The sequence below is a fragment of the Dicentrarchus labrax genome, unplaced genomic scaffold (assembly GCF_905237075.1).
Source record: "Dicentrarchus labrax unplaced genomic scaffold, dlabrax2021, whole genome shotgun sequence".
Classification (NCBI taxonomy): domain Eukaryota; kingdom Metazoa; phylum Chordata; class Actinopteri; family Moronidae; genus Dicentrarchus; species Dicentrarchus labrax.
This window is the reverse complement of record NW_026136711.1, coordinates 16,964,660-17,108,838: the sequence shown is the minus strand read 5'-3', so window position 1 is coordinate 17,108,838 and position 144,179 is coordinate 16,964,660. Positions and strand designations below refer to the sequence as shown.

At 42.8% G+C, this 144,179-nt stretch overlaps 6 protein-coding genes across 11 annotated transcripts in view; 1 reads left to right on the top strand and 5 right to left on the bottom strand.

The window, feature by feature from the left end:
* mapkapk2a (MAPK activated protein kinase 2a) overlaps positions 1 to 12,546 on the bottom strand; it is a 29,572-nt gene extending 17,026 nt beyond the window's left edge. The window contains exon 1 of the mRNA XM_051413922.1: positions 11,754 to 12,546. Within this exon, the coding sequence (XP_051269882.1) occupies positions 11,754 to 11,993 (240 nt within the window). The 5' untranslated portion in view covers positions 11,994 to 12,546. The remainder of the gene's footprint in view (positions 1 to 11,753) is intronic.
* A 15,617-nt stretch (positions 12,547 to 28,163) lies between these two features.
* Positions 28,164 to 38,919, bottom strand: dyrk3 (dual specificity tyrosine phosphorylation regulated kinase 3). Its single transcript, XM_051416088.1, has 6 exons — positions 38,018 to 38,919; positions 35,729 to 35,838; positions 32,142 to 32,347; positions 31,718 to 32,021; positions 31,179 to 31,595; positions 28,164 to 31,079 (listed from the first exon to the last, which is right to left on the bottom strand). Exons 1-6 carry the CDS (start codon positions 38,058 to 38,060, stop codon positions 30,348 to 30,350), a joined length of 1,812 nt encoding a protein of 603 aa, XP_051272048.1. The 5' UTR covers positions 38,061 to 38,919; the 3' UTR covers positions 28,164 to 30,347.
* A 2,300-nt stretch (positions 38,920 to 41,219) lies between these two features.
* On the bottom strand, positions 41,220 to 66,938 carry rassf5 (Ras association domain family member 5). 2 transcript variants are annotated; one of them, XM_051416089.1, is made up of 6 exons: positions 65,999 to 66,938; positions 53,303 to 53,430; positions 45,052 to 45,165; positions 44,106 to 44,406; positions 43,888 to 44,003; positions 41,220 to 43,685 (listed from the first exon to the last, which is right to left on the bottom strand). In XM_051416089.1, exons 1-6 carry the CDS (start codon positions 66,810 to 66,812, stop codon positions 43,542 to 43,544), a joined length of 1,617 nt encoding a protein of 538 aa, XP_051272049.1. In that variant the 5' UTR covers positions 66,813 to 66,938; the 3' UTR covers positions 41,220 to 43,541. The 2 variants fall into 2 exon arrangements, with proteins under 2 accessions (XP_051272049.1, XP_051272050.1); XM_051416090.1 differs by lacking the exons at positions 53,303 to 53,430; positions 65,999 to 66,938 and adding an exon at positions 49,617 to 50,697.
* A 1,187-nt stretch (positions 66,939 to 68,125) lies between these two features.
* ikbke (inhibitor of nuclear factor kappa B kinase subunit epsilon) lies at positions 68,126 to 78,587 on the bottom strand. 2 transcript variants are annotated; one of them, XM_051416087.1, is made up of 21 exons: positions 78,445 to 78,587; positions 77,603 to 77,702; positions 77,262 to 77,399; positions 76,807 to 76,936; positions 76,544 to 76,725; positions 75,076 to 75,236; positions 74,678 to 74,788; positions 74,381 to 74,560; positions 73,267 to 73,463; positions 72,947 to 73,005; positions 72,295 to 72,386; positions 72,055 to 72,156; positions 71,665 to 71,722; positions 71,227 to 71,339; positions 71,074 to 71,150; positions 70,943 to 70,982; positions 70,742 to 70,843; positions 69,726 to 69,822; positions 69,434 to 69,528; positions 69,277 to 69,348; positions 68,126 to 69,160 (listed from the first exon to the last, which is right to left on the bottom strand). In XM_051416087.1, the coding sequence occupies exons 2-21, from the start codon at positions 77,699 to 77,701 to the stop codon at positions 69,097 to 69,099; spliced, it is 2,169 nt and encodes a 722-aa protein (XP_051272047.1). In that variant the 5' UTR covers position 77,702; positions 78,445 to 78,587; the 3' UTR covers positions 68,126 to 69,096. The 2 variants fall into 2 exon arrangements, with proteins under 2 accessions (XP_051272047.1, XP_051272046.1); XM_051416086.1 differs by having other exon boundaries at positions 78,205 to 78,581.
* Positions 78,588 to 80,629: 2,042 nt separating this feature from the next.
* Positions 80,630 to 135,413, bottom strand: srgap2 (SLIT-ROBO Rho GTPase activating protein 2). Of its 4 annotated transcripts, none has more exons than XM_051416082.1 (23): positions 134,826 to 135,410; positions 104,846 to 105,038; positions 99,022 to 99,184; positions 95,632 to 95,694; positions 93,875 to 94,090; positions 93,391 to 93,519; positions 92,256 to 92,477; positions 92,007 to 92,108; positions 91,718 to 91,915; positions 91,506 to 91,590; positions 90,858 to 90,885; positions 90,519 to 90,549; positions 89,720 to 89,780; positions 89,339 to 89,416; positions 89,083 to 89,217; positions 88,881 to 88,986; positions 86,910 to 87,134; positions 85,747 to 85,826; positions 85,211 to 85,409; positions 84,708 to 84,845; positions 84,172 to 84,412; positions 83,969 to 84,079; positions 80,630 to 83,879 (listed from the first exon to the last, which is right to left on the bottom strand). In XM_051416082.1, exons 1-23 carry the CDS (start codon positions 134,890 to 134,892, stop codon positions 83,310 to 83,312), a joined length of 3,441 nt encoding a protein of 1,146 aa, XP_051272042.1. In that variant the 5' UTR covers positions 134,893 to 135,410; the 3' UTR covers positions 80,630 to 83,309. The 4 variants fall into 4 exon arrangements, with proteins under 4 accessions (XP_051272042.1, XP_051272043.1, XP_051272044.1 ...); XM_051416083.1 differs by having other exon boundaries at positions 85,211 to 85,391; XM_051416084.1 differs by lacking the exon at positions 134,826 to 135,410 and adding an exon at positions 105,948 to 106,121.
* A 139-nt stretch (positions 135,414 to 135,552) lies between these two features.
* On the top strand, positions 135,553 to 140,826 carry fam72a (family with sequence similarity 72 member A). Its single transcript, XM_051416091.1, has 4 exons — positions 135,553 to 136,924; positions 137,169 to 137,246; positions 137,988 to 138,112; positions 138,211 to 140,826. Exons 1-4 carry the CDS (start codon positions 136,773 to 136,775, stop codon positions 138,303 to 138,305), a joined length of 450 nt encoding a protein of 149 aa, XP_051272051.1. The 5' UTR covers positions 135,553 to 136,772; the 3' UTR covers positions 138,306 to 140,826.
* The last annotated feature ends 3,353 nt before the right edge of the window (positions 140,827 to 144,179 follow it).

Below are 144,179 nucleotides of genomic sequence, written 5' to 3'. Positions count from 1 at the left end.
AGGTGATTTAAAATGATTTTGAAAATGAGACTGAACCATAAACTATTACTATTAATGTGATCAACCATTTACAGACAGACAATATTATTGCTACTAGCAGGCATATCTACTTCTGCTGCAAATATGACAGAAAACTGCAGTAATTAACCATATTTGCAAATAGCTTGATGACATTTCATTCCATTGAACTGTACACATACAGAGCGATCAATCAGTCGGCCGATTTTTCTTTATCGGCTCACAAATACAGATAAACAGATAAACAAAATATGTCCAAGACACATCTGCAGGCAGCCTTGTCATTGTGGCTTCTGTGGAACAATGATAGCGCTCCCTTTTGTGAGTTTCGGAAAGGTGGTGAAAGTCTTATGCGTCTTGCTGTAAACCATCATCTTCTCGAAATGTTAACACGTGTTCGGGCGAGCCTGCCCCCACGGCCAAAAAAAATCCTAGTATAATGGAAATATACGTAAATTTCCTTTGTTTTGATATTGGCATTTTTTACAGAAAATTCTCTAATGGGACCCTATAAGCCCTTTGCACTTCATCATTAACTCAGCTATGCACAGGGCAGTTGTTTGTTTTGAGACTGTTACCCTGATGTCTAACAGACAAAGAAGAACTAAAAGATATATATATGTGCATGCATGTTCTGGGAACAAGAATCATGTGCCAAAACTAATAATAGCACATCTAAATATAGCAGACTTCCCTCCACAAACAAAGACTTCACACTATCTCCTTAACTCATGCGCAATTGTACGCATACAAGAACACACCCCCGTCACCTCTCTGCTGGTGTTTGTGTGACTGCGATGCCCCCCATCTGCTGTGGCCCTTTGAGGCTAAACAGTGGAGATTGTGGAGAAGGAGGGAGATGAGGGGGGCAGATGGGCACACAATACACTTCCTCTAGCAAACACAAAAGCTCCCGAGCCAGAGGCAGGACAGTGGGAGGTGGGAGGGGGGTAAGCTGGGAGCACCCATCCTCCACCTGCAAGAAAGAAAAGTCTAGGCTTCATATAGTAACACCAGATTTACAAAAAAAAAATCATACTGAGGGTGATAGGGCAGTTTTTTCTGTGGAGGAGTGAGATTATAGAGGGGTGATAGGTTAATCTTGGCTCAGTCAGAAAAGCTGACAAAAAGGGTTAAACAATAATCTACCAGAAGGTGTCTCTGCATGTGTGTGTCAATAGGACATGATCTGATTAAAGACATCTAGGCCTCACAAGATCTGTGATTGTGTGTGTGTGCGCGTGCTGTATCCTTGTAATATTAACATTGTTTGTTGTACTGCAACTTGTGTATGTTTCCATTACTGACATTACAATGACATTCTGGCCTTAGCTGCCATAAATCTGTTCTGTAAAGAAAGGAGTATTTTAAGTTATTAAAATGAGCTGACAAAAGGTTTCTGAACCCTTTCTAAACTATACAAGGGCCTTCAAGAACTGGGGTGAGCACATCTTACATAAAAGAAAAGTTGTAAAGCAAACAAAACTTTGTCATATTAATGGATGAGTGGGGAAACTTAATCGATAAGCAATGAGAATCAAACAACTCACAGACTTGGAGAGAGTTTAAATGGAAAAATATGTCACAGACTATAACACCAGCACAGTCCACAGTAAGGCAGGCAGCATGCTGGAGAGGTTGTGGGACTGTGGAAGCAAATTACTATCATTAGATTTGGGAATGTTCTGGGATTTGAAGCTACTGGAAGACAATCAGAGGTGACATGGAAAAGGTTTAAAAAAACTAACATTGACTTTTGATTCCAGGTCTCAATGCCACCGGAGCTTCTTGGCTTTTCAAAAACATTTAGAAAAATGCTGATTGCCAATAAGAAACTTTAGTTAGTTTGATTTAAAAAACATAATTCATATCAAATGTCATTCACGTTAGTAACATTGTTTATGTGGCTACAAAACGTTGAGGTTAGGTGCAAAAACATAGGTGTTTTCACACTTAACAAAAACTGAACTTAAGGAGGCCAGACTGTATATAAACCCCATGCAAAGACTTTCCCTCAGGCATCCACATGACTTACAACTGTTTCAACTTAAGCAAAAGATTTGTGCTAACCCTAGTCACAGAGTAACTTACACGCCGGTACTGCAGAACACCGGGACAAACTGACAATACTTTTTATACAAAGAAAGGAATAACTAATTACATTTGCAAATGAAACAAAGTTTATGAAGTTTCCCCTAAAGCCCAGTTCACACTACATGATATTTGCCCCTATTTTCCACTAAGACTGAACATTGTGTAGTGTTAACAGTAGGGGTGTAACGGTATTTGTATTCGTCCCGAACCGTCACGGTACGGGCTTCACGGTTCAGTGCACGCAGTCATACGACAAATACGTCTGAGTGAGTTTTAAAAAAAAGTTTAGTCCTCACTTTAATCCAGGTGGGGGTAATGAGCCTAAAATCTGCCAGAAACATTAAGGAAGAAGAAGAAGAAGTAGTTACAAAAAAGGAAGAAGAAAAGTGATGGAAAGTGTGGAATTGGAGGAGCCGCCGGCTTCATTTAAATCAGGTGTTTTGGAGCACTTTGGCTTCCCAGTACAATAAAATGGTGATGGCACGCGAGTGGTGGACCGGGCAAAGACTTTCTGCCGGCGATGTTTCACGGGAGGTGCGGTATGTTGCTGGCAACACCTCAAACATGCTAATCCACATAAGACGGCATCAATGTTCAGGAAAAAAACGTCTTTGGTGCAACCACTTATCCCCGCTGCTTTTAAGCTACCTCTTGACATTAACACTGACAGGGCCAGTGTTACCTGACTACCTCAGTCTATCATTTCCTCTGCATTAACAGAATGAGAACCATCCTAATACATTTGTTTTTATGTTTTATTCTATTTATTTTTTACTTTTATAACAGATGTTTTTTTTATATTGCAGTCAATTGGTGTCTGTTCAAAATAAATGAAAAAAGCTAGTCTTTTATATGTGATTTATTTTTTATTTTTTTCCCATTGTACCGAACCCGTACCGAACCGTGACCCCCATACCGAGGTACGTACAGAACCGTGACTTGTGTGTACCGTTACACCCCTAGTTAACAGTACAGAGATCTGACGACTTTGAAAGTTATCTAATGTGAACAAGGCTTAACAACTCAAAAGAATAAAAATGGTTCGTTTCACACTTGGGTTGAACACACTTTTGAAAAAAACAAACAAACAAACATTATATTTTAATGACCTCTCCATGCTTTGAAAATATCGGCAGTCAGAATAAAGCTCTGTTCAAGATGTATAAGTCACATACTAGCTCTCATGACTGATTATTATTATTATTGTGAGAGACAAAGAAAGATGAAGATAATGAACAGACCAGTGTTGCTAAAACTAGAGACAGCATTGGCACATTTTTGACAGCCTCTGCCTCAATCCATCCCCTTGAGCTAGCTTCACTAACACCTCCCTTGTAACACCTTATGATTCATGGTGTGAATCCCCCACTGTGTCTGATGCAACAGATGATACTTGTGCCTCCACTGTATAAATACAAACAGGCTGGTGTGTTATCAGTTGATGACAGCGGGTTCGGAGTCGTTAATTTGGCTCTTCGATTAGACGGCGCATATATGTACAAACTTACAGAGTATGATTTCAGAGAGCCTAAAAAAAACAAGCGAAGCACTATAGAGACCAGTTGCCAGGCAACTTCAGGAAGTTCCTGGTCTCAACAGAGAAATAGTCAAGCACATTGACCCCTATAACACTACCACATGTCATTTTCACACTGCCATTTCCGTACTGATAAAACAAAACGACATAAGATGTTAATTAGGGAACTTTATACGTGTGGAAAGGTGCTGACAGACAGATTTTGTTACGTTTTCACAGGCTACCTCTTTATGCTAAGCTAACCAGCTACTGGTTCAGCTGTACATTTAAAAATCAATTAGGTGATCAAAATAAAAATAATCAGTAACAATTTTGATAATCAAATTGTTACCACCAAACTTGGTTTCAAATTAGTGTATTCAGCTTTGGGCTAAACACTTAATACAAGTGAAACAGAGCATGTAGCATGTTGAATGAATGAACTCTAGAAAAGCAGAGAGGAAAACATTCACTTCCCTTTACCGTTAACACCATTCAGCACTATTCAACCACATTTCTTCCTTATTAGGAACTGATCATGAGACCCAAGCAGAAGAAACATACATACACATACATCTGATACAAAAATAATAGCTGGTGGAGAATGAGTCCAGCATACAGTGTATCCAAAAAACAAAAATACTTTTCAGTCCCTTAAGGAAGTATTCACAACCATTCATAAATAAGTGCTGTTTCAGTATGACAGAGTGCTGCATCAGCTTGGAAATAACAGATACAGTTGGCTAGCTAGTTCTGGGTCCATCTATCATAACCACAATACCACATCCTTCAAAATGCACTACACCCGGGCAACATAGGAAGCAACAGAGAAAGACATGGTTGAGGTGGGCTAACTGTATCACAAATTATGTAAATTACAAAGGAGCTTACAACACCAAGATCAATGTTTACCAAAGTTTAACTTCAGCTAATTTGCTTGTTTGTGACCCACGTCACAAAAATATATGATGTCACAGTTCTGCCATAACAATGTCAAAAATACAAACTAAAACATCACAGGCTGTAAATCAGATTATTTCACTGATCACTGAGTTATAGCCAGTCCAGCATGTACTGCAACTAAAGAAATACAGAAAGAAGATAAACATGTCAATAAACAGGCTTGGACAAGCTGTAACAATATGATAAATAATAACTAAATAGTCCACTCCCTGAAGATAAGGTACACTTTCCTACACACACACACACACACACACACACACACACAGAGAGAGAGAAATCAGAGTCTTAAAGGGCTATTACAAATCTTTTCTCGTTTTTGCTTTCAAAATGACTTAAACAATTAATGTTTATCTTCATTTCAGTATTTTTGCTAAATCTTTTATTTTGGATTAATTCTGCACACTGGGATCTATCTAGCAAGAAATGGCTATGACTTGATATGATTATGGGAAATATAACCACAATTTCGGTCAATATTGAGATCACAATTATTTAACAAACTTACTCACTGACTTTGGAAACATCAAAAGACTGGGTAAAATTGTAAACATATGTCGGAAAATAATTGGCACTGACCTCAACAGCACTGGGTATGTGTATGAGGCCAGAGCCACACAGAGGGCAATGGCCATTTTGGCTAACATCACTCACCCACTACACTCTGAGTTTTGCCTCCTACCATCAGGAACGAGGTATAACTCCCGAAAACGTGCCAGGTCTAACAGATACCTGAGAACATTTGTACCATCAGCTGGTGGGTTTCTCAACAAACTATAGGTCATCTTCCATCCCTGCCCATGTCACAGCAACTTTTTTCACTGTACATGTGTATTTGTGTTTTTATTTATCTATCATCTCATGTTTTTATGTGTTTTTGTGCGAATGTGTATGTGTTGGCTACCTGCTGTGAACCAAATTGCCCCTTGGGGACATTAAAGACATTTCAATTCAATTTCAATTCAATCAAGCAGTTATTGACCTATATCTTGACCGAAGTGTTTTCCAAACAGCTAAATACCTTTCTTTTTGACCAAAGGCTTTCTTTCCGTCATCTTGGCTTGAGCTGAACTAAACATGCCACAGCCTGGCTGAGAGTGAGTTTGGGCTTTTAGGGAGGGGCGAAAGAGAAGTATAGGGGTGTGCTGGATTTATAACACCAGAAAAAAATGACAGAATGCGGCACAATAATCGTTTCAATGATCAATACCATTTTTCCCCAAAACACATTTAAAAGACTGAGACTGAAAAATGCAACTTTACACAAGTAATGTTAACTTCAAAAATCCAATCAAATTTTACGACCTGTCAAAATCATAGTTAACATTTTAAAAGGCCTACAATTCATATTAGTGGATTTTATACTTTTTATAACTTTTAAGACACTGCCTGCAGACACATTTTACATGATGTGGTGGCACAACAAATAAAAAGGAGTTAAGGGCATTATGTAAAATACTGCGTGAGAATTTTTATCAGAGCGTAATCGCAGTTATAGTGGTGATGACTAGTGACACCACATTGCTGAGGAAAAAATTCCACAACAGGATACAATGACTGATGCTAAGTGAATCTTATGTTGAAAGCACAGGGATTTTGCTCTTGCTCAAGCAGGTAATCAGTGGCATAATGGAATAATGAGTAGGTACATTTCCAGCAATGAACAAAAGACATGTTTCAGATGCCACCCTCATAAAGGGTACAGTTAGAAGAGGTAATAGAAATAACTCAAAGAGGGCCACCACAGAACCTCTTCCTTCCTCACCCTCCCTCCCTCTATCAATTTCCTTCCTTTCTCTCACCATCATGATTGAAGAATGGGCCTGGCTCTTCCTCTCTATCTCTGTGTAACCTTTAATCAGACATGCTGACAGTGTGAATGGTATATAGAAAGACGCCGTTTTTTTAGGCACACCATTTAAGCAAAGTCTTGATTCGTTGTTCTACAGTAGTCCAAAGAGAAATTTCAGAAATTCAAAATCCATAAACAAGAACAAAACTCTCCATTGGAACTGGCCAATGGTTCCAGTTCCCCTTTTCTCAGCCAACCCTTGACATGTGTGTTTACTTCACTGTAGTGACTTCCACATCTCTCCAAATTTCAGGAAGCGCAACTTCAACGACTCCCAAATGTGGCCAAAATATTTAGTCATTCTGTCTATGATTACATCACATTAACGACACACATTTCACTAAGTTCCTTTCCAGATGAAGAAGAACCGGGCTTAATGAGGCAGTGGTGAATTTCTTCTCTTACAAAGATTTGTGGGTTTTTTTTATAAAACATCTCATTGGCCATCTCTTCAACATGTGTTTGTGAGCAAAAATCACTGCAACCTCTTGGTCTGTTGTATAGCTTTACATGTAACTGCAATTTCCCAGCTTGGGATCAATAAAGTAAGTAAGTAAGTAAGTAAGTAAGTACGTAAGTACGTCCGTCAGTCCGTCAGTCTGTCTGTATGTCTGTCTGTCCGTCTGTCCGTCCATCTACAGTTAACTGGTTATTGTCACTGATCAATTGCTTTTTTTGCAATAAAAAGATAGCTTCCAAATCATGTAAACAAGAAACCTTTCCTTTCAGAGCCAATTAAAACTGAAATATGGCACAAATCAACTAAAAGTTTGCAAAGCTTAACAGCAGACTTAGACACGTGTAGAGTTGGATAAAAATAACAACTGCTACCTCACTACAGAGTAGAGGTCTACAGGACATGAAAAGGAGACTTGAATCCCACAAGTCACTGTATTTAGAGTAAGACAGGCTTTAGGATAGTTGTATTGGACACAGCCAGTCTCTCTCATTCGCAAAAAAACCCAAAGTGGGGTCATATATTAGGCCCCCACAGAATAAACTACACAGAGGTCCATGAGGTTAAGGAGTACATGTTGAGGGTCACCAGTGCCACCTTCAAAGACACAGCAAAAACACATCCGTTTTACTTTTTTGTCAATATCAAGTTCAACTTAGCCTTTCCCTAGTATTGGATAAAAAAAATGTGGTAAATTCAGAACTTCTGTTCCAACTGAATTTGACAGCTCAGTCACAATGTACAACAGAACTACTAGTCTTAATGAAATCTTAAAGAGAAGTTCACCGTAAGCCAAAATTTAACCAATATCTTAGCAGACATAAGCTATGCTTTTTGTGAGAGAGAGAGTAAGAAAGATGCAATAAAGGATTAACTTTCCCTGAGCCAAAAAATTTACACTACTAAAAACGTTCTGCCATAGGCCATGTTCAGACCAATAATTGTTTTGCATTAAAACTGGAGCCTCCTCATTTATTGCATCAAGACCATTGCATTGGCACAGTTGGGTGTCCTGACACAAAAAAATGCCATGCAGTCCGACAAAAAAAAGTTGACACCACACACACACACACACACACACACACAGGAATGCAATTTATCCAGTAACACAGCAGGTTGCGTTCAAGTGCAGATTCAAGGTAAAATACATTGTAACATGAACTGCATAACTCCGTTTACCAAAACGACGTTCCGAAGTTGCAAACTCAATGTATTGGCATCTGTTAAGCCTTCAAACCAATAGATGTATTATTAAAACTGAACTTTGTTTTCTTTTTTAAACACAGTGCTATTTTCGGTCAGAATGTGGCCTTAACCTGATTGCTCCCAATAACCTGGTTTCTAGTGTGCATATAAATGTAGTCACTGTAAGACGATATCTGCAGATGCCTCACACCCTTTGAGAGTGTGTGTGTGTGGCAGGACACTTTAAAGGCAGACCAATCAACACAGAACAGAACATACAGCTTTGTCTCAGACAAAAGCCACAATGTAAAAAGGTACCAATGCGACAGATTATAATAAGCAAAACAGGTTACAAAGTAGTCCAATATCAATATTTATGACCACCATATTGTAGGGCCTCTCCATTTCTCTGCCACGCTCTCTCTCCTACAAACACAGACACTCACAGAGTGACAAATTATTCTGCTGCACTGTTTGCACAAAACTTAATTCAAGAGACAGGTGAAAGTTTTACAAGGTGATGTCACCTTGGGCCAGGCTTGCAGATTCCTGTTTCTGACGTTTACTGCAGACCTAATGAATACAATAGATGAGATAGGACTCATTTAGCTGACGTCAGTGAAGGGAACAACAAGGACATTAGTTCATTCAGTGAAGGTGTCAAATCTATTTGGCCGGAGTCTGTCTTACAACAGCATGAGAGTGTGATCAGCGAAGCTAGCATATTTCATGCCATGCCAAGTGCATGGTTTATGAGCCACGGGGGTAATTGGAGGGTGTTAAAGGAAGTATGTTGAGTCTTTTACAATCACATCATTTAGTGGCCTTCATATCACGTGTATGTGTGTATTTATACATATACACATATGTCATCTTCTCTTTCTTCAATTGTGAAATTGTGGTTTCTCTATGAGGCAGAAGCAGTAGCAATGATGAGAAACATTATGCTGATTCTGTGTCCACAGAAAATGCTTTTTCTCAATGGCCCTGAATTTCCAGGGCCATTGAGAGAATGCTTTTTAGTCTCAGCAGCAGTCTAAGATTAGCTCCAGCCATACTGCCAGAAAGAAATTAGAGAAATGCAGTATGAAAACCGCTCCTAAATACAAGTTAAACTAATAGAACTTCCTCTTACTGTTCCTGAACTCACCATGCCCTCGTGATCTAGATAAAAATTTACCAGGCAGCGCTTATTGTTGTTTGATTGTCAGACTACATATTCAGTTGTCTCAATACCAGACACATAGTTTTGTATACAAAGATTTGCTCTACTTTAGTGAAACAATAAATGATATTTCTATTTTTGTTCCATTACAACACAATTTGAAACTTATTCTATCAGGTTGGGGAGATTATGCCATTAAAACACTGTGTATATATAACATTACTTAAATGTTAGGATTTAATCATTCTAAATATTATATAACAGAACTATATCTTATAGTGTATAGTAAAACAAACTTTCAGGACTAAATGTCATTATGTATAATTATATAACAAATATTTTTACGCAGATTTATCCAGATGATGTATGTCTGCAGTTATAAATTGAGGAGGGTCATGACGTGCGTTGACCCATACGGATAGGCCACTGATGCAGATTTGATCACAATACTTTGTCAGCCTGAATGGGTAATTAGTCACTTCAAACTACATTCACAGTGTACAGTAGCCAAGAACCACCAACTATTTCTGTAAATATAATCAGTACAGTTGGAAGATTGGAAAAATGTTTTGAATAACAATGTATGATTGCATCTTCATCTCCTTGAGAAAAAAATTGTTATTTTGTTTAGTACAGACATTTTTCTGGTGGGAGGGTAAGTTTACTACTGGTTCTAATGTGGCCTTGAACCATTTGGACATTTGAGCTGAACAGGAGACGAAAACCTTTTTTTTGCAAATTATTTACAGACACATGTTTAGATGTTTAATTTCTTGCCTGAAAGTCAAAATATTGCTGCATAATATCTTTGGGAGCTACAATATTCAGTGAGCAGACTACCTCTCTTTTTCTTTGTATGCTGCTTTGGACCTGAACCCAACTGAGATTTGAATGCATCAGTGCAATGATACTGTCAGGCTGTCTGCAGGTGCCACGTCCATGTCTATAACATGATGTTACACTTGATGCAAATGTTTCAACAACTGCAACTTTCTACAGTCTTAAGCATTAATTAATCGAACAAAATTTGAGGAATAGCTGAGGACAGACATTTTACAACACACAACCATTCGATATAGATTGTTATAAATACAAACACATGGTTCAACAACATACAACATGACAACAAACAGGTTTGAGTAGGTGTATGTGTGTGTTTGATTAAAATACATACACACACACACACACACACACACACACACACACACACACACAGGAGTCCATAAAGCTGTGACCCAGTTAGTGACCTCTGAATTTTAGTTTAAACTGACACACAGGAGGTTCCCAGTCTGTGATTCACTTGGGGAAGATTTTGTGTAATACTTATTTCAACATTGAGAAATAAGAAATAACTGAATTAACTGACAGTAATAAACAGCTTCACCAGGTTGCATTTCAGTCACTTGATTGCTGTTGTGCCATTTCTCCTTTATCAATCGTTGACCAATAGAGAAAGTGTTTGATCTTCCGAGGCAGTCCCTGATACTGCAGAGTGATTTTACAATCCATTTTAAGCCTTTTATAATGTATAGGACACAGGAGAATCCCTACATTTAAATCCAGAGTACAAACAGAGGACTGAAACTACCAGCAAATGTTTGCTTATCACAGTTTTTATCTTATCACACTGACTGGTGGATAATATGCAAAACAATTATAGTACATAACACAGAAAACTGCTTGACCAGATTGAGAACCAGCGTTAATATCACACAGCCTGTCCAGCAAATGTGCTCTGGATAAATCAAATATTCCCATTAGAGCAAGGTTATTATAGTTAACTAAAAGTAAACTCAATGTGAAAATACATTTTAGTTAATTGAAACAAAACTCTCTCGCTCTTACAGAACTAACTAAAACAAAATATAAAAGGAAAGGACTTTAGTTTAAGTCTGTCAATTTGGTCAAATTTGTCAACACAACAAGCACGAGGCGCACTGGTGTGTATGTTTATTGAGACTGGGATGTCTACATTGACTAAGAGTCAATGTGTTTGTAATGTAATACCTATTCAGGACTTCTTATCTTGCCCCTCATATTTACCCCCTATATTATAATTAGAAAATAAATACAATTAAGAAAAACTAAACTAAACCAAACATCTGTAAACAATAAAAAGTAAACTGAAAAGACCAGTAGCACACTGAAAACTAACTGAACTGAAAACTAACATTTTTACACATGGTAAAAAAAACAACAACAAAAACTGATGAAAAAAACTATAGAAACTGTGAATTATGGGTAATTATGCTCTGGGTACTACCAGACTAATCTTTTCAGGTATTTTTAATGTATTAATATATGTGCCAGCCTCAAATGGTGTGTGGCCTGAGTCGAGATAAGTCTAAGGACTGACACTGTAGGTAGTGACAGCTTCAGAAACCCACAGCTGGACACAAAACTTTCACTTGAATTACCCAACTCAAAACCAAGGAGGCTTTATTTCCTTGCAGTAGTAACCAGATTTCCTGGCTGTGCCCAAGTTTATTAACCAAATATAACCTACCTTCAACGCATACTTGTCCCCAGTCTTCTTCTGGAAGATTTCAAGCACCTTCCCATTGATGCCCAGCCCCAGCACCTGGCTGGTTACCTTGTAGACATCTGTTATGGCGTTCTTCTTGATCTGTAAGTTGGGTCTGGCGTGGAAGGGGGGGAACTGGCCCGCAGGGTTCTGCTGCCCGGCCTGGTTCTGCTGCCCCGCCGGGTTGGGAAACAGTGGCTGGTTCTGAGCGTTGGACAGCATGCTCTTAGCCTGGGCTGAGAGACCAACAGCCGCCTCTCTCAACAATACTTCTCTGCCTGTTTTTTCTCTCTCTCTCTTTTCCTTATGACACAAACCGAGTCTTCTTCCTGGGTTAGCTGGCCTGTGGCGAAGTGGTGGCTGTGTAGCGGCCAGGCCCCGAGGAAACACCGGCAGTGCGACTGGCGTTACAGGTTAACTTGGTTAGCCGATAAAATGCTAAATTAGCTAGCCGTTAGCATGCTAGCTTGATCCTATTCCTGACCCGTGACTCTCGGCTAACAACTCAGCTATCGGTTAGCTTATCCATCTCCGGTGGTGTCCGCCGTCCACCGGTTCCTTAAAAGAGCACTTCGGGAACTTTTTTTCTTAAAACATCCCACAAGATCGACTGCGGGGGCCGCGGGAGTTTCTATAATAGTAACGCGAAACCTCGCGAGTGAAGTTTAAGGAAAAAAACGACAAAACACAACGAAAGACAGACAACAGGAGGAAGGGAAAGTCGGGTAGCAGTAGCACGCCAAACACAGCAGAGTTTGCGACGGAAAGACACTCAGGAGGAGCAGGTTTTACTGCTGACGTCATGGCCGGGGTTTTTTCGGCGCTTAAAGGAGAAGTGCGACAGAGGAAGCGACCGGATTTATATAACACTCACACTGAACCATGAAACTAAAGGGCACACAAGGCAGGGGTACAGAAAAACGACTACAAGTTAAATGGCTTCAGTAGCACAATGCAGTCAAAAGTTATACCCATGTTTGTGTCTGATGTCTTGGTAGTTGTTTTGCTTTTAATCTGTGAGGTGGCCTTAATATCAGCCCACAGGCCGTGAGGAAGTGAAATTGAATTAGCCACACGGGGTCACCGATGTTAGCAGATTAACCCTCTGCTGCTCTGAAGAGACCTCACACATATACATATATATATATATATACACATATATATATATATACTGTCAGTGAGGAGACTTGCAATGTTTTGATAGTAAAATGGAGAGAGACCAGAAATAGACCCTGTAATCTGTGACCACAGTTGCCTCAAGGTTAGAGAGCTATGGTGTTTTCCATCCTGCCTATTTCCCCCCCCCTAATTAATACTGAATTCATCCATTTATGCCTAATTTTGATTTGCTTTATTCTTCATTTGTCCGTTTTTCTTTAGTTTATGGAGCTTTACTTCTGACCTTACATAAATTAAGTCTCCACATTGGTCAAGTAAAACCCAAATATCTTCCTCATAACATGGTAAATGCTATTAAATTGTTAATTTACCAAAGCCTACAATTTGCAGCCTCAAGGCCAGAGCCATAATTTTCATGTCAGGAGTCTAAGTGCTCCTCCCAAAGCCTCTCTCTCACTCTTCAGTTAGTCATATTTAACTTTGTTGATTTAACTGTTATATTTTATGTAAAATTGTATTCCCCAACATTAAGGTCTGTGTCTAGTTCCACACAAGGTGCAGCCCTGACAGCCTTGTACCGGTATATGTATTTACAATGTGTACATTTTAATTGTAGATTGTTAATGTCCCCTACACTGTTAAAACCACCCAATTTACCAGAAAAACAACAAAGAAATTAAATCAGTGTCCTCACTTTTGTCCCTGACCTTCAGTAAATGTATTCATTCAATCAGGGGACTTCTACACAAAGTGTTACCTCTGATGAAAAGCAAATTTTCACTATAAAATCCCCCTGAGTTGCAGTAATCGTCTTTTTAAATCTTATCTTACTTCTCTCTCAATATGCCCATACATTTGATTTTCTGTGTTGCGCTCTCTGATTTCAGCATCACTTTCTCTGCTTCTAAGATAATTTATTGGACTCTTTGGCAGCGGTCGACCTGGAGCCTAAATGCAGCACTTCTTGTAACCATTAGATGGCAGACAAGTCTAAATGTTTGTCAGAACCAACTCACCTTGAACATATTGGAGCTCAACTCAACGGTTGCAATGAAAGTGTTTTTGAACCTGCATAAAGCAGATGAGTAGGGTTTGCCACATATGTTAATACACTGAGACTCACATAATCACAAAATGGTTTAAAAAATATTATTGTATTGCATTATCTTTTATCTATTGTCTCACACTGAACTCAGTTTGAATTGTCGTCCTGGAATATGCTCTGAACACCTCAATCTCAGTCAAAATGCTCTCAGCCCTGAGGGACGTGTTGATTAAACTTCACTGCCTTGACGGTTTAAAGAATTCATTGTTGAAATGCCTCAGTATGTAGGGTAATAACACAGTTGTGTGAGTCACGCTGTTGCCAGCTGAATATAAAAAAAATGTGGAAAATGTCTGAAACCCCATTTCCCAACAATGCATACACTTTGGTTTTGTTGTCAGCTAAGCAGTGCAGGCCATCCTGTGCTTCCACAGTACACACTAGTCCTGTGAATGCCATATATAAATAGGATTGAGGGGCCAAGACCCAAATCCTCAACTCAACGTCCACCTTTTGGGAACACACTTCACTGTATTCCCAGTACTTCTTCTTGACCGCTAGATCTGGTTGAGTTAAACCTTCAAAATGCTACCGAACAAGAAGGAATATTGCTTAAGGAAGTTTGAAATGTGAATCTAAAATGGTGCCACATTATCAGAAAGCTTTACATATTAGGTGTAACTGGAAATCCACACCACTGTCAAAGTGCCAAGAGACAAGCAACAGATTGCCCGTGTCCTCAGATCAAGATCACATTCAGGGGCTCCCTATTCCTGATATATTCCTGATATCGTTTAGGATTCATAACACTGCAATAATTATCTAACTGTATTCCAGATACAAACCACACATACAATATTTTAACATTACTAAATTTAAGTATAATATTTCTTTTATTTGACATCCATCTAACATTTACTACTGAAATGGCTAATGAGACTAGAGACATTTGAAGTAGCAATTACATTTATTTTCAACCAAATTTATATGGCCAATAGAAGTCTTGACCTTGTTTCATTTAAAAGGGTACTTTCATTTAGTTCATGGACTCACAGGTGTCATATCTAAAATGAAATGGTCAAAGTAATGATCAAGTTCCAAAAACACTAGACCTTAAAATTTCCGCAATGCCACTTGTCTGTAAGGCAAAGCCGAGATGACTCTGATAACACCATCAGGGTTATTTTAAGCTCCTCCAGAGCAGCAGAAGACATTATACAACCGTTTTCAGATGAAGTGCCTCCCATGACGAGTAAACTGATCCTGATGTGTAAAATCGCCGGAATGCCCCTTTCATAACTTTTTCTCTCTAAAATGTTATCCATGATTGTTGAGCAGGCTGTCAAGATGTTTTTTCCTATTTAGATCAAAAACTTCACTTCAACTACAACTTACTGAATCGTCGTATACATACTTTGCCAGACAGAATCAAAAAGTATTCCTGAAATATTGAATGTGGCTTGGCAGCAATCTTACATCATACAGTTTGTCCATAACGGTGCAGAGTTTGCTTCTTCTTTGCAAATAATATTCATTATGTACCCGTAACTTAACATGATCTGATAACATGCTGTAAGTTAATATGCTGTTACAGTCTTAACTTAATATTAATCACATTTTAAAATTAATTTCCTTGATTTACAGTGTATATTTGATCAAATAATGGATGTAATATAAGATTCCCAAACTATAGAACATTTTGCTGGTAGAGTGTGGAGGAGTGAGACGGTCCTTGAGCTTAAGTTTCCACTTGGATATATTTCACTGTTATTATCCTCAGTTATGTAAGAGAACATCACATGTCCTCGTGGATCCCATATATACACACAAAGTACACTTTTAAAACACCTATGCGCAACGCACACACACACACACACACACACACACACACACACACACACACACACACAGACACAGACACACAGACTATGTGAGAGAGGGGTCTGAAATTGGAATCTGTGACCTGAGCTTTTGACAGCTTTGTGCTGATGAATTAACACAAGCTACAGAGTTACAGTTACTTTGCATAGCTCCAGGTTCACTTATAGCTGACACTCAGCACTCAGGACGACCTGTTCATTACAGTGTTCTCCCTGGGGAAAGTGTCATGGCTCCAACCATTATTCTCTATACCATATGAGAGACCAGACTGCTCACATTACACTGTAGGTGGAAGATTTCTGTTTGGTTATGCGCCAGTGTCCCAAAGTTTGCCTTGGTGTACAAGGATCAGGAATGCGTGGCCTGTGCACAGAGCTGTAGAATCTGGCATGCTGACATTTTCCTTTTCTCCTCGCTCCTTCCCAGAATGCTCCCTTGACACTCTCTCTAGTTTCACAGCACTTCTTTTAACTTCCTGACAGGAAGGAAATCTCAGGGGCAAGAGGTGCATCTCCCCCCCTCCCCCTCCCTCTGTTCTTCATTAGTGCGCGAAAGTCGGAGCGAGTTTGGATCAGTTATTTCAGGCTGGCCAGAACTCGTCTTTGTCAGAATAATCCTTCATCGCCGCCTGGGGCTGAAACCCTAGCCGGCTCTTGATATAGACCCATGGTCAGCACTGGCTCTGATATAGGATTCTAGCACCTGAACACTCACAAGCCTCCTGCCCAACATGGGACCTGTTGAACCTGCTCACCCCTCCGATGCACGCAGACGCACACACACACACTGAGACACTCCATTATGATCCCCTTGTATGATCTCTCACTTGCTCTTTTCTTTTTGTCTCTCCGTCTCTCTGTAATTGCTATGTAGAGCGCCAGGAACCCACATTTACATATGAGCTCATTTTATCCCGCTTTATCTGCATCCCTCAACCACTGCTGTGCATTTGTTTACACATGGCCTGTCTCAACTTAGCCTTAAAAGAGACTCTGCAGAAACTAGAAACTTTGTCTATCAGTCAGTCTGTCTGTCAGCCTGTTTACGCGTCTGTCTATTTGCGTCGTGATTTGCTGCCGGCCTGGTTCACCTCAGTGAAGCATGATAAAAACTCTCTGAGGGACAGGAGAGTTGGTTTCCCTGTTCTGGTTGCATTGGAGACGGATGCACGGTTCCTCAGAGACTGCAGCTCTTGAGGGCACTATCCCTCTCCGTCTTATTTTCGCACACATACACAAGGTCGTAAAAATCCCACTGACGAGTCACGGACATTATCAGCTCCAAGGCAATTCAGTCTTGTGATGGAGCGATACAGAGTATGCAAAGTCACTTCCAATCTCAGCTTAGCAACACAAGCCTCTGGAAGAGGAAGTGTTCCATGGTCTGCAGGAGATGACCGTGGTTTTGTGTGTGTGAGTATATTATTTATTAATAAAGCTCATATATATTTAACTATAACTTCAACAGTGGTTCATTAACATTATTCGCATTGTATGCTTTTGCCTGCTTGTGTATTCTACTTTGAGGACATTGAGGACCGGGAACAAACAATAATTTCTCTTTTCTTTCTCTCTCTCACATATACACGCATAAATACCTTCACATGTGAAACCAAACATGAAAAGGCACACATCGTGCACAGGTTGCCCTTAACAGAAGAGCTGCACAATGCCATAGAAATCTGTATGCATCCACACAAAAGAAACCATGTAGGGCTTGTTGTCCCTGCAATGGGTGGCCTCCTCTTTAGCCCTGCAGGGAGCATGTGACCGCCACTGGAATCCCCTTTTCATCTATGAACAGAGCATGAACAACATGGGTCCCTGCAGATGCGATGAAGGCCCTCAGTGGTCTTGTGTTCTGGCCTTTTCAAACAGACTCCAGGCCTGCTCTAGTTCTGAGGAGAGAGGGAAAGTTTTGGGTGAATGAAAGAGAAACAAAGAGATAGAGGGACATGTGGAACTGATGAAGAAACAAAGAAGATTTTCAAAATAAAATTGAAAATCGGTTAAAAAGCCGGAAAACACGTGGTATGACTCGCTATAAGTTTGTTCTTTCTTTCTTTTGAGGTTAGTGGGACAACAACTTGTTAGCTTATGTGTGAGCAGTTGCTCTCACGTTTTAGTCACATGGAAATTCCTGTTCCCCCTCATGCCCCCCGACAAACAAGAGGCCGCTTGATGATAGGGGACGATTATTTAGCCTACTTCTGTTGCCAGCTCATCTTCTGCCCTGGTCAGCTGTAAAGAATGCCCTAATTTAATTTCCAACCTGCTAACAAGCAACCACACACATACTGTACACATTCACCTACACTTCTCTTTTTCACTTACCATACTTGTGGCTCTCCCCGTCTCTTGTTTCTTTCTCACATTTGCACACATATACAGGTCTGATTCTGCTGACCCAGTGACATCGGGCAGCACAATGCTCCAGTTCTCCCGTACAGAGAGAGTCTCTCCAGTTTTTGGTGCTTTGGCACAACACTGACTTCCTCACAGACACAACAATGTCATGCTGCTTTTTCTCTCCATGATTCACTCCAGGCCACTGACCCAGTCTTAGAAAGAGGATACAAAACGCAAGCTCATTCACTCATACAGGCACTTGGATGTGTCGGTTTTGGCATTTGGACAGACACAAACACGTAACGTCCTGTCTGAAGGCCACTATAAGGGCCTAGAATATGACTTGGCTTATAAACTGCCTTTCATGGATGTGTAGATATAGAGAGTAGTTACAGTGTGAATGTGACTTTCTTATCATGAGTGTGTGTGTGTGTGTGTGTGTGTGTGTGTGTGTGTGTGTGTAAAAGATGTGTACATATACTATCTGTAGCTCTGTTTGTCAGTGTCAGATTAAATAAAGGTCACACTAAAATTATGCTTATGTATTCACTTAAATTCAACTTCCTGGGGCACCCTGAAAGCTCCCCTGGTAGAGCTGGTGCCCCATTTACCAAGGCTGAGTCCTTGCTGCAGCAGCCATGGGATCGAATCCGACCTTTGGACCTTTGCTGCATGTCATTTCCTGTCCATCTAATAAAGGGAAAAGCCCCCCCAAAAACAATTTAACTTCCTGTGTCTGTTAAATCAATAATGTCTCAATGACAAGACACCTCTTCTTCATGCAGAATGCTACTTGATTCCCAGCCTACTATGGCTGTTCTTCTCTCAGTCCTGTCCGACCGATTTCCTGTTTTAATGTCATTTTCTTGCTGAGAGTAAGATGTGAAGATCGATACCTCTCTCATGTCTCTTGCTAAATGGAAGACTACAGCCAGCAGCTGGTTATTTTAGTAGCTCGTTAGCTTAGTTAATTTAGTAGCTTGTGTAGTAAAAACCCAACATGTCATTTTTACACATTGTCATTATGTTCACATTTGTACCAACGTGAGAGTGGTATCATCTTCCGATCTAACTCTCAGCAAGAAAACTAATACACATATTTCCCAAAATGTGACAAAAGATAATGTTGAATTAGAGTCATTCATAATTAAAAAAACATAATATTTAATATATTAAATAATACATTCTTCCTATGTTCTCAGATACCCATATTTTTGGTCTCTGTCTGTCTCCCTCCCCAGTGAGGCCCTTGTAAACCAATAATCCATCTTAATCCAAACTGAGATTACATGAGGTGAAAGAGCCACTTTGTGCATGAGATTATCCTCTAATTTAAATCACTCCCATAGTTTATGTTTGTGTATGTTGAATGTGTACACACTAACATGTTTTTGTATATGCCTGTGTGTTGCACAGGGAGGAGAGTGTAAAGTGTGCTGGTCCTTCTTTAATGAGCAGCTGTTCCTGCGGCCTCGCTTCGGTTCCTCGTCCCTTTCCACTGTTCTATGCATTAGCCGAGGTCAGTCCAGTGCTCTTTAATCCTTCCAGTCTGATCCCCATCATGTTTCACCTCCTACTCTCAGTCCACTAGCCTTGCATGTCTGCTCCACATACATACTCCTCGGCTTACTGGCCTCGTGACACCTGTAACACAGCCCTACCTGACACACCTGTAACATTGCCCCTAATCTGCAAACAGCACACTCACTTAGCTTCTACAGTATCAGTCTCCCATCATTAAAGACAGACATATATAGAACCCTATAAGACAACTCAGTTTAATCTTCATCCTCTCGTCTAGTCAGTTTTCACAAAGCTGAGAGAAATCCGCTGTGAATTACTATTGGACTGTGGGTCATGTGTTCCTAGAGTCCCGTGCAGTTGCAATTCTCCACTCCGCACTATATTTAAGCTGCCCAGCTGGCACTACCACCGCATCACTCCTCCCCCCGCCGCCACAGATGCACACACCCACATAGATGTGTGTGCATGTGCAGGGTTGGTATGATGGTCCTCTGCCTCCACTATGCCCATGTACGGTTGTATGACCCACAGACCAGCATGCCCCACTAGTGTGGATTTCCATTCGTGGAGCTAACTCCTCAAACATATATTCCCCCAGCCAATATCATGTCCTGTCACGTCTTAGGCCTAATAGCTGTCCTACTCCTGACATACATATACAGTGAGTCCACGTGGATATGCAGTACACACACCTGCTTATCTATAAGACGTGACCCCATGCCATTTTCACATAAGCGACATAAATAGACGCCATTATGGATCCTCAGTCTATTCTGCCCATACAATATATTCATAATACTGCACGGCCTGCCTCACGTTTCCAGTGTACATTTCACCAACTGACAGGATTAGTAACATTAAGCCCTGAACTCTTGAACTCGGGACTCTGTGCACTCAGAAAACATAGAGGATGGCCTACCACTGTTCAATCTGGCAGGCCTCACACTGTTTTGTTTAGTATTTATCTGTGTGCAACCACCATGAGCCAAGGTTTCATCCTTCAAATAAGACAACGGTGGATGATTAAGTAAAAGTTTGATATCTTGGGAAATATTTTTATACATTCGCTTTCTGGCAGAGAGTTATGGCACCAGTATGATCCATCTGAACTGCTTATCGGATTGTCAAATAGCTTCGGAAACCCCCTCACCCCCATACCTTTCTGATATTAGATTTGGGGGAGATTTAGATGAGAAGATACCGCTCTCATGATTGTCCATTGAATATGAAGCCACAGCTAGCAGTCAGTTAGCTTAGCTTGACATAAAGACTGGAAACGGGGGGAAGCAGCTATTCTGGCTTTGTACTTAGCTCTGAGCAATTGCCAGGCAACCAGCGGAGACTCCATTAATTCACTGTGTAAGAAACGTTCGGGGATGTAACCCCCCGCATAAAACAGCAAACTTTGACACTTTGGTTTTTGTGTGGATTAAACTCACAGTATACTGTATAATATATGAAGTAGTAAACTTCAGAGAAAGAAAGGTTACAAGTGAATTTCCCAAAATATCAAACTTCTCCTTTAACACTGGAGGCCCGAAAGTAGAAACTGAACAAAAAAGCCATTAAACTCCGCAAATGCATGTGTTATTCTTTAAGCACTTCCAAAATGTTCCTCACTGTACAGTTTTCAGTAGTTCTGCAATGTTTTACAAAATGCCTCAAGGTCTTAATATAGCACAGAGTTTCTGTGTTCAGCCACCAGTGAAACATCAACATTAACGCAGTGCAGAATGACTGAATTATTGATGCCCAGCTGATGGGCTGTGTTCAAACATTTCCTCAGTCTCTCTCAGAATATGTGTGGGTGCGTATGTGCCAGACAGAAAGCCAGACGGGGAGATAAAGGAAAAAGAGAATCCACCATGCAAAGTGTGATCATCACTTTGGCTGCCAAAAGAAACCTTCCTCTCCTCTCCTCAGCCGGTCAGCGTGTTTCCTGTCAGAAGCAGACGGAAACTGGCTCTCCACACTCTGCCATGGAAAAAGCACTTAGGACAACAATTCAACCAGCAGCTGCTATGAAGGAGAGAGGGATGGATGAGAGAAAGAGGACATCGGAGAGAATGAGGCCAGTGCCGCCCCCCGCCGCTTCCCCCTCCCTCCACACACACACACACACACACACACAAACATATAAACATATATATAGATATCTACTGTGTATTGTACACTACTGGTGCCACCTTGTCCTGCAAACATTGCCGTGTAATGTACTGTTTAATAACTTAAGGGAACATTTGAATGGAGCTTTTGTCCCTTGTGACAAAGTAATGCAGTGTGTCGTCTTCAAACTAGATTAACTATAATCAGCACTGAATTGACTTACCAAGTAGCCACTGCTGGTGGAGTACTGGCTGTTACGAGAGCATTCAAAGTACAGATGGCCTGACTGGAGCACGCTTAATTGTTGTTCTGGTTGACCAACAGTTGCATAAAATGGCGATTTCACAGAATTCTTTGTTCTTGCTGATAACACTGGCTTATATTGAATTTTATACTTGGAAAGCAGTTTCAGTATTAGTACAAACAAGACGAAGCATGTGACAGAAACTGACATCTGAGTATGTTTTCTCCACTCCACTGATGCAAACACAGACAGAGTGCACAAGCTTGTGTTGTGTACATATACACATATAACCACAAACTTACAAAGGGGCAGACGAGAACCAGACATTTGCATGTTGTTTTTGCTTTTCTGCTTTACAAATGCAATGTCCCTGATTTACAAATTCACAGAAACCAGGTCAATTAATGTGAAGTCACCTGAATGTCAGTATTGATCCGAGCCTCAAGAAGGAGAGATAAGCTAAAGGTAGCTTAGCAACAAGGGCCAGAAAAGGTTCATGCCAGCGGATGACTGACTCCCAAACTCCAAAAATTCTCTGCTAGGTTGTCCCGTTTTCTCGGTGAAACCCGAACCAACCATAAATATCTCATTCACCCAGCAACAGAAAGGTTGTGACAACATCGTCCAGACTGTAGGTGCCTTACCAGACAATACGAGTCCACAGCTTCACCACAGACAGATACACATCTAGGGCAGAACATAAACACTTTGCAGCGCCAAAGCTATTGGCGGATCACAGTGACATGTGTAAAGTGGACAGTCTTGGGTCACCCCGCTGACCAGAACATACTGTAACCATGGCAGCGTAGAGTGGATGTATGTGTGTGTGTGTGTGTGTGTGTGTGTGTGTGTGTGTGTGTGAGGCAGAGAGTGGGTGAATAACATGTAGACAGAAGAGGACGTGGGATAGTATACAGTGAATTGTGTTTTATGAAGTCTTCTGAGGACAGTACTTGGCAACTGCAGGGCTAAGTAGCCATTTGTGGCTTCCAGTAGTAATGAGTACAAATAAGGACATACACTGTTATCTCCACCTACCTTTCATAACAGAGGTTGGGCTAAGAACATGAGTACTGGCGTAAAAATACAATACAGAGAGCACTAGGGAGTCCTAGAATTATTTAATCACTGCACTGCACTGTAAATTGTATTCACCTATTTAATCTGTTTTATAATATTTTAGCTTCTTTTGATTTTACACTTTTAAAATTGTATTTTAAAATTGTATTTTTCTAATATTGCCTTTCTTTTTGTCTTTTGTCCTTGTCCTACTACCTCTTTATGTGTTATGTAAAGCACTTTGTTATGTTGACGAAAGGTGCTATATAAATGAACTTGTCTTACTCTGCAGTTAATAGAAGAAAAATATGGAACAGACAGTATGAAGATGTAGAAAGAGAGATGCGTCAGAGGTGTTTGTTTCTTTATGGATCGTTTTTGTACAGTATGGAGAGATATTAATATATGTGAATAAGTGGAAAAAATAGTCATGGGTTATTATGAAACAATATTTTATCACAAAGAATAAAACTCTGAACTACATATTTTTTATAATAAATATATTTATCCGCCTCTTCACTTTAAACAGTCGGAGAAGAGAATGTGGAAAATAGCCACCGCAGAGCTTTTGAGTGGGTGGGATTACAGATATTGCGAAAATGATTGCTTTGATGTGTCCTTGGAGCTTCTTCCGAGAGTGTTGCTATGCAGACCTGCTACCTTGAGGCTATAAGAGAACTGCAAAGACACAACCATAAAAACACATGCAAACTTACACACACATAAACACACGCACATATAGAGAAACAGACAGTCAGTTTCATCTCTGTAGACAGGGGATGAGTCATCCTCTATTCCAGTCCCAACTGTGACCCAGCCGGGTCATGTAAACAAGACAAGGAAACCTAAATATGGGGGCTGCATATACAGGCGGTAAATACAGTAACTGTAGGAAGAGACGGGCAGCTAAGGTTTCCAGTGAGATGTTGTTAAAGGTCTCAACAAAATTCCTTTTGTAAGAAAAAATAAAATATCACACAGCATGCACACATGCACAGCTCATCTGCCTTGCAGTCTGTGTGGAATGTAGATTGGTGGGTTGGGGTGGGCAAATGTTCCTGGAGCACAACCCCACCTCTCCCAACGATCTGCATCTGTTCAGCCTGTATAGACATGTGCTCAGCTGTGCATTTGTGTGTGTGACTAGTGTGCGCTCAGCTGTGAGTGTGTCATTGTGTGTATATGAGTAAGGAACAGTAGGCTGTAGTCTGCTTTTGTGCAAGTGGGGACATGTGTTGTCTCTCTTTCTCTGTGTGTGTGTGTTGGTGCAAAGAGGTGGGGGAGACTAATGTGGCATTCTCCCGCTGCTTCCATCGCCTGGTTCGTTCCTCAGCTGTCCCCGTGGACCGAAGCCAGACGACACTCATAGCTCTGGTGTGTGTCCGCACTCTGTGACCCAGGACTGTGTGTGTTTATAGTTGTATGTGTGTGACTGTATTGTCTGTTCCAACATCAAGCAAAAAAAAAAAAAAAGTGTAAATATAGTAGTGAAGAAGTGAGGACCCTGCGTTGGAGCACTGTAGAGCGGTGAATCACTGTTCTGGTTGTCCAGACAGCACGAGTTCCTCTGGTGGATCACGACAGAGCTCGCAGTGGCATCAAACAAACCACATAAAGAATCTGCAAATATGTGAACAAACAAAACATTATGTAAGCCCTGCCAGTCCCGAAGGGAAAAAGATTTTCCAAGACACATCAGTTACTCTGTCACATCCCTAAATACAGGTTGAGAAAAGTACACAGTTCTAGTTAGTATATTTTTTGACACGCTCTTTGTGGTACAAGCGAAATACACATATCTGAAGCAGTGAAAGTAAAAATCAGGCAGATTTATGTTCTTAAACTGTAAGATTAAAGGAACTGTTTTTTTAAATCATCTAGAAAAGAAGAACTATTACCCCTTTCCACCAACCTGGTACAAGTGCCTTTTCAGAGATGGTTTGCTTTTCCACAAGCTTGGGAGCCGCCACAGAGCAACGGTGTTACATCACTGTACTTCTTAATAGCTCAAACGTTAGCTATTGTTAACAAGATTAGCTGGCTAGCTAGCTAGCTGTTGGTCAGCTAACATTACCCAAGCAAGAATACCACTAGTAACGTTAATGTTTGACGTTCATAACATCCGTGTGAGAAATGAGTCGCTATGCTTGCTTGGGTAAAGTTAGCTGACCAACAGCTAGCCAGCTAGTTCAATGTTTCATTCATAACATTAACATTGGTATCACTGAAAGTGTTGCTGAACTGGGGTGGAACCAGTTTTCCTGGCTGAGAGCCGGTTCTTTGGCTGTTGAAAGTTAAGAAGTGATTAGAGCAAAGTGCCTTGGTGGAGAAGGTGTATAAGAGGTGCTTTGAAAAAGAATAAAGGATTTCTATTTCACAGGTGTCCCTCTGGTCCCATTTATGCTCCCAGTCAAAGCCAAAATACCAAAACAACAGACAGTAGTTGAGCTAATTAAAGGGTTGGTCCAGCTGAATGACCAAAAACACATTTTGTATTTTGCTTGGTATCTAGCTGGCTTTAATTTGCTTGACTTGTGACATATCCATGCTGGATAATCTACACACAGCTCCAACGGACACAAGCGAGGTGTTTATGTAATCCAGGGTAACATTGTTTCTGGAAATACACTTCTCTTTTTAAACATTGAAGTGCAATTAGTCACAACTGGATAAAACCAAAACTATCTGACGGCTAGATAGCACTAAACGTATGTGCAGTCAATTTAAACAGTGTTTTTGACAAGGTACTACGTAGCAGCATCAACAACAACATAACCGGAATAGAGCGCTAGACAGCAAGAGGTTTACACTTTGAGCCAAACATGGAGCAACAAGCAGGTCAAGATTTGTTAACCTGCATGGTGATCAGAGAGCTGTCACCACTCTGCCCCTCCTCACTCCGGCTCGCGAACAGAGATCCTGCTGTGGCTCCATATGGTGCGAAGGCTTAAGACTCGTTCTCATATGAAGGAGAGAGGAGAGGAGAAAGAAAACACCATCGAATGTGTGTGATTCAGAGAATTGAAGTCAGTGTGCCAGAGGGGATGCAGGGACGTATGAGCTTTAGACCATATGGTCAGAAGGTGACTGGATTGGTGGCTAATGGGATTGATCTAATCTGCTTTTACATTAAAAGGAAGAGAAGGAGAGAGAAAGACAGACATTTGGATTTAGGAAACAACTTACTTTAGCATGGTTAGTGGGGTTATGTCATAAATATAGAATTAAAATGGAAAAACAAAAATATAGGAGAAATACATCATTGAACAACATGTTCTTTTGGACACCAATTAAAAAGATATAATCCACCACAGAGCGAATATCAGCATATCAGAGTAGCGTCACTACTGTAAAAAGATAGAACAGAACAATCTGACCGAACAGGATAATCTCTCTTTCCTCTCATACATGTTTGTTGAACTGATCTCAAGGTAATTTGAATAAAGATGTTAATGAGGGCACAGACTTGTTGTTGATGGAAAAAGTGAGCCAGGCTAAATGACGACACCCACGTCGTTTTACCACGAAGGATCCTTCACGCTTTCAAGATCAGCTGGCATTAATAAACCTGGCTCTAATTCCCCCCCACACATACCCAAACCACCCGCTCACCATACACCGCCTCTCTCTCTTGTCTTCTTCAGTAGGTGATGTTGCTCAACCGGTTCCTCGTCCTGTTGCGTGTATACCTGACTTTTTCTTCCCTCGGGGCGTCAGCGTGCGAGTGTAAACATCCATGAATCATCAGTGTTACAGGAGATGATCAGTCTATTTCCACTCTTATTTTGTGGTAGTGTTAGCGTAGATGTACATCTCCTCTGTTAACCAAACAGATAGGACATAGGACAGATAAGAGTGGCAGGAGGGGTAGGAGCAAAGCAGGGGCAGATAGATACTAAAATAATCTTGGAATGACAAGAAAAATGTCAAATACATGAGCCAAACACTAGACTGATTTGATTGAAAGGACCCCTCTCTAAAGGTAGAAGGGGAGTTTATTGGTTCAGTAAGTCCACCTAACTTGGTCCCAAAGTCCCCAGTTGAAGAGTTATTAAACCATACTCAGAGTCCACAAGTGCCAGAATTGTCACAATGGCTCTCACAAAACTTTCCTAGAATGACAATGCTGAGCACCTGAGCTCACTTACTGACTGGAAGTGACATCATTAGACACCCAACAGCAGGGTAGACGCAGCTGCAGCCATAAATTAACAATACCACCAACTATTGTCAATGCTTGCTCATTAGCTCACAGTAAACAAACCTGCTCCCTGTCATTAATTCTATCAGCTGCAGCTGTGTCTACCCTGCTGTGAGACTTCTGGAAAGAAAACCCATCAGAAGCAAATTCAAGTATTATTAGTTACATATCGTATGTTTCACTATCTAGAAGTGCCGTGACTGCTGTGGCCTTTGTCTGAGCACTTCTAGATAGAATTTAACCTTGGATGACTACGAGTCTTCATGCATATGTTACACACTTTGTTCTGTCTATTCATTGTTTTTCACGACCTCCATGGATGTGCATCATACCAAGGCAGTGTCAGTATCACACGATGCCTTGAAGTTGTGTAACAAGCCACTGACTCATCAGCATCCCAGCATTCGCTGAATCTGTAACCTTATCGCAGACTGAAATCCAATTCACTTCATAGTGATTCACTATACCGACTGAACCAGGAACCGTCTGAGACGCACTTTTGTTTCATAACACAGTCCCGAGGTGTCAAATAGCAAAAACAAAGACTGTAACTGCTGGTTACGAGTTTCAGATTAGGCAACAAATGATCACCTGAATGAAATATTCTTATGTTCTGTTGTCTCACTATTACTAAAACAAGCCTTTCATCAGAACTGAACTGAAAATCGGAAATTAAAAAAAATCCTTTTAAAGGTTTAAAATCTCATCTGGCTCTGTCGACACTGGATTTGACAAATTTCAGACATTGACATCTTGCTTCACCCAGTATGTTAATCCACTTTTGGTTTTATAATGTAACGTAGCCAGTTTTGTCATAATAATCAAAAAAGATGTGTCAAACCAGAAATCACCCCAGAGCAGCACATTTCAGTTAATAATCATTTTTATTTTCTTTAGAAAAAGAAACTATCACAACTTCATTTGGTTACTGTACAGTTTCTCTTCTCATAGTCACTCAGTCTGATAACAGGTTGTGATTTCATGCTGGAACACCAAACACCCTCCTACTAACGCACACCACTAGTACAACATGACAGTATACAACTTTCTTTTTCTGCTTTTGCATTTTACATCCTCTGATATTCTGGACTGAATAGCAATAGAAACCACTTCTATTAAAAAAAATGGAGACAGAGTAGAAATCCCTGACATTTTCACTTGGGGAAACTAGGGACGAGAGAAAGAACTCTTTGAGCGGTGTGGTCCATACAACATGCACCTGACGTGTTCTCTGTGTGTGTGTTTTGGACAGCACCATAATTCACTGATATATATATATATATATATGTGTGTGTGTGTGTGTGTGTGTGTGTGTGTGTGTGTGTGTGTGTGAGTTTAAGAGGTTCCCTGCCCTACATGAGACAGTGAGAGAAAACGAGAGGGAGATGGTGGGGGGGAGGAGACAGAATCTAGGTCAGATTGTGGAGCATGCAGACCCCCTTCGTGGAAACACTCTATATGCATTCTCTCGCTCTCAGTGGACAGAACTGCATGCATATTCATCCATACTCGGGACAGAGGACTGTAAGTGGAACACGGTTAATATAAGATTAAGGGATGTATCAAGTATGTCTCCCTGAGAAACACTTCTTTCTTCAGTACCATAAAAAAAACCCTCCTTTGTCACTGGCCTGTCCTGTCAACAATTCCACACCTCCCCCTGAAAGAAAAAAAAAAACATAACTTGGCTCATATTAAACATACTGCCCTTCGTTTTATCCCATGATCTCTCTCACCTTGCACTCTTCATCCATTAGGATTAATGCGCCACTGCCAGCAATCGCAGCGGCCAATTAGGGGCATGAACAGGTGACATTCATACTAACTTTTACTTTCCAAAGCCAACTTTCCACCCCACAGGTGTGTGTGTGTGTGTGTGTGTGTGTGTGTGTGTGTGTGTGTGTGGCATGTGCAATGACTTGCAGCTCTCCTTCTCTCCCTCTTTCTCTCTCCCTCCATATATATCCGTTTATGTGAGCCAGCCTCACACAGCAGTCTCACACAAACCACTTTGTGAAATACCGAGTGTGACGGTGACACCTTTGTGACAGTTCGAGTGGCGCTACGCCCCCCCCGCCGACCTCCTCACTCTTTTCACTCAAATGGGGGAGTTCGGAGGAGGAAGGGGCTGTAAATAGGTTGTCCTACGCCCTCTTAATGTCTCCCACAGTAGCACCACGGAGCTAAAGCACACACACATACTAACGTCACATATTGAGCTGACATGCAAGCACCAAGGGCTCAGGAAAGGTAGAAAAAGGTCGCCATTAGAAAAGACAAAGAAGTGAAGACTTATTGCTAAAAAAAAATGTGTTCCTTATTAGTCACTACGTAATGCCGATCCCTGTTTGAAGGCCTTCATGTTGTAGATATGAGGAATAACTGTCAGTGTGTGCAGGGCCCAAACACTAGAGCGTGATTCATTTTTTCCTATTAAATTATGTTGGCTGAACAAACCTTTGCTTGCAAACTCTAACCTGATAAGAGTAATCTCTGTAGCCCTTTTCAAGTTTCACTCGTAAAAACACGTACCGAGAAAGGGCAGCGTCCTCCGAGCGTTAAGAAAGAGTGTGAAGTGAGGCAAGTGACAGTGCAGGTGTGCTTGAGTGTGTTTTACTAAAAAAACAAAACACATCACTCACATGAGAACACACACAGGTTAAAAACATTTGCTCATTTACGAAGCTGTCCACTCACACGAGGAAGTTTTTAAAAAGCATTATCTAAATCAAACCTCATGAATGGCGGTATATAGAAATTCCACAGCCTCTCAAGGAAATCCTCTGTATAAAAACTTTTTTTAGAGTGTTTCTTTTATTGTCTGTCTGTCTCTCTCTCTCTCTCTCTGTTCAGCTAATATTAAAAACCAGGAACTGGGGTGTCGACACCTCTCAGTAGAAAACAAATAAAAGAACAACCAAACGAGTTTTAAAACCTAGGCTCCACTTTCTCCTGCACTGTGACTCCTCCCGAGGAGTTCAGAGGAAGAAGAAGTGGAAGGAGAGAGGAGATATCGGTCTCTCTCTCTCTCTCTCTCTCTCTCCCCCCTCTAAGAGACAAGTTTGGGTAGGACCGTGCGAAGCGGTATGGCCTCCCCAGAGTCTCCCATCATGTTGCTCCTCAGTTTGTTGTTGGCAGCTGTGGTGCCTAAGCCAGGCCCCCCTTTGGCCAGGATAGAGGGGAAGGAGGTGCTGTGGTGTTCGGGGAGCCGTTTCACTGTCGCCCCTTGGCTCTTATCAGTCCCAGGTAGGGGCTTGGGTAGGCGCCGATACAGCCAAGGGTGTCTGAGGGCCAGGCTAGGGGTGAGACGAGACGAGGGATCCCAGTCCAAACACTTCTTTATGAAGTCAGTAAAGGTGGGGTCCTCGCAGCCCTTGAGCGCAGCGCTCCACTCCTTGCTACCTGGAGGACCTCTCATCTTGCCACGGCGGGAGCGAGACCCCGTCAGTACAGTGGCCCCTGTGGGCAGGGTGTTGGCTCCGCAGTAGCGAGGGTGGCCCTTGGAGTTGATGAAGTTCTTTGCCCTTTTGGCCTGCTCCAGGACCTTCTGCGGAGGCATGCCCAGGAGCTCCATGACACAGGCCAGCTGGTCGCCCTCGTCCTCGCCAGGGAATAGTGGGTAGCCAGTCAGCAGCTCAGCCAGTATGCAGCCAAAGCTCCACATATCAATAGGAAGGCCGTAGCGTGAACCGAGGATCACCTCTGGAGCTCGATAGAAACGGGACTGTATGTAGGTGTACACTCGCTGGTGTTCAAAACAGCTGGAGCCAAAGTCAATCACCTGGTAGAGACAGCAGAGTAAAGAATTGTAGAACATTTTTACAAAACGTGTAATATGACTTGTACACAATTTCACAGGCTAGCCATGAACGTGCATTACCTTGATGCCGCTGCGTCCCTGTTGTTTGAGCAGGATGTTCTCTGGCTTGAGGTCACAGTGGATGATTCTATGCCTGTTCAGGGCCTCCAGGCACTGCAGGATGGAGTGTGCAAACTTTCTGACCAGTGGCAGGCTGAAGCCCTGGAACTTGTTGCGCTTGATAAGCTCATACAAGTTCATGCTCAGCAGCTCAAAGGTCATGCAGATGTGGTTGCGGAAAGTGAAGTTTTCAAGCATATGCACGACATTCATGGTGCCATTGCGATCCTGCTTGCGCAGGTGCTCCAGGATGCGGATCTCCTCCTGCGCCTGCCGGTGAAAGCGCTTCTCGTTGCGCACCATTTTCAAAGCCAGATGCTGCTGCAGTTTGTGGTCGTAAACCTTCGCCACCTGGCCAAAGCTACCTTTACCAATAATCTAAAGAGGGCAAGAGAGAGGGAGATAAAAGTTGGATTAGCTACAAATCAGACAGAGACAATATCATTAGTTTTACAGACACTCAACTGTAACAGCCAACATTCACTGTTTCTGTGTCCAACCTTGAGGAACTCGTAGCGGTAGGCCAGGTGGTCATGGGGGGCATGAATGTATCCTCCCTGCTCGTCATCGTAGCCACAGTTGTTGTTGCCTCCAGCAACAGCAGGCCTCTTCTTAGCGTTGGGTCCCACAAAGTAGATGTCTGGGTAGGAGTGGATCTCGGTCTGCTCCAGGGTGGTCAGCTGAGATCGATATAGTCTCAGAGCCTGGTCAGGGGTGAGAGGGCCACACAGCTTCCCACTGTTCCCTCCATTCCCAACTCCGTGTGGGCCTGAGGATTCACTGGAGCCCTTACTGGATTCAGTGCTGTGGCGAACAAGCATAACAGAAACATGGTGATGAACAACTCAGAGTTCTGGCCACTTAACATGTTCTGAAAGATGTTTTTAAGTTCCCTCTGTGTTTTCATGCATGTATCTTTTTCACCTGTCTACACTGCGCTCCTTGGATAAGCTGGAGACCGGGGCAGGTTTACTCGGCGTCTGACCAGTGGTCCCACTGTTCTGAGTGGTTGGTGTGGTTATGGCATTGATCTTTCGGTTGTTGGTGGAGTCTTCGTACAGGTACTTGACCTTCAGCTGGCCACCTCGCACAGTTACCTGATCCCTCATCACAGTCTTGTTACTGACAACCTATTAGAGGAAGGAGAGAGAAAGATTGATAGACAATGGACAAAAAGCAAGCCATTAGAAAATCTGTTTGGTAAAATACTCCCGCAGTGAGTAGAGTGTACCTATTGTACATCTTTGTGGAGAAGACGTAGTTTATTGTGTGTGACCATATTCAACATGAGTGAAGAGAGGACCTCTCTGTTTTAGTGCGTGTCTCTCCACAGACTAGTGACACATTGTGCACAACAGGGGCTACTTGTAGCGGGCAAGACCTCAACTGAGGGGCAACTGAACAGAGTCATGCACAAAAAATGTCTTTGTTGGCTTGAATCTTGTCATTATTTCATATATAATTATATAAAATAGAGTTAATAAGTCTTTGAAGCTCATTTTGGAAGCAAGGTAGAGGAACAACAGAAATGCTGAAAACAGATGCTGGCATCCCTGTACACATTTCCACACTGGCATGGAAAGAGTGCAGAGAAAGCAAAATTCCCAATGAACTCATGATTCATGCCACAAACAAAAAGTAGAACATGCAGCTCGGGATTTGTTTTATGCAGGCCTAAATATCAACAGCCAACTTCAGAGTCTTGAGCAATGATCCATTATCAAAACTACAGCAAGCTTAGGTGAACCAGCCCAACAGGAACTAGATCCAGTCTGGTAGAAAATTCAGAATGAGGGGCCCGCCCCCAAACCAAACTCATACAAAAGGACCCACATCCCAGCCTACTCGTTTGTTTGCTAGCTGTTAGCAATTAGGTAAAAGGTATAAGCAATCTTTGACTCAGCATTGCAATAACAAAGTCCAACATTCAACTTCTTGAAAGGATTTGAACATTTCAGTTGGGGTTCAATATAACTGCCAACAGTGGCTGACCATTGTCACTAAAACCTACAACTCGGCTGTTGCAGATAAGCAATTGTTTGTGGATTACACAACCACGGTACATTTTAAAACATGCCTGCCCATAACTTTAAAAGTGACAGATCCACCTTTGCTTGGGATGACCTGAAAGGTTAGAATAGTTTCGGGAAGGCTCTAGGGCCTGGCCTTCACCCTGCCAGTAAACAGCTTCATTTCAGCAACCCCAGGAATTCTTTCCTCCTCACTCCCCGTCTCTCCCTCTCTTCTCACTCTTACCAGCGGAAAGAGCCCTCCGCAAGATTATGGAGCATAAGGGAAATGACAGTCATTAAAGTTAGATTATACTCTTAAAACTGTAAAAGCAGCGTGGCTGTTAATAAGACACGCTGACATAAACTCGCCGTGGCCTTCCTATATAGACACACTGGAGAGGCGTCTTTACTGGGTCTGTCTCTTTCACGTGACCACTTCTGATTTCAATGGCAGTGTGGTTCCACTCGTCTGAGTGAGGTTTTCTTTTCTCCCATTAGATCGCTATGCTGCCCTGTGGAGCTACTGGCTTCGGCTTGTACACACAGCTGAGCCGGTCTGTGGCTGAAACCATGTCAGCTGATAAAGACGACACAACAAGGAAATGTACATTAAAAGTAGGTGCTGACATGTTCCACTGAAAGAGGACTCAGCTTGGAGTGTGTATGTGTTGTAAGTTTGAGTCCTAAAATAGAGGTGGAATGCAGGATGGGTTTCCATACATGTAACCATATAGTCTTAACTTATTACAACAGCCCTACTGCTGACCCAGGGTCCCATGCAGCTGTTGTCCCAAAGCTGTACTACAAACACAGTGAATGTCATTGATTGAGCCCCTTCACCCACACACGCTGACACAAATGCTGGTTTAAAAGTCAAAGCTTTCTACACGTGCAGCACCGACAGTGGTAGGAGGTGCAATTAGAAAAAAAGCACGCTTAAAAGGTGATGGATATGAAAAGTAGTGTGAATCTTCTTCACCATGAGGTAATACACGAGGTGGACAGTCCTCTGTGTGCAAATCTGCATGGTGCAACAGATGGAGAAGAGCTAATCTCTTTGCTGTCAGAGAAACACCTACCTAAGTATTCTTTCATCCAAAGCGCACACTCACCGAGTTGCACAACTCTCTAGGTGTAGACCTTTGTCAGACACATCAGCAAATGATGCAGAGATATAAACTGTGTCACAGAAATAACTAAAATGTCACCTGTAGTAGTGTTGAACAGAGCAGGCCATTTACCAATCATTTATGTTGTATTACGACCCGGAACTAAGTGCTACTACAATTAGTTTTTAGTATTAGTTTGTCCTTTCCTCTAACAAAGAACAGGGATGACATCAGTTTATTACTTTAATAGAGCATGAGGCAAGCTTTAGAAGCTGAACTGGGGCGAGCTACTGTCAGTCACATTCAGAGGATATTACCTCTGTGACCGTGACAGAAAACACAAAAGGAAAAGGGACAGGACTAGAATAGAAAACTAGGCCTAACCTCTGAGCAAGCCCACTGATGGTGGATTACACAGGACAGAAGAAGGGGGGGGAATGTTGATTGGTGATTTTGTTTGTGGGTCACATTTTCAAGCCCAATAAATCTTTACAATATATCAAACCAGCCTTTTTCCCCCCTTTGCTGGTGGAACATCATTGTCTGCATGTGTGCACTTTCTGCCAAAGGAGCTTTTCAGAGAGGGAAACATAGCGGAAAGGTACCTCACGGGCCTATTTTGTCCGTATCTTATCTGTACAGTCAAAAATGGTATTCAAAGATATGAAAAAAAGCAGCAAAAATATTTACTGATCAGCAAGAAGCAACTTAGAATAATCACTTATAATAGGTCAAACTTACTGAAGCCTATAAATCAGTGAGAATTAACCTATAAATATACATGACTACACGCAGACCTGCAGATCAAACGCGGTTTGTGACTGGTTCTTCTGTTAATTTGTCCAAGCAGATGAGGGCAGTCGTGTAAATGTCAATATACTGTATATTGGTAAATTTGCATCCTGCAAACTATGAAATGGATATAAAAACACTGTTTGCATACTGCAAATGTCCTCACGGCTGGTAATTGCAGATCTCTGTATTTAGTTTGGCTGGAGACACAAAATGGCCCCTTCTCTTCAGCTACTCTGACACAGTCATGAGAGCTGTCCGCTGCAGCACATATTCTCGTATAGCCTCAGGCAGTCAATCAATATTACTCACATGATCACTTGTTATTCTCGCTGAAGGATATACAAACATGACTGAATAACAAAGGTCGGCGATAAAAGTAATAAGACAAGAGATAAGCTACCCACCCTGCCAAACAAGATTTAGGAAAAGAGGGAGGAGTGCAAATGTGATGAATGGGAACAGGGCTGAGTGGGGAATATCTCTCTGAGGAACAGGATGTCTGGAGACAGACGTGCTTCAGCACAGGAAATACGGCTTTACTGACTTTGTGCGTGCGTGCGTGCGTATGTGTGTGTGTTTGTTTGTGTGTACTTACTGTGTGTTTGGGCATGGGGGGCAGCCCAGACGGACTTTTTGTATCTGCTTCGTCTTTAAGGATGTGGTCTGTCCTCATGTACGAGTCATACAGACCATCGCCATGCCGTGCTGAAGGAACAAAGGTGAACAAATAAATCAGCGTGATGAAGTGGAATCATCAAATCTGCAACATAGACACACTCAGGGATAAAGCTTGAGGATGACGTTCAGAGGTAACGCCTACAGAATGCAATCTAATCTCCACAAAGGCAGGCAATCCCTCGTTTGTTTAAACAAGGTGAAAGTCCCATAGATTATTTCATCAATCAACTCACCAGTTTCAATGGTTAACTTGAGACACACAAAAAAAGTTTGTTATGGCCCAAAACAATCCCCAGAGCTAGCCTCAGCGGGACAGCCCCACAACACTGGACTCTGTAAGCCAGTGGAGATGCACATTGTCTGCCACAACATCCTAACCCACATTTACTGTGAAAAGGCCATTATTAGCAGATACATCCATTGTATCTATTGTGTCCAACACATTGTATCCAAGGCCAGAGCTCCAACCTGACCAGCTTAGATAGGGCTTAGGGTCCCAGATCGCTAGCGCTGCAAGTGGTATTATTGGCCTAATAGGGGTAACAGATGCCTCTGTGACGACAGCATCTTTCCGTCTGCCCATCTGTCCATTCAGGCCGAGTCATGTAGTGCACACACCAGGTGTGCTCAGAAATAGAGCTCATATAGAAGGATGCGGGTGCACGTCATTCAACAGTGCTGCGTGTGGGCGCTCACCTCTGTGGCGTTGAGCCAAACGCCTAATGTGAGATGATACAGACAGAATAGATGGATGGGGGGAGCATTTGGGGCTGTGGGAGGAAGCCAGTTACTCAAATGACAAACCTCCATGAACCAGCTGTTCATCTGAACGGCCATTTACCCACACGTTGCTACTTCAATAGAAGTAAGCTGCCAGTATTAATCTCTGATAGCTTGAAACGAGGCTGAGTAGCCTGTTAGCATAAGCCATTTATAGAGCTATTGTATTGGGTTAGCTCATTAGCAAAAGCCCAAAACTTGTGGCAGGTTTGGTGTTCTCTCCGATTAGCCCTTGAGAGTGTTGTAACCATGTGCCGGTGCGTCAGAGCCCATGTCCCCAGCTCGTCAACAGACCAGCTCCAGGACAGATTAGACCTGCTGCCTGGATACAGATGCATTAGACCTGCGCAGCGAAGCAAACAGAGGCATTAGGGCTCCACACACAATATTAGCGAGCACAGACCCCCATTAGCTCTCTGCAAACTCCTAATCACTCAGCGGGGGCTGAGCACTTTATGCACAACAGCTGACTTTGTTGTCCAAGCAAACTTTCCAGCGGGAAAAAAAAATTAAACAGAGCCCAAACTTCATACATAACCAAACATCCAGCATACTAAGTTAGGTCCAACTGGCACTACAGCTCTCCAACCTGTGAAACCCCCGCTCTCTGCACAGGGTAGAGTACAGGGGTCAGACAAACAGACATACAGCCAATCATGTGTCATAAAACGTCTGAGTGGGGCAGAGTCACAGCTTTTCCTCCAGCTATCCTCCTCTTCCTAGTGGACAGAGTGTCTGCTTACAGACAATACATCCAATGTACAGCACAAGGGTAACAGCTGACAGAGGCTTGAGAGCAAAGTCACACAAACTTTACATTTTCAACAATAGATGCAAGTTTTAAAACTCCCTAGTGCACAAAAACACACAACGAGGTCAGTGCAATATACATATAAACAATAACAACGGTGACGCGTCATGGTGCAAATTCCAACAGTTGTTTAAAAAAAAATAATTTAAAAAAAAGGTTGCTGATACAGATATGAAGGCTTATCTTAACCGTGATAAGAAGACAAATGCTTACGAGGAAGAAGTAAAATCAACACAGAGCTTCCTGGACTGTCTGCCAAAGCACGCACACACACAAGTCTCGTGAGTGATGTGAAGTTGCAAAGCGAAAAATAACATGTTTACAACCCCGCGTGTCGTGAAATGACCGCTGTGGCATTATTCATCCGCCCGTCCACGGAACGACACGACGTGACCTTTAAACCGGGAGCCAAGACGGAAATATGTCAATCAAAGCCACTCTAGTCACAAGATATTTCTGTAAATGCCAAGAGTTGATCGAGGGCGAAACTAAACGCCACTAAAACACCGAGCTGCCGTGCTGGCAATGCTTCACCTCAAACGCCGAATCCGCGTTAAACAAAAGCAAACATTTAGTAAACAAGACAAAACACTGCAGCACTTTTGTTGTGGTTACCTGTTGCTATTGGGCCCTCTGGTTTTCTGCTGATTATCATCATGATTGCGATTAAAATGTGATGCCAGCATCCGAAGTGGGGAAAAAAGTGTCAAACAAAAAGATTCAAACTAGAGTCACGTTGCAAACTGTGCTAACAGCATTTATAAAGTGTTTGCTAAAATTAAAATAACAATAAAAAAAAAAAAAAAGTTGAGTTGTGGTTTCGATTGAACTAACGTTAACTCAAGTTATTCTCTCCTTGTGATTAGAGCCCTCTTGTCTTCTTGTCTTCGACTGTAAGTATTATTGTTTTTAAACCCCACACAGTTGTGTATTCAGTGTGCCCCGGCTAACATTAGCCTTGGCTACAGTTTTGAAAAACCTGAGCAGGCGGTGGGGGTCGTTTCCCTCAGTTAGCTAGCCAGCTAGCTCGCACAGCCACAGAAACCCTCGTCCGCCGGAGAGCCGCTCCCTCTGTTAAAAATAGTTTGAGTCCAAATGTTACAGCTCGGTGGTCTGACCCGGGAGCCCCTCGCCTTTCTCTGTCGGTGCAGTGAGTCGATCCAGAGCACCATTCCCGTGCTTATTCCCGGTTAGCAAACAGCGATGCTAGCACTCGTTGCACTCCCCCCTCCTCCCCCCAGGATTTTGTCCTCCTTCGGGACAGCTTGGGGCTGCTTCGCTCGTCTTCGGGGATGGCTAGCCAAAAATAGGCTAGCTAACTAGCTGTACTCAAGCCCCATGCTGACTGCAGAAACAACCGGGGGCATCGTCTTCTTAGGAAAGCTTCACCTGTATTCAGTGCAATAAAGCGGCGGTGTTTAATCCGTCTTCTCTGCGGTACGAGTATCTTATTCGACGCAGCTGTGTGTTGTTGCTAAGGGCGTCTTCACTGAGCCTGGAGTCAGCAGGCGAGCGGAGGGAGGGAGGGAGGAGGGAGGGGCGGGGCGGGGCGGAGCGGGGCGGGGCTTAGCGAGGAGACAACAGGCGGAAGGGCGCCCCGCAGCGTCCGACTGGTGCTCTGCATGGGAGCCAGTACATATATATATGTATGTAAATGTCAAGACATTCACTGTAAATCTGCTTCATTATAAAACTGACAGTATTATAAAGTAGTTGAGAAATAATTATATACCAGGTTGTGAAAAGGTACTCATTAATAAAGGGTTTTTAAAATGATGTTGACTAGAACATTAATGAATGGTTACAAACGTCAAATCTGTCGTTAGTAAATCATTAATAAAGGGTAATTACCATTAAGTCTGCAGTTGTAAATGTTAGTAAATCATTAATTAAAGGTAATTACAGCTAAGTCTGTAGTTCTAAATGTTAATAAATCATTAATAAAGAATAATAATAACAATAATCCAAGTCTGAGGTCATAAATGTTGATAATTTGTTCCTAAATTAATTTTGGTCCATGCTCTGCATCACTTGTTCCAAAGGATAAAAGGTCAAACAATGCATTGGGGTGTCCTCCTTAAGAATTCAAAAGCTAAAAAGTTAAATTAAGTCAAAATAGTGGTTTCTATTAATGGCTTACAACCGTTCTGTAAAGCATTAGTAAATTATTTATTAACCTGTGATAGGGCCACTTGTTACAACTTATAAACCCTCTGTAAGGTGGTATTATTTATGTTAATGCAATGTTTTTTGTGATTAAGTCCTTTTAAGTGAAAAAGTGCCAATTCACAAAAACATTCACTGGTTCTGAAACTTCTTGTGAAACTTCTTGTGAAACTTCTTGGTGGTAGTTGGTGGTTTGCTTTGTTCTCTTAGTTTTGGCCTTTGGGAGATTGTGATGGGCATTTTTCACAATTGTTTTTAAATATACAAACTGATAAACAATGAACAAAATTGATCCCAAAAAGTAATCACCAGTTTGAGTCCAAGTGCTAAAAAGACTGAGATCCTCAGGCCCACACAGTGCTGTTGGTCATTCACTTTGCAATACCCTGTGAGGAAAGCTGAACGGTGCACTGAAACTGGAGAGGGTATGGAGATCTATACAGGGCTAGATATAGTTAGGGGCAGGGCAGAGGACAGACGAAGTGAGACCGGGCAGGCATGAGAAGGGGAATAGGCTAAATTCAGACAGTGATACATGCTGGGCAGAGGGTCATGCTAATCTTAGCTCTTTCTCAGAGGTGAGAAGAGGGGTCTGTCTATATTTGCTGCCATAAATAAGCATACTGACACAGTTTCAGACGGCTCTCTGGGCAAAAGCCAGCCCTTAAGGCCAGCTTGGCCATGCTGATTATTCTTAGATGGTGGTGTATAGAGAGAGTAGAGTGACAATGCCTATAAACTGATCTGCTTATTGCACTTTCCTTTCAAAAGGGTTCAAGGTGTAAGTGTGTGGACCAAGCGGCGCTCTAATCACAGCCAGTGAATTCACAACCACAGCAAGAGATGGGACCAGGTGCAAAGCTACCTATAGGTCCCTGTGGGGGTTGGGGGTTCTGGCTGTATTTGGTCTCAGGGCCTGTGACAGACACGGACACCTGTGGGTTTATTGGACTATAACCTTTGAATTGCCCTCAGAAAACAGAATCTGCCTAAAAATGACCAGATCAAGGAAAGTATTGTGTAAAACTGTGAGAGTGAGAACCTAAATGTTTTAATTGTGTGGAGCATATCAAAACATATGAAAACAAAATCACACACACATGCATTTGCATTTGTACCCCAAGTGAAGATAGACCTTGCAGTTTAGATGACACATTGCCACCTGCTGGTGATTTGAAAGCAATACAAGCTACAAGGCTTCTGGTGAAGAAAACATGCAAAGCTCAGCACTTTCTACTTTGGGCATGTCTGGACAAAACATTCTTCAACTCTAAATAGTGCACAACTGTCCGTCTACATGAATAAATAAATAAATCTAATCCAGCAAGCAATTAAATCTTGAATTAACTGTCAACAACATATATGAACGTAATAGCAATAAAACCAGCAAATCAAACTTTTGCTGACAGACAAGCACGGAGAAGTGAAGCTACTATGTTCTCTTTTGTCGGAGAGGTATCTCTATGTGATGTTCTCGTCAAGTTAAGATTAAAGTTGTATACACGGAACCATTTTGGGCCTTATGATGGAGAGACTCACTTAAGTATGACACAACTTACAATGCAGAAGAGGTACCTCAGTGATGTCTTATGGTGCTGTATGACCCTCAGTGAAACCATGTTGAAGACAGAGACATGAGGATATGAGACCATTTCAATAAAGGGATGACCTTTTTATTTCAGTTTATATTCTGTACAGTTCTACTGCTATATTTATACACACTTCTTCAGTTAAAACAAAACAAATTGCAAAAAAGCATTAAGTCTCAAACATCCATGACAAAATATCCTATGGATGAGGTGGACTAAAAAATAAATAACACACACCACCCACACACACACACACACACACACACACAGACACAGAGAGGGTTTATTGGAAAGACTATGCGCTGGGGGGGAGAAAGAAAAATGACATATGCACCACCCAAGAAAGACAGATTTGCACACATGCAAAAGCACCCATACATACATTTAGGCGTGTGTGTGTGCTGAAACACACCTTACAAAAACACACACAGGTGCACATGAAACAAAAGGCACTGCCAGCAGGAAAAGCTTGGGCTTTGGAGGGTGGCGTTAAAAATATGAAACAGGTTTGGGTTTACTGAGAAGCATGTGCTTATGGACAATGGGCCTCATTTATCAGTATTTCTATGGTATTAAATAAAAGATGTCTGTGTGTAAAATGTAAATGCTTTGGTTAAATGCAATCGTTATTATGATACATGCATGCCAAATACCTTTTACAAAACAACCAAATTCGCAGTTGTAATGTATAATAATACATGTGCACTAAATGCATGTTTTAATACTCCATAAGTGAGGCCCAATGAGGGAGCGCTGATGACACGCAAACACTCACTATAAAACAATATTCACATTGTCCTCAGTGCCCTGGATGAGCACAGGCATGCACGCACACACGCACACACGCATACACGCACACACACACACACACACACCAACCAGTAGGAATGATACCAAAAGAATATTAATTTTCATTGTAACAACAACAAAGTTAAAACCTTGTCACTCTTTTTCCAGTGTCTACATAATACATATGCATTGCAAACACATCATTGGTACATCATAGCCATTATCATGAATTCTATATATTTTTTGTTTCTTTTTTTGGGGTGGAAGGTGTGGGAGATAAAAGAAAAAAGAAGCAGAAATGCATGCCCCGCCATTTGTGGGCCATTCAGTGACCTGCATCTATATGTGCAAAAACAGAAGCCGGTTTCATTTTTACATACACCACCTTTAGTTAGATAAACTTCCAAATCCCTTTAAAATCCTTTCGATAGATTTGTCCCTTTGAAGCTTTGGTGTAAAAGTCCTCTCACATTCAAATGCAACCTATATACCGTAACAGCCTAAAATCACTTTTACAATAAAGCGTAAAATCTGTGAAGGTATGTTGGATTGCCTCGATCAGTAGGCTTCATCTGCAGGTAGAGATCATGCAAAGGTTGGTTAGTTAAGGATTAAGGGAGGGGGAAATTAAATCACAGCTAACACCTGTGAGGAGAAGATTGGTTACTGGGTCGGACTCAACTTCCTGTCAGCGAAGCACCTTCACGCACATCTTTTCACGTGGCATTAAGGGAGGAAAATGGAATGATTGGAACAAATAAAGAAGGCAGAGATATCGGTCAAAGTGGGCTAAAATAGGGGTTGTGTAGGTGTGGAATTCGGTTTCTTTCCTCCTTTAGGTTTTCTCTTTGCTCAACACGTGCTCCCTGAGAAAAATCAGAGAATGGATCTCACTTTCTTAATTTTTCCATTCTTTCTTTCTTGTTGTAGCATCCAAAGTAGCATTCTGCTTCCAACCTTGATCCTTAACACCTCCTTCGCAAATCTTATATTCCAGCAGAAAAATAAAACATCTTGTGATAATCTTATACATCAATTCCAAGAAAGAAAAAAAAAGGAACAGTATGATTGTCCTTCCATCACAAAGAGATGCTGAAAAAAGTAATCATGCCTTCTGTTTTACTTCTAACTCTATGTGCAGGGGGATGAGCTGAGAGAGACTCATGCATTAAGTAACACTTGCAGTAGCAGCAGCAGCAGTAGCAGAAAACTAAGGAATCTTTAAAAACACCATTGGTTAACATCAGTCCCAAATGAGATTTCAATTTGGAGTTTCAGATCCTTGTCCTTGGCAATGAAAACACCACTTGTCCAATCGGCTAGCAGACCACACACACTGTAGCCTTTCATGTCGCTTTCAACCCCTGATTCCCTCCTCAACGAGTGGACGTGTGGATGGTGGTGGTGGGGGGGCTCGTATGCGTCCTGAGAAAGGGTATGCATCTGTGTGTGGATGTACTGTATGTTTGGGTGTATATGTGGAGGGTGGAGACCAATTCAGCTCCGGCTCCAGTCTCTGAATAGGTCACGGGGTCTTTAGGGGTCAATGGGTCAGTCTCTCCCTGGGCTGAAGTCATTAGGTAACAGGTGAGGTGTTAGGGGTCATGTTGTTGAAGGGCCCGTTGTAGTTTCTGTCGGTACAGAGCATATTTTTGCTCCACTGCCCGCACACGCTCCGACTCCTCCTTCTCCAGGATTACCAAGAAGTTTTGTAGCTCAGGGACAGAGAATGCATGCCACTGCCAGAGGAACAGTGAAAAACAGATTGTTATACCACTGCGAAAAGTTAGTTTTTGCTACTACTGAATATTGCCTTAGCAGCATGTACAACTCCCATTTCATGCCAGATAAAGCACGTAGAAAAATGAACTGGGAGAAAATGATATACCACAGATATAAGTTTGTATTTATATGTATGTGTAAGTGTGTGTGCTTCCTCACCTCCACCTCTCCAGTCTCATTTTCCTTAAGGACAAAGCTGAGGTGCCCTGGGTCAGGCCCTGCTATCAACCTCAGAAGAAGTGGACGCTCGCATAGAGGAAGCTTCTGGAACAAATCTGGAGAGGGTAAAAAAAAAATAAGCACAAAATTACGATTTAGTGCTGTTGTTTAGATACGTTTTCTGCTAATGAGCTAATAACTAGGTGTCTTTTTCTCACCCTGTCCGTCGCGGTGCGTCTGCCTGTACAGTGCAAACTTGCTGGGGTTGTCCAACACCATGAATTTCTTCAGCAAGGCCTGGATGACCTCTCTGGTGGTGGTCAGAGAGCTTATGTGGAGCTGCTTCACACAATCGGATGGTAGGTAGAAGGATGTTCTCTTTTCACTCTGCCCACAGTCCTTCCCTTCCTGGCACTCTGACGGTGCTTGATTGTGGTTCGCCTTTACATCGGGGACTGTGACTGGTCGACTGAGCCTCAGGTGGACCTTAATGAAGCCTGTGTAGGATCCGTCTGAAGCCTAGAACACACAGAGAGAGGAGAAGGAGGGGGACAGTGAGCGGGTGGAGGCACATTTCAGTGTTGATCCAGTATGTGCACTATAGCAGGACTGAAGAAGAACTATTCTGGCACATAACCCCCTTGAATACAAAATCACTTCACTTCAGTTTTTGGACAAATTAAACAAACAAGATATATGATGTTAATTAATTAGGGGGATTTTGTTACCTTCGGACAGAGCCCAGCTGGCTGTTTCCCCCAGTTTACGGTCTTTACGCTAAGCTAAGCTAACCTGCTGCTGGCTGTTTTTTCTGTCATTAAATTTACATATTTAAAAAAAAACCAAAAAAACAACAAATATATACACTTTTTATATATGTATATCAGTTAATTTATTTTGATGTAGTCATGCATATTTAATGGTTACTTCCCTGTACATTATTTAGTGTGGTAAATAAAATCAACTTCACGCTCCTCTCATCTCTGTCCTACTGATATCCTACTTTTGTTCCTACTTTAGTATAGTCGCGTGCTACGTTATGTCCAGGCTCAATTTACTGTATCTCTTCATCAAATTAGAAAGTAAGAAGGTTCTTTGTTTCATTATTAATTTGACATTATACAGTAGTACACTCACCAGCTACAACAAGTGTTCAGAACTCACCAGTTTCATGCCATTTTCAGAGACTTGAGTGTTATACTCTTCTATCCTTGTCCGCACTTCTTCCTCTGACAGGTCCTTTGTTCCTCTCTCCTCTTCCTCCTTTGCTTCATTCTGCTGTAAGACAGAAAGAGAAGAGGTGTCAGTATTAAAATATAGTATTGTATTTAGTATGCACTGGTAGTGTCTGTGTTTTATTTTAACCAGCAGATGGTGCTGCTCCATCTGTAGTCCTGTAAAAATCAAACACTATGTTGCTTTGCTCAAGTTAATGAATAGAGAGCAGAATCAAGAGAAACCCATCCACCCTTTAAAGAAAAGTGGGCCGACTGATTAGCAGGCCTACCAGGTGTCATACTGGGTTGAAAACAAGACTAAAGAGCACGTAGGCCAGTCCCTGCACTCTGTGGTCTCCCTATCAATATCAACTACTTGGGACAACAACCCCCTCTCCAAATCCTCCATCTTTGTCAACCTCAGGAAGAAAAGCTGCTGCTCTGACTGAGGCCGATGTGGATTCTTACAGGCACTACACTATCTCTTCCTTCACAGCGTGCTTACACAGCTCTGCAGCTCTACATGTGGACAGGAAATGTTGTGAATGGAGCAAATCACACATTCAGAATCACAGCACGACAATATTGACAGCGCTGCCTCCCTTTCATTTTTACTAATTTCTCTCTGTGACTAGGAGTGACAGAGAGAGGGGTAAGAAGCAATGAAAGGAGGAGGAGAGGGACACCAAGAGGGGGAGGCAGTGGAAGAGGCGAGGAAATGGTAAGGAATGATGAAAGGGCGGCTGCTGAGCCAGCCTTAGCAACACAGAGTTTGACTGGGTTATTTATAGTACAGTGGGATGCATCCTTTCTATCTCACAATAGCATTTTTTTCCCTTCTGTTGTTTGTTTGTATTTTCTGGGGCAGAGTGTGTGTGTGTGTGTGTGTGTGTGTGTGTGTGTGTGTGTGTGTGTGTGTGTGTGTGTGTGTGTATGTGAGAGAATGAGAATGCAGGGCAGGAATCATTTCTGTAGGGGAGTCCTCAGGTTGTGTGATGAAGTCACGATTTCATTCAACACTGATGCAAGTGCATGTGCAAACTGAAGCACCTTGTGGTAATAAACAACACACAGAGACACACACAGCACTGCAGGTGTTCAGCAAAAAGAGGGGATAACATTGTAACATTTAAAATTTCAAGGAGAAGGATGCTGGGACTGAAGCCACTCCTCTGTGCAGTTATGGTCCTAATATCACGGTAAATGTCCATGTTGCTGTGAAACAGCAGTGACAGCGGCTGATGCTATTATTGTTGATGCATATCATGAATTCAATCATTCAAATCCCTCTTAATTAGGGCACAAACATTTAAACATTTAATATTAAGAGTTCACAGTCCTGGCTCTGTATCTCTACAGACTCACAGAGTCACTAAGTGTGATAATCTCATTGATATAAGAACATAATAACAATTCATACTTTTAATAAAAGTGGTGGCTAAATGAGATGAAAGTGTATACTGCAAAATCCAGGGTTAAGAAAAGAATCTGAGGCATATGGAGGAGTTGACGTGTATCTAGAATTCCTCCCAGTGAAAAGAACCTTGCAGGAATTCCTGCGTTTGTATGCAAGTTTCTAAATGTATCAGAGCCAGTGCCCTGCCCTCCCTTTCTGCATACCAGTGAGAGTGGTCAAGGGACAATTGAGCGGGACAATAGAGCAGTTTCCGCCCCTGAGAGTTCCACAGAGTCCTGGGACACTTGGACCAGGTCATGAAGGAGCCAATGGCCGACAAGACACAGAAACAGAGACATGGGAACCCTGAAGAGGCTTGCGCAGTCTGCACCGTTATTACAGGAAAACACGTACATTTTACAGATAAGCACCGTGGTCAACTTGCAGTGAGGAGTGTGTGAAGTAATAAACAATATGAGACATTGTCACCCACAGCACATCATTGTTTCCAGAGCTCTATTTTAACTGGTTACTATACAGTGATACTAAATGATGCAGGGTAATAACACTGATCGTTTTTACTGTTAAACATAATAAACATAACTGCCTCATGACTCGCAGCAAGGTTCATCATGTTCACTTGTAGAAACATAACGCGTTATCTGATTGATTTTTTTAATATTATGTCTAAACTGGTCCAATCTGATACACCAAACTATCAGGTTATGCTGCATTTAGTGCTAATAAATTCTTATTTTGACTCAGCTTGCACAGTGACATAGATGACCAAATATATACAGATCAATTCTACCCAGAAAACACCAGCCTCCGGTAATAACTGATGTAACTGTAACTGATTTGTCACCGTCTCGATAATAACAATATCACAGGTGACAGGTACAGGCCATTTAATCCAGTTTAATGATGTGATTCATATAGATGTAAAGCAGCTTAAGTGTGTAACGTATCTAGGACTGTTACATAAGGGTGACACATATGTACAACACACCATGCAGATACACACAAATATGCCTCAGGGTGACATGAGTAAGTGTTGATGCTCTCACTCTGATGAGATCAGACAAGAGAGGTCACCTGACTGCTGCAAAATAGTCAGTATTAAACCATGTGCCAACCAGTCTGTGTATAACCTGGCCACCTTTTCATTAACTTGAACTTAACCTTGACTTTGTCTGTCAAACTTGCAAGTGTGTGTGTGTGTGTGTGTGTGTGTGTGTGTGTGTGTGCGATTGACATCATGATCTTCAGGTAACAGTAGCCTCTAGGATCGATTACAACTGGCTAAGATTGAGGACATGCTGTCAGAGCCAAACTAACAATACTCAACTAGTAGAGAGCAAAAAATATGGGCATTTTCCAATGATAACACATGAACATGCACAGCACACACACACACATATCCACACACACATATTGATAACAGCATGTGTTAGCACAGCGCCTTTACTGGGTCAAGTGTCGAGGAGGAAAAGCACGATCAAGAACACACACGCTGATTCTATTTCACAGCTCAGAGACCGCTGTGTACCAGCACTGCCAGCAGTACACACACACACACACACACACACACACACACACACACACACACACACACACACACACACACACACACACACACACAAAACACATTAAAGCTGGTTGGCTAATCTGGAGCAAAAGGCTCGGCTCTGGAAATAATTCATAAAGAAAAGAGGATCTGAACTCCCCTTCCACTGTATGAATGAATGTAAGTATCTCCCAGTGTGTCTGTGTACACACATGCATGGAAGGAGACAGTGACACATTTTAATTTCTTATATACCAACCACATGATAATATCTCTATTCACAGGATGCCAGACTGACCTTTTGCATATCTCCTTTTCATATACAAACACAGGAAAAAGAGGAGACTTTAACTGTGGGGCCTCTTTTACTGCTCTACCAGAGGATACAATTCAATTACTGATATGTAGAACCACTTTACCCAATGTTCTATAGACTGTGCTGCTGTACTCAGCTCATCAGCTGGCAGCTTCTGTGCTGCCAGCCCAGACAAGCTAACCCCAATACCCTTCTGTCTCGGTACAGCAGCAACCCTAACTCCACAAGCTGACAACACAGCTGGTCAATTATTCAGAGATTATACCTTCTCCAAGTCAGACACCAAAGGCACAGCCAGGCTAAGGACAGCAAGAGGAAGGCTGAGCATGTCTTAAATGAACCTGAATGTCCGTGTGGTTTCAGAAAGTTAAGCTTCTTCTGCAACCAGAAACATCTCATTATTTTCATCTGTCACACTCCGCGTCTCCCTCTTCTGCTATATGAAATCACTCACCTCACCTCACCTACTATGCATCATGGGAAAATCCCCCAGAAGATGCACCTAGCACCCGTGCAGCGCAAGTAATACTGTATATACTGCGGCAAAAGCATATGACACAATTATATGTGATGTAATCCAATGTACAGTAGACCAAAACCAAATCTCAGGAAGTGTGTACAGTGCCAACAGAAGCATGAGTTGCTATGGTAACTAGGAAAATGGTTTGCTACAGTTAAGTAGTTGCCGTTTACACACAGAGACACACACACGCACTCGTTCTAGTGAAAAAGTATCAGCTTTGTTTCTACAGAAACCTCTCCCACGCACTGTAGAGAGGAAGGCTCTATGGAATCTGTAGGTTAACATCATTAACTCTGCTAAAACACAGCAAACACATTATTTCTGTTGAGATGAAACCACACAGCAGTAAGCCTTCACTCTCCAAACAGTGTTTTCAGACAATGATGCTAATTCTGTGCAGGCCACTCACATGATAAATGAGCTGCAAAAAGGCATCAAGGCTGATGAACAAGGCTTGACAGGCCAGAGATCAATGTGACACAACAGATGTATGACAGTAACCCCTTCCCACACTCTCACATACAGTCACACACCTAGAGGCCTACTTAAGCATGCGCAAACACCACCACTTCCTCTCTACACTTCTGCTTTTAGATGGCATGTTTCTGATATAAATGGCAGTTTGTTTCACAGCCCAACTGAAACACCGACAATCTGACCCATCAGAATGTGTCTTACTCTTGAGCTTTCATCTATCAGAGTATCTGTACCTTAGCTGCATGCTTGGGCTTGCCGAAGAACGAGGTCTTGGCTGTGAAGAAACTGAAGTCTTCGCTCTCATCATCCAGGCTGCAGTACCCGCTGCTCATGCTGTTACTGCTGGTCATGGAGGGGGTCGGCACTGTGTTGACAGTCATGGAGAAGTCCAGAGATGGCCACCGGTACAAGTGCAGCAACGAAGCAGCACGTTGACGGCTTGAGGAAGTGCTGGTTTATTTTTCCAAAAAAGGCAGGGCTGATGTGACACTCGGCCACAATCAGAGTCTGCGTGCATATAACTGTCCTTTACTCATCCAGAAAAAGTCAGCGCTCCTCTGCTGGTGCATCCGGAGAGTTAAAGTCCCACCTGTGAGGGCGAGACAGGTGAACTGGGCTAGGATTCAGCACTTTGCGTGCCACCGGAGAGGGGACCAGGAAATCCGAGAGCGAGCACAGACGTGTCACTTCCTCCTATGTGTACGCTCTGACGCCGGTGTCACAAACACGCGCACACTATACAGTATATTCACCTGGTCATTTGCAGCTTAACATACACACATGTGCACGCTCATACCCAGCATGTAACTGTCTCGCACACACACATCGGCAAACAATGGTGTCAAGGAGTCAGTTTACACGTTGGTTTCAAGTTAACCCTGCTCACCTGAGAGCCCCCGTTATACACACAAACGCTTATATATGGCACACATGAAATACCACATCCTGCTTTCTTCCTGCTCTGTGCCTCTGTGAAGACAAAACATTTAGAACAGTTCAGTTCTTCCCAGTTGCAGCGGCAGCTCAATTATGCCGGCATGTTATGAGCGTGAGCATCCATCCGTCCCCGGAGTCCAAAGTAAACAGCAGGCAGAAGATTTCTTGGCGTTCATAGACCATGTACTATCTCCTCTCTCCTCTTCTCTCAGTTGCTTTTGCAATACTACCAGAGAGACGGATGCCTCCCACACTCTTTCTTATACTCTCCCTTCCTCTCTTCTCCTGTCTCTCTCTTTCTGTCTGTCTCTGCACCCGCTTTTGCTCCCTCACTCTCTTGCAGCCTTGCTCAACCATCTGTGGTTGAGTGTGTTATCAGACTGCAAGCACCCTCCCCCTTCTCCCTCCTCTCTCTCTCTCTCTCTCTCTCTCTCTCTCTTCCTGCAAGCGACTGCACCCTGCAGAGCATGGCCACTTCCTCTTACAGAGAGAGAGAGAGAGAGAGAGAGAGAGAGAGAGAGAGAGAGAGAGAGCGGCATGGGTAAGTAGAAAGAGAAACGCTGATGAGTGAGAGATATGAAGCCTCACAGCTACTGTTTTACATACGTCAGAGCAGCAGCGACAGGAAGCAGCAGGGAGGCCGGGGGAAGATGGCTGCTCCTCTCGTGAGATTCTGCTGCAGGATGCAACGGTTCACCGGTAGCCATCACAACCACTGTAAACATGCAGCTTTTATGTAGGGCCAGTGCCGTAATTAGAGCTAATGTTTCCCCACCCAAACCAATCAGAGATAAATACAGACCAGAAAATAAAAACCCTCCACAGCTGCACTACTACAGCTAATTTGTTGGTGGAAGGGAGGGCTCACTCTCAGCCCTTAAAGTGAGATTAAGAAAATAATTAACAATTGCCCTCAGGATAGAGATTACAGTGACCTCTAACCTTATACTGATCCTACAATCTGCCCTCTGACTCTGGGGGCGACCTCCTCGTCAAAAACCAGCTACTGCCCCCATCACTGTTGAGATTGATGGTGCTTATGATTTAAAAATGTACTCAGACATGACTATAGGTAAACCTATATGCTACTGGAGGGCTGCAGCATGCAGGGACACCCTTTCATCGGGTGTCTTTCTGTCGGGTTAAAGTCAGACGAAGACTGATTACCTGCAGCTCTGCTCCTCGCTTCCATCAGTGTAATCACTAAGGGAGAAAGGCATCGTGCAGGGGGTGGGATGCTGAATACACACACACACACACACACGCACACATACTGAACAACAGTCTACTACTGGCTTTGAGTCGATGAAGCCTGGTTAATGTGCTGCATGAATGTGCTTATTGGGGGTAAAAGGGGATCAATTTCTGCTGATGCACACACAGTAGGGACTTTCAAAGATAGAGGGGAAGAAAACATAAGCACACACACACACACACACACACACACACACACACACACACACACACACACACACACACACACACACACACACACACACACACACAGAGCTGTAGCTATAAAACAGAGCAAAAGGGGAGAAAAGGGACTGCAGGAAATGAACTGTCATATTTCTTCTTGTCTGCAGGACTAGTGTACTCTTATGAACAAAAAACAGAGTGTGGAGAGAGGCAAACCAAAGTTCACATGCCTCTAAGACAAGACATCATCAACGCTCACTTAATCCTGACTTTCAGCTCATTATCTTGAACTACACAGTCATTAAACTCAGAAAGATGAAGTAGCAGTCATTAAGCTAAAAATAACTCCAAAAAAATAATATGCCATTATTTTGTTCCAGTAGATGTGGACCAGTGAAAGAAATTAGAATGCGTTTTGATCAACAGCCTAAACTGTAGTTTGAGCAGTTACCTCTTGACATTTGGTAAAATGTACTCGATTCATTCCCTTCCCTCGCTCACTCGCTCCAATTCCCATCAACATGTTTCAGTGTGGCATGATTGTGGTTATTTGTTTGCGCTCTCTAGAAGCGGAGTACTACCTGGCACACTACCAGGGGTCTAATTTTGTGTTATCTGCTCCCCGGGCAGAGAGTAGCTGCCAACATTCTACTGAAGGCCTGTGGGGTTATCCAGCTTTCTCTTGTGCATGATATGTATGTGAGTGTTTGTGTGTGTGTGTGTGTGTGTGTGTGTGTGTGTGTGTGTGTGTGTGTGTGTGTGGACCACATTGCGTGGTTGACTGAGGCTGGGATGCCAAGAGCAGCATGCAGATTCACACTCTCTCAGATTCCTGTACACACACACAAAGAATGGGCAAAGCACTATTTTGAGGATTCATTTTACATAATTACTGTATTACTAGATAGCCTGTGGCTCGTACAGTGCGAGAGTATGAAAAATGATGGATTTTGAGTTTAACTTGATGCATAATATTGCAATAATGGAAAACTAAATACATTCCACAGTAATGGAGGTCCCTACAGAGAATAGCGATTAACCTAATTAGTTAGAATTCACATAAGAGAAGCTGAGGAAGTGAGGACATCAGGATCCGCCACTGATTGAATGAATCAAACCTATACTACAGGGGAGAGATGACAAGAGAACAACAGAGCAGGCAGGAGAGAGGGAGGCACATTAGATGCTTCCTGCGAACATTCTGTGACCAAAAAAAGCAAATGAGCGCATATATAAATAAATTCATAAGTAGACAACCGAGGAGGAGGAGGAGGAGGAGGAGGAGGAGAGACACTATGTTGTGAAAGCGGAGGATGGTTATGTAAAAGTGTAGGCCTGGAGAGATGCTGCAGAATGAACCCTGCCATTACCCAATAGTGACTCACGTACACCTCTGCAAAATAACACTCATACAAGAGTTCAACACACTCAGTGTTAGATGAATGTGTTTGCTCTTCAGCAGTGCCCCTAAAAAGCCACAAATAGTTCTCAACAGCCTTTTCTTTACGCTTTATTCTACCAAATAATATTTTTGTGTTTTTGTTTTGTGTTTGAAATGCCTGACCTTATGTGGAGGGGCTGTGGAGGAGCAGCGGCTTCTGGGAGATGGAGTTTCTTCCGGCCTTCTGTCCCTCTGGTTGCAGTCCAGCTGGACTTCGTTTTCACACTCCAGGTGACAGGTGTAGCTGCAGTCTGATGAACACAAAAAGACACCAATCAGAGATAAAAGCACTAAGGACAGAATCAATGTCTGAAAAGCAGTGAATAAAATGCCGTCAGACATTGATGAACATCGAGGAACTATATTCATGTCAGAGAATGTAATGCTGATTAGTCACCTGTAAGTGTGTGAGTGAAGAAGACAGCCTAATTCTGATTTAATCAAACATGCATAATCATGCAAATACTCCCTTTACACAGAGAAATAGCTCCATCTAGTGGCAAATGTCAGACACACACCTACAAGGTACTGGGGCTGCAGTGCGAGCGCTCATTAACAAAACATACCTGCCAATATTTATTTATGTGTAGAGTGACTTAGATTGAACAATAGCACACACAAGATACACTTATCCACTTAATGTTATGACATAAACACAAATTATCCCAGCAATTAACCTACCAATTACACCTCTGAGATCCACTCCTGTACATCTACCCATCAGAAGACAGGAAATACTTTGCTACATACAACTGTCTCATTACACAATCTATAATGGACATGTTGTACATGATCAAGCAAAGATCATAAAGGAAATAAATACATAATGTGGTACACACATACTGTATTGTAACAATAGATGGACACGCTCCTTTTACACCAGTACAGCAGCCCTGGTATGGTCAACTCACATCTCACTGCTATGCTAGAAAAGAATAGATTTAGGTACTTCCCCCAAAACTTCCCAAAATAGTCCACTGTTCTTTGATTTTTCGTTGGTCCCACATATGACAGCCTTGGTTTGTTTATGCCTTACCGACTTTATTGTGGCCAGAGGCTTTTCCACTGAGACGCATAGCCACACATCTAACTTCTCCTCTGTTGGTGAGATGATCCATGCTAAAGAAAAGAGAGATTTTAAAAACCGCATGGGCAAAGAGAAGACTGCAGTTTGGGGGAAACTCTGAGTCAGATCCTTTTTATGTTCCCCAAGCAGGAAAGCTTCTTAAATAAAAACACTTTACAGTAGCCTACACGCAATCAGCCAGACTGAATAAAAAAAAAAGATTTCAAGAACATTCAGTTCAGAAGCTAATAGTTGATTATTCGCTTCTAAACAACACGTTGTTTTCTGGTACACCTCGTTGTTGCTGCAGTCAGTGCTGAGTTAGTGAACTAAGCTAAGCCTGGCTGGTTTTCTGTCAAGTGATATTAGTGGCTCTGTCTGTATCCTGCTAACAGAGGGACACCGCTCGCACTCAGCATCAGCACCGTAACCGTGGCAACAAGCTTCTTGATGACCACTGTAGAAAGATAAGCGCTCTACTTACATAAGGTTACTGCTATTAATTGGCTATAAAGCCCAGATAAATCACAAATGAGTTTTACTTTACCTGGAATTGCAGGCATTTTCACAATAGCTCATTTGGCAATGAAATGCACCATGCATTATGCACTGGCACTGGAAAATAGTAGGCCTGATTATTGAAGCAAAGACAAAGAGGAGGGAGTAAAGGGGAGGCAGGACACGGCCTACTGACAGGAGGGATATGTCCAGCAAAGAGGAAAGTTCAGATAAAGGATACTTTACTAATGACAGTTTAGAGGTCACTGAATTGAGAGAGGGAGATAGATGTAAGTATGTGCGACAGAGATAGGTTGGCAGAGAGACTGAGAGTGACAGGGAAGGGCTGCAATACCTCGCTGACAGGAGGGATGTGTTGAGGAAAGAGCAGAGTTCAGATATGGGAAACTCTGCTCATGACCACTTAGAGGTCATTGCAGAAAGACAGAAAGAAAGGAAGCACACAGGGGAAGGGAAGGGAAGAGAGAAACTCCTTTCCTGTCTCTTCATTTACTCCATCCACCCTCATTCTGGATTAGAGAAAATGTCAGACTTTTACTTAAACGGTTTCACAGCTACAGTAAGATACACCACTGTCAGCAAGTCACAGCAGTCAAACCCAGGATCCAGATCTTTCCCACACTGATAAGGCTGACTCTCACTCACACACATAAATATTACTGTATATACACACGAGGAAATCAGCATTTAGGACCAAGTGCTGCCGGACACGCATAAATAAACAAAAAGGTGTGGGGCATTGTGTATTTTGCTGACATCCTTGTGAAAACATGTTTTACACCTTGTTTTACAACTTAAACAAACCCCTGGGTTTGAACTTAGGTTAAATTAAGTTATAGGATTAGGATTCATTTAAAATAGGTCTTAGAGTAAAGGTGTTCTGCTTTCATTGGATTCAAGGCCCCTAAGTGTGAAACTCAAATGATTCAGGCTTTTTCTTCTTCATATTTCTTCTGTATATGCATACTGGGTGTATGTCTGCCTTCGTGCAGGTACAGATGTGTGTGCAGGCCTAGTATTAGGTGTACCTGCTTGGGATGCTGTACCACACATATGTGAGTGCTAATAAGCAGGTGGAGAGACTGCTGCAGTGATCCAGTAACCCAGAAGGACTCTGAAGGTTATGCAGGCGTGCTGACACAGGCACAATCACAGAGACTCGAGAAGGAGAAGAATGAAACAGAAAGCAAGAGAAGGGGGGAAGTCAGCAAAAGTGACTATTTTTGTGTGAGAATTTTTTTTTTGGTGTGGTTTGAATACTTGAGACAAAACTCCCCCCCTGGGATGCATGTCTGGACTCGCAGGGGTTTCCCTTTTGCTCTTCTCTGGAAAGTACATTGCTGCGCAGACCATCAAATGAGGAAGCTGCTTTAAGTAAAAGACAGCGAGGCTGATTCCCCTCTGTGGAATTTTTTAGGAGAAGTTGTGTTCAGGTCCGCTTGCAGAATCTGACAATAAGGTTTTGTTAGATTAATTCCCTGGTAGACCTTTTTTGTGCCGTTTAACTTCCACATTTATCACCCCAATTCAGGCTGGGAGACTACATTTAAATCCCCATACTTGCTTTCTATCCTTAAAGTCCGTACTGAACAAGGGGAAGAGCCTTCGTGTATTCTGCTCCCTTTGACTGGAAAGTGCTTCACCCACATATAAAACTTCAAGAACTTGTCTCCTTGGACTCTTCAAAAGTATTTATGATTTGAAGGCGAGCTAATCTAGCTGTCAGTGCTCATAGAGCTTTTCATTTGACATGTCTTTTAAGATACTTTGTCCAGTAAACTGCAGAGCTATCATTCTTTTGATTCTTTCATCCGTTTCAACAGATTAAACTGTATTATATTTATTATTCCACTTTAGATTTTTGGGCCTTTTAGAATAATTACTGTGGTTTTGGTTTTCTTTTTTTTTGCAATAGTAGATCTGAAATGCATCAATTTTATATTATCCTTCTGATCTGATCTCTTCATATTTTATCATAAATGTGAATTCTATCTTTTGGAACTGTGTGTATTTATGTGCTTCTGCTCTCTTTTCTTTTCCTTCAACATCCTGTAAAAGATATTAAATGTCTGAGGCATTTCCTGGTTAAATAAAGCGATTTTAAAATTTAGACACTTTGATAACAAACATAAATGCACACCTGCATTGAACATTGAGAGATGACTGTAATGAAGTTGAGCCATAAACACTCATCAGCATCTGTTCCTCCTGCATAGAGCCACAGAGTCTAGAGTCTGTGTGTGTTGTCTCAACAAGGGGAAGGGCTGCGGTGTTATGTGTCGCCATGGTAGACTGGCCTCAGTTGCTCCTCCATAGCAGGAGATGTGTGCACATACTCCCTCTTTGTCTCTCATCCCATCATGCCAGTCCGACTGCTTTTAAACTGACACTGCCTCCAGACAGAGCGGGACGATGATGCAGATAGATAGAGATGGAGAAAGAGACTGCACTAAAAAACCTCCATCAGCGCAGTGGAAAGAGATGAGGGATCTCGGATGTACAGTATATTAGGATCTATATGTGGTGGATGTGTTAACTGCTGCACTTGGGTCGATAACACACTCTGGAAGAGGGAAGACAGGAAAGGAGGGGCTTTGATTGCAGCGTGTTAAATGGCAAAAACGTCTTTTCTCAAAAGAGGACATTCAGATTGTCTTAAAGGGGGCTGAGTGAAAGATTTCCACGCCTGTGTTTCTCTTTTCCAACTCCTTATATCTGTCTTTTGTTTTCTTTCCACTCCCATCATTCTTCAAAGGCCAAGGAGCCAGAAAACTGTCACAGTTTCTGCATCATCTCCTGTAACTTAAGGGATGTGGGTGGTTGTTTTTTTTTGTGAGACAGTGGGTGTGGAATAGACAGAGGAGGGTAAAGACACAGATTAGCAGGTCGCAGAGGATGTCTGTATGGCACCAGATAGAGACACTGGGAGGGACATATTGTATTTACTCCTTGTCTGGGTGAAGAGGGAAGGGATAAATAGGGGTAAGGTAACTATAAGGTAGGGGCAAGGATATTAACACAGTCACTAATGAACCTAAAGGGAGCTCTGCAGGTCTTACAAAGGAATTAAGAGCAGCTTTGCCTCTTTGGGGGGCTTTAGCCAGTCTGATCCCATCACAGCTCATTTGGAGCAATTATCCATGTTCTCCTACTGTGCAACTTGCACACACATCATGCCACTCATCTTTTTTTTTCATCCCTCATTCCATCATTATAAACCAAAATGTCACGCTTTTGTTCTCCCACATTCTCACTCTAACTTAGCAAGCTTCCAGGATACACACTTCATACGCTGGCCTAGCAGACATGACCAAACAAATCTCTCCTAACGTAAATAAATCCTGCCCCGGTTCATCTTGACATCTGTGTGTGTTTATGTGCAAACTAATTTCATATTTGATACTGATATTCTTTATCTCCATCAATGCAGCATCTCTATCTCTGTTCCTCCATCTGTCAAGCTACAGATGCTCCACAAATTAATCAAACAAACAAGAGAAGAACCAGGCTTTTTTGTTTTTTAAAGGCTTATTCCCGCCAGCATAAGCTGCAAATGGATGCTGAATGCTTAAGAACATGTATATGGCTGAACATCACATCATTACTGAGCTTGAATGTTTTAGTGATTTTATGTCATGATTTGAGTTAAATGCTCTATTAATGACCGAGACTGTGAAAACATCTCAGATATGAATATAATGATATATTAATATAGCAAATGTGGGAAAGAAATCCCACAAAATAGCCAATACATTGATTTGACAAACCTCTTCAATCAAGGCCCATTTAGTAGATTTCTTCCAGAGCTTTCAGGCTCATCTTGTGGCCCTCATCAGCAGATGGAATTTGCTCAGATGTCATTGAGATACTTAGTTTCATAATTAGGTCACATGACAACTGAACCATCTCCATGACAACTGAGCTCCATCAGCTGATGAAGACCATAAGATGTTGCCAAGACCAAATAAGTAGATGTTGAATTAAGAATTAGTTACATTTACTATAATTAGTATGAGTCAAGCTCCTAAAAACAATGGATCCAACATTTCCCATAATGCATTTCGATAGAATAATTTCATTTGACCCTCCATGCTTGATAAATGTCCACATTTTTCCATTATTTCCAACTCCATAGCCCAAGGTTTTAGTTTCCAAGCTCACGTGAAGATAAGCTCCACCAGGGCCACAGCAGACATTATACAACTGTGTTCACAGACTGACCAGTACTCTTAACAAGTAATCTTTTACATGTATAATCCCTCCAGTGTCCCTTTAATATTTTTGTAACACGATAACACTATATAATTACTTTATAAAACAGATTATCTCCTCCAATCAGGAGACTACAGTCACCAAGTTACTATATTTTTAGCAATTCAGAGAATTTGAGAGGAATTTCCAATCCAATATTATGTCTTAGAAAGACAGCTAATAATAGATTGAAGAAGCAAAAGAAGAACTTACAAGGATTAACTAGGTTTCCTTACAAGGAACACCGTCTAAAAATACCCATTATCTGTCTGCAGCAGCTCAAGCTGCTGATGCTGTTCCTGAAGCTTTTGAGGCTGCAGCATGACGTCACTCAGGTGGAGTGGTGAGCTCTTGATGAGCAGCTCCCTGAGTCATGTTTGGTCAGGGTCTTATCAGGCTGACACAGGAGGGCAGGCACACACACACACACACACACACACACACACACACACACACACACACACACACACAAAAAGAGCTGAAGTAACATCTTTTATGTCCAGCTGTCAGTCTCTTGCTGTAAATGAATCAATAATTCTGCAGCACCCAGCCATTTTGCTCCCTGCTTCTTTTTATCCCAGCCACACTTTGTGCACCCCCCGCCCGAAAAAAAAAAAAACTGCATTAGCCAGACCTCTATTTAGAGAAAACATAGGAAAATCGATACCATGCAGCCTCCAGCAGGCTCACTCTTATCTCAAATTCCTGCTACAAATATGAAAGTCAATATGATAATCCAGTTATGTGGGATTTTCTCGACTGTTTGAATCTGTTCAGCTTTTTCTGTTAGTGTGTGTGTCTGGAGCAAGAATTATAAAAACGGTAGATCCAACTTTCATCTGACCTGTTTACTGGACTGGTCTGTCATTTAAAACCAATCAGCAGCCCTGTGTCCTCACTGTTCACACATGATCTTACACACACACAGACAATATGCCCTTACACAAAAGCGAGGGGGATAGATCAGCCAATTTTGGGGGGGGTGGACAAAGAGCAACAGGGCTTGAGGGCATTGCAGTTCACAGATAGACAAACAGATGCACACAATACCCAAATATTTTGGCCCACAGCTTTTGGGGCCAACCTGGCTCAACCTGTCTACTCACCATCTTTTTTCCAAAATATACTGACCTCTATCACTACCAAACTGATCAGGATTCAATGTACAACCTCTGAATGTCAACACTCAGCTTCTACTACTTGTGCACATCCCATTCTCCTCTTCATACCTGAGGCCGTGAGCAGAGATCCGTTTGAGGATGATCGTCTGAGGATCCGCAGGCCGTCACTCCAGGAGCGAGACTTGGGCAGCCTCTTCAGCAGCCGCCCCAGCCGGCGGGACACCTGTCCGAAGCAGGCGCTGCCAACCTCCCCCTCCGAATCCCCCCTGACGTCCTCCAGATGCAGCGACACCTGGCCAAGAAACGTCCTGCCCACCCCGACGCCTTCAACTCCCCCCGACCCGACCCTCACCCCAACTCCCGCCTCCCCCTTCGCTTCCTCCCGCACCGGGACAGGAGGTGCTATCTGTGCCATGGATGGAGCATGGTGGCACCATCCGGCCGGCACCGTCCTGTGCGCGTAATCCTCGCTGGCCCTCCTGTCCTGCCCCCGGCTGGCCCTGTCCCTCTGAGGACTGCCCCAGCGCCAGCCCCCCCAGTGCCCCCCTCTGCCATCCCAGCGTAGCCACTCTGCCACTGGTGCCACGCTCCGAATAAACAGCCCCCTCTCCACTCGCTCTGCCACCCCTCCACCTGTACTCCTCACACACTCCCTAATGCTCTCCCTTCTCTGCTTGCCTCACACTGGTCCGCACCTTAGTGGTCTTCCTCACACCTCAGCGTGCGGACATGAGCCATGAATCTCTGCTGCACAACTTGTTCTGCCCCAACGTCTCTCTGTTATCAATGCTCAATGCTGTTATCATCCTCTCTCTCTTCCTCTCTCCCCTCTTTCTCTCTCCCTCTCTCTGTCTCTACTGCAGCACCCACACATTCTGCAGTAACAAACAGCCAGCTTAAAGAGACAGAGACCCCCCTCACAATCCTGCCGTCTCTATCCTTTTCCCCTCTCCTTTCTTTTCTCAGCAACAGGAGCCTTTCTCCTTTCTGTTCCCCTCAGTGGCAGGCTGTGCACACTTCATTCAGAAGTAGAGAACACGGTGGGATCTCCATACAATAGAGCAGAAAACGTCACAGACCACTGCAGAGGTGGTTACCGACACACAGTCCTCTCCTCTCCCCCTTTTCTGTCTCCTTGGTGTGAAAACCCTACAGCCTGGTTGAGGGGATGTGAGTCAGCCATCCCGCCTAACCCCAACAACAGTGACATATCCTGTCAGTGCAAAAGGACATGCATCACTAAGTGTCATCAAGTGTGTGTGTATGGGTGTTGCTTGAATGTGTGGGTAGAGGTGATGCGCAGTCCGTCGGTTATTAATATGCACTGTGAAAGAGATAGAGAGAAAGAGAGCTACTGGGAGTTCTTCTGCCCTACTTCTAAAATTGAAGAGTTTGGAGGAACAGGATGTGCTCACCAGTTTCACTCACATGAGTATGACATAATCACGAGAAATGCCATAAGAAGGTTATGCTCTGATGCAATCTTTTTTGTCACTGCAGTGCCGACTATGATGTTTTTTTTCAATCCAAAATTCCTAAATCACCCTCAAAGTAAGTGCATAAGAATGTCTTTATTTTGTCCTTCCTGCCCTTACCACCTCTTCCTCTGCAGTCCTCCTATCACTATCCACCAAGGGCGACCTAAATATAGCCCAGTTAAAAATCCCCACTGTTCTGCCATACATACAGCTGAGCAGCAAGGCACAGCGGGGAGCAAAAAAACACCACGCAGGTCTTTCTGCAAAAACAAAAACCCTTATCTGCACGCCCCATCTTGTCATTTCCTTTTTTTTAAATCAAGATAAAAAATGCTAACAGTGGGCGATTGAGGCCTTTTTTCCATGTACACAGGTTGGTTCAAAGAAACGGAACAAAACAAATGAACTTATAATGAAGAACAATACAGTATAATAGAAGGGTGATTTGATGAACATGTGCTCTATAGCTTTCATCAATATTCAATTCAGCCTTGTACTCAGATTCTGTGTGTTTTCAACTTAAGACATATGAGCTCTTAAAGAATGTTTTGTCTAGTTAAAACTATATTCATCGCAGGATCTGGCAGAGCGGTAGCAGTGGTATGTCGGCACAAGAAGGTTATGAGCCATTTAACGCAACCCTCCTCCAATGTTTTCTTCTTCCACTGTGAATGGAGCTCTGAGCGGACCAACGTGAAAGGGCTAAATGATTCCTGAGACAAGGTCTGCATTGTGTAGACCTAGGGAAGAGGTAAAATAAGGAAGAGATGGGGATTTAGGGGAAAAATAACATCCTCTGGAGAGAGATCAGGAATGCCATGGGGCATAAAGAATACACTGGGAGGGTTACTGTGGAGGTCTGTGGCAAACCTGTGTGTGTTTGGTTGTGTGTGCTTTACTGGCAGCCATGTGTCAATGCAAGAATCCCTCCCTGTCTCTGCAGTGACCAGCACAGGACCCCACATCTGCTACATGCACTGTAGCAACAAAGATATACATCTCTGCTTGCAAATATTCACTCAAATATATGAAAAGACCTATGTGCGCTTACATTGCTTACATAACATTTATGTTATGTTTGGAGGAGCTCTGACCTCTGGAGCATTCACCTTGCCCTAGAGTGCTCGAACACAACGAGCAGAGATTACGATACAGGCTTACCTGCAGGACCAATAACAAACCCAAGTACACAGTGAGGGTGAAAGAAATTCATGCAAACATGGCCACTTTGAACAATCTCTGGAGTACCAGTTAATGAATATAGTCAGTACTAAATTAGCGAGAGCAACAGAAGATTCATTGACAACTATTTTGATCATTTATTTAGTTATTTAGTTTCTGATTCCAGCCTCTCAAATGTGCCAATTTGCAGCTTTCTTCTGTTTTATATCATCAATGAAGGTGGAGGTTGCAACCTTGGGCAACAGCAAACTGTGATATAGACTCAGCAATTAATCAATAAATTGAATAATTGTTCTCTTGATTACCCTTTTAGGAAACACTTAATTTTAAACCCCTATTTAGCATTCACAAGTGGTATATAAACACACAGTCAATGGTTGACAACACACTATAATGTAGCATTAGATTTTTAACCAATCCTTGTTATAAGGTATTGATTAACTGCTTAAATGCATGAACAAATCATTCAGGTGGGTTTAAATCTGTGTATGAGTTATATCAGTGTGTTACAAGGCATTAATTGGTCATCTGATGCTCAGAAGCATTAGGACCAAACCCAGTGCGTCAGAGCACTGGTGCTACAACAGCATGGTTCCCTGGAAGCTTTAATTAAATATTAATCTGACGTCTGACTCTGCCTGCCTGTCTGTAATCCCAACCTCTCCATCCCTGAGACATAATCCCAGGCAGGAGGCACCCAGAGCTGGGATTAAGGAGGCTGCCATTCCCCTCCCTCACTCCCTGCCTCCTTCCTACCTTCCCTGCCTCCTTCCTACCTTCCCTGACCAGCGGCACACGACTGAGAGATGACAACTCAAATCCTGAGAACAATAGGCACTGACAGGATACAATACAAATCCAGTGTACAGATTCATATAACGGTTAGACATATAGAACATTTATATATAGTATTTATATTTATATATGTGTTTTCATGTGCATGTAATAATACAGTGTCAAATGGGCCAGATTCATGTCAGTAAAACAGACATAGAGCTATAGATGTCTAGACTGTCACACTTATCAGACATGTTGGTCATATTCTTCATTATTTAATGGCTCATTAGGGCTTGGTGCCACATATGGCTCTCATCTGTATGTGTGTAATGTTATTTTTTTTTGCACATATAGCGTGGGAGTTGTTGTATAGCGTGGATATACCACAAATCAAACTCCCCTCTAACTCCCGAGAGGAGCAATAAAGATACAGAACATACAGACGAAAGGCGGCCATAGGATTACACAGAGACAGAGCAGCAGACTATGAGACTGGGAGCTCTGGTTAGATTGACAGATTCCACTGTAGGGCAAGGCCACATCACAACAGTCCCTGTCCCAGGGGAGAAGAGCTGCAGAGCTGCTCCTATAAGCTTCGTATGCAACAAAGCCAGCACAGATACAGGGAGGGTGATAAATTAAAGACAGACAGAGAGAGCCAGGCATCCAACAAGACAAAGACGCAGAGTGATGGTTGTTTATGGTTGCAAGGCCTCCGTCTCTCACTCCCTGTTATTTGTTGGGTGTAGTTGAAAGACGAGCATGTGTGCGCGTGCTGTTTCTATTTTGGCAGTTTTGGTTGTGTTTCTTCCCACAAAAATACCCTGAAATGCCTAAATTTGTATTACTTGTCATAAATGTCCTGGTGACCCCATGACTGCGTACCTCTGATGATTTCCGAGAAAAGGGAGTAGAAAAGAGAGTCTGCTCTAGAAGAGAGCTGCTGGCAGCGTTAGACTACAGCTAATTAGCTTGGTCCATAAGAACAAAACACTCAGTGAAAGTTCATGGGTTGTAAAGAAACTCATGACTGTGTTTGTGTGTGTGTGTGTGTGTGTGTGTGTGTGTGTGTGTGTGTGTGTGTGTGTGTGTGAGAATAGTGCTCCAGTAATCACTGCTCTCGCTCCACTGAGCTCATGCTGATAGCACACTAAATCAGACAGCTCTGCAGTGCTGGACAAACTCTCGCTCTTTTTCCCTATCCCTCACTCACATTGGCTCTCTTTCCTCCCCATTGCTCTTGTTCTAGCAGCCCGTCTCTCCTCATTCCCATCAGCATGCCTCCCTCCACTTCTTTCCGCTATTTCTTTCATTTATTTTTCCACCTACTCGTCATCCTTTCACTTCCTTATTCCCCTCAGCTCTGCTCCTTAATATTAGCAGTTCCGTTCCTTATCTGTCCCTTTCTTCCCTCACTTTTAATCCCCTCTTCAATTGCTGTATCTCACACTGCTGTGCAGCTGCAGCCTCCCTGTGACAGAGTGCTGCTGACACAATGCCAACTCAGCAGCCGCATGCTCTCAGACACAGCCTGCATGTACAGTATGCACCAAACACACAAAACCTCTTCAGGTTAAGCCCAGTGTGTGTGTCTGTGTACATGTATATACTTGAGCCAGATTAAACACATACGCGCACTGCCAGGTGAAATTGGTTTGGCCCAATCTGTGTGTGTGTCCCAGAGCTGTGCTGGTGGGAGTGATCTCATCAGAGCCTGAGCCGCTCTCAGTGGTCTATACAGTCATACAGTCAGGTATGTGACTCCAGAGATATCAGGCACAACAAATGTAAAATAAAAGGTTTAAATGGGGACTTCAATATACAATATATCAAGGAAAAATACTGCTTTCAGTGTCCTTATTACATCTGTGCGCCTCCTGGAACAAATACAAACATAGCACACAAGCTTTACAGACATTTCCGTTGTGTTTCTGGATTTCACCAATGCACCACTGTGAATTCTATCTTTCCCCTCACTCTTTGAGCCGAGGCTGCAAATCACTGACTGAAAACTCTGGGAGGCAGAGCTGGAAGGACAAGATAATGGGCTTTCCATGGAAGGGATTTTTTGGCTTTGTCTGTGGAGCAAAATACTTGGAAATGTCCTTCCTTGTCACACTGGCTCACTCACAAAGAGACTTCCACAGTTTTTTGTGTGTGTACAAACACACAAACACCAGTATGGAAGAGTTCAGCACCCAGATACTTCTACCCCTTATAAAATAATCTAATAGTGTACCAGAGACAAGACCTCCTGCAGTGTGAAATACAAGCGTTCACCCAACAAGGTGTACATGTACAGTGTGTGAGTAGAGATTCATATATGAAGCAGTACCAGTGGCTGACTAATATCACTCCACTCCACTGGCACGCACAGACACACTCTCAAGATTAATACATGATCTGGTGGAGTACAACTACTTACTTTGACACTTGAGTGCCTGTGCACTGATCTGACGGCTGCAGGCGTCACACCAGTCCCGTGTAACGGGCTTGACCTCGAACCTGTGTCCTTCGCCTTTCTCTGTCCTCACCCGGGGGTCCTTCCCCTGGGGAAAGATGGACCAGGCCTCCCTGCGGAGAGGCTCGGTGCGGGCCAGTCTGACGACTCCAGTCCTGCCCTGTGTGAGCCGCTCCAGCTGGAGACCGCTGCTCTCTCCCTGTGCCGGCATGGAGGAGCAGATGCTCCGCTGTCTGCTGTCTCCGCTCCAGGTGTCTCGTCTCGGTCCTTTGTGTCCGTTCGTAACAGACCCGCCTGACATGACATTGACGCCCGAGCTCTTGAGCGAAGTCCCCCTCCGACCACCTGTGTTGTGGTTCGTGTCCCAGTCGACGTTGCTGTTACAGTCCCCGGTATTGTGCCCGGTCTGACTCTCTCGAGTCCTGGCTGAGGAGTGCCGGTCACAGTCAGTGGTGCCCTTCTCCATGCCCCGGTCCGGGCTACGTGGCGCAGCTGTGGCGGCCGGAGCTCCGCATCCCTCACCGGGTATCATTCCACCTCTCGCCGCCGTTGCTCCCACTGGTCCCGGAGACAAGGGATGAGTTCCCGATCCTGCTTCAGTAGTGACCGTGCCGGACTCTCCGCTGCTCCCGGAGCTTCTCCTGAACATCATCTTCTCCCGGGACAATTTCTTCGATAGGGTGAGTTTCTTACTGCTCGCCAGTTTGAACCGCAGGAGCGGTTCCGAGTCCAGTGCGTGCGGACCCGGGTGCTGCCCCACCACACTCACAGACGCCATTATCCTGTTCCCCTGTAGTGCGTGTGTGTTTGGCTGATTGGAGTGTGTATTAATGCGTGTTTTTACTCCGTGTCCTGAATGTAAACTCAACTCACGCCCGCGACAAGCGTGTAGTAGTGACGCAGGGGATCTGGCGGCTTTAAATGCCGCGAGCGCGCTCCCTTTTAAAGCGACAGGAGCGCGCGCTAGTTCTTGGTTTATACTGTGCTGTTGGTTTGATTTGGTATTACTTAATGCATTATTAAGCACTCATTCACTGGACGACAACACTTTACTTCATGGCGGCTCATTGTAAGTTGTTAGCTGTTTTGTTACTAACAATTAGGTTATTTACTCTAAATGTAGTCATAGCAACAATCTTCTGAAACCACTACTAAAAGTAGACTAGCAGAAACCAGAAACCACAATCACAGATGAAGAGTCTGTACAGAGCTACCAGAGACTGAATTAAGTAGAAGTATGACACAGGAAACATAATACTCAGGATTTGGGTTACCTATTTAAAATGTCTGTACCATGCCAATATTTAAAATAAGTTGGTATGGCAAAATACTAAAGAGCAATGTCTTTGGCATACAGTTACCATTCTTTAAAATGGAAAAGCCATCTGTTGTATGTAATCAATTATTCATTACTTTTTATTGGCCTAAAGAGGGCTGGGCAGAAGAGTTGTGTCACTGTTGAAACTACACAGAGCCCAACCACTTATCTAAAAAAAACCCCATAACAATCAAATAAAATTAACTATGTATAAAACAGGACTGACACAGCTATATATATATATATATATATATATATATATATATATATATATAATAAAGTGATAAAAAACACAATGTCACACTTCTTTGTGTAGGTTAGGAACAGGAAACTTAGCAAATTTTCCACTTTGCCAAGAGCACGTCATATGAGCAGCACAAAACCACAGCGGCAGTTAGGCTTATCCCCCTAACTGAGCACAGAAAGCCCCCGAGGACACCTACACCACTCCTACACACACTGTCAGAGACTTTCAATTTCATTCTGTACTTTGCAGTGTCACAACAGCTCACTTGTTTTCTGTTTTTGTTTGAGACCTTTCATCTTCTCATTGGAGTTAAACCTACCCACACCAAATTTAATGTTACAGTAATTTGAGTACAGACTGAATATGAGTGTACTGCTGCCTCACAGTCATTTGTGACCTTACTGACAGAATAGAGTGATTCATTCTCACAGTTATTATTCTGCCACTCTACACTTATAGTGGGGACATGAAATGCTTTTCACTTTCAACAGACATAATTTGTAAAAACAAAAACCAGAGACGAAAATATGGTAAAAAATGTTTATAACCGCAAATATATATATACCCTCATGCACACCTCTGACCCCTTTATAAACAAACAACAGACCCTGGGATTTCCCCAGCATGTGAACCCTGCTGGCTAATGTCATTTCAGTGTAATGTCACTAGACCGTGTAGGCTTTATGTAGTTCTGTTAAAAAGGACACACAGTGGTAAGTGCTGAGTTTCCCTGATATTACTTCTCTTTTACAGTGAAACCTATAATAAAATAAAAAAGGAATAACTTACTGATCACGTTAAACATAAACAGGAAGAGTAAGAAATGTAACTTTAAAAACGAGAGTACTGTGTGCTTGGAGACGCTGACAACCAATGATGTAATCAATCACTATAACTTCATTAAATTGACAATGATATACCTGAAGTAAACCTTGAAATGAAGTCACATGAATCCATTTGAATGATCAAGCATTAGTGAAAAAGACAGCAGATGACAGACACAGATCTTCAGTCAGTCTGGTTAAATTAATCATTTAAGTTCCTCCAGATGTCGCAGTGCTTCTTTTGTGGGACAAAAAAAAACACAGCCTTAGATAAATGCTCCAGCAGCTGACTTTGCATTCATTTTGATTTATCTTGATGTCCATCACTCTGGCAGCCTATTAGAAATACAATAACACTAAAGGCATTAATGAGGTTTATATTGAACTGCTGCATTCGCCAAGCACACACACACACGTGCACACAAACACGCTGACTAAAAATCCATCAGCTGTGTTTCCTCCTTCTCCATTCTGTGCATCTTATCTCTTAATTGAGATTCACATTTTATTGATTGTCTTTGGCTGCTTCCTCTTCTTACAGCACAAGCTGCAGCCGGTCCTTGAAAGACGATCCAGTACATTGTCCATAACAGTTCATGAGTGGCAGTAAAAATGTGGTGTCAGAGTGTGTATGTGCATTTGTGAGTTAAGATGCAAAGATGCTGCACTTTTGTCACAGTGTAGAAGGTCGGGCCAAGCTTGGCTCCAGAGCTGCTGCTGAGTTCACTGCTCCCAGGCTGTAGGAAAAAACAAATACAATCAATCAATATCATACCTTCTCACCTACTGTATTATGGGGGTGTGAGTTTCAAAGGAGGAGGTGTAAAGACAGGAAGTTGGTTGCTCAACTGACCTCTCAATAACGCTGTTGTTACACTGTAGCTCTCTCACCAAAATCTCCATTTCCTCCTTCAGACGGTGCATCCTAGAACAAAAAGATGTTATCAGGGCGATTGGGGAACTGTCTCTATCTTGCGCACACACTCACACACTGACACACACATACACACCTGGAGACCATCTGGTCCTTGTTCGTGGGTGTGATTCCTGGCTGTTGTTGTCCTGCTCTACTGGACTGCAGACTATAAAGGATTCCGTCCAGAGCCTGAGGAGGACGAGATGTTACAATAGTGTCATCACTAATATAACCATTAAAATAATACTTCCACATCAATCTAATAGAAAACAATATACAAAATATTTAATAACTTCATCAGGGAAAGAATACATGTCTTTGTGCATACTGTTAGATTAAAAAGTTTGATCCAAGTTGCAGATGCAGAGATAAAGTAAAATGTTGACCTTATTTTGGCGCTGCTCACTCATCTCCAGGTCTGCCAACAAGCCTGTGGAGAAGGAGCTGAAATCCTGCAGTCGGGTCTGCATCTCCAGTAAAACACTGCAAAAACCAGTAGAGACACACCTCAGTACGTCATACCACTGTTACAATGTGCCAGTGCTCGCTGGAATCCAAAACAGACAAGAAAACAACTGGGAATAATGTTAAAATTTGTTCAGTTTCAAGACTGAAATCAACTAGGTTGTTAAATGAGCAAAAATGTGTTGACAGATAATCTGGATAATTTGTTAATTATTAATCAAGTAATTGATATAAAAAAAATATATTTCCAGCATAATTTCATTTCGTCTTTAACCTTTTTTAAACAATACTTGAACCTTAACCAAACTTGTACAGTTCACAAACCTTAATCAAGGCTTTAGTTCCCAAATCTTCACTATATGGGAACGCACACATGTTCACAGCTGAAAACTGACATGCACTACTGCTGTTCACATGTTCCAATGTGTCTGGGAAGCCTCGTATCAATGTGCAATATGCAACCAGACTTTTGAATAAACAGTATATGAATAAACAAAGCCACAAACACTGTTTCTTATTAGTTAAAATTTGAATTTGGGATATCCAGATAGATTCAGATCAGGTTACACCTACCACATCATTATGCAAAATCAAAATGTGTGATTTGAATGAATGAATTGCATTATGTGACAACAGAGTGAATTGTGATAAAAACTTACAATCTCTAAATCACTTGCTAAACAAATGTGAATTAAGGATTAATAAAGCAGACTACTGACTTAATCTGTATGAGAGGGACTGCTGAATAGCAATGTCCTACTGTCCTGTGTTAATCTTCTTTATATAAGCTTTCATCATCTGTGTGAATGGCTGTCAAACCAATCAAACAGTTATTTTGTTGTAAATAGTCAACAGTGGTTGAGATAACACAGCTGAGGTGAATCTGGTCTACTCTGTGTTTGCAGTTTAATAATGTGACCTGAGGGCCTGCTCTGACCTGCTCCATGTCCTTGTTGAGGCCAAAAGTTCTTTGTATCTCTGCAAGCAGTCCTCTCTAAAGAGTGATTTCACTCGCTTAATGTGGGATGACAGGTGGATTCTGGGAAGAGAGAGTGACAAGTAGATTACAGGAGAGCTCAGGATAAAACCCTTCACATGCTGGCTGAGCTGGAAAGCAGCTGTGTGGACACATACTCACTTCTCAAACTTGTGGATTTGCTCATCATTGTATGCCAACTCTGTGATGAAAATAAGAAAAGGTATTGTCAATTTTACCATGAACATAAAGAGTTAAATACACATCATTTACCAACAAATAAACATACATACTGCCAGTAAGTCTGTCTTTACGATAATGCTGATGAATTGTCATTATCTTCTGCAGCAGCATCTCCATCTTCTGACAGCTGTGGGAGACAAAAGGTCAGAGCCCAAACACCACAAAGCCACAAGATCACCCTGAAGCTTTGAATCCCTGAGTACCTCTTGTCATTGGCCAGCGTCTCTGCGAGCTTGGCCTGTTCAATCTGCAGATGGTCCAGTCGGTTCTGAAACTCTTGGATGCCAGCAGCGTATATAGGCAAGTGCTCATGGACCTGTAGAGACAGCAGCCACACACTCTGATACCTGAATCAACAAATCACAAGTCTGCCACAGGATTAATGGTTCACAGTCCATTATCCTGGATTAGTAATTAGGTAATTCATCCCTATAAGTATCCGTCAGCAGGGTCAACACCTGCCAACAGTTGGGCATTCAAACAGGGAGAGTCTGGTTAAAAGTGTGTAACGCCTTTGCTGCATGCCATCCCTTTTGTCATCACTCTTATTGTGTTATGATCTCCACTCATGAATGAAGGGATTTTCATCAGCCACAGCAGTCAAGATGGCCTCTGTGATGCTTTTTCCTGACACAACTCACCAGCTGCAGCTTTTGACCGTTATCAGCCGAACCTTGGTTTTCTGAAGCGTAATGGCCTCTAAAAAAATTAAGATACAAAAGAAATGGGAGGAGAAAGAAAAAAAGGAGGAGGAGGTGGATGTAAATTATATTATGACAACATAAAAAATGTAAGCGATGCATTTGGTCTACATTTGTCAACAAATTACATATCTCAGAATTTACTACATTCATACAGTAAACAATCCAAACCTACATCACACTCACGGTGGCAAAATGATACCTCAAAAAGCAAGATCAGTTCAATTTATTCTACTGCTGTGCATCATAATGCCATGCATACAAATGTCATACAAACGTTTACAACATATATAATTTTATTTATTTAGCTCAGTGTGTATACAAACTCACAGTGTGTGAATCCTGTGTTCTGTGTTGAGGCAAGACTGCAGTCTAATGGTGATCATTGCAATACTGTGCATTGCTTCTCCACACTCCCTGCGCAACCTCATCCTGAGGAACAGTGTGAGAGAGGAGGACAAGGGGGAGAAATGGAGGGGAAAAGAATTTAACAAGGGTCATTAACTAGTCGTTTATCATTCCGTGCAGTGAAACAAATAATCCTTATTTTAGCATGTGTGTGTGTCTCACATGTAGCTGTAGTATCCTTGCAGTAGCAGCTCTCGGTGTGTGTGCAGCAACTGTACTGTCCTCAGATACTGGTGGACAACTCCCACTATTATCTACAGAGAAGAGGGGGAGATAATAAGTAATGAGTTAGAGGCTTATTATCCACAAAATTCAAATATAAATTAAAGTTGCAAGCAGTGATGAATGGGCCCTCGCATTCCACGCATGTTGGGGTGTGCTGCGGCCGGGTCCTGCGCCAGCATATCACGCACACACTGAACCGTGCAAATGTCACGGAAAGACTTCTTGTTGCCAGTAAGTGGCGCTATGAGTAGGACTGAATATTGGCATGTAGATGTTTTTAGGGCAGATCTATTTTCGAAGCCACGGCCTTTGATGAGAACTCAAGATTTTGATAACTTTCCATCCAAAACAACATGTGTGCTGCGTTTCATGAGTTTTGGAGCGTGTTGCAGCCTCCACTAATGAGATTCATTTGCTGATAGAAAAATAATCAGAGCAGTTTCAATAGGGTCCTTGCTGTGTTACTGCCCAGGCCCTAATAATTCCTTCAGATACAATAGGGTTCTCCCAGTGCTTTGCTGCTCGGGCCCTAAAAATAAAAATAACATAAGGCATCAGTGGGATAGACAAATCAGTGGAGCAGTAATACCTTTGAGAAGTTGTAGTCTGCCATTACATCAAACCTGGATGGGATGACTGGAGTCTCCACTACAAAGGAGAGAAAAAGCCCACAACCCTGCTTACTTTCCTTTTTAATCAACCTTCATTATGCACTCATCTTTTGCATGTCTGGGAATGGTGTTCAAATAAATATTACTCAAAAAAAAACTTGCATAAAACATTTGATTCATAAATATATTTATGTGTTGTGTGATTCTGAGATACACCTGATATCAAAGCTCTTAGAAGAGGAGAGCTTAAGACTTCACAGAAACATATCAAAATTGTAGATGTCTTTCACTGTCTTACGTTCTCTGAAGGGCAGGCTGGTATTTGCTTCAGGCCCGTAGCTGAGCAGAATGAGGGGCTGGGCAGGTGAAGTACTTGGGAGGTTGACCACTTTCATGTTGCCCTCCAGAGGGAGGTTGTGACCCAGGTACAGTAAATGCTGCAGCTGTACTCCTATACCAGTCTGAGACGCCACCTCCTCAAAGAATATCGACACCCTGAAAGGCAAGGTGATGGTTATAACTGAGGATTTAACAGTTATTCACTTGTGCTGATTACTGGGCCTAAGCATGTGTATATTGCTGCTTCACCACGAACACCTCTAAATGAACATTAGGGTGCAGATTCGAGAGATTATTTTAGAACATCTTAGATCTTACATATTATAAATTAAATCTGGCTTAATATTGGTGTAGAAAAAAAACAATTGTCAGTGCCCTTAGTCACTGCTATAATTGTGATTCTCTGCACAGATTTACTGGGGCATCCATAATGCATTAACTATATGTGTTTGTTAAGCTATTGAAAGGGCAAACACAAAAAAGGGACTCACACACTCAGAGGTGAGAAAAGTCAATCAACTGACAGGGAAAGCCTTCATGAAAGCAAGTGTGGATTACAGATATAATCTAGAGTTTAGTACAAACTCTACTTCACTGGAATTAAAAGCATTATACGTATAATTCGGCATAATTCGGCAATTGCTTCACATTCTGGCTTGTTGGTGGAATCAACTAAATAAGACATGTTTTCAATAAGTAATGTAACATCCCTGCTTGCTCTACCTCATTTACATAGGTCCATCTACTTATGTGCCATGCCATATAGTAAACAAAAACATCAATTGAACAGGTAAAGCACATTCGAGAGGTATAATACAATTTGCATAGCACTGCAACAATCTTTGTGCAGCCATTAAAACAAACTGTTTCCCCATATTGTGTGAAATTGGGTAAAACTGTGCAGTTTCAAACTGTAGTTATCACACTAGTTATGTCATCCTGGTCATCTCACCTACAATTTTTACCACCGAAAAATCTGTCCGTTACAATTTAACAGTCCTGTAGTCAGTATACAGCTTTATTAGTGTTTAAATCAGAATAGTGTATGCAATGACTCGTCTGTGCAGACTTACGTGTTGTAGTGGTGTATGTAGATACAATGTGCCTTGGCCTGTTGCAGAGAGAAGAGATGAACTGGCTGCCGCTGCAGTATGTCAGTGGTGGCTGTGAAGAACTGATCAAAGCCCCAACACCTCTCTTGGTCAGCCTCCAGTATACCTGCTAGTACAGGAACCAGCTGCACCGCCAGACCCCTACAGACAAAGAGACAGAGAATTTTATGGAGATCAAGAAATGAATTAGCATCATGTGTTCTGATTAAAGAATCACAAACAAATACATGTTTAAATGCTCTTTATTAGGCAACATACTGAGAGAGCTGGCAGCTGTGAGGTAGTTTGTAGCTCCACTCTATAGGACCATCTGCCACCTGCTGTATTCCTGCTATTGCCCCCATAGGCTTCTCTGTAGTTATTTTGTACCTACACAACAAAACAAACAAGTCAGGTTAACAAGATAGTGGATGTTCATGTTCTGCCTGATATCCCAAGACTCCTGAAGAAACAACTTACAGCAAAACATTTTTCTCTTTGGGGAAATCTAAAGTACAATTACAATGGTTTAGTGGTGTTTTCATTAACACAGAAAAAATGCCATGTACTAAATGCATGGTGGTATGCTTGGAAATATTGATATGGAACTCGGCCTGTAGAGATTAAGACCACATTCAAGGTCCGAAATGTAAGTATTAACAAAACTGTACACTTACATGGTGGGCTTGTTTCTTCGGGGTCCTCCATACGGTGTGAAGGGAAGACTCCCGGTGGCAGCGTGGTAAAACGTCACACCAATACTCCACAGGTCTACACTCACTCCATAGGATTTCTGATGAGGCTTTCGTAGCACTGCTCGTTCATACATGTCTGGGTGCTACACACACATATTTCACACATTAGGAAGAAAAGACAGAAGCAAGTCTACAGATGGTTATACAGTCATTGTGCTGTATATGTTGATCAAGTTAATATTATCATTTAATCTTGAGTGCTAAGTGTCAAGTGAAAGCAATATTTTTGACCAAACATGTATTTTTACCTAGGGAGTCTCTCTCTCTCTCTCTCTTTTTTTATTAGAGAACATTATGTTAAACTTTGTAGGCACCTATAGATCACACATATACACAGATGTTAAATATACTATTGTTATTTATTCTTATTGGTTATAAATATTAATTATATTGTGGCAGACATGTAATCACTATGAATCACACAAGCCAATCTTTGTTGGTCTGTTATGTTCTGTGCAGCACTTCATTTTAAATATATGTATTTATCAATTTGTCCACTAGAGGGCTACCCAGTCTTGATAATACAATTTGTTTTGAGGGCTCAAGCTCTGGACTCCACAGGGCCTGTCTCACAAAGCCATTTCAACACAGTCAGGTTGCTTTTGCTACGAAACCCAAAACTGGTGACACAGGATTTTCACATCAAGCTGAATTTGGATTCATGTGCAGCGGTTCATAACAAACTACCAATTACATGCAGCATATAAAAATACAGATGTTTAGTGAGTAAGCTTTCCTCATGGGGAAATGGGGCTTTTATAGCAGTCAAGGTAATATGGTTTAGTATGGAAAAGTACACGTAATAGACTAGGCAAACAACTAGAGTATAAAAAGAAGCAACTGAAATTAGTGGCAATAACAGACTGTATTGATTGCAGCCTTGACTGTAAAAATGGAAACCGTAAAATAATTTTTTTTCCGATGCTGTTTCTGCTACCAGACCTTGAAAGGTTTCCCTGGAGAAGAACTGAACTGATTAAGGTTAAAAAATGTGCAATAATATTATAACTGTCCATAAATAGGGCCCCACTGAGCATACTTTTTATTGATGCAATATTATTTCATCACATTTTTTTTAATTTACTTTGATGTCTTTACTTTATATATCCAGGACATTGGGTGAGCATGAATGCACTCAGCAATGTCCCCCTCCACTGAGGCGGTAAAAAAAGATTTTCATAAAGTCACCTCATGTTCTATAAGGCAGCAGTAAAGCAATATGAAGGAGACAGGCTATGTTACGATTGCCTGCATTTAATATCTGGATGACCCTGAACATTTTTTTTAAAGGACTGTGCAGCTTAGACACTCATGCACTCATCTACAAAGTCACTTCAAGCAAAGAAAGTCATTTTGATAGACAAAAAAACACTAAATTCATCCATTTTACCAGATACTCCTCAGTTCCGTAGATAGACAGAAACTTCTCATCATCTTCCAGCTCTCTTGCTGCTCCAAAGTCAGTCAGCTTATAAACAGACTTGCCGTCCTCCCCAACCTGCCGCATGATGTTGCCCGGCTTAATGTCCCGGTGTACCACTCCATTTTCTCGCAGGTGGTTCATCCCCTGCACTGAAGAGTAGAAAGGGAGGCGTACCTCAGTTTAGGTGTAACTGTATGAAATTATTGGGAAATATCAAGATATACACCCACCGACACACTGCAAAACTGTGAGGAACTCTGTTTCAGGCAGGCCAAAGGCATTTTCTGGCTCCTCGAGCAGGCTGAGCAGACTTCCTCCAGAACAATACTCCATCACCAGTACCTTGTGTTTAGAGGGCAGCTAGAGAGTGAGTGAGAGAGATTAGGAGATGCACTTCCTTCAACACTGTAAACATTATAAAATACTGCTATTAGGAAAACTTAGTGCCTCAAGAATGGGATGATTGGTATTGAAAACTGCAAATACAATTCAACTTAGTGAGGAAAATTACTGCGTGTATGTATAAATGTATAAAGGAAATACGGAAGCTGTCTAATCCCACTGTCTAACAGTGTAGGACCTGCATGTATTGCATGTTCCAAACTAATTTGGAATAGCTTCAGCATTGTTTCACTCAGTGATAATTATCTGATCTTTGTCTTTCCTCCACTCAGAGCAGCCTTACCTCTTCCACAGTGTACAGCCGTACAATATTGCTGTGGTTGAGCTTCCTCAGCATATCGAACTCTCTCATCTGGACCTCATGGGGGCGGTTGTAGCTCACAGTGTTAAACACCTTTACGGCTACCAGTTCACCCGACTTCTGCACACACAAACACACACACACACACATTTACATCAGCATAACACATCACAGCGTCAAAAACAGCCCACATCACAACTTATCACACATCCTGGATGTCGCTTTTGGGCCACAAACGTGGGTTGAAACATCTGAGGTAATGTCAGCAGTGACGTGAATGAGCTGCTCAGTGAAAAAGATGATCACCCACAGTGTTGCCTTACCTTGTTGCGTGCCTTGTAGACACTGGCAGTAGCCCCTTGACCGAGGACATCTTGTAAAGACCAGAGGTAGTTTGTTGTGCTGCCTGTCAACCCTGACATGCTGGAGGGAAAACACAGACAGGGAATGATTAGACAGAGAATTAGAAAAACATTAACAGGGGCCGGGGAGAGAGAAAGGCCCCTTTGTCTGTGTTCTTCAGAAAGATATAGAGATAAACATTACAAATGAATCATGAAAAGCAGAACAACGAGCTAACTATACATAATAACAGCTGACTTGTCAAGTAAGCTATATTTTAAACTAACAAACATCAATGCACATTCAGTACAATACAACGTCAACTCTAAGTTATCATAGGCAAACTAAAATACATTATTATGCGTTATAACTTAGAGATGTTAACAACAACATAATATGCTGTAGGGATTTTTAATTAACGTTTGTTTAATTAAGTTATTAGTATATATTAGCCAGCTTGTTGACACCGCATTGTAATAACACAACAACGTTAATTATGTTAGCAATCACTTAGTTAACGTCTAACCAGTTCAAAGTAAACTAACTTATTTAATAAGTTAACTTAGGTTCAATGTTAGCTTACCTGTACTGTTAGCGGTGCGTTAATCTAACAACTGCCCTGGTTAGCCTCTTCCGGTCGGCCAGGTCTGCCTGTCTCAGCTCGACTGTTTATCCCGGGAAATATGGCGTCAAAACAAACGTCAGTCACCAGTTACAGCTACAAACCGCTCCGAGGTTTTACCGTAAATCCAACTACCTCGGAGAACAGTAACGCCTACGAGGGAAACTTCTTCCGTAGTGGGAAACGGAAACAGCTGCTCACCTGCCTAATGGCCGCTCTCCGTACAGGTACAGCGAGGACCTGCTGCTGGGGATGAAAGCAGTCCGCTTCCGTTTCTGTCTAACGTGGCTCCAGACAGCTCATGAGCTACTTCAAAGGTAGCACTGCACCGCGGTGTCTGATTTAGGAAGTGTGGGTTTCACGGGGGGCGGACTCGGAGCTATACACGATGGCGGAAATACAGCAAAGTGCAAATTTAACAGATTTGTTTTAGGAGGGACCTTGAACAGCATGCAGGGCCCCTGGGGGTCCACAGACCCATGTTGGGCATCTCCAGGTTAAAGGGAAATTACAGCTGAATTTGTCTTTATATCATCAAAAATTATCTGTTGTATCCCCAAGATAGACTGAGAGCATATTCAGGTCTTGGACTCTGGACTGGGGTTTTGGAGGTCTTGCACAATAAAAGACTGATCATTTCTGTTTTGAGATATTTAACCCACATGGGTACCTTCGTGAATGTGATGTAATGTGATCCTGTGCTTCCATGGTCTCCTCTCAGATCCATTCCTGTTCATGGAGCAGCTCCAGGATTTATCTCTGCATCACTGCAGTCTGTCTCTCTCTCAGCATGTGAGACAATTTCACAAATCTGAACTGTGAAATGAATTAACACTGAATAGCTTTAGTGGTTATATTCAGATATAGCTATCTAGAGTATATTCGCCCCCTACTGTCAACCGGAACCACACAGCTCACCATATGATAGGTTGACATGAATGAGGGATGCACATGAATTACATCTGACAAGACTGTGCATGCATGTGCATCTTATGTAGAATGAGGAAATGCACAGACTGGGCAGGAGACCTCTGGGATTTGTAGTTTGCTACGTTTTTCTCTGAGGTTGTTAAATCTTGGTTGTTACTATATCTCATCTCAAGTTATTAACTGATACTGAGTACTGATCTGATACCAATGCCCTCTCTCCCATATATTTTAATACATACAGATTTAAAATCTGCACACATCCCACATTTGGACCTCATTAGAATCTTGCATCTTGCAGGCTTATTTCAATCAGACATGTTTTTGTGAATGAGACATGAAATCATTTTCTCAATAATATGAATGTTGATTAATCTTACTTAACCTTCATATATGGTTTAGTATTCAAAGCATTTCTATGTTCACTGTCTTTTCTTGCTGTGCTACCAGACGGGATCGCTGCACTAAAGCTATCATGTTTGGACTCATGATTGTGCCCAATGTTAATAACCTTGCTTGCTTGTACACAGCAAAATAAAGGCAAATTCATCTGTTTGTTTTTCATTGAAATAGTTTTTATTGGAACTATTAAACGCTTGCTATTTCTCTCTCATCTTTGCCATGAGGCGAATCCAGTCGCAGCGTATACGAGAACTCTGCACAGAAAGTGTCACTGCTTCTGAGCACTGCAGAAACTGCTGATCGCTATAAACAAACAAAAACAATTCCCAGTGTGAATACATTTATTTTCACTGTGAATTAAAGAAAATGGTCAGAGGGCCACCCAGCACCCTATCTGGCCTTAAGCTCAGTATCATTGCTGTACACTATGTTTCTACCTGTTTGTCTACATGTCACAGTTTAGTTGCCCAGCAGGCTTTGCATGTAGTTGTATTCCGTAAAAGGGAAACTCCACAGATTTTACTAAGAAGTTCAGCTTACTCAACACGATGAGTATTACTCAGCCTGTGAGTGGTATGTTGGGAGCCTGAAGGTGTGGAGTTCTAAAGAAGTGAGCATTTATAAGAAGGGTCTATTGAAAGACGCTATTGAGTTTCATTATGGGAAGTGTAGGATCCAGTACTTCTGGAGCTTGATCATTACCAGGGGCTAATAGAGAGAGTATCTTTAGAATCGGTCTCTCTGCCTTTGATTCTCCCAAGTTTACAAAGTGTAATACTGAACCACTTGAGTATCCATTGAGGTTTTTCTTCTGTCTACACAGCTTAAGCAAGTTTTGTTTCCAATAGACCATCTACACATTTTGGTCAATGAAACCCCTCATTTGTGTCTCCGTGCAGTATATTCTTGGTCCCTCACATCATGTTTTACTGGCTTACTTTGGACAGACACAGATTTCAACAAATCATCATTTGTTCCTCAGTATATTAATGGATGATTTTCTGAAATGTGTAATATTTTCTCTTTATTGTTACAAACATCAAATAATTCAAGAATCTTTATAGCAAGCAATGTTTATTAAAAAACAGATCTACTACAAGAACTACACATAGAATTATATAAGGCCTATTTGATTAAACTACTATTGCTATTACTGTACAATATTGTACCAAAAAAGAGTGTACCTCTGTAATGTACAACATTGTATATACAAAGTACATCTGAACACAGGATTCTCCAGTAATACAGAGACAACTATAAATAGATTTGACATTACGGTCTTTTTTTTTTTAGTTCTGCTGTTTTCAAATGGACACAAAAATGCATATTTAACAAGATTCAATTCTGACAAATCATCCCCACACAGTTAGTCCACACTCAAGCCAAGTTGTTCAAGTGCACAATGATTGATTTGAGATCAAAGAGGGTCCAGCTCCCCTTAACAGCACAGCCAGGACAAAACACACCAACCAACAACATGCATGTCTGTGACAGTGTGTGTGTCGATAAGGCAAGTTCATCTCTCACCACAAACACACACACAATCACACTCCTCCCAGTTGTCACGATGAGGTAAGAGCAACACAAATACACCAGGTAATACACAAATAGTATACAGAGATAATAAAAAAAACCTTAACAATTATAATCCATTACCTGGTAGAGAGCATACAGGACTACAGTATGTCCTGTATTTCTGGGAGAAGGGGAATATGAGGAAAACCGACTGTATGTATTAGTTCAATACTTTTGCAAGAAGGTAAAATACGACCCAAAAAAAAAGGCTTTATTCAGTTTACCCTGAATGGCATGTGTCCACTTTTGAAGCCAGTGTTTACAAAATGATTCACATATTCCTTAATTCATCATCAAATGTAATTTTGCAAAAGGTACATATTAGCAAATAATATATATATAAAAAAAAAAAAAAGTTGAAGTCCTTGGATTTGGGTTTTCTCATCCTCTTTCCACGTAAAGCTGGTCTGCCATTGGCGGTGTTACAGCAGCAACTGAAGACGAGACAACGTTTCATGTATCCCTGCAGACTTTTTTTTTTTTTTTTTTTAAATCTGGTCACATGTACACAATCCATATTTATTCAGCACGAAGGCTGCTGGTGCTCCAGAAACACGGGAGAGGTGTGTTTTCCTGCGTGTCTCCAGACAGCTGCTGTCGGGTGGCATCCCTTTATGATGGGTGGGGGGCGGGGGGGGAGTGAGGTGCATACATACTCTATACATCCATGCATGCTCACACAGGCACGCGCACACACACACACACACACACACACACACACACACCGTGCACACACCCAGACAGCTACACAGTTCAACATTTTACCATTACAGATTCTGCGCATTATCAAACAACTGGAAAAAAAAAAATAATAATAATAAAGCAAACTTTGCTTAAGAACGCATTGGATGAGGTGGTTGGTTGTGCTTCCATCTAAACACACTTAGGAGGATCCTCAGCTCCATGCTTCCAGTTATCATCATGATTATTACACATACATACACACCATTAGAATAATAAAACCCTTTTACTGTTAAGTCTGAAGTATATAGTTAAAGGAGCAAGCTGTAACTTTGTTTGAAGATGTCCTGTAGCTGGTACTGCAGATATAGAAACTGATGCAATCAGCCAGCTCGCCATCAAAGCTGCTGTCTATGGCCCCAGCATGCAAGGAAAACCTGAAAGGCGTTTAGCTGCCACAAAACACAACCACACACACATCTGGAGAAAATGTGCGCGTGTGTGAGTACAGTCCAACATTACCTATAAAAATGCTGGGTTTCAGTGGTCCTCTACATACATAATAGAGCTGCAGGAGGGAAGCAGCATAATGCCTCAAACTACCAGCTTTCATTATTTTTATTGCTATATTTGAATTTAGAATTACTGTTTTATTTTGGAGAACACTGCTCCTGCTATGCTCCTTTTGTGGTACTAGTACTGAACAATAATAATAATAATAAAAAATAAATCACCAACATATCAAACACTGGAGGAAGAGATAAAATAAAGCTCTTGATCACATGACTTACACTGTTATTTGGCCCAGTTTTCTTTCCTTTCATCATCAACCAAAAGCCCACCTTTATCTGCAGTCTTCCACTTCTGAAGCAGCAAGTCAGTGAGTTTCATTTCTACACAGAATGAGAGCTTAGCATTTCACAGTCTATTCTCAGGAATCAAACACTCCCTTCCAGTCCGCTAGTCATGGGTCATTAAAAAGAAAAAAAAAACAAGGAAGGTCATGTCTACTATACAAAAATCAAACAGTGCTTTTTGTTCCTCACTTAGATCTGTGTGTAAAGGCAAGTAACACTCGCACGCCCACTCAAACACAATTTCAAACATCACAAACTAGTGTATGTAAGCTGTAGGTCTGTAGGTGTCCATCCTGAGTCCTGTTCCCTTGTACAAGATTTTAAAATCCAGTGATCCCTGCAATCTCTGTGGTGGCAAAGAAAAGTGTCTTTCGAAGGTGTTCACTCATCTACGCCCTGTAATAGCTGACTTTTGTGAGCAGAGCTGCCAGGAGAGGGCAGAGATAACTCTTGACACGCTAAAGGGAACACGGTGTCTTAACAACTCGCCTGGACACCAAGAAGTGAATGCTACACATGAGTAGTGGGTTAGGTCTTATGTCAAGTGCTTTCTGCACCTGATAGAAGAGCTGTAAGAATTGAAGAGTTTGCAAGAATCAGTATCATGGATCAGACTGAGAGGTCCTAAGCCGGGCAGGATTTATCGTTAGACTGGGGTGGAGGTGGAGGAGGAGGGGTGTGAGGGAGTGAATGTGTGTGGCCTGTGGGTGGAGGAGGAGGTGTAGGGGGCACAGTAGAGGTTGGCGAACCCATGGCTGGACTGCCGCTTCCTCCTCCGCTCTTTGGGAAAACCACCGGCTTGGGCCTTGTCGCTGGGGGGCGCAGCTCTCTAAAGGAAGGTACAGATGAGGAGAGGGAGGAAGAAGAGAGTGAGGGGGACGTGGCAGAGGGCAGGGGGCTCCGCGGCTGGCTCTTGACCGGGCGGAAGGAGGAGGGCACGTCGCTGGCGGAAGAGGCGCTGCGCTGAAGTGGGTGGGCGTGTGAGGAGCTCCCCTCGCTGTCCCGTAACAGACGGGAGTGGAGTGGACTGGAGGGCTCCGAGGCTCCTCCTCCTCCTCCACCGCCGCCACCCACACCTTTCAGCTGCTCCAGTGTGTCAAGGACCACGTCAGGGGTGTGTGTATGTTTCGAGCTGCTCTGTCTCTCCAACTTACTGAGCTCACTCAGGGCAGAAGTCATGGTAGCCTCAATGTCCTGCAACACAAGAGGCACACATACAAGTAAATATTAGGTTGTCCATACAAATGCCCAGAGTAGCAGATGTGGATGTAACTGATCTGTACCTGTGAGCTGTGCTCCACCTGGGCTATAACCTCCGGGTCCAGTGGTCTGTGGTTGCTGAAGCTCTTAGAGCGCCCTGCTGTAGTTGTCTTGCGTAACTGTGGACTTTCCACCTAAATGTTCATAACGCCCACAATTAAATGCTTGCCCACACTCAACAACACAGTCCATTCCCTACATTCATTTGTTGTCGATATTACAGTACCTTGGTCTTGAGAGAGGAGTGGCGTGTGACTGAATTGAGGATGCTGTGAGCGCTGACTGGTCGTTTGTCTCCGCTTTCTTTCACCAGAGCCCCACCAACAGGAAGAGAAGCTGTTCTCACTCCTCCTCCTCCGCCGCCTCCTCCACCACCTCCTCCACCGCTGGCTCCTGGACTGGTACTCTCGCTCTCTGAGCCCCGGAACGTTCTTCGGATGCTCCCGGACTCCGGACGTTTCCTCATCCTAAATTAGAAACATTTTTTAGTTACATTTTAACTGAACTTTTCACTTATTATATTTCGTGTTTTTGTGATTCAGTTCCAGTCAGCCAACTCAGGGCAAAAAAGTCAGTCAGGAAACAACAACAACAATATAAGCCAAAATCATAAAGAAGAAACCAAGAAGAAATCTTCAGTTTCTGAATCAAATAATGTGTTTTTTAAGTTGTTGGTTTCCACACGACCCATTTCATATTGACTTAAAAACTAAAGTTGCAAATGACAATCTTTGATATACAGTAAATATTCATGAGACATACTTGTTCAGGTTGGCCAAGTAAATGTCAGCCACATGAGCTCCAGTAGGAGAGGCAGCGCTGCCTCTAGTTGACACCCTCTCCTCCAGCAGGTCCCGGCTGTCCACATCAAGCTTTGGACTTCCCCTGCCCCCGTCAGGCCTGAAGAAATCAAGAAATAGTGTATAAATCCTTTTCCGTTGCTCTATATTGCACCAAGCCAGCAGAGTAGGAACTTTCTCTGACAACTGTACATTACTTCTGACAGGCAAAGCTGACTTTGTACACACAAATACAGCACGTAAAGTTGACAAGGAAGCTGATATGCAGGTTGCTACGTATCGTTGCAGATAAACTTCCTTAACTATGGGGATTTCCAGTGAACTACTTTCTGTGTTTCTTGTAGAAAGCTCTTTGTTTATCAATATTCACAACAGGCACAGGAGAATAAAACACAGGTTTTATACTGTAATCTCTTAATTAATATGTTATTCTGTTTATTATGCCAGATATTTATAAGATCTTACATTTCTTGGACCACGATGTACTGGTGCGGCACCAGTCCATCCACTCCATTATGCCGTCCCTCCCACCAGTCGTCAGAGGCTCGCTGGTACAGAAGCAGAGACGCACCCTTCTTGAATGACAGCTCCCGACTAGTCCGGCCGGAGTAGTCGAACCGAGCAATGGCTTCGAATGGGTCAGACTCTGAAACAGCCAAGGAGCCTGAAGTTCAGAGGATGGTGGACAGACACAGGGAGTGACGGAGAAGCAGGAGGGGGCAGAAACAAACGGGAGAAAGAAAAGAGAAGGGAAGCCAGATTAGTGCATAGCAGGTTAGTGCTGCTGTATTCGGTGACTGCACAAATGTTAAAATTGCTGAGCAGTGACAAAGCCGCTTAAGTAACAGGTTACTGGGAGGAGAATGTGAGATGGTTTAAATGGTTAGAGCTGAAGTAACTGGTGAGAAAAGCAGGAAGAGATCTCATAAACTGGTGAAAAGAGTATATTCAAGTGCATATGTGTGTGTGTGTGTGTGTGTGTGTGTGTCTGTGTTAATCACCATCTTCGCTGTTGTGGATGACCGAGACGGTGTCAGGCGCAGGCTCTTCCACAAGGGGGGGCTCACAGTGTGGACTGTCACTAATGTGGACACAGAGGGCAGATGACCGTTAGAGGACATAACTACAAAAGACTGACAACATGTGTTGATGACTCACATCCTGACCTCATATTCCTCTATTAAATCACATAAGCTCATTGCTTAGTGTTGAGATTATAACCACGCTGGAAACTTGGACACTCCTTGAAATAACACTCTTTCTTCAAAATGTGCTGTCTGTCTCTGCTTAGATTTTAGGCACAAGGTGTATCCAGAACAGTAGCCAGGATTTTACTAAGGTCATGAGTCTGAAGTCACACCAAAGAATCCTCCATCCGCCCTTAGAAAAATCACTTCTCACTTTTTTCCCCCACTGCTCAATTATATTTCATTACATTTCTAAAACTTCTTTTCACTGCCAGGAATATAGAGTTCTCAATAAATGCACATAATGAAGTGTGGTTTTACACATTTTATTACATATATTACATGTATTCATAACCCTACACTGCCAGGAGTAACATTTTGGTGTAAAAATGGTCAATTTAAAAATGTATTAATTCATTTTGTAGGCTTAAAAGCAGCCAAATCTTGATATAAGGAATCTATAGAGTCTGAAACAACCAGTTAAATGCCCACTATATGCATGCTTTAACCAGAAGAAGCACAGTATTTATCACATGACCTTAATGGTAGCTATGGCCCTGGGCGCATTAAAGCCAAGCCATATTTTCTGTCTACACTTAGTCCAGTAGAGACTAAGAGCTGCTCCTTCAGTGTGACTTACAGTTTAAACAACTGCACTGAATGGCAGTAATCATAATAACTGGTGCTGAGGCTTGTCATTACAGTAAAATTGAAAGTTGGCCCTTGTGCGTATTGTGGTGTGTGTGAATGCCGTGCTCTCCCAGACTGATGTGGTCAGGCGGTACTTTAATCTCCTGTGTGATGGAGGGTAAGCTGATCCTCGTGGCCCCCTGGCCCTGAGTGGAGCAGACAGACTGAGCCCCCCATCACTCCACGGCAGCCCCTAAATCAACCACCCTCCCCTTTTTTGGCCTCCTCATCATCTCCCCTCTAGTTAAATAACAATAGGACAGGACACTTGTCCCCCAAACCCTCACCAGAAGTCATCTCCAGCTCCAGGGATGGTGTAGATGGGGCCTTTCAGGTCCTGCAGTCCGGGAAAGATGGTGTCATGGTGGATGATGATCGTTTTAATGAGCTCATTGACGTGGGCCTGGCAAGAGACCTGGTCGTGGCCCTCGGGTACAGACATCAGGGTGGGACCGAAACAGATGGCCAGGTTGTAGGGGTCCATCATGTTGTCCTCGCTGTATTGAGACAAGCTGGAAGGGAAAGCAGAGTCATTTAGAGGTCATTACCTCATCCTTCTTTCTTAAACATATAATATACACAAGACTGACTACACGCACAAACAACCATGACATGTAATGTATAGCCTACATCACCCCCTGCCTGTGGATAAACTGTGAATGCATATCTGTGTATGTGAGATTGCATGAGGTCCAACAATAAACACAAACTCAGGCTTGCATCACTACATCACTTAATTTGCACACTGTGGAGACGGAGGCGCTGATGGTGTGTGTGTGTGTGTGTGTGTGTGTGTTTGTGTGTGTGTTTCAGTGTCTGAGAAGAAGCAGAATCATTGGGGTGACTGTAAATCACTTCAGCAAAAGAAGAAGCTCCCCTTCTGTCTCCACATGAGCTGTCTGGGGCCACTTGGTTTACCCAGGAGTCTCAAATATCAGGTCTCCGACACCGCATTTCTTTTTCGTCTTTCACTCTCTTTTACTGCCTCCCTTTACCGAAAGGCTTTGTCATGGTTTTCAGGGATGAATTGCGATGGATTCTTCAAATTCTCCCTCATCCACCTATGCTAAGTTTGTTCTTGTCTTTATCAAGCGTTTCGGTGTTGTGGCTGTTGTGAGTCAGTTGAGACACTGTATGCGATACTGGGCTATACAAATAAACCTGACCTGAAGTGGAAAATAAAATCATTCCTCAAGGAGGGACGCTTCCAGTTCCTTGTTTATTGAAGACACAGAAATATTCTTTGCACTTTGGACTTTCATTAGGGTCCATACTTGACTTTCCACAAAGATGAACGGATGTTTAGATTTGGTGTGAGAAGGCCAAATGAAGGTCTTTTAACCTCATTCTGTTTATTTATGGCATTTATGAGGGTGTATGGGGTAACGTTTGCAGATTGGAAGAAAAAACGGATGCTGAAAAGCAGCTTATCAGGCCCCATCACTTTTATGAACTGCTACACAAGTTTCAGGTTTTGTGCTCCTTATCATCCTTATTCATCACTGTACTGATCTTGGACACAGGAAGTCTCAGTATGGTATAGATTTAGTGAAACAATGGCTGTGAGCTGTTTCTTGTACTGCCTTAGATTCTCTTCTAGCTAAGCTCTTTTATATGACCAATTCAACTAATAGTTATTTTTTGTGGTTAATGGTGATTGAATTGTCAGTTGACTTTCATATACTAAGATGTTTTTATAAAGTGATTTATATTGAAAGTGACTGACTTTGAGAGTGGTATCTTATTGTGACAAGTTTTAGCATTAATTGAAAAGGTCTAGGAGTAGGGCAGTCATCTCTAATTATACATTCTGTTCTCAATGGTCAGTGTAATAGTCTTTTTAACCATACACCCTATGACATGCACAGAGTAGAAATTGATGTTGGCTGAGTGCTCAGCTGAGACTATGCAATGCTCTTTGAGTGAGATCATTGTAAAGCAAACCAGATGAAACTAAATGCATTGTTAACACAATTTTATGTGGGATTTAATAAATATGAACATTTGAAAAATATTGACACAAGCCTCTGAGTGTGCGATAATCTACTTTTGTCTATATCGTAGTTTGATGTTTAGTTTAAGTCACTCACCCCCAGTCTTTACTAAAATAAACTATAAAATAACAGTCTTATTCCAACAACTACCTATAGCCATTTGATTGACAAAGCAACAGTAATTTTGCTTCTGTGCGTGTGTGTGTGTGTGTGTGTGTGTGTGTGTGTGTGTGTGTGTGTGTGTGTGTGTGTCCTGCTACTCACTGGTTGAGGAAGGAGAACAGGTATCTCATAATGATGAGAGTTTTGCTCGGCAGAGATTTCAGAACTTTCTTAATGTGGACTGCCCGCTCCTGGAGGCTCTCCATCGCTGGAAAATATCACAGCAATGACGCCCAGGAGATTATTCACAGAATCAAGCACATAAATACACACTCCCAAACAGACCAAAGGATGAGAGACTTACAGACACAGGATATGAGGTCATGGAAGACTTCCTTAGGGAAGAGGGCGTGGTCCAGTCCTCTAAAGTAGAGCTTCAGGACGCCAGCAATTGAGTCCATGTCGTGGTCATTCTGGTCCCCTGCCAGCGGATCCTCACCTATATCCGGACAAGAAGAGGAAGAGAAAAGGAAGGAGGATGGAGAGGGTGAGAAATGACATTAAAACACTGGGAAAAAATGGTTAAAATGCTCAGGTTTCCTGCTGGATGATGCTCTTACCTCTCTCAAAGGCATTTTTGATGTCATTGACTTCCACCTGAGAGCCTGACACTCTGAAGATGCCCTCATGCTGCAGACCTACACACACACACACACACACACACACACACACACACACACACACACACACACACACACACACACACACACACACACACACACACACACACACACAAATGAAAATAAAACCTTTTTTTCCATTTTCAGGATTTTCCAGCTATGGGGATTTTGCATTTTTGTAGTTCCAAGCCAGGAAGTCCTGGTAAAATTCCCAGTTTAATTTTATCCAGAACCAATCACACTTGACATAACAGCACAACCAATGAGTGCACGGGAAAAGCTGATGCTAGACCTATCACTACACTGGAGGATTTCACTCACCATGGCGACTGATGAAGCGGATGCAGCTCTCGACCATCAGAGGAATGGTTTCACCACAGTCCTGAAATAGGGGGGAGAAGAATTACTCCCGATAGAGGAAGACAGGACAGGAGACCGGTGTGGAAATAAAACACACAGTGCACTCCATGTCAGGAGGATTTCCACACACACGTCTGCACACACACATGCATCGGTGCACACATTTATGTGTGGGGGGAGAAGGTGGGTGCACTACCCAGCTGTTGCTAGGAGACAACGCTTTTTCCTTTTCCCTTTGTTTGTTTTGGGTCTCCAGAAATCTCTGGGAGCCGAAGCCATGCTGGACGATATATATGTATCCATTGTTATGTGGATCCCACTGTGGTTTTTATATATTTTACTGAACCTGACTATCATTTGAAATGAATGAACAATCAATTGATTCCTCTGTAAAGTGTGAGCTGACGGCCAAAGCACGATTCATCCACAAGGGGGAGCCACAAACACGAGATTCCCCTTTGGAGCAGTTGCTTTTGATCAGTAAAGTGTGTTGCAGATTGCATGACAGTACACTAACAGACTGTGTGGATTTAACTGTAGATATACATGTTTATATTTGTGCATTGGGCTCTATTAATCTGAGTCATGTGATAATAACCAAAGTGCTCAACCTCTAAGTGCCCATACGTCCTGTGGGGGGCTGGGGGGGAGGATACTGTGAGAAAACATGTGGCTTGAGTTAAATAACGAAGCTACAGCAGCAAACTGGGAAGCTGATAGCCAGTCAGAAACAAACATACACAGACGCGCAGATAATTACCTGCTTCCGTACCGACGAGTTCCTCCGTCCACTACACAGAGGGAGAGAGATGGGAGAGAAAGAAAATGCACTCTGTCATTATGTCTCCGGAGAAAGTCTATTTAAACTCACAACTCTTGTAACGCTCTATTTGTATACACAGACACATATGCACATGTGTTGAGAATATCTATAAACAGTGACAGGGAAAATAATACCCCTGGTTGCCAAGAAATCAAGCTTAAACACTGCTATGGCGTGTGTGTGTGTGTGTGTGTGTGTGTGTGTGTGTGTGTGTGTGTGTGTGTGTGTGTGTGTGTGTGTGTGTGAGAGCATATTTCCTTCCTTCACCACACCTACCTGGCAAGGCAACAGTCAGTCTTCTGACCTAAAGGAGGGAGAAACAGGAAGAGGGGGAGGGGGGAGAAGAAAACAGAAAGAGAGAGAGATAGTTATAGTAGGAGCAGGACACATGAGGAAACAGCTTCAGAAGGACAGAAACAGGGAAACAAACTTCCCACTTAAGCTGTGCACACACAAATCAGGAGAGGTTTTCCTGTAAGGTAAAAGAAATGCAGACACATTTGGCCCTGAGGACACCCACCCACCCACACACTTGAACACACAGCTGCATCCACATATGGTCACTGTGACCTAGCCCTCCACACACACACACACACACACACACACACACACACACACACACACACACACACACACACACACACACACACACACACACACACACACACACACACACACACACACAGATTGTGATTATTAGATTTATTAAACTCACTCTGCTTCCCTGCATGAGCCCTAATGTGTCCCACTAAACCACTCATCTCTCTGATCTGCACCCTATTTCCCCTCTGGGCACCAAGCCTTTCCTGAATCCATCTCCCTCCTAGTAGGGGGGCTCCCAGTACAAACGCACACACACTCACAGATGAGACAGAAGGACAATGTCTAAAAAAGTATGAAGGACACTGTGACAGTCCCACTCACTCTCTCCCAGAGTCTTCTCAATGAGGTCATGCTTGGCCTCCAGCTTGGTGATCAGGTTCCTGCCCTCCAGAAACTCCTTCAGCTTCTAAAAACACACAAAAGACACACATCTGCTCATATATAATCATAAGATTTCTTACAGCTCTGTCAATTAGAGGCTTGAGCCCACTGATCTTCCTGACAAATCATCAATGACCATTGCTTGCACTGACCGTGAAGTAAAACTGCTCTGTCTCTTGCTGATTGGCCCGCCGTTTAGCCAGGCTGGGCTTGCTGAGATAGGATTCACTGAAAGTGGACTTCACCGACTCCATGCTGTTGCTGTGGTGGAAGCACTCAGAGACGTCGTAGTCCTCCACTGTCACCATGTCTTGGATAGTGGACAGAGTGGCCTCCATGGTTTTCTTCACCTAACGGGCAGTAAAGGAAGAGATAATATGAGACAAAAGCTGCAAGGAAGACAAACCAGATAATATTACAGGAAACAGAAAAATGTCTGACCTCCTCATTCTCAATCTTAAGTGTGGAGAGGCGGGACTGCAGCTGCTGACACCTCTGGAGCAACTCGCTTTCCACTGGCTGCTGCGCACACATCACTCCCATCTACACCCACAGAACACAGTGGAAAGATAACACCATCACAAAGACATTCTGCCCTTCCCAGTCCACTGACTTTTGCTTCAGTCAGAGGTATTCATCACTGAAGAAAAGACACACCTAATAATAATGACTTAATCACTAGAACTGTACCGTGTCTCCCATGTGGGACTGAAAGTCAAAGCGAGCTGGGGGGCAGAAGACGTTGTTGTAGGTCTCCATCAGTTTCTGTTTGTCCCCGTTGGCCTCCAGACTCTCTGCGGCTACATCCAGTGTTTCCAGTCCGGAGTGTTTTGATGTCTCTACGTTTTGTTCTGCAGATAGGTAGGTCCTCAGGGCGCGATGCAGACTGGCATGGTAGCCTAGGTCGCAGCACTGTCACATACACATGCACAGAAAAATAAATACATAAGACATGCAAATGGCATGCAAATACTGTGAAAATAAATCAAGTAGAGAGAAATCATATCAGCGGATGCCACTAACGGTGCTACTACCATCAGCTTTCAGTTTCATCAACATATAGCATACAGATATGGCCCAGATATCATACGATCCCTTTTATGACTACTATTATAACTTAAATGATGTAATTACATTAGGTAATTAAATGCTTCCCAATACAACCACAATCTGATATGCTGGACCCAGGAGCAGTTGGGGGTTTAGGGCCTTAATGTTTAGGGATCAAACTTGTAATACTCTGCTCACAAGCCATCCACCCTTAAGGCAACCACTGTGTAAGGGTTACATCAGGTGGATTCACAAGTGCACTGCTCTAAAGGCAAATGTGTCTACATTTTTAACAGAAAAAATATATGATACAATGCACTAATATATCAAAAACCACTGATCTTCCATCAGTGTGTCAGTGCCACCTGCAGCTGACTGTTCCTTCAGTCCAGCAAGCAGTTAAGTGTTTTTATCCAACAGAAAATGAACTGCTTCCAGGCCATCTAGATGTTTTGGCCACTGGCTGTCTGCGGAGGAGTGTTTGGAAGCAAAGAGACAAAGAAGAGAAAAACATACAGCAAGGGTGACTAGTTTACTGCCTTCATTAGGAGCACTGAAGCTAATGCGAAGAGACTGACTAAGGGGCCACCACTGGCTAGAATGTAGGGACACACACACACACACACACACACACACACACACACACACACACACACACACACACACACACACACACACACACACACACACACACACACACACACACACACACACACACTCTATGTCTACAAATGTTAGCTGCTCCCACAGAGTAACAGAGTGTGTTTATACTCACGTCAATGATGTCGGAGAGGTCGTGGATGTAATATTTGAAGACGCAGCTGTTGGTGGCCTCAAGAGCTAACAGGTACTCATTCCTGGCTTTGATGGCCTTCAGTCTGTTCTCTGTGTACTTAGCTTGTCTCTGATAGAAGAGGCAGGGGGAGTAAAAGAGAGATTTTAAATGAGAGGAGGAAAGAAATCAGGCAAGAAGGAAAGAAGAAGGGTAATGATGGGTAGTGAGGGGGTGGAAAGGGAGAGAGATAATAGGTGTTAGAGTGAAATGCCTCAGTATTGATAATGGAGAATAAGAAGCGGAGAACCATGTTGCTGTGACAGGACCCAGCTGTACTAGACAAGGTTAGCAATAAGCCAGTCGTGCACTCATGAATTATTCATTATACACACATTGTAAGCCAGTGTAACAACAGGTGGAGCACTCTGAAACAGCTTTCCTCTCTCTACTCTACTCCATCCCCAGCCCCTCCGGCCCCACTCACCTTCTCCTTCATCTTCTCAATTTTTTTGACACTGGAGCGTCGGACAGGTTTCTCGTCGCTCTTGATGCTGGCTAAGGTGTCCGGGGAGCGTGGTGTCTGGCGGTCGTCCTGTCGACCGGAGCGGCCCATCTGCTTCTCTTCCTGCTTCTCCGCCTCCTTCAGCTTGGACTCGGCATTGATGCTGTCGGTGTTGTACATGTGGTACGTCTTCATCACCTGTGACAAGGGTTGAGATTGGCAGGCAGACATATGAGCGCATGCTTTCCCAGTGTGTCTCTTACTTCCGTTTTTTGGATCTGGATCAAAAAGTAGGATTACACCGGTCAATATAATGAGGAGAGTGCAGCACTGAGGCTCAAGCCAAAACACAAAAAGATTTTTTGGAAGGAACCTCCAGCACTGGCATTCAAAAATACAGCAGACAATGACTCACACAACCAGCCTCCTCTACTGTACTACACTACTGTGCTGGGACATGGTGGTATGAGTTTGACATGAAGAGTTAAAACACATGAAACAAGTGTGTGTGTGCAGTGTCAGCCTTATTCCAGTGACCACCACCAGAGCCATCATTATACTGCTCAAACCCTTCCACAACACAGCAGACAGACACACGGGTCTGTCTATGAGTATGCATGTGAGCATGTGCGCGTCACTCAAAACCAGATCTATTTCTATCTCTTACTATATACTATAATTACAGCATAAGACTTGCTTTTATGGGCCTGGCTGAGCTGAAGCTATACAGTTGCTTGCTCAGAGCTCTGGTGTGGGAAGAAACTTTGCCCACACACACAAAACCAAACACACACACACACAGACAGTGAAGTGCACTCTGATTGCCTCAGTCCTTTTGGCAGTACCATAGACATGTGTAACCAGACGCTCAGATGCCCCTGACAGCGTGAGAAGACCAAAACAACAGACAGTCATGATGTCTGAAATATGAATGATCAAATCAGACCATCCAATTAGAACAGACATGTACAACAGTGGCTTACAGAAGCATGAGTGTACAGTATATTTAGTGTCATTCGTTAAATTGATTTATAAAACATACTTCTATGAACAAGAGTCTACAGCCATGCCAGCAGCTCTGTCAGGCTATACTTAGGCACAGTGGTGGTTTGTGCTGAAAGCAAGCGGCAGCCAACATGCTGACACGCTCACAATGACAACGCTAAAGTGCTATGATGTTTACTATGATCAACATAATTGAGTTGAGCATGCTAACATTTGCTAATGATTAGTTGTGCAGGTATTTGGTCATGTGTTGTGGAATAACTTAACCCAAAATCATAAATGTCAACCTGATGGTGGGACTGGAGGAAATGTCAGGGAATCCCCACAGTCAAATAGGCTTTTTCCTCTGGGGATCATGGATGTTTGTTAAACATTTCATGTGGCTAAAAATCTTTAATCCTGATTGTAGCCAAGTTGCGTCCTTAATCTCCATGCCATGTTTTCGTGTTGTCTATAAGCTTTTTTGTCTGCTTATGTTATATTTAGACGTACACGTTTTTACCTGCAGTAAACTACATTGTACCTTTTGTTTTGAAATATGCTGTTAAGTAACGTTCAAAAAGCACATTTTAAAAGCAGTTTTTAGCGTCCCATAATAGCTGTCAGGAACAGATCGCTAACCCTGACACTGCAAGTGCAATGCTCTCCCCATTGAACTGTATGAGATGCAAGATATCACAACACATAATTATGGACGCACATTTTGTGATTGCAATGTCAGTGGTTTCTCTTACCGTGTAAAGCTCATTAAGAACTTTCATCATGTCCTCTTGCAGCTGTACGCCAACCTCTTTGCTCTGGAGATACAGAGAGAAAAGACAAAAATAATGTGAATAAAGAGCCCTAACCATTGGCTCACAGTCATGACTTGCAGCTTCTACTATCCGTCCATCTACCTGGTCATCACTCTGTCTCAGTCATGTGGTCAACCAACCGCCCCCATCATCAATCAAGACTAGATTATCTCGCTAAATGGGAGTGGAGGAGTCACTAGTCCAGATAAATGAGCAAGGAAGTATTGGACTTGATGGATGTGAAGTTAAAGGAGGAAGCTACAGATACTGATGTTGGCGGGAGGAAAACAAGAGCAAGACAGAGAGGGTAAGCCAAAAATAGAGGGCAAGATGATGAAGTTGCGAAAGATAAAAAAGAGACAAAAGAGGCTGGACAGGGAGTAGTACAGACACTACCATTCTCTAGACATAACGGCCCGGAGCCGCTAGTGACTGATGGCTTCACAGAAACCAACAGAAGAGTAGACTGATAAATAGATGTGTATACATACACCAACACGCACATCTATTCACAGCTCCTCTTATACATCTTTATAAATATGTTGGAACTCTCCACAACCACTAAAAGGACACCAGGATTTATTAAACATGTCTGCACAAAGATTCACACATACACAAATAGAATTAACTTAACTTGACAAGAGACAAAAAAGAGAAAGCAGCGGACACGCATGGTGGGAAACAGAGAAGACAAAAAGAGAAGAAAGACAACTGAAAAAACGAAGGTTAAGGAATGCAGAATGAAAGCAGGAGCAGATTTTGCCAGCGCATGTTGAGCATCTGTCTACTGCTGGAAGAGGGCACTGAATGGGGGTGAGGTGGGGTGGGGTGTAGTGAGGGTTCAGAGGTGAGCGGGTAAAAAAAAAAGGTGATGGGTGGTGAGGAAGAAGATGCTGTTTACTTGCTGACAGAGAAATATGGGAGTGTTATGGAGAAAAAGGAAACTATAACTGTGAATCTGCTTGGGAGAATTACAGAGGGCAGAGAGGTCAGGAACAGAGGGGTGTATATGCTGCAGAGGGAGGAAGCGACAGGGAAGAGATTTAGGGTAGCAGAACAGACGAAAGGAGGTAACAGGATAACCGAGGTAGTCCCGCCATCACTCTTTAAAGTGCTATGGGAGGCTCGTATTAGGTGACAAGCAGCCGGACCGCAGCCAATCAAAAAGCAATAGGCCATGGTTGAGCCCTCCTATCTATCAACTGTGGATCTTGACCTTTGGACTTCTCGTCTTGCCCGTGGTCGTCCGTCTGGCTCCGCAAGACCGCAACAGACAGTAGCAAGTAGCATGCTTCATTAGCCCTGATGTCTGTGGTCTAGGTTGAAACTGTGTACTCATTAATACAGTTTGACTCATTAGTGCTTCCTCTCCTTCAGTGACAAGATCACATACACGCTCCTGCTGTGCTAACAGTGTTATTCTGCACTTCTTTCCGCACTGGCTAAGATGAATGTGTTGACTTCTCTAATATGGATCATGATGTGTGTGTGCATGTGTGTCATGGCCTCTGGCACTGCTGGTATTCATGCCCCTGACTGGAAATGTTATAAATGAACTAATTATCTACATAATTAGCCGTCAGAGCATTCTCTGTGTATGTGTGCAGCCTGTTTATGACCCAGACATGATGGAAGCAACCCTCATGCCAAAGAACAACGGGCGTAATAAAAATAGAAACCAATGCCCATGACTGAACCAAGGGTGGGGAAAAAGGGTGATAAAGTGTGTTTTTTGTGCTTGTGTATGAGAAAGACAGATGGAGGTTTGTGTGCGTGTTCCCATTGCCTGCAATCGGACTGTAAATGTAGTTCAAAGACAACCTATCGGGCTGGAAATCAGCAGCCTCTGCCATGACATTCCAGACACAGACTGCTTCACTTTGCGTTCCACGCGCACTTATCTTCCTATACTTGTGAGGCCTTCCCACATTCTTTTCTTACACCCTATCCTTACCTTAAACTTAGCCTTTAACATTTTAACCTAAACCCATTTCTAAATTTCCAGAGCAAAGCACTCATCCATTGAAAAGGTAACAATCAAGACAAAATAACCCCTCCTTGCAGAAAATGTTATCGCTCTAAGTCTGAAAGATAAGGGGATCCACTGAGCAAATGATGTTTACATATTTACGCAACTTGCTCTGAAACGCAACTGTTAACTACAGTAGAACAAGAGTCTAACAACATGTACCTGTTCTTAGCTTGTGTATTTAGTCTAAAATGTCCTGCCTGGAGATGAACGGCTGTCTCTTAGGGGAGGACTCAGCCTTGGTATTTGCTCTACAAGGTCACAGTTAGCTCTGATCTCCAGAGAAATCTTCATCCCGCCTCTCTTGTCCTCTTACGTTGCCTCCCTCTCTCTATTCCTGTTCCCTCTGTTCTCTCTTTTTCTCTTCGTCCTCCACACCTCCTGTTTCTCAGCATCGCTCTGCCTTGTCTCTTTTCTCTCAGGCTAGCAAGGCAGAGATCAGAGGAGACAAGAATGAGGCTACTGTATGAACCACAGACAACATAAACTCTCCTGGCCTGAGGTTCAGCTGACTTGCTGTCAGTCAATAAATCAGCAGAAACAGAAAACAGATGTTGGAGAGATGGATGGACAGAGCGGAAATATGACATGGATTCGGCACATCAGAATGTAGTTGCTTTTTGATATACAAAATCATAATTTTAGTTGGTACTGTACACTCAATGGGTACTCAAAACAATGCAAATATTAGCTAGAATCAGTTATTTTAAAAGACACAAAAAACCTTGCATGAGGATTGATCCTGTGTCCATATCAGTATTTCATACCTTTATACTGTATTTACCAATACATACATCTTATTATATTGTCAGGCTTGATGCAGAGTGATAATTTTCACCCCTTTAAAACATCCCTGAATACATAAAAGCAAAGACTTTCAAAAGAGTTGTGACCTCACTGCCCACCGTACCTATTGTGACGTCAGTTAAATCAAATCAACGCAGCTTATTTGGCGCTTTCTACACAATGTTTTTGCTGTAAGAAACATCTGCGGCACATTACAGATGTGGCAACACGTTCCTTGTGTTAAGCCACCTAAAAGAAAAGAAAAACATCTAAATGAGGCAGGAGCTCAGAAATCCTGACTCAACTACGTAGCTCAAAAGGTTCAGAAAGGCTCAAACCTGAGGCGATCGTTTTTAGTCAAATAATGTATGATGCAGTTTTATGGCTGGTAAAAAAGTATTTTTGGCTTGAAAATGTTGGCAGATGAGATGAAAAGTTAATTTTGGACCCTGGGTGTGAACCACAAACCAGTTAGAGTCCTGCTGTTTCTGTGCGTGTTTGTGTGTGTGTGTTACCTTCTTGAAGAGGCGTCCTGAGTCCTCGCTGATCTGTGCGAAGCGGGGAATGATGTTGTTGAGGTAGAGGTCGGACAGAGTGGCATGGTCGCGGCTCTCCCTCTTCACTTGCAGCAGCAAAAGATTCCAGCAGTTTACTGGGGATAAAATGCTCTGCTCCTTCCTACGAACAGAGAAACAGGGAGTCTTAAAATGCATTCAAGGACCTCCAAGTATCTTTTTAGATAAATGAGTAGCATTAAGTCTCATTCATCTTCTAATTTCCTCCTTTCATCCTGCTTATAGATGCGCACACACCCACAGATCTATTTTACGAAAAACCTAGAGACAGACGTACTGTAAAAAAAAACAAAAAACACACACACTCCTCACATACAGTTTTAACAAAGATGACACAGGACATTGGGATAAAAGACAGGGAGGGAATTAATGCCCAGACAGATTTATGCACAAAACAGCAACCCTCCGTCTCCCTTTCTTTCCACACGCGCACACACGCGCACACACACACACACACACACACACACACACACACACACACACACACACACACACACACACACACACACACACACACACACACACACACACACACACACACACACACACACACACACACACACACACACACACACACACACACACACACACACACACTCGCTGAGCCAGCCCAAACAGGGGATTCAGCCAGGGTACAAAACCCAGCAGGAGGAGGTAAGACTCCCCTACAAGCACAGCTGTCGCAGAAATGGATAAAAGGAAAAAGGAGAGAGAAGTGAAAAAGAAACAGAGGGAGAGACATTTAAAGACGGGAATGATTTTACTAACAGTTTAATGGCTCAATACTGTTTCATTGTCTTTGCTTCAAGTGCCCATAAAGCCGTTACACAAATGCAAGGCTGTCAATGCCCTGCTTACATGACAACACAAGCCCTTTCAGAGTGTGTGCACACAATACTGTATGTGTGTGCGTGCATGCGTGCGTGCGTGCATGTGTGTGTGCGTACAGTATGTGTTATGGATGATCCATGGATGATCTAGTGGGTAAAATGGATTATGAGTGAGTGTAAGTGGATGAAAGAAGGTCTTTGTGTAGTTAAAAGCAGCTTTAACTGGATAGAGACAGCAAAGAGCTGCAAGGCATTTACATCACACACACACACACAGTCAGAAAAAGTAGAGCAGTGACCCAAGCACACAAGGTCAGACAGAGACAGAGAAAGTCTTTGACCGAGGGCTATAGAACGGGGGGTGGTGTCCAAAGGGAGGTGTGGGTATCTGAGTGTGTGTGTGGGAAAGTAGGGTCTGATGAGATGAGTCATAGACAGTGATGTGATATGCTGGTACTGGCTGTCACTGGTCAGATGGTCAGATGGTCAGATGACTATAACAATAATGATTTCAAGGGAAAGAAAAAAAAACACCGACCTATATATACATACTATGAAAATCAAACACTAAAAACTCTTCACATGTTGTTAAACCTGATCAATAGTCATGTGGACACACGTGTGTTTGCGTTATGACACTCTCTGCTCCAACTTCTCTCTGCTGTCTGTTCCTTTTTCGGCATGTCTGTCTTCACTGGTTGCACAACAACATGGCTGCACTTCCTCTATTTGCTCAAACCGCCGGGCACTCTGCCTCCATGTCACCCTCAGCCGACCAGACCAGTCATCACCATGGTAATGGCACTGCAGCACCGGGTGAAATATCACCTATCTCTCTTTGACCCTCAGCTATCACAAGGTAAACACTGAAATGTCACTGGCCCTCCGAAGGTCACATGGTGCACGCTGGGAACAGAGTCAGTCCTCAGGTCAGGTGCTTCCAGTGAGTCAGATTGGAAGGAAAATGCTAAATGGTCATTTACATTCAGGATCAAAACGCATAGCATTAAAACAGTGAACAGTTAAAAGGCTCTGACTGAACTATACAAAGAAACAGGTCTGGTTGCTACCAGCAAAATGTACAATTAGAACAATTAAAGCTCAGATACTATTGAAATAAAAAATCATGAGAATAGCTGTCATATGACATCATTATTATCAGTATTAATTGGGTATCGATAAGATTTGATCAAACCCAGCTCAAATGCTGATTCTTTTTGTTGTATCAGGTTTTTATTGGATCTTGGTTCTAATTCCCGGTACATTATTTTAATAATATGGGAAACAAATGCATGTTGAAAATAATCCACCCTTTGTTTTCATTAGATTTATAGTGCCAAAAACAGCAATTTACCATGTGGATCAAGATGGTGGTATTTATTGATTATTTTGTCAGTAAAAAGGTAAAAAGATGCTCTTCTATTTTGCCACGTTTCTCATGTTAAAAGGTCCGGTATGTTTTCATTAGTGTATGATCACCCGAATATAGGAATTGTTATGTTTTCATTACCTTAGAATGAGACATTTTTATTTACAGACTCGACTTCCATGGAGGCCACCATGTTGAACCGCCATGTTTCTACAGTAGCCCAGAACCGACAAACCAAACACTGGCTAGATTGGACTGTTTGTGTTTTTTGCATGTTTTGCAACTACCATAGTTTCTCCTCAGAGCTTAGAAGGGGAGGGTGAAGAGAGGGAGTTGCAATCTAAACGTCACTAAATCCTACACACTGGTCCTTTAAATGTTGACTCTTTTAGACTTGTTTTTACTTGAGTTGGTAATACTAGCATTAGCTGATTTTGGGGCATTATAACTACAAATGGGGACATAAAAAATGCTCTATTCTTATACCACACAGAAGGTAATGCAATGGTCTATTAGACAGACACAGTCCCAGACTTGGATTTTCACTCAGTAACTGTAATTTGTTGTATTAATACAGTCTTAAGTGAAGTATAGGCACGTCAAGTTCTCCTTATGGTCCAGCAAATAGTAATCAATACAAGTGTGTTGTGAAAACAAAGAGTAGACTAAACCTTTCTTTCTGTTGCCACATGAATATTATATGTGATTTTGTTATTATTTTCCAGCACCATTAACACTGTAAATAGACAGAGAGGGAGAACAGAATGAAATACACAACAGATTTAAACAAATACAGCCACAACAGATGCAAAACAGCAATTTTCAGTCCACGTGTGGTCATACAACCATGTGGTCTTTAGAATCAGATGCCAAAAACCACATTGAAATTATATGTCGCTGTAGCCATGGGTTGTACAAAGGGCTGCAGCTTATTAACAGTGAAACTGGCCTAATATTTAGCATAAGGGTAGGCTTTGAATCAGTGTGCAACTTGTGAGGGCTTCTCCATGTGACCAGTCACCCTCAGGGCACACAAACACACACACAACCACACAATACAGTTAAACCGTGTAACCCCCCCACCACCACTGCTGTATGCAGTCTGCCAAATAGCAGGAATACCAGGGGTCTCCACGGGACACACACACACACACACACACACACACACACACACACACACACACACACACACACACACACACACACACACACACACACACACACACACACACACACACACACACACACACACACACACACACACACACACACACACACACACACACGGAAAATAGCTGAAATTCCAGTGTGGCACCCGGACTGAGCAGCAGCAGATGCAGGGAGACTGTTAAATACACAGATGTTGAAGGAAGAGAAAAGAGAGTGGGAGAAGAGCAGAAAGAGAAATGAAAAGCAAAGATTGAACACTTGTCAGTCAGAGAATTGTATTTTCTTATTTCCTTATGACATCTGGATAGATTATGACGATGACAGACCTGCTGCAGCAGCTGACCTGGTCAACTACATGTTTTATTCTCTGTCCTTTGCCCTCCCTTCTCTTCTGCTCTTCTGCCCTACCCCCAACATGCAACACAGGGAAACACACACTCTGCAACTGTCTCAGTATTGATCTGAGCTGGAGTGTGTGTGTGTGTGTGTGTGTGTGTGTGTGTGTGTGTGTGTGTGTGTGTGTGTGTGTGTGTGTGTGTGTGTGTGTGTGGGGGTATGTCCTCTTGGTTGGAATTGGGTTTCATTTAGAGGCCCTATCGACCTTGTAGTCTGTGCGTGTGTGTGAGAGAGAGAGAGAGCATGGATGTGGGTTTGCCCCTAGCAGAGAAATTAATGTTTCTGGAAAAGCATGCAATGCAAAAGAAAAGAGAACAAGAACAATGCAGGGGAAAAAAAGAGGAAGGTGGCAGTAGAGAGGGGGTCGTGGTTTACAGGAAGTCAGAGAGAGAAGATGAGCATAAGAGGAAAGAGTCCAGTCCTTCTCAACAGTTTCTGTAATCTTGGAAGATCCGGTCTATGATAAAAGTCGGCCAGTGTTTCCTCTACAGCAAAGGGATAATACTGTAGTAAAATCTAATGAGAAATATCAATGCAATTTCTCCTAATTATAAATATAGAGTAAAGTTATATGTAATAAATTGGGATTTTGGCCTAATGAAATATCTATTTATACAAGAATAGCTTTAGTGGCACAAGCTGAAAAACAACCCAAAACACTACGGGTGCTTTCCATTTCATGCGTTTCCTCGATTTATCACTTCTTCTTTAGCATCTGTTCCTTGCATATTGGCTCTTGGGGATGCAAATAAGAGATGCATGGAAGGATTAGTAATGGTGTCTAGTGAAGGGGCCATCTTCGTTTCAATCCCACACCACAGGTTTGAAGAGTAAGCAGTTGTTGATGATGCACAGCTTTCCCACAAATCATGACACACTTGCAGCAACTTGTGTCTCCACTGGTTGCAAAAAATCCCCAAACCCCCCACAGTATTGCAGTAATGATGTATTAACGATGCTGCAGGCATCACAGAGCCCTACAGCTCCTTCAAATCAACAGTAATGTTCAACAATTAAACACATTTCCATCGAAAGGATGTTGTCAACTGGTTTCACTTCTGTATAGGTTATAGCTGTGTCTTCTTGCTCAAAGCTCGTCACTCCTCCAATACGCATTTAAGGTATTAAACTATCCTCAGTGATGGCAGATCTTGGTGACAGGCTAAAAAATAGAGGAGCAAGGCTGCACGGAGAGATAATTAGCTAAATGGATAGCATCCTCTGCCTCCATTTATCTGTGGTAGCTCCACTGAATTTGTGGCTGTGGCTGTGTGTGTGTGTGTGTGTGTGTGTGGTTCAGGGTTAGCTAGCAGTTCAGTAAATCCTTCCCCACAGGGAAACAGACTGCTCGCTCTCATCAAAAACTGCCAGATAAATTACACAAGAACACGAGAGAGAATCCCAGTTTGGGCAAGGTTACACACACAGCAAGACACTGCAAAATAGTCAGAGCACAAAATCACCACCTGGCCATTTCTGGCAAAATTTACAGTTACACACACACACACACACACACACACACACACACACACACACACACACACACACACACACACACACACACACACACACACACACACACACACACAGAGTATCACAGGACCTGACTGATAACAGAAATGAGCATCCTAATGAAACGTATAAGTGTGAAATCAGTTGGTGTTTCATTAGATCAAACTGGGAAGCAGTGAGTGATGCAAGTCCGTATTTTACAGACGCACGCAAAAGTGAACTCCTTCGCCATCCCTCTTTCTTTCTTTCTTTCTTTTGCTTGTCTCTACTTCTCTTTTCTCAGGAAGGAAGTCATCTTGAAAGCACTTTAAATAAAAGGGGCTAAATAAAGACATTGGTGGTTTCATCATACACAGCATTATAACAATGTGCAGCCCAGTGTGGTATTGCTTTGTGTGTAAGTGTGTGTAAGTGTGTGTGTGTGTGTGTGTGTGTGTGTGTGTGTGTGTGTGTGTGTGTGTGTGAGCAGCTTTGTGTGTTGCCGTACTTGAGTAGATGGTCCTTGGTGCTGCGAGTCTTGGTGAGGAACCTCTCGGCCAGTTTCTCGAGGTTGCGGCTGTAGTCCACCTCGATCTCTGCCTTCTTTCTGAAGAAATCCTGCAGGTCCTGCAGCAGCTGCACCCTCAGCTCACACTGCTGGTCCAGACACTTGAGCTGCTCCACCAGCTGGGCACGGATTTCTGCCAGGGGTGAAGGGAAGAGAGGTAGAGAAACAAAGATGAGTTAAACTTATTTTTTAACTTTATCGTGCCAACCTCAAATCCAGGTATAATCCGCACATTGAAGCCACAAATGCCTACAGATCGTTTGTTACCACGCACTTCTAAAATCAAAGGCCTGTGTTCGCTTAAAAAACACGCAATTATCCTTACAACCTGAGAGTAAGCTGCATACATTACTGTCGTCAGTGCAGTACTATCATTAAGATGCATGCCACAACAGTGTGTAAAATAATAAAGTCTAAAACAGTTTCCTCAGCACAGCTGATGTGGATGCACCTGCAGAGCCCTGACACATCAGCCTGGAGACTTGGCTGAAATCCACCCCCACCTCTCCCACCAGTCCATAAAGCTCAGACTGCTGCCTATGTGTGTACATCATCATATTCATGTGTGCATTTGTGTGTGCGATCAGCTATCGTCTTCCATACACAGAGAGATCTCCAGAGGCAGTCATTTATCCCAGCTTATCACTTTTCATTTTCCTCCTGCCTCCTTCCCCTCTCCCTCCTCCACGCTGCTTTCCAGTCTGGCCTCAAATTAATAGAGTGCACTCAGTGCAGACACACTCAGTAACCATATTCAATCACTGGCTACAGAAAAGTCCTCTGGAGAGCCCTGCCCACTGCAGTTATAGACTGGGACACACAAAGCGTCTGCAGCAACATGTGCACACATCCACACACCCAAGGACGTGATGATGATAAGCCGGATCAGTGCTGACAGCTGACAGATTAATGCTATGCTCTCATAGCTGCCTGCCAATGCTGAGTAGGCTGCTCATGCATCCTTTTAAAAAAAACAACACACACTTCTCCAATTGCCAGCCTGTGCAGCTGCATCACGGCTCGTCTACAGCGGCCATCCTACCTTTACAACGCTGACTGTAGAAAAAGCGGATGGTTTTGGCCTCCATCCTGGCTTCAGTGCAGTATAGACTCCCTTCACTTACACACTGATTCAAACACACGCTCGCAGGCAGGCAGACAGTCAGCCCTCCGTCGGGCTGACAGCAACTGTTGATGCTGCCTTTGTGTTTAACAGCTGAGAGCGCAGTTTGTCATAACCACAAAGAGAAGTGGGATCTCTAAATGTGTCTGTGACCACCCCGCTCCTCCCCCATCTCCCACTTCTCTCTCTCTCTCTCTCTCTCTCTCTCTCTCTCTCTCTCTCTCTCTCTCTCACTCTCTCATAAACACAGACCTAAACATTGTGTCAGTAGGCAACGGCTGTGTACGCTTACAGCCATTCTTTACTGATTAAAAGGCCAGAACAGAGGAGTTTTGTGGCATTACCGTGCATACGCTCACATACACAACAAATAATACACACAGCCTGTGTCTGTGCTAATGACCTGGTGCGAATATTTGCTTTGACAACATGTGCTATTGACTTGTTGTCTGTGTATGCGTGTGTGTGTAATTTCTTCATCGCGCGGCACTGTCAATGATGGGGAGTGAGTCAGTGTTCCGCCTCCCAAGGCCGAGACATAAAACCTTGAGACGGCGGCCTTATAATTAGCCGACCCAACACAACAACACACACCATATGCACAAACACCTCAACTAAAAACAAGCGCGCTCATCCATAAGGGGAGTAAGAAGGTGAAAGAAAGCATAAGGTAACCTGCAGGGAGGTAGCCTGAGGGGTGGAGGATATGTAGCACCAGTCCCATGTGACCCCAATGTTTGGAAAGCAGGTTTGATGGGGGCAAAATTGATTTAATAGGGAGGGACATGCCCTGTGCCCCCCAAAACCCCTCTCGGGCCCCTAACAGTCCCATTAGGATGAAGAGTGATTCCGACAGCACGCTCCATTTACAAAATATATTGCTGTGTGACTCAAGCAAAGCTAACCCTCAGCTCTCTCCACACTATACCTTGTTGATACTGGCTGCTTAGCTGAATTTCCCTGAAGGACTTTAAAAAAAAAAAAAAAAGAAAGAAAAAGAAGTCTTTATCCATCTAGACCCTGTTATCGCCAACAGGAGTTTGAGTGTTAGCTGAGACACGGGGAGGTTGGCACAGGAAAGATGAAGAGATGCCGTCAGCAAAGATCGATGCAGGTCCTCCTTTCGCTCTCATCCCTCTGTAACGGTCATCATCCCCTTGCGCCAGCGAGAAGTGGGATGTGAACTGGAATGTGACGCCTTCACCCCCCTCCAGTCAACCCAGTCACATTTTCCAGGCAGATGAGAGCAGGTCTTGTAATCGGGCTCTGGGATTCTACTTTACTGATGCTCTCCTTTCTCTTCCCCCCCTTCCTCTTCCTCCTCCTCCGCCTCCTCCTCTGTCTGTAGTGCTGAGAGCTGTCTGGCTCCGTCTGCATGAGCCAGACACTTTTCACTTTGTTCACCAGTCCTACCAGCATCAAGACCAAAAACAAATGAACTCAGCAACACGAGATGGTTGCTAACCTTTGCAGCAGCTCTTTCTCTCTCTTCTTTTTCCTGTATATCAGTCTGGGTTGACAAATACAGTATACAACTTCATGGTATGTAGACAGAAGGTTTCTAGTAATATGCACACCATCAGTCAACATCTGCAATCATTCACATGGAAAGAAACTGATCAAGCTGAGAAATCTACCCTACGCCCTTTTCGAATTTGTTTAGTGTAGCATTACTTCCCTGGTGTCGAGCTACATAAATAGCTACGTAGATTTACACATGTGTCATAAAACTACATTTCTGGCCATCATTTAAAATCTACAGACCGTGGACAGTCTTGCATGTGGTACGGATTACTGTTGATTCTAATGGCCTCTTCTTTCTCAAGATCTTTTTTTCTCCCTCCCATTACTACAACTCTACCCAGTTGCCACCTGTTGGTTTGGTTTGTTTTCTCAGTGTAGACGAGTAGTATAGTGTGAATTACTGTGTGAATGTATATCCTCCACATGTCTGGCTTTCTATGAAGATAAAAACATGAAATGGCAGAAATCTGACGAGTCTGGTGTCTGAAACCTGCCTTTCTAACCATCCATTATTGATTAGTTTGCTTATCCAGACCCAGAAAGAGGAAGACAAAAATAGAGAGACATGATGGATGGCGACAGCGTAACCACACTAGAATGACATTACCACCATGGTCAGTGCCTGCTGTAAATTTTGAAGTGGGCTGAAGCTGAAGGCAGGGACATGTTGCCGCATACAAATGAGTGGATGGATAAAACTAGAAAAGGAAATAAAGACTCTGCCAAAAGGCAACCCAACCAGTCACATAATACTTGAGTCGCATGTTGGCAAGCACAATGCGGGAGCCCGAAAGTCATGTTTCTCCTGCAACATTTTCCTTTTTGTAGTTCAAGTTGGTTTTTGCAGCAAAATGCCACCAGCTTCAGTCTGTTTTGCTGGATGCTGACAGAAGTGATGGTTGCCCTGGATGCCGTTCTGAGCTGGCCTAGATACAGGAGCCACACACACTGCTGCGAGCACTCATTATACCTGAAAACACCCTGGGCTATGGGTGCAACGCACACACACTGACAGCGATGTGCCACTGTGAGTCCAAGCTGTCACTCTGAGCTGTTTTGACGGCAGCTATCCAGCCCGCTCTCAGAAGCCCCACCCCAGATCTGTCCTCCTCTATTACTGGACTGGTTTGCACAGACACACACACACGCATGCATACATGCAGGCACACACTTACACACACACACGGCAACTGTTTACAAGTAGACGTGATGAGTGTTCGAGACGAGGCTTGAACTGGCTGGAGAGGGAGGGCGAGGGAACAAACAAAAGAGGAACAACAAACCGACACAGGTGACTGGGAGATGGTCTGTTCCTTTAAAGGATACATTCTGGTTATTGCGAGTCTTACTCTTGCAGTTTTCAACAGTGATACACGTTGCTAAATATAACACTTTGCTCACCAAGTTCATTGCAGGGATTAGGGATGCACTGATCCAAGTTTTTCTCTCCCAGTACTGAGCAAGAAAGCAATACCAGTGCTCTATTTTACCCACATTTAAAATCTGTATACCTCACTACATCAGACTCAATAGATTCATTTCTAAATCAGGTAACGCGAGACAAAAGATTGCTGTGGCACTAAAAGCTGAGTCAGTGGTCCACTATGACTGAATGAATGACAAAAACATTACATTTTTTATTGACTTTGGTGAAGAAACTGTATTAAATGTGGATCAGTCACACCCTGTCCAATACTTAATAACCACTTAATCGGCACAGACATAAATTTGTCGATGCATCCCTTACAGAGATTAGGGGGAAAGTGGCAACTAAGTCACTAAAAAGAGTTCAGTGGGATCAAAAAACACAATCAGAGAGATTCCGCACAAACCCAGGGTTAATTAAACTTATAAGACAAAATAAGGACACAGACCGACTTCCTCAATTTTGACCTTTGATCATAACTGTTCTGCGTGTGCTCAGTTATTCTGTGGAAATACTGATTATTACTGACATTTCTGGTGCTCTCACTTTCAGTTTTAGCTCCAGATAAAGTGGTTTAGATAATCTGTTTAAACCGAGTGCTCACAACCTGTCTGTTTGTCAGATGCAGATTCCAAGATCTCAGCATTTGGGGAATCCAGTGTTATCATAATCGATAGAAACGAAGGTCAAAACCAGGGATATCGGACCCTCGTTGTATAAACTGGGATAATCCTTTAAACACGAGCCTCTCTGCCAGCATTGGGGTTTAGTGCCCATAACCTGTGCCAGGTAATCAGTGAACGCAGTGGGAACACACACACACGCACACACGCACACACAAACACACAAACACTTAACAAGTTCTCAGAAATCCAAGACATCCAACCAGGAGATCTAGCTACTGGGCGAGGTAGAACATTACCCATTCTGTTTGTGTTTGTGTGTGTGAGCACACGTACACTCTGTGTTTATGCAGTAAGGCCTGGTCTTTGTTGCTCTAGGGGCTGATACTGCAGCACAGAGCGGCGGAGAGGAGGGGGAGCAGAAGGGGATGGTTTTGAGTTGTACCACTGTGAGCTCATACTATTGTCCTCAGAAGAATGAAAGAAACAGAAAGAAAAGAAGAAAGAACAGAAAGCAGTGTAAAGGGTGAGTAAAGGGGGGGGGGGCACTGCGTCACTGTGAATAATATGTCCATTCATCCCTGTACACACAGGAAGAGAGGACAGAGAGACAGGAAGTTAGTCGGACCGGTTCATTGCCAGTAGGGAGCACACGGGAGGGGAGGGTCATACTAAAACAACCACAGGAAGCGTGTGTGTGTGTGTGTGTGTGTGTGTGTATAAAGACCGAGTGCAGGAGGATGGGGGGGTTAGACTGAGGTGTGTGTGAGCTTATGTGTTTGTTTCTTCAAATGAAAGAGCCTGAAGAAAAACAGGCAGCTGTGGAGTTCACCAATATAACCCCTCAAACCTGAAACCAGGCAGGAAAAGAGGGAAGAGAGACTGACAGAGAGAAACTGGGCCAGGGGTCTGCAGATTGAAGGGGGGCGGTGTGTGTGTGTGTGTGTGGGGGGGGGCTATGGGGACATGATTTTTAGACAGTTGATTGAGTTGGTAGTCTGAAGCCTCAGGTTGCAGGTAGTACTTCCTAATAAGATTCTTTAGCAGGGTGGAATCTATTAGTTCCAGACATGCCTGCCTAATACTGCTTCACTGTGTACACATGCACACACACAGACACACACAGACACACACACAAGCGAGTGAGAAGGGTAGTAGAGGGAAAGATAGAATTACAGTACAGTACGTGTTGGAGGGAAAACTATTGCAGGAATGGAAAGATTCCAGCCAATGTCTTTTCCTTGGGTCTGGACTTTTCTCTGAAAACAAACACACACAGAGACATGGACACACACACACACACACACACACACACACACACACACACACACACACACACACACACACACACACACACACACACACACACACACACACACACACACACACACACACACACACACACACACACACACACACACACTCTAACCTATGTAGGCATTTCCTCTCTCACCCTGAGCTTCAAACCTTTAGGAAAAGCAGTGTCGTCTTAAGGAGGCAAGTTAACGAGCTTAGTGACTTTTAGACATGGAAAACCCTCCTGAAGCCAAACCACTGCAGACCTGCTCTGTGTGGCAGAGGAGAGGAGACAGACAGGCAGGCAGAGAGACAGGCAGAGAGTAGAGAAGTAAGAGTGTACTCTGTGCTTTTTTTGAGTATTAATAAGTAAAGAACTGGAGATTTCATGGTAGAAGGTTTTGGCCAAACTTTATAATGGAGAACCAAGTACTAAATGATGCTTTCAGCCAAGCCTATGACCTCTCAGTGTTACATTTTCACACACACACACACACACACACACACACACACACACACACACACACACACACAAAAAAAAAAAAAAAAAACAGACAGACAGACAGACAGACAGACAGACAGACAGACAGACAGACAGACAGACAGACAGACAGACAGACAGACAGACAGAATGCGCAAATGGATTATGAATGTAGGGCTCACTGACATAAAAAGTGACACAATGTGAGCTTTTCGGAAATATTTCCCACCCTCATTTGTAAGTATATTGTATAGTGAATGGAAATGTGAGAACTAGATACCACGCTTTTGTCTGTCCATTCAATATAAAGTTAATAGGTTTTCCCACATTTCCAACAGACTGGAAAGAAAGAAACAGGCTATGCCCAATCCAGGAAACAACATTCGTTTACCAGCACCTCACACAAACCCAAGTGTAAAAACAGCAATTTGCGGTTTAACAGGAGGTTATGTGCCAGAATATTTCTCTCCTGGAGTCTCCTCTATGATAGATATCAATCAAGCGAATAAGCACGTTTTCCAAAATGTCAAAGTATTCCTTAAAGACCCAGATATATTAAATCATGAAGAAATTTAATGAGGTGTTTCAACTATTATAAGTGACTGAATGCTAAAAAAAAAAAAAAATACATATTATTATTATTATTAACATTAAGTGCATGCCGGAAATGAATAATAGAGGCAAATAGGCATTTGTCATCTAAATATTACATCTATTATGTTAGATTATTATTGTGTTATTTTCTCAGAGTAATAAATAACAGGAGCCTGTTGATTTACCCCGCCTCCCCCCTAAAGAATAGCCTATGTGTGAATAACCCACTTATCCATATTGCACCCTTCGTGGTGGGAGTAAGGAGAGGTGGAGGCTCGCAAAGAGAAAAGGAGGTGACAGGGAGGGTGAAGGGGAGTTATTGTGGGGGGTGGGAGTACTCAGTGGGGGTAAATTCCTCTGCACAACTTCTCAGATCAGGAAGTCATTAACCCTTTACTAGGTGGCGAGATGCTTTATCTCCAGCAACAGGAAGGAGGACTCCCATGGACGAAGATGAGAGGTGTGCGTGTGTGTGTGTTAATACATCTTTGGCCCTCAGTCTGAACCATGTGGGCTCTGGTCAGGGTTCCTCGCACTCCGTGAGCTGGGAGCACAGGTCAGGGGTCGGGGGTCGCAAAGCTACTGGAGGTCAGTCTCCAACTGGTGGAAAACACCTACAACAATAGAACTATCAATTTCAGCTCTAAGCTCTGAGCTCCAATACCCATCTCGTTTGGCATTAATACGATCAACTTTTCCAGGAGTATGTTCTACAGCTTTAATCGTACTGTAACACTCCTGACACTGGCAGCCCTTTCCAGCCATCACACGCTCTGATTCCTCTACCCGTGGTAGCAGAGCGTTTGCAGGGTTGGAGACTGGGGGCTGGGGTCTCTATGTATAATGAAAAAGGCTGCTTATCAAAAGTTAACTAGCTCCTCACCCATTTACAGCCCCTGCCTGCTCTACTAACCCAGTCTGGAAAAAGGCGCTGAGACACAGAGGGTGTGTGTTGGGGGAGGGGGTATGTCTCACACAGATGCAAGGACGGAGGATTGATGAAGGGAACTTAAAATGAGATCAGGGCTGCAACCAATAATCATTTTTAGAATCCATTAACCTGTCGACTACATTTTGATCAGTTACTTCGCCATTTAGTCTAAAGCTGGGGCGATTAGTCAATTAATCAGCAACTATTTCTGATTTGATTGATTAGTCATTATTAAAGAAAACATTTCCTAATTTTAGGAACTTGCAGATTTTCTTTTAACTGTGATAGTAAACTGAAAATCTTTGTGTTTTGAACCGTTGGTCGGCAAAAAGCAATTTGAACACACTTTGGGCTTTTGGAAATAGCGAATGGCCTTTTCACTTTTGACATTTTATAGACCAAAATGAGATATCAATTGTCAGTTAGGGAAAATAATTGTTCATTGCAGACCTAGTTCCTCCTTTGAGATGCTCAGGCTGCATCTTAGTCTACCAAGAGTCAGATAATAGGGAAAAAAAGTTCATTGCAACTTTGCAGAGTCAAGGCGAACAGAACGAATCAGCAGATCCTCACATTCGAGAAGTTAGAACATGTGAATGTTGTTGTTGATTAAATAATTCAAATAATTGCCTAACTGCTTCAGTGCTAAATGAGGTCACACACTATCGTACAATTCATCAGTTCCCATGATTTGAGACAGGCCTCTGGGCAAATTTGTGTGTGTGTGTAGATTTCATCCTCAAGGGTACTATCCACCTGGTGTCACCTCTATTTCCTGTCTCTGCCGGACACAGCCATCTGGGCCTCAGTCTGTTCCAACAGCCTTCATCTCTCTCTCACTGACTCTCCCTCACTGACTCTCTCACTGACTCTCACACTGACTCTCACACTGACTCTCACACACACACACACACACACACACACACACACACACACACACACACACACACACACACACACACACACACACACACACACACACACACACACACACACACACACACACACACACACACACACACACACACACACACACACACGGATGCAAAATATGACAGTATAGTGATCAACGCCATCTGTCTGAGGAGGTATGGATAGGTATCAGACAAAAACCCACACATATAATGCCATTCTGGGCCAGCAGGAGAGACAATATTAAGCTGCGGTGTCTAACTGTGTTTATGTATGTGTGTGTGTGCCTGTGTGTGTGCGTGTGTGTGTGTGGGGTACACTCTTTCCAGTGTTTCCAAATGACCAGTGCATAACACTGCCCTTAATCAGCTTAGCAGCCAGTCAGGGGATTTGACTAATCCACAACACAAGCATGGGAAGGAGCCCGCCGAGTGTGTGTCTGTCTGCGCGACTGGTCTGTCTGTGTAGTAAGTTAAATCAACCTCGACAATCTTGGACAGCGCTCTCTAAGCATCGAGCATCACAAGAATCATCCAAGACATGGGACTACTTTCAAAAAGCAATTGGATGGGTGTGGACTTCTTTCATGTGCAGACACATCACAGGGTGGGTAAAGGTTCATTCCCATCTCTATTAGCAGGTCAACACTCGTCATAATTCCAGTGAATGAGTGACGGCGTGTAATGTAATGACTCCCTACTTCAAGATCATCAATCGTTCATTCATCCCTTCTTATGCTTTCTTCATCTTTCTTTCCCTCTTCTGTCAGAATTAGTCCGGTCAGCAGCGATGATTCATGGGGAGATTGACGGCTTTGTGTGCATGTGCGCATGCATTCAAAAGGCCCCCCCTGAGGGAAGCGTCAACGCTTTGAAGCCTAACGCAGTGTGTAATAGCCTCCTTCTGTCATTTAATAGTTGTGCATGACAGCACAGTCACACAGCGTACGCGTTCTCACACACACACACACACACACACACACACACACACACACTCTTATACACACAGACACACAGACACACACAAACTCCTGTGGGAAAAAGATGCATGATACTAATCGTGTACGTGACTGTATGCCCTTACGCAGCAAATTCTTATCACTGCATTCTAAGACACATCAGTGGCATTCTGAAAATGGCCGTACTAGAAGATGGTAGAGATGGAGATAGAGGAAATAGTGAGAGTTGAGAGGGGAGGGCGGGCAGCGGCACCGCGATTTAAAAGCTCCTATCTGCTGATGGCTGCCGATCCTTATCAGAGTGCCAGTGGAAGGCAGCGAGGCTGGGGGGGAGAGAGCAGGGGGAATATGTTCCATCAGACAAAAGGATGAGACCAAGAACAGCAGTCGATAACATGAGATACTATCGCAGCATCCACCCTCAGGTCACATCGCTGCTTTCTCCAGCTCCAGCTACAACCTTCATCCCAGACAGGGGAGGGGAGGGCCGGGAAGAGAGTTTATGGGGCAGACACACAAGATATAGTATATGTAGTGGAGTGATGGGTACATCCAGTTATAGCCCACTTTAATACACAGTCTGTGTGTGTGTGTGTGTGTGTGTGTGTGTGTGTGTGTGTGTGTGTGTGTGTGTGTGTGTGTGTGTGTGTTTTGATCCGGATGGATGTTGTCCTTTCTTGTCACAACTTTATATTTATCATTTATCATGTGCTGCCACCATTCATAGCTTGTACAATGATTGCATTAGTGCTGAAATGATAAGGTGAATAAATATATAATAGATTAGTTAATCAGCTATAATTTTGATATAAAATAATAAAAGAAATGTTTTAATAAAATGTTTTTTCAGCCTCTTAAATGTGAGCATTAGCTTCTTTTCTCTATTTTTAATCATTTCAAATTAATATATATATATATATATATATATATATATATATATATAGATATATATATATATATAGATAGAGATATAGAGAGAGAGAGAGAGAGAGAGAGAGAGAGAGAGAGAGAGAGAGAGAGAGAGAGAGACTAAAGAATATAAACACTTAAACTTCCGCTCTGGGAAACTGTGATGACATTGTTTTACTATTTTCTGATAGGAAATAAACTACACTGTATCACTAAAAGCACTTGTAGAACACACCTATAAACCTATAAATATACCTGATTGGTAATAACCTGCTGTACAGTACAGTTTATTACATTACAGTACAGTAAGGCTACAAAAGCTAAGGTTATATGGAGGCAAACACTATAGGTCATAATCAGAGAAGAGTGTGCTAGTCAGAGTGCTACAGTGTTCGGCTCTCATCCTTAATCACTGAAGGCAGAAAAAGCTGAATCAGGATCTGCCTGTATGCAGCAACTGCAATCACAACCCCCTCCTCTCTCTCTGTCTCTCTCTCCTTTTCTGAATCCATTTCACCCGTCTCTCCAACCCGCTGCTCCAGAGGTATAACTCATTCTCACGCCCGGTAATGTGTGTATGCGTGCATGTATATGTGGGTTTGCACACTACCGAAGAAGTGGCCTTGCTGTGTAATGACTCCTGCAGAGGCACAGCTCAGAGAGCCGGAGGTTGCTGGCGGTGACAGGCTGGCCAATGAAATATGGCCACCATTTCAACCAGGCGGCAGACTGTCACAACAACTCTTCGCAGCCTGGGTACGGGAGGAACAGCTCCGATGTGCATGTGAGAAGATCGGAGCCCCGCCCTACCTGCCCCTCGCCCCACACGGAGAATGTAGCATTGCGGTATATGCTATCACGGAGAAACTGGGGGGGCTTATAGAGCCATGAGTATGATTTCACTTTACTCTTTGACTTCTTTCCCCCCAACAGTGAAGATCACATTCAGCCAGCTAGTTAAATTCTTCCTTGCTGACATTCCCCACCCGCTAACATACCCACCCAAGCATTTGTCTGAGTGCTGCAGAGACATGGAGGGGATAGAGAGAGAGAGGGAGAGGCAGAGAGAGAGAGAGAGAGAGAGAGAGAGAGAGAGAGAGAGAGAGAGAGAGAGAGAGAGAGAGAGAGAGAGAGAGAGAGAGAGAGAGAGAGAGAGAGAGAGAGAGAAAAAAAGAAAGAAAGTGGGCCAAGCTGCATGAAGTGGCTCCCAGGGAGGAGGACAACTCAACACCTCAGCACAACAAACCACCGCATCAGAACAGCACAAGAGTAGCACAAGGGACTCGGCTGAGAAAAAGACTCTTTTTGCTCACACTCATTCTGCTTCTCTGCAGCATTGTTTGGTCTTTACATTTAATTAAACTCTTGAACACTCTTTTCTATCTTTGTAGTGCCTTCCACACTAAGTATCAGTGTAAAAGGGTTGTCCTCTAGCTATGACTCACATTGAGATCAGGGTCAGTTTCTTGGTGGAAAAAGAATAAGGCGGGGATAGTGATTAACTGGCTGATAAAGACAGACCATCTACTAAAAACCTAAATGGACCATGGTTCTCCCACTGTGGCCAATAGAATGAGGAAAAAATCCTAGGAAAGCTGTCTCACCTGAAGTATTTCATTTCCAATTTGGGCTATTTAATGAACTTATTGAGTAGGTATGAAATTCACAAACATATTAAATGATAAATAAGAGGTTAAACTCATTTTATATTGTTGTGTGAAAGCATAATGAAATGCACGCAGTATCAAGTGGGTTGCATTATCCAATCACTCAATAATAAAGAGGCTTACAATAGAGACTTTTCACAGGCTGTAAATAAATACACTTAATCTGCAGGTTTAGTTCGTGGGTGATTCAACATCGTAGGCTACTATTTCAGTCATATTCTTGCTTTCATTTCTAAATACCACAACTGAGTGCTTCGTCGTAATAGTGAGAGGGTTCTTAAGCTGTGAAGATCTCATTTAGCCACTCAGAATGTGATCACAGTAATCCTCAGACAGAAGTAATTACTTGAGAAAGTGTCATAGCCTGTAGGAGTAGCTGTATATAGATTAACAGTCACTCATATACACTGATCCACATGCCACCAGGAAATGATCATCAGGTCCATGTGAGATAAACGTGGGTGCTTGGTAAGAGGGGTATGAACAAGGACGAGGTCGTTGTCCAGTTCACCACAGGTTAAAGCCAACTTTATATTTGGAGTTTTTTCATTAGAGATTGGCCCTTAAATGAATATTCTGGGCCTCTAAAAAAAAGTAGGAAAATGAGCTTATAGAAGGACAGGTCATTCATTTCAGCAGGCTAAATATGGAAGTGAAACAGATTACATTAATCAGTGTTTGCATGTTTAGGACAAGCTCTTTGCATATTACTCATTATTAACCTTTTTTCCTGAAATCACAAACAGATTCCTGCATAAAATGTATGTCTTAGTTAATAATGTGACCGTAAAGCAATTGTTTCTGGACTGACTTTCAAAAGATGTAATTGAACAGTTGAACAGGATGAGGTGCAGCATACAACCAAGTTATTAGACTTGATGGCGGGGTTCGCCATAAATCTACTAAATTTCTAATATCAGGAGTACGTGTGTGATCATGTATATACTGAAGGCTTTGATTACTATAGTCTTTTATTGGGCCTGCAAAATGATGCAATATATGAGGGAACCAGAATGTAAACTGTTTTTATTATGCATATTGATGTTTCTCAATGTCAATATTGACAAGAAAAGAAGCAAACTGTCACAAATTGTTTAGTGCCATCATGTTTTGGGCTCCCCTCTCAATACAGGCTACACAGCTTACTCCGACTTTAGCAATCTTCACAGCAAAAACAACATTGCAGCTTACAGCAGAGTTACAGCAGTTTCAGTTTTCATGGTATGGTGGTATATGAAAAATTCATATGATATGGGATATTATACCCGCTGTACCAGTTCATCCAGTATATTACTACTACACCCAGCACTACTTCATGGGATTGTATCAGAAAGAGATTAGTCCTCCACTGAGTAGCCTGAAATCACTCCATTCAAAAAACAAAGCTCAAGGACTAGAACTTGCATAATGGCATGACCGGCAGTGTTGAAACACAGGGTAGTGTGAAAGCCTCGGTATTCTGTACCAGTCTGGAGCCAGTAACAAGGGTTTTCTGTGTAAGAGCTGCTTTAACATTATCATTTTTCTTCACAAATGTATGAATTTATAAGAAGGCAACTGATGCAGATGATTGTATTCTGAGTAACAGAGCTTCTTGTAAGGCAGGTGTGTGATTTGGTGTATACTCATTTGGCGGTTCGGGTACATTAGACTACATTAATCTCCCTGCAGCATGGGCAAATCGGGGTCAGTTTGAGATCTCTGCCCGCATAAAACTGTGTTATAGGCTGCATGATTGCGCAGTGCAGAACACTCAAGAAAGCTTTGAGCACATCTTCCCAGCACTAGAAAAACAACTATAAAATCAGAAAGCGGAATTGATCAAAATAACCATCCTCCCAGAATTTCCACAAGCAAAGACTGAGAGAATACTTGAAGAGGATGTGATGTAAACCACTGCAGAGGGAGGAAAATCTCACCTGAGGTCAGCCTGAGGACGCCCTGGCACGATGAACACGGCCTTTGTGCTACTCAAACACACAAACACACACATACTCGCCATTATTAAGCTTTCTCACACATAACTGCCTACTTAGCCACATGATTGTCCCTACAGCTCAAATATCACCATCTCATGGGCTGTAACAAGCGTCTTCACAGTCTGAAGATTACCACAGTCAGCTAAGGGCGGGCTGTCAGCTATGCTCCTGGCTGCAGCCTAGGACAGACTCCACTAACATTCCACTGGCTAACCTAAGGACTGGTCATGTTTGGTTATCGATTGGGACCATTACAATGGTGCAGTGGGGACGCTACAGCACACGGCTCCATCACACAAATGCGAGGCCATCCATTGTTAAGTTTGGCTCAGGTTTTGTTGAAGCACAGTCTAACGTCATCCAGCAACACACTCTGCAATCCAATTATAATACCTTGTAGCGTTGTGCCAATTCTGCCATTTACCTCCTACGCATAGAGACGGAGCAGAAAATTGCTGCCATGATTGATTTCTGGCTGTAAAACTCTGCCTCAAAAGGAGTACAACCTGCTGAGCAATGTTTTTTGGCATCTGATAAGCCCACAAATTCATGGATGTATTATTCAAACTGGATTCCTGGTTCATATTTCATCTACTCACTGCTACCTGCAACAACATGCTCCCACCCACGCAGTCGCTTGTGTTTATTTGATGCAGTGCTCTTGTCAGTTTGAACAGTCTTAATGATTAAGGAGACGTTCTTAATGCAGAAAGCCTGTTTTCACTCTTGATGACAGAGAGCGAGCGTCTATTGGAACGCGCATAAGCAAGATGCTGAGTATAGAGAGCCCTGCTCTCTAGCTGACCCTGAGCTTTAACCTCACTGAGGAGGAGGGTCAACGATGAGACAAACTTCCGGAAGTCTCAGGCTATTAGATTAAAAGTCTGGCGTCCTCCTCCTGACATCCCTACAGTAGGCCCTGTGGTTAAGTCCAACTGTTTCAAGTCGCTCTCTCTTGCTGTCTTCCTGCCCTTTGACACCGTGGGTGCCTGGTGTCTGGCGAGCCTTGGACACATGATAGAAAACAAAGCTATCTGTACTCAGGAATGGACAGCCCTGATACCAAATACAGAATACGCCCCTCGGAACGAGAGGAGAGCGAACATGGGGTCAGGGACTCTACACAGCGTGTGTGTCCTACTTTACGTGTCGTGTGTGTCAGAGAGAGGAATCAGTGCAACACAATAGAGTGCTGCAGTGTGGGCGGCCACACCCTTTCCTCCCAGCTCCCCTCCACGGCCTCCTCTCTGGCCCCTCAAAACTGCCTGGACGAGATTTTAAAAGAAAGGGACAGAGGAGGGAGGGAGGGGAGTGGACACACAGGCACACCAGGAATGAAATCCCTGATATACAGTATATAAAAACAGGAGTAAGGAGGGGAAAGAAGAAAAAAAAATAGACGCTAATGAATGCAAGAAAAAGTGAGAGGTTTAACAGATTCTCAGCTCTAGTAGTGGAAACATGACAGAACGGAGAGAGACAAAGTGAGCAGAACTGAGCGGACTGGGGGAGGGGGTAAGAGAAACAAAATGGGGGCATAAAAACAGTCTAACAGGAGACATATAAATTCTGAGGAATCTAAAGGGGGGGGGGAGAAAAAGCAATGCTGTGTGTGTAGCATTGTGCTCGGCGATGTGTTGCTGAATAATTGATGGCGCCTCAGTGTTGAAGGGCGAGAATAGGGAGCACTTTCACACACGGTGTAATCTCTCCATCATAAACATGCGTGCACACATAAGCAGAGCTGTGGCAAGTACATGTACAACGATCAGCCTTCTTGAGGGGCTCGAGCAGCTCCCCTGAGAGTGTCTGTGGTTAGCAGGGAAGAGGAGGGGGTCAAAGGTTGCAGCAGACCCCAGAGAGAGACATGTGGCCCACACCTGTTTCTAAACTTGCCTGAGTAGACACAAGGTAAAGAGAGATACTCATTTGTGGCAATTATTGTTGACCAATTCTCTCTAGTTTGAAAGACTACAAAGACCTTTATCCTTTCGCTGCTTGTGTTTTTCTCTCTCCCTGGCTGGCTTCTCTTTCTTATCCGCAGAGGAAGCCTGTTTGATCTAACAAGAGTCCTGCTGCTCTGACTCTCCAGCTCCCAGACATCAGGCATACACTCCTCCATCTCCCTCACTGAGGGATAAAGCTCGCTCCTTTTCTCTCTGCGCTCCCACTTCTTCACAAAAATGGAAAATCACAGACTCTCCCTCTCTCCCCTCCTCGCTAGGAATCAGACAGATTCTCCCTGTTGTACCAAAGACAACAAAATAATTCATGAATTCAAAATGGCCTCAATGCTGCAGAAGCTGTGCTGAGGCCAGCTGTGCTTGTGTGCATATGGACCATGTAGAATGTAAGCTATGACAGCGATGTATTTCACTCAGAGGACAGTGGCCATCATTGTCATCCGCAGTACAAGCGGGTCACAATGGAGAGGGACACAGCCAGGGACCTGACTCACACATACTGTAACCCTTCCTGGCCATTATCGGTAACAAAGACGCTGAAAACAATGGGCATTAAGTGTCGACGTGTTGTGTGGAGATACAATAGCTCTTTTAATACAGGGCGGTTATTCCAAAACATCGCTGCAAGACATTTTTGTCATTCTTTAGTGGAATTCATTGTAATTTACTTTGTTGATGTATTCTCACCAATCTTCCAAATTATACAATATGCCCTCCCATCAGCGTTCTGTAATTGTAAGTAGTTTCCATGGTTACTGGTGGACTCCTTTCACCCACAAGATTCAGATTACATACATGTATGTACACATTGGACATAATGAAATTAAATGAAAGACAACTGGGGATGTGGATTTTTTTTTTCAGCCGATACAATAATGGATAATTAATGAGTAAATTCAACCATAACCTGTAATTTATACACACCGGACAGTAAGAAGAAGAAGGCTAAGGTGTAGTTAGCAAAGAGGGATGATTTAATATTCCTTAGCTCTGTTCTAACTGAATCTAACAAACAGTTCTGACTCTTTCTGAAAGTTTTTCTAGTAAAAAATAAGTTGGCTTTCATAGACCATAAAGCCTATCAAATGTTTTTGTACATTTATAATAATTTATCAGCCCCTGATAATTATTGAGCATCCCTAAAGACAACATACAATCATGAGTTCAGTGTTACAATGTGAGATATCACTGTCGGTCGTCTTTTTTAGCCTTCTTTTTTAAAAGAACATGATGAGATGAGTCCTCTTAGCTCAAAGTCGGTTTGGCTGCTCAGAGCTGCTCAAGGTGTGGTTGCTGAATTATACTGACATTTGTCTGTTTGGACATTTTCACAATTTGTATACAATTGATGTTACAATGAATGTAAAAAAACAAAATGGGACCACAGGGATTCCTAAAAGCTCACATTAATGCTCAGATCCAGTGGTGGGAATTCGCCACTCCAGACTGGGAAACTCTCTCATCCACATTCTTTAGAGGGAATACCATCAGCACATGACAAGAGCCCCACTCACACTCAGACACTTAGCCTGCTGCCTCCCACTGCAACCTTTACACAGTGAATGCCTGTGTGCATGTGCATATGTGTCATGGACAGCAACCTTTAACATGCAACGCTGCCCTCAGATAGAAAGAAATCTCAGAGAGAAAGGGAGTGTGAGAGGCAAGATCTGGTGGAAAAAGAGGAATACAAAAAGAGTGATGGGGGGGGGTGCACCAGAACATGCTTGTGTCAAGGGGACTATGCCACAAATGTGATGAAGTGATTGATGGGAAGGTTCTTTGTGCTAAAGGGCATCCCCCCTCTTTACCCTCTCCTCTGCTCTTCTTCGTCAACTTCTCCATCACCCCAATACCCAGAGCTCATCTCTGTTCATTTCCCAAAAAGCAGTTGGGCTTACTCAACTTTCAGCTCAGCACAGGTCTAGGCAGAGCTCTACAGCTCTTAAACAAAGTGACTAGACAGGGTGCAGCACACTGTGTATAATCTATATGTAAAGCACCCATCATCTCCACACTAGCCCCCTGTGCTATATGGGCCACTGCACAACAGGAATGAGTATGTGTGTGTGCATGTATAGGGAGAGGGATGTTCCCATTTCCACTCTGTTTGAAGCACATGGACTGAGTCGGAATGTGAGAAGGGGAGGGAGGGTAGCGGGGGTGGAGGGTGAGGGGAGAGGCGAAGGCGGTAATCTGAGAGGGGTATCCCACAGCGCAAACCAGCACATGGTCTATACACTCGACTGTGGGCCCAGCACACAGGCAGAGGGACGCTGACAAAGATTTCCCTTCCAATCACAGGCCTGAATTGAGGAACACTATAGTGCCTGGTATGCGTCGCCATATCGAAAACGTACCTACTGAAAATGCTCCTTTGATGACGATAACCATTATGTACGATTGCACTTTTTTTAGACCTCAATTACATAAGCTGCTGCATTGTGCAAAGCATATATGAAAATATTAGTGTTGTTTGTAGTCCAGCAGCTATTTATCAATTATTTAAAGACATTGTGTCAGTGATGATGGATTGCAATTCATTAAGTGTTCTGTAAACTATGCCGTCTAGCTCAGTTAGAATACTTGGGCTATGACCATTTTGGCACTAAACATCATCCGCTGCGCTCACACTCCAAAACATCCACCCGCTCCTGTTTTGCAGGATTCTCTCTAACACCATCTGACTCCGGTGTAGGCTCACATACCTAATGATGTGCAACTGCATTAACGTAGCCTGTAAGCGTGCCTCTCAACATTTGAAACGTTGCAGTCTGCGGATGTGCTGACTGCATCAGGCTCATTGTCTGCGATTGGAGCTCGATATGTTCTACAATGCTGGGCTCCTTCGAAAGCGCCTGCCTCAACCACCACCAGAAAGAAGCGGCACTGCATTGAGCTGACCACTGTACTCCCATTCATTCCCATTCCCATGAGACAAAGATATGATTTTTGGAAAAGCAATCACATTAGATATGATTAGATCAGGTCACAACTGCCACCCAAGCTCAGTGGACGGGTGGATGGGTAAAATCTATCATGAGGTAGCACTACAAACACTATATGCTGTGTCTCAGGTTCAGATACTTCAGCAGTACATATTCCACACCCTCAGGACACGCTTAAACATGCATGAGTGAAGAGCACATTTTAGTGTGTTCTTCCTCTGGCCACGCTCTGTGAGAGGCAGAATAAGAGAAAGAGTTTGCTAACAGGCTCCTGCAAAACAGTGAGATAAATATCAGGCCTCAGGTATGTGCTGCTGCCTGTAAACTGCTCAAGCACAGGCAAATATATAAATGCATTCAAGAAAGGCGGCAATCAGACATGCTCATACAACCACACCCTCCAACATGTACTTATATGAGCCTGGAGATGAGTGTATATCTGATGCACATCCTCTGAATGTGTGTTTAACTCATGTTTGACCACATTCATATGACACTTCTTGTTACCTTTTATAGTAACTCATATCTACAAATACAGTTCCTTACACATCGCTGATCACATTTAAATTGCATAAGTAGAAGATAAAGGTATGTTTCGTTTTCAGTTCCCTCCAGAAACTCCTACACTCTGTGTACGGTCTCTGCTCTTCTGTCCTCTCCTCCCTCTTGCTCTTTTTAGAGAAGATGCTGTTCAGATGTCATATAAACATTGGATTAAATTTGCATCACTCAGATCCACCTGTTTACTCAATCCAGACAGTTTGTCAACTCAGGTTGGGTGGACGGTTATAAAAGACAGTCTAAAACCTGTTCAGACCAACCACCAAAGCCGGTTTACCTCATGTCACTGACACCGTGTCAGGTAGCATGTGTGACATTTAGCCTTTCTTGCTTTTGAACTGAACACGAGGCTGCACACATGCAGCCCTGCTTCCTTGTTTGTACACAGCGGGGGCCTCCTATCACGAGTCGTCCCACATGAATGAGTCAAAAGGAAGATGAAGCAAGCAATGAGGTCTGATCTCTACTTCCTGACGCTATATAACTGGCTATATAACAGTGACCTCAATGTAACCTGCGAGCTAAGGTCAAACTGTTATCAGTACACACACCCAAACACCATTCACATACAGCCAACAAGCTGTTAAAGCGATGTGCGGTTGTGTGTAGAGGTAGGACTGGTTTGAGTGTGAAGTGAGGGGCCTGAAACAGGGGCAAAAGGGCTGATTTTTCCCTGTTTTCAGGATCAGAGATGAGGATTCTCCATCTTGTTTTCTACCCATGCAGGAGTGTGTGCTTTTTTTAAAATCCTCATACTGTACAAAAATGTGTGTGTGTGTGTGTGTGTGTGTGTGTGTGTGTGTGTGTGTGTGTGTGTGTGTGGGGGGATGACTGTGAGAGAGAAAACTACAGTATTCCCACATTCAAAGTGGGTTTAAAGTAAAGCTAGGACTCAGCACTTTAAGCAAGTCTCTCTAAGCCTATGCATATGTGCTGCAACAACACTGGGAGAAAATGGGAGAAATCTCCACCAGAGCAGCTTTAATGCTGGGAATAGCTAAAATAGAATTGGTGCATCCACATAGCAACTGGGGGGGGGGAGAACACCGTGTCCTCACACACATTCACACAGAAGAAAAGAGGATAGAGAGCGAGAGGCTGCTTGTGACTGTGGGTAAGTGATGCAGATTCAGCTGAGAAGAAGTGATGAATGGCTTCATTAAAACGGTATTAGCAGAGGTGTGAACCCCGAATGGTGAGTGCCAGCATGCAGTGATTGCCCAGTTCCAACACACACACACACACACATAAACTTGTCACAACACTGAAATTCTTTCTTTGATTTCCAACACAACCAGCCCACCCCTCTTGCTACTCATTTACAGTGTTTGATGCTGATGCAAGTTTAAAATGCAACCTCTGGCTTTTCAAATATCGAGCTTAAAAACATCCATAACAAGCCAAATTATTTTCAAGAAACAACACAAACAATTCTGAATTTCCTTTAATCAAAACCGCGACTCCCTTCACCACCCCGCAGCCAGAGGGAGATGAGGAAACAGCAGTGACACCATGGAAAAAGAAAGCGTTGAAAGGGAGGAATAAAGGAGGCGGAGGAGAGCAAATAAGGACTGCGAAGCAAGAAAGCAAAAGAGAAGAAAAACCTGAAAAGACCATGGTCTGGAATCAAAGTGTGTGTGTGTGTGTGTGTGTGTGTGTGTGTGTGTGTGTGTGTGTGTGTGTGTGTGTGTGTGTGTGTGTGTGTGTGTGTGTGTGTGTGTGATATAGTGGTAACCTGATTAGCCAGACCCTACAGGGGAGACAAATCTACATTATTCTTTCTCATTTTCCCTCGGCTTCTCACAAACCCAGAAAAATGGGGGCAATTCAGTTACCCTAGCAACCAACTCTGCCTATGTGCAAAGAGAGGCTGCTGATGGAGGGGGGAGGAAAGAGGAAGAGAGAGAGAGAGAGATGGGGAGTGAAAAGGCTAAAACAAGTGCATACTGTACTCACACACATATCGCATTAAGCAGATGGATCAGATCAGTGTAGTATGGTCTAGCAGAAGTGGGGTTTATTCCCTCCTTTATACCTCTCTTCTACTCAGGTCTCCTCTTGCACATTTTGCAGATCCCTCCTCCTTTTTTCCTCTCCTTTTTTCTTTCCTCTTTCTGGAGCCCCTTTTCCCTCCTTGGTCAGACTCCCTTTTTTCTCCTCTTGCTCTCAGGCCACGTATGAGGGCTGTTCAAACACAACCTGTTTCCTCTGGCGTCCCCCGGGAGCATTATCCAACCTTTCTACTGTTGTGTTTTCTCTCCTTCCCTTCTTTCTGCCTCCCTCCTATTTATTTACAGCTGGATGTCTGTTCTGCTATTGATTGTTTTACAGAGGATATGAGTGGGCTTTGTCTCTGCCCTGCTTGGATTTATATAGATCGCTCTTAAAGATGTTCTCACGCATGCACGCCCGCACGCACGCACACACATACCCTCTCTCTCATTGTGAGTCAGTGTCCGGTGTAGAGGCTTGTGCATGCAAGCACAATATGTGTGTGTGTCACATATGGTGAAATAATGAAGTGATGATTATTGGTTTAAGCTGCCATGGGAGGCGTGTCGAAAATGTGTGTGTCACATTTCATCACAACTGACAAACATCACGGGAGAGAAAAAAGAGTGAGACAGAAAGAGAGAGAGTGAGAGAGAAGGAGTGAGAGAAACAGAGTTTGAGTTGAAGACCAGCAGTTCTTTTCACAATGGTCTGATTGTCCATTGGATGTAGGCTGACAGAAAGAAAAAGATTGAAAAAGAGGGAGAGGGAGTATGGGATTGACAGACAAGAGTGTGTATGTGTGTGAGTGTGTGTGTGGGGGTAGGCCAGAGCAAGACTCTGCTTTCTACATTTTTACAAGCCCTCACCGGTTGCTCTGCTGTTGCCGTGTGTGTGTGTGAAATTTGAATGAATGAGACACCAAAACAAGGGTCAAGGCCTCTGGGTCAACTATGGTTAGGTCACACACACACGCGCGCACACACACACACACACACACACACACACACACACACACGGGCAATCTTAACATTATGAGGTGGTTGGACTCGAGATCACACGAGAATCCATCTCACCCGCATTCAACCAATGTGTTTGTGGTCTAACTGCATGCTACCGGACTAATCAGCATCAACTAAGGAAGTACTGACAGCTACTATGGTGGAGGTAATAGAGGTTAGTGTAGATGCTGCTAGCGCCAGTTATCTCATAAACTGTTTGCTTTGATCTGATTGGTTGGAGCCTGTGATAGACAATAATAGACAATAATAGACAGGTGGTTCATCCAATCACCTGCCAAGTATATTTTTGAAAGTGCCTGCCCTTTTCCAAACTGTTTCCAACAATGACTTCCCAGATGGTTCTGTGTAACAAACCATCCGTCGCAGTAAGGTTAAGGCAATGTGACCACATTATAACTGAAACAATTTTGATAAACAATTTGTTAATCTTGTAGGCAAGCATCCCAAAATCTACTGGTTCCAGTTTATAAAATGTGAATATTTTTACATTATAATATTTTCTTAGTCCTAGTCTATGTTGGTAAACTGAATATCTGTTTTGTTAACTGTGTCAACTTGGACTTTGGGAAACCTTTTGGGCATTTTTCCCTATTTTCTGACAGTTTATGGACCAAATTATCTTATCTTAAGAAAAGAATCAGCCAAATAACTGATAATGAAAACATTAGTTGCAACTGTAATATACTGTGAGATGATATGACCAAGATAACTAGGCCTTTAATATCTCTGGTTAAATAAACATATATACAAGTGTATTGACTCAAATCACTGTATCAAATTCACTAAGTGATCAAATCATAGTATAATCCAGAAACCTTCCGACCCGGTTATTTTATCTATGGAAAGGCTTGTCAACTAAATCTCTAAATGTAATCATATTTAAATTAAACTTACAAGGATGAAAGATTTTATCCATATAGCCAAACCCTATTCACACACAAATACGTAAACATGGCACCGTAGTAACATCTGCCCCACCACAACTTTGCTCACCTTCACCATCACACAGAAGCCAACTGTCTGAGTGGAATAATACGGTTGACATTATGCAAAACCCCAAAGCAGGTAACAAATAAGTCAGCCAAGTGTGTGTGTGTGTGTGTGTGTGTGTGTGTGTGTGTGTGTGTGTGTGTGCGCACATGTGAACCTGATTTGCATACCCAGTCAATGGGTTGCCTCTTGTAGTGTCACATGATTAAGGCATCACATTTATTCATGCAAAGCGCGCGCGCACGCGCACACACACACACACACACACACACGTACACACACACACGCACACACACCTGAAAAGAGGGAGGGGAGATTTGAACCAATCCCAACATGCCTCAGTGCTGAAGGCCTAGTAAAGGGGTGGCAGCCAGAGTGTTAGGATTAGCCAACCAGGGCAGACGGAACATCTGTTGCCCAATCAGAGCATCTGGAACATCTGGCACCAATGAACAGCAGTCATCTAGCAGCTGAACTCTGACCTTACCCACTTGTCTTCGCCAGCTGCCTTTTTCTTCCCCATGTTTATTTCTTTTTTTCCCCCCCATTTATTCTCCAGCAATCTCAATCTATTCCTTAATCTTTCTGGCACTGATGAGCTGCTTGTCTAAAAAGGTCTGATACACTGAGTGTCGATGCCTGGACCGGTTCATCTGCATATCATGGTGACAGGAGACATTCCTCTTTTATCTCTCAGCTATCAACTCTATCCAGAATGGAGGAGGGCAGACAGGGATGGATTAACCATCTCAATCCAAATCACAATACCACACTCACTGACTAAGCAGCAGCGCTCTGATATGTGGATGTGTGTGCACTGTGCAACTACGCACTTACACTGTTGGTAAATTTATCTCTGTGTGTTTTCTCTCAGATGCCGCAGCAGCCCTGAAGTAAATTGTCATATCGAATACTGAAGAATACGGAACGGAATAGGTATATAAGGGAACAGAAAATCAATGAGTGTTTTCAGCCACGTCGCGTCTGGTGCTGACACAGCACAAGGCAACGGCGATCACACACACACACACACACACACACACACACACACACACACACACACACACACACACACACACACACGACGGTGGGACGCCCGGTATGGAACACATTGTTCTATTCTAACTTATCAAAGGGAATAGAAGATTTTCACTCTTTAAAAAAAAACCCTACCTTTATCTCTCGGTTCCCTTCTATTCTGAGAGATGAGAGTGTGCTGACTGCAGAGCTAAAAATCAGTGTGTGTGTGTGTGTGCGTGCGTGTGTGTGCGCGTGATGTGAAAGGCAGTTGATTCCTTTGCTCAGGCACAAAGCCATGGGCCCAAACAGGAAGCTTCACACACTCCCTGTACGACTCCTGAACCTCAGTTTCACACAAACATCCTTCCTGACTGATTATTTTAAGCTCTGTTAGCAATTTTAATTCAGCTCACACAGGTCCAGGACCACCACCCTTTTCCACTTCATCACACACTCTGACAGACATCCACACACTTGTACGGTGAGAAAACTGCACTGTTAAGAGCTGTGTGATTGACTTGTGGTCGGTAAACCATTGGACTCAATACAATCCAGCCCTAATTGACAGTGTTGTTAAAAAAAGATCACACACACAACAACTTAAACTACCACTAATTGATTAGCTTAAAAGAGGTCTTCCCACATCCATCCACCCACATGTGATGTTTCGTGAAGGCAACAGCAGCAAATGGGTCAGTGTTACAATAACAAAATCTGGCTCTCACTGTTTCATAGTTGTTAATAAAAGAGACAGACCCTCACTGCAATTCATGTCAGAGGACCCCTCTGCAATATCCCTGCTCCTCCTGATCAAACATGCATCAATCAACCACATCGCACACACACACACAAAAAAGAAATATTCAACCGTGGCATAGAGCCTCACACACACACACATACAGTCACAGACCCACAATCCTGCCTACAGACAAACCTCTTGCTGTGTCACCACCTTTTCCATTGTGTGCTAGTGAAAGCACCCATTTATCTTAAATCATATGTTTCTCTGGCTGCCTTGTAAACAGGCAGCTTAGTAATGTACACGTAGGCAGACACACGGTTTCAGTTTATGGCCACAGGCACTCATCCCTCTTCAGGGAGGTGGATCGACATCGTATCTGCAGAGCTGAATGAGTTTATAGGCCAGTCTGGAAAATTATAATAGTCTACATCTGTTTGGAGATGCAGCCTATGTAGACCTCTTTGTCTGTGAGTAGTTAGTGTGAAGATCAATAAAGGTTATTCAGAACATCATCAGCTTGGATGACCATATATACCCTGTAAAACCACCATAATCAATACGTTTTATCAGTGGCAGCTGTGGCAGTTATTTGCAATAGCAGCCACTTATTAACATTCCCAGATGTGTAAAACACAGACTGCTGACACGGTGAGCCAAAATGCATGTGAAAAATGAAACATCTGTCAAATGTTTTTAAAGACTCAGCACTCCCTAATTTTCCTCTGAAATGTTTCCCATTGCCTGAATCAAAGCTTTCCTTTTTGTTAAATAGTATTGGGAACTTGCTGACTCGTAACCCAGAGATGGCGATAGCTGCTGAATGTACTCAGTGCACGTCTATATCTGGATAATGCGATGGAGCTCTAATAGTGACAAAGCTCAGGGCAATTTGGAGTCTTTTTAAAAGCAAAGTAGCTTTCTGGATTCAATTCCGAATAAATGCTCTGTGAAATACAAAGTAGGTGATAAGCTCATTCCTTAACTCCATTTCAGCACTGTGTGTAACCATTCACATCTTTGTTAGAACATTCCTATCCTTCTTTTAATGCATCTCACTCTCTCTTTTTCGTAAAATGCTTAATTTTTCTCTCCCTTTTACTCCATCTCAGTCACCCTCTCTCTCTTGCATACACACACACCCTTTTCCTGAGCAGTAGGAACATTCCTTGAGTCAGCCCATATTAGAGTATCAGCACTCTGCCTCTGAGAAATAACACAGACTGAGAGAAGGATGGCGGTATTCAAGCACGTGTGTGTGTGTGTGTGTGTGTGTGTGTGTGTGTGTGGTATTTATAAAGGCAATATTCTTCAGCTCGCATGTCAACAGGTGAGATGACAGTGTCCATAACATCCACATTAGTAATTGCTTCACCACAACTCAACAGTTTTTTCCATCACAAAAGGTAGACAAAATAACAGAGACATAATGAATGACAGGGCATGTTATGTATGTATGCATGTCAGCACTTGATATTTGTGTTTTCAAACTTTAAAAATATAAAGCAATATGTGAGCTCCATTGTAAGAGGCCGCATTCTGGCTACACAGTTTTGAATGTAGTACAATGGTACTACAGTCGAGTATGATAGTGTTGCGTCAGTGGCCAAACTGGAGGTGCATCAGCCAAACAACATGATGGTAGTTAACACGCTAGGTGGAGGGTCTTGACAACAATGTGGACAAATGCATTCATCAAATGCTTGACTTACTTTGTCCACCCCTTGTCTGTGTTAATCTGTGCTCGTTTGCATCATCTTCCTCTCCTGCTGCAGAGATGTCTGAATGTAAGCCATGGGAGGATTTACATGCATCTCCCCAATGGCGCTGCAGTGTATGGCTGCAGCATGACAAGACTATTCCTGTTGCCTGATTACAGTAGATCACACAGGTTTGATTCCTCAGCTAGCTGGACTGCAATCGCAGACCTATTAAAGAATTGGGGAACAAGACTGACATGTGTTAGCAAATACAGGGAGACTGAGACGCAACATGTAGGTGCCTCATGTATTGTTGCTTGATACCCTCCATTAGAGAATCTCTAACAGCAGTGTACAGGGTAATGACAGACTGTCTGTGTCTCCCAGAGAAGGCAGACTGCTGGGAATGTCACAGCAGACACACAGCACCTGGAGACGCCTCTACACATACGGGAAAACACACACACACACACACACACACACACACACACACACACACACACACACACACACACCTTAAACAGTTATGTGGATGCACAGGTTGATCCTTTCATCTCTTCATTTTCAGATAGGGAAGATGGTATGTGGAAAAACGTGCAGACAGAGTGAGGAACGGAGAGATAGCTCAACACAGCTGTTCGCCAGGGAGCAGCGAAGTAACTGACGGGAGGAATCGATGCAGAGGGTCGATGGACAAACATTAAGTCCACAAGCTGACAAACACAGCAGACAGTCCTCACAATGCAGCATGGACAGGCTGCCAAGCATAAACAGCAGCCTACTAGGACACTGACACAACAATGCTAATGTCACTGTGACAGCTAAAGGAGTTTGCACTCAGGCAGGTAAACAAGAGGCAGGTAAACAAGAGGAACTGGTTAATAAGAGGTGTCAAACAGTGAGTTAAGTCAAGTTACCGTGGTCTTTTCATTAGTTTAACTGACAGGACTGCCTGTTCTAGACCGAATAAAGCCCATATTTGGGGTGAATGTACAGACAAGTGACAAATGAAAAAGGAAAAACTGGAGTGGCGAAGCAAAACAAAACAGATGCATCCATAAAGGGCACAAGGGGGTCATCGAAAGGTTTGTTACAAGTTTGAAAGTCAGTCAATCATATGATGTGGCTTTCTCAATAGTTTTGGTTGAATGGTGTTCATCCTCCGGTTCAGTTCCAGAAACTTGCTGAATTTATGCCATGAGCCACTGAAGCCATTTCTAATTTCACTAAGACTGTGTTTCCTTTATTGTGTCACCCATCTGTTTATTAACACCAGAAATTCCAGTTTCACAGAAATGTATGATAACACTCTCCACAACCGCTTTGCTTGTCACTGACTTGCCGCTCTACTCTGCAAAGTTGCAGGAGGTGGCAGATCCACGGGAGAGGAGGAGGGCCACAGGGTGTCAGCTTGAGAGACAAGGCTGGGACGATGTGTTGTTCTTAAACGGACACCAGTAGTGGGTGTGATCAGGAAGGTGGTGGCCTGTTGTATCTGGTGATCTGGCACTGCAGCAGCAGTGGAAACATGCTGTTCATGAGGAGGGCAATATCCTGTCCCCTATCTCTTCCACATCCCTCTCCCCTCTTCCTGCCACCTCTGTTTTCCGTCTTCTCCCGCAAAGCCCACATGCCACCAACCTAAACCTATAGATCTGATCAGCAGTCACTGCCACTGCTCCAGCTGAATACAGTGCGCCTGCCTGACGACAAAAACATACCACACACACACACCAATCGGCCAGTAAACAGTTAACATCTGAACGCCCCTTTCTAACCACTACAATCTGCTCTCCCACCCCTGCTGCTCTCTCATGTCCTTGATCATCGACAGGGGCGACACCAGTGAACTGCGATCAATGGACAAGCCTTTGCACAAATGGATCATTTAATTGTAATCTACGTTAAAAAGGCACGCACACACACACACTTGCAGCATTTAACGGACGACAGTGCACACCACCACCAGCAGCAGACATGCAGGAGACACAGAGGGAGAGAGAAAACGCCCTGCCTTGTTCCATGTCGAAACCCCAACCCTCTGGCTAGTCTATGCAGCTCACACACACACACACACACACACACACAGACACACACAGACACACACAGACACACACAGACACACAAGCTTTTCTTTAGAGACCATATAGAGGCCACATCTGGACAACACTGATTTCTGAGCGGGGTTTTTTCTGTCTTTGTTGGCCATCTGCGTGCTGCGTTAAAGGCGAGCGATCACACGCTTGTAGACACGCTGATCATGATGTTCCATTTATGATCGCGGTTATTGATATATTATCGATCTGCCACGTCCGCATGATGACAATTAACCTTCATATATGATCGGAGAAATACAAAAAGGCCAAGCGTACCCCCTTTTTTAATTTTTTTTTTACGCCTGATGGGAGAGGAGGTGAGGGTACAGAAAACAACGCAGTCAGCCAAGTCAAGGAAAACACACCATACAGTCAGAAAGCACACATTGAACGCCACATCGCTTTAGCTTGTGCTAAACGTGAACAAGCGAAGAGCTTTTTGTTTTAAAAAAGAAAAAGTTTTACCTTTAACTTGAGTTTCATATTCGGCCACTATCTCCTTGTCCTTTCGGAATTTCGCCGGAGACGTCATGGCTGAGTTTGGAGATCAAACCACTTGCCCTCGTCGCGAAGTCAATTTTGTCTCGATCAATCAATAAAATCAGCAGTAGAGGAGTCGGGGGGAGGAAAATGACACTATATGGAGCAGGGGTTTTTAAAAAAAGAAAGAAAAAAGAGAGCCCAGATGAGAGATGGCAGCTCCTCAGTGTGCCAGCGGATGTGTATTGTCTCCCTGGCTGTGTTCACTCCGGGCGCATTGTGAGTTTGGCGCTGCTGCTGCTGCTGCTGTGGCTGTATGTTCCCATCCGCCGCCGCGCCTCACCGCCTCCTCAAAACCGGTTATGGTGCAAACAACTTCAAGTGAAAGGAGATTCATTCCCCTCTTGAAAAAAAAAAAAAAAAAACAGTGATAGCTCGTCAGTCGGCACTTCCAAAAGTTTTTTATTTTATTTTTTTAGATGCCCTGAGCGGATATCGGCCACGCAGCTGCCCGTCCGCCTGTCTAAACTAAACTGCTCTCCTCTTGCCCCCCTACCACCCCCCTGAAGTGAGAGAGAGAGGGAGAGAGAGGGAGAGAGAGAGAGAGAGAGAGAGAGAGAGAGAGAGAGAGAGAGGAGGAGGAGGAGGAGGAGGAGGAGGAGGAACCGAGTGGAGATGGAGGGGCAGCCCTAATGCGCAGGACAGGCAAGGACGCGCACATGGACATTCATTTGGGTGAATAAACCACAAGCATGTAACTGCGTGCTGCATGTAACAGGTCCCAGATAGGTGATTTTAACCAGGTGATTACATCGCTTAAAGATTCATTAAAAATGTATGGAAATGACCTTACTCAAATAGCAGTATTTAGGATGCTAGGCCAGCTGCAATGTGCAGATAGAAGTAAGCAAAAGTGGGTTTAATAGCCACTTCATATGTAATTTCAGTGTGACCATCGACAGGAGACAAGATATCTTTAGTGTGGACTAACGTTATGTGAGTATTTACTTTACAAAACAGCACATTATCAACTGCAGCTAGGATATGTGGCTATGTTAGCCCCAAAATTGGCCAGAAAGTCCGACCATAGCTTTTATCCTGATAGCAAGCCATTCCTAAATTCTTCACTATTTGCACTCATTAATGATATTATTGACACAACGTGAACGTATTAACATTGTCTTATATTTCGACGGGAACATTTTCTCAACATAAATTGTAGTGATTTAAGCTGTCTATTTATAAGGAAACTCCTCACAAATGTCGACGCATCAACTGTTTTAAGGACAGCCCCGCTTCACTTCATAGGACCAGAGATATGCTTCCCACACCGCTATTGGTGAAACGGGATTTGATTGACATGAGACCCGACCAATCCGCTCCCAGAACTCGTTAACGTGGGCTTGTCAACTGTAATTCGTAGCCAATTAGATCCAGACTTCGTATTGAAGTTGACCAATGGCGTCGGCTATTACGGAATGTATCCAATCAGATTAAAGTGTAGGGTCTTTTAAAGATAGTTTCAGGAAGTGCCGTTAAATACCAGGAAGTTGTAAACAAAGCTGACAGCTATTTAGTTAGCTGTTAACTACATCTGAATGGATGGTGAGCCAGTTGTGTAAAACAGGATAGTGATTCGCCGATATCGTGTATTTATCCATAATACAGCTAGTCATTTCCTTTTGTTTAGAGATAGTTTGGAGGAAATATATAATTTTCCGTGCGTTTGTTCAACCAGCTAACGTTAGCTGCCTTCCGTTGTGTCGTTAGGGAAAGGCTAACGTTTGCACAAGGACGTTGGAGCTAGCGTCAACGCTTGCGGAGTTCAAGTGTTAGACTCCCGACCTGAACGGACAGTGAGCTACATCAGTGCCCGGTCCTCGTCTTGTGCTGCATTTGCTGTCTGAGGACAGAAAGAGCGAGAGGAGAACAATGTCTACATCCAACGCTAATTTCAAAAACAAGTGTGTGACCCAGGTGAACTGCATATTCTGTGACAGTCTGCTCTGTACGAGAGGAATGAAAGCAGTGCTTCTCGCAGACACTGAGGTTGAGCTTTTTTCGACTGATATACCTCCCAATAGGTAAGTGCTAATCTAGTTAGCAGTGCTGCTAGCCTTTGTTTATGTCTGCTGCTGTTGCCAGGGCAAGGTGGACTTACTACGTCTAAATGACAGATGATTATCTAAACGATCATTTAATGGGAAGAGGGCCACAACATTGACACACGTACTATGATGAATATGGTTTGTTGCATAAAAATGTGAAGTTGATGCTGGTTTTAACCTTTCATGGCTGTGTTTGTTTCTCATTACACCCCCCCCAAAGAACTGTTGACTTTGTGGCCAGCTGCTACTCTACTGAAAGCTGCAAATGCAAACTGAGAGACATCGCTTGTCTCAAGTGGTATGTAAAGATCTTCATTAGCCTGCAGGCTTTGCTTTACCAAGACCATCTGCTGATGTGACATGTTAATAGGAAACACCACCATCACAGTTAGTGCAGTAAACGGATAGGCCCTAGCCATATAGCTAGTTTTTAATGGTATACACCTGTAGAGTTGCAACTACGATTATTGTCTTTATTTATATGACTATTATCTTCTTGATTTAATCAGTTGGTCTATTAAACATCAGAAAATGGGGGGGGGGATGCCATCCACAGTATGGCAGTAAATCTTCGTATCTCTTGTATTTTGTCTGGCCAGCGGTCCAAAATCCAAAGATATTTAATTTATAGTGATATAAAACTGAGAAAAGCAGCACAGAATGAGAATATTTGGTGTTTCTACATGAAAAACGTCTGAAATGACTATCCAGTTATAATAATAGTTGCCCATTCATTTTCTGCTGATGATAACAGAATGACATTTGAGTAAAAGCGTCAGCTTTATACGCTAGTAAAAATTCTGACATTTAATACATTGGTATTTATTTCTATTATTAACCTAAAGGAGAGTTTGGTGCTACAGTGAGGCTTTATGGAGCCTCTTTTGTATTCCCATGGCTTTGTTGTTGTACACAGGGCAAAAAACAAACATCTGTTAGATAATAGACATCCACTAGTGGAGTTAGCACTTTTCAGAAGTGCCCCCAGTAAAGTGCTGACACACATTTCTTCTTTATTCTCTCTCCCTCCCTCTGCCAGTGGTAATGTTGTGGGCTATCATGTTGTGGCCCCCTGTAAACCCTGCCTGCTTTCCTGTAACAACGGCCATTTCTGGATGTTCAATAGCGACGCTGTATCTACTCTCAACAGACTGGATGCAACAGGTCAGTGTAAGCCCCCCTCGATAAGATTGGAATTCTTTGCAATTTCACTCCATTAGATATATTTCATAAGCCTTTGTCACCCTCCAATGTATCTGCAGGTCTGAATCTGCTCCTGTGGGGTGATCTTCCTGAGCTGGATGATAGTGAGAATGAAGAATCAGAAAGCCCATCAGAGGAGGAGTGTATTAGGTAGAAAGGGAAATGGACAATGTGACAGACCTGGAACGCCAACATTTAAGAGGTGGACCTAAAAGAGTGTACAAACCATGTTTGAGATAAGAGAGAGAAGAGAAACCTCAAAGGGTAATTTAACACTGAATCAAATAGGGCAGAAAAGTGCTGCTGTAGTGCTTTGCATGGGTTAAAAACTTCTGTGCATCTGGCCACACCCCAATCAGTGATGTCACAGCAGGTGCTTTGCCTTTTATATAGGGAGAAGAACACCTGCTGTGACATCACTGATTGAGGCGTGGCCAGAAACACAACGGGCTCCAAAGTTTGAACCCACAGAGGACAATGCACCGAACGATTTTGGCCCTACTAATTTAGTGTTGAATTACTCTTTAACCTGTGACCATGCCTTCCCCCCCAATCACTTTTCACTGTTAAAAGCACAGACACACACACTGTCACACATATATTCTTTTCTCTCTTTTTCTCTTTTTTTGTACATTTGCGGGGGCTATTCAAAACACACGCGGCTGAAGTAAATTAAAAATAAGAGAAGACTAGACTTCTTAATCTAGTGCATTCTCCATTTCATCAGAGTCTCCACTGACCTCTTTGTTTTGATGAGCCTCATGAGATGTTGAGAGTGTGGTGTGATAAGTCAGTGGGACTTACCAGTGAATGTTGCGCTTTTTCACACTGTTTATGTCCAATTGTCTGATAAGTTGACCACAGTTCACCAACCTCCGTTTTAATGGCAGTTATAATCTGTACATTGAATATGCTGTACTAAGCAAACAATCCCATTAACATGTGTCATGTCTTAAAGGCTTATATGCTCTCTGTGTGGCTGGGTGCTGACTGAAAGCTTGGGTGCTTTTTGAATCCCATGTATTGGAGAAATAGCACAATTATTGAATTAGATATATATATATATATATATATATCTGAGTTTCTTGCTTTTTAGGGGCGTATTTGAATTAGGTTACCGTACGATCTGACGTTCTATCAGTGATGCGTTTTGATATGCTAATACAGTGTTTGTTACACACCTGACAGCAACAGTATGTGTTTAACACCCAGATGAATTTGACTGTAGCAGTATCTGATACTAACATACTAACTTATGCATAGGGTGTGCTTCCACAAAGGCCTGGAGCAGCTGAATTTTTAAAGTTTAGGTGTTTTGTTAGGAGCTTAAATCAAGTAATATATTCCCAGATTGATGATATAGAATAAGATAAAATAGGGAATTAACTAAAGGTGCAATTTTGCAGCTCTCCTTAACTCTTCAATGTGGATCATAACATGGATTTCTGTGTCCATGCTCTGTTTTTGTTGCATTACTGTTCAGTTTTATGTAGCAGCATAACTGTAGCACCTGCAGAGAAGAAAAAATAAACTCCAAAGAATCATGGAACATATCAGTATTGAACTTATGGCCTGGCTACCCCTCTAAAAAAGACGAGATAATGTAATTTTGAGCATTTCACATTTTTAAGTAAGCTCAAGTCAGTGGAGCTGAGCATAAAACTCTCAACCCCTCAGTATTCTATTGACCTCACTGATGCTGTGATCGTTGACAATTAACCTTTTGTTAAGCTGTGGACTCGGGGGTTGACGCTGTATGTTAGTTAGTCATAGTCGACTGACCAGGGCTTCTCTGCAGCCTCTTGTGCCAGACACAAGCTTCAACCTCCTCCAGTCACAAGGGACTAAACTCAAGTCAGTCCTTTTTTGGCAGTGCCATCCTTCTGCTCTTGTTCTTGTTTCACTGCTGTGCCCTGCTGATACTATGATCCTGTCTTAAAGCAACAGTCTTTCTGTGAGTGAATGAGATTTGCCTGTATTGTGGGCAAACATTGTTGGAGAAGCTAACACAGAATGTCACATCTTACCTGAAGGAAAAGGATAAAGGAAGTAGGTCTTTAACTGTAATTAGGCCTCTATGTTTATCTATGCTATAGCATTTAGTTATGGAACAATAGAGGAACACATAGAGGAGGAAATCTTTGTCCAGATCTTCACATCCTTCACCTTAAAGTTATAACTGACAGTCTGCTACACTTGCACACCAAATACTGTGTATGTGGTAAACTAATAGGATACAGCGCATCAGCTATGTATTTATTAAATCCACAAACCAAATATCTATAACCACATACTTCCTTTTTGTTTACAAGCTTTGTTTACAAATGCATTGGTTTGTACTGTATCGTGCTATAGTACTTATGTTTTCGTTCATGTATTTAATATTTCATTTGTGATGTAGTGCTTTGTTTTATACGTTACAGATCTGGATGTGTACGGTTTTACCTCAAGAAGGTATCACTTGCGAGCTTCCTCTGGCTAGGACAATTGTCAAATGATAATCAAAAAAAACAAATTATTTAAATGGCTGTTTCTGACGTGAATAACTTTGATTAACATGCCCTGCTGAAAAATGTATATTTTGGAATTGCACTGAAACTGCATTGGTAGTTTGAAAAGATGATTTGTTGTTTTGTATGCTTGTTAAATTAATAAACTTTTTTTTTTCCAAAATATCTTAAATGCCCAGTAGCTCTCATTTATCTTTTACCCCCCCCCAATTTTGGTTGACATTAGCTTCTACCCCCCTCCCCCAAAAGTTATGAACAATTGATGTTACATGACCCGTACACTGACGTTGCACAACAGAATGTTTTGGAAATGTTCTCAGAAAATATATTTGAATGCTTTTTTCTTGTTTTAATTGTTCCTCAACACACAAGATCCTGTTATGTGAATAAGAGAATGTCAGTACAAAATGCTCAAACTGTTGCTGTTGTAATGTGGTATATTGTACTTGGCTTTCCACATCCAACATCATTGACACATGACCCTGAGTTCTCTTTAATTTACTGTACACTAATGACTGCCAAAACTGATAGTGATTTATTTTAAATAGTCGAGTCAGTTTTATTTATAGTCACAAGTTTGTCTCGAAGGGTTTCTCAAATTGTACAACATATATCACCCCCTAACCTTAGACTGTCGGGACAGATAAGGAAAAACAGAATCCCATTACCGGGTAAAAGTGGAGACTTAACAGTATATGTATAAGTATATAGTAAAGTTACTAAGTGTAATTAATACAACATCAAATCGACAGATTATTTGTGACTGGAAGTGACAAAAATGATTAATAATGTCATTGGTAAACATTTTGGTTCCACAAGTCTCATTATGATGCATGAAATACACAATATTTGCCAGTGTCAGCAAACGGTAAACGTTAACATTAAAAAAAATTTATAATCCTTCTGCTGATGAGGTTTTAAACCCATATCACTTTGTGTTCTCGGTTACCAACACAAGGAATGACACAACCTGCACTATCTAGCCCTCAGAGAGTATCTATGTGTTGTTGTGTTGTATATGGGTGTGTGCTCGGGAACCTCAAGGGGAACTGCTCATCATTAATAGCACTCAAACTGCTATGTTGGCAAAAGCAGGACTACAGGACTGGTGTGGACATGATTCTGTCAGTGCATTGGAATTGGATCTATTCAATCATGCACTATGCAGTTTTGTAATATTCCCAGTGAGAAGACTGACATTTTAGTTGAATATTTATGAGTCCTCCTACACTTAAACACAGGTTAGGAAGACACTTTTGTTTTGGAGGTGAGCATACTGTTAAAGCAGAATTTGTGTGGATGCACTAAAAATTCCTTCTGAGATGGTAAGCCAGAATAAACAGAGTAGAAGTCTTACAATACAAAAAACAACTTACTTCAACTTGAAATACATACTTGAGTCATACTTTGGGGAAAATCTGCAATCTAGGATTAAAAAAATATATACACACATTTTTGGAACCTGAGTTCTGTGCATTGTGTTTTTTTTAACAGGCACCACGAAAATGAATCCTTTTTGGAATGATCTGACTGAACTGGTTATTTGTTTTTGCATACCTCCTTCTCAAGTATTCTCTGCTGCTGTTGGGACATGTACAGGGCGATTTAGGTAGTGATGGCAAGAAAAAATATACTGAAACAAATAGTTGTGGCTTGCCCTGTTTTCACATGCTTTTGTAGCATCCGCCCAAATTACAAATCAGGCCCTCACAACATCAGCTCTGTGTTTGTGTTTTATCGTCCACCACCTCATGAGCTATATGTCTTCTGTGCAGTTCAATAGCTTACCTACGGACGTCCTTACAGAGACCCGAAGGGCCAGGGTCAGGAAAAACTGTGGTTTGGGTATTCTTTCTCCTATAAAAGGCAACTGCTAGAACCATTTGTTGCCCAGAGGAGAAACAATCAATCATTGCACCTTCAAGGTACCGAGTGGTCAACAGGTGAAGACCTTTTTTTACACAACAGCCAGATAAGTGTTTGCAAGGCACTGAATGAATGTGAAGCAAAGAGTTGCTGAATAAAAGAATGTATCCATAGCTCTTGGTTTTGGAAGTAGAATCACATCAAATAATCGATAAATAAATAGACAATAATAGGATTCATGAGAGGGCCTTTTTGTATCTTTTTTTCTATACACAATGCCACCATTGACAACAAATATATTTCTTTTAATCGAACATTGTCTCCTGTTACCTGTCTAGATTGTTGATCTGGGGGTTGCAACCCTACCAGGGGCAGGATAGGTTATTAAGATTAATTCATTTTTCTCAAATCTTTGCTTTTGTTATCATTAAAAGCTCAATAGTTTACACCTATTCAAATGACACATCCTGAGAGATGAACATCACTCTTTGGTTGAACAGCTTGAAATTCAGTTCAATTCAATTTAATTCAATTAATTCATATTTGTATAGCGCCAATTCACAACAGAAGTTATCTCAGGACACTTTTCAAATAGAGCAGGTCTAGACCGAACTCCTTATAACATTATTTACAGAGACCCAACAGTACCACCATGAGCAAGCACTTGGCGACAGGGGCAAGGAAAAACTGCCTTTTTAAGAGGCAGAAACCTAGGACAGACGCTTTGGCTCTAGGTGGGTGGTTGTCTGCCTCTACCAGACAGACAGACAGACAGACAGACAGACGGTGACTGATGCATAACCTGTGACATTAAGCCTTTAGAGGGTCATTAGCCAAAATATGGGAACCACCACAGTATGGCACACAATGATGTAACTCACTTAAAAAAAAAAAAAAAAAAAAAGTTGTTATTTTAAGAACGGTTGCCTTTTCCATATTAAAAACAATGTCTACGGTGCTAATAGTGTCACACAGACTGTCTCTGAACTGAGCAGGAAACCGGGCAGACGTGTATGGAGCTAATATGGCAGCTGTTTGAGTGAACAGTGTGTAAATGGTGGACAGGTGTGTGGAACATACTGCATAGCAGCTACAAGGGGGCAGGTGCACAACTGTTTTACATAAACAGATGCCAGGTGAGTAGACACAGAGGATAAGGTGTTCTCTAGCTGGGAACAGGTAGTCCAGCTGGCCTCAGTTTGAAACTTTGTTTGCTGATTGAAACTGAAACTCACTTGCTGCAGTAACACAGGGCTCTCCTCAGCACTATCTTTTGACATGATAAACAGATCTTATTAAGCAATTGTAGAATTACACCCTTTGGCAGCATTGTGACTGGTCAGTAAGCACAGGTGTAACAAATAACATTAATGATGACTCTGTACCATTTAAATGTCCTTGCAAGCCAGCATGGAATTTAATTAATGTTATTCATTACACCTGTGCTTTTCTTGCTGCACCATTACTGCTATAAAACAAACACCCTCTACTACTCAAATATTTAATGTGTCAGCTATGAGTAGAACAAAGAGAGAATATTACAAAATCAAAAAACACTCAAGTATGTCATGGATTAAACATAACTCAAAATCTTTCCACAAAAAAATGTAAAATGTATTTTGTCTGGTCCTTATAAAATAAAATAATAAATA

What these genes read in the sequence shown, in the direction of transcription:
- dyrk3 (XM_051416088.1), bottom strand. Translation starts at nt 38,060, where the DNA reads ATGATGATAATCAGCAGAAAACCAGAGGGCCCAATAGCAACAG. An exon ending in AAGGAGCGCAGTGTAGACAG is followed by an intron (nt 32,022 to 32,141) that starts GTGAAAAAGATA and finishes TGTTCGCCACAG; the next exon opens with CACTGAATCCAGTAAGGGCT. An exon ending in AGGGACGCAGCGGCATCAAG is followed by an intron (nt 31,080 to 31,178) that starts GTAATGCACGTT and finishes TGTCTCTACCAG; the next exon opens with GTGATTGACTTTGGCTCCAG.
- srgap2 (XM_051416082.1), bottom strand. Translation starts at nt 134,892, where the DNA reads ATGACGTCTCCGGCGAAATTCCGAAAGGACAAGGAGATAGTGGCCGAA. An exon ending in ACCTCTCCGACATCATTGAC is followed by an intron (nt 92,478 to 93,390) that starts GTGAGTATAAAC and finishes TGTATGTGACAG; the next exon opens with TGCTGCGACCTAGGCTACCA. An exon ending in ACTCGTCGGTACGGAAGCAG is followed by an intron (nt 89,781 to 90,518) that starts GTAATTATCTGC and finishes CCCCTATTTCAG; the next exon opens with GACTGTGGTGAAACCATTCC.
- fam72a (XM_051416091.1), top strand. Translation starts at nt 136,773, where the DNA reads ATGTCTACATCCAACGCTAATTTCAAAAACAAGTGTGTGACCCAGGTG. An exon ending in GACATCGCTTGTCTCAAGTG is followed by an intron (nt 137,247 to 137,987) that starts GTATGTAAAGAT and finishes TCCCTCTGCCAG; the next exon opens with TGGTAATGTTGTGGGCTATC. An exon ending in CAACAGACTGGATGCAACAG is followed by an intron (nt 138,113 to 138,210) that starts GTCAGTGTAAGC and finishes ATGTATCTGCAG; the next exon opens with GTCTGAATCTGCTCCTGTGG.
- rassf5 (XM_051416089.1), bottom strand. Translation starts at nt 66,812, where the DNA reads ATGGCGTCTGTGAGTGTGGTGGGGCAGCACCCGGGTCCGCACGCACTG. An exon ending in CTGAAAATGGCATGAAACTG is followed by an intron (nt 44,407 to 45,051) that starts GTGAGTTCTGAA and finishes TGTGTGTTCTAG; the next exon opens with GCTTCAGACGGATCCTACAC. An exon ending in GACGCACCGCGACGGACAGG is followed by an intron (nt 44,004 to 44,105) that starts GTGAGAAAAAGA and finishes TACCCTCTCCAG; the next exon opens with ATTTGTTCCAGAAGCTTCCT.
- ikbke (XM_051416087.1), bottom strand. Translation starts at nt 77,701, where the DNA reads ATGTCAGGGTTGACAGGCAGCACAACAAACTACCTCTGGTCTTTACAA. An exon ending in GGCTGTACACTGTGGAAGAG is followed by an intron (nt 76,937 to 77,261) that starts GTAAGGCTGCTC and finishes CTCACTCTCTAG; the next exon opens with CTGCCCTCTAAACACAAGGT. An exon ending in CACAGTTTTGCAGTGTGTCG is followed by an intron (nt 76,726 to 76,806) that starts GTGGGTGTATAT and finishes TCTACTCTTCAG; the next exon opens with TGCAGGGGATGAACCACCTG.